The sequence below is a fragment of the Carex rostrata genome, chromosome 25 (assembly GCF_964058835.1).
Source record: "Carex rostrata chromosome 25, lpCarRost1.2, whole genome shotgun sequence".
Classification (NCBI taxonomy): domain Eukaryota; kingdom Viridiplantae; phylum Streptophyta; class Magnoliopsida; order Poales; family Cyperaceae; genus Carex; species Carex rostrata.
The window spans coordinates 2,326,030-2,448,869 of record NC_135942.1 but is presented as its reverse complement, the minus strand read 5'-3'; the positions used below and the strand labels follow the sequence as shown (position 1 = coordinate 2,448,869).

Sequence of the window (122,840 nt, the reverse complement as noted above, 5' to 3'; positions counted from 1 at the left end):
TGTTTATGTACTCATTCTTCTGTTTTAATCGTGTTGTGAGTATCAGTGTGGTAAAAACCGTTAGTTTAAGCCGATAAATCGGCTGATTAGTCATTGGCGGTGATCAAATTGTCATAGATTTTTTTGACTATTCAGCCGATTATTTGATTAATCGCTTAACGGTACTCTGTCAGCCCGACAATTGCCTACCATTACTTACAACACTAGTGAGTATTTTATACTTCTCAACTTCCAAAGTATCCAGCATGATTTTTAATTGTTGTTGTATAGGATTTTTTTGTATCACCCAACAAATTTAACAATATTTCTAAATAATTTTAAAAAATATTTATGAAATACATTTTTTTTCTTCATTTATTTATAAAATTAAATATATTATAGGATTAGCATAAAAAAAACAAACTTAAAAAAGAAAAGAAAAGCGTGGCATGTGTCTACATGGCCGTTATGCCTTGTAATTAACTCCATTTATAAAAAATGGAAAAATAGAATTGAAAATTATGTAATCCATCTGATTTAAATTTCAATTCTAAGTTGCTGAGAATTCTAAATAGTCGATTGCTGTCCTACTATATAGTAGATAATCAGATTTATCTATAATTTAAGTTTTCATGTTTTCAATATGATTAATTGATGAGAACTGTATTTAGATATTGGATTATAATTATAAAAATATCTTTAACGAGATAGCAGATCTAAAAAAACTAAATCCGCTTTAATCCAATATCAAATTCTAATACCCATTGTTCAATAAGATCAAAATTCAAATTCAAATTATAAAAAAGGAAGCAGCTAACAGTCTCCGATCCTCAGTCCCTCGAAAATTCCCGAACTTTTTATACTAATCTTATAAACAAGTTCATTAGATCCGATAATACTATGAAAACAATCATATAAACAAGTTCATTATAATGTGATGTATCAATTCCCGTGTGGTGAAGAAGTTCTCAGAAATCTATCTTCCATGCACGAAAGCTGTTGCATGAGATTAACTTCAGGATGAGATTGAGGACGCTGATGGGTCTGAAGTTAGAAGTACAGCTCGGAGTATCCGTCTTGGGGATCACAAATAAGGTATATGTTACAAAACTTTATTTTCTTTGAATTATAAGTTTTTCTTGTTAAAAGTTTACATATTTGAAAGTATAGAAGATGCCAACACATTAAAATACTCTCATTTTATAATACAAAATCTTCATATTATTTAAGTTCAAAACAAAAAAAAATAAAAAAATCATGAAAATGGAATTTTAAGGTATTTTAATATTTATTTTCTTAAATGTTTTTGTTTTGTTTTGTTCGCAGGAATAAGTGGAATTTTTTTTAGAAAAAAGAATCTCAAAATGAAATGTATAGTCCGGTTCATTTGGCTCGATTTATATGGTCTGTTGAACCGAACTAATAAATTTTAAATAATATAGTTCGATTTTTCAGCTTATTTTGTTGGGTTTAGTTGAAATTTTTGAACTTCGATTTTTTATCTAACAATCCTTTAGATGGTGATATCACTCATATACCCTATTACAACCTGTCTGAATCTTGGATTTCAGGAGTCCAGCAGCTGTTGCATGAGAAATCAACGGTCCGAATTAATTCTAGACAAATCAAACTCGATAAGTACGTTCGGATCCGATTTCGGATTTCGAAGCCCCTCTATAACTCCATTTGTATGCTCATGGTCTATAATTCTATATGTCCAAAATCCACTGACCCTACAATTTAATTTGCAAAATCATGCTTTTACAATTTTACTCCACGAGCATGCACCAGTTACCGATTTTTTAAAAAATACATAAAAAAATTATTTTATTAAAAATAACCAGTTTTCAACTGAAATTTAAAAAATTCCCCCGCAGAAAAAATCCGCGCTCCGGCATTTTTATTCCGACTCGCATAAAAAATCTGCACTCCGGCCTTTAAATTACAGATCCGCTGCACGGATCTTGAAGCAAATGCGTGGCCCCGAATTATTCTTTGGAAGTGCAGAAAATATCTGCGGCCCGAAAGAGAGAGGGGGCGGGGGTGGGTGCTGGTCTAGATGCTTCACGGAGAGAGAGAAGGAGGAAACGGCGAAAGAGGAGAGAAAAATGAGGGTTCTGTTCGGGACAGGGGTTCGGAATTAAAAGGTCGGGCCGCAGATATTTTCTGCGCTTCCAAAGAATAATTCAGGGCCGCGCATTTGCTTGAAGATCCGTGCAGCGGATCTGTAATTTAAAGGCCGAAGCGCAGATTTTTTATGCGGGTCGGAATAAAAATGTCGGAGCGCGGATTTTTTTCGCGGGGGTATTTTTAAAATTTCAGTTAAAAACTGGTTATTTTTAATAAAATAATTTTTTTTTTGGATATTTAAAAAAAAATCCGCACCGGTTACCACATATTTATCATCCACTTTTACCGCGTGACCATGCAGGTTAAAGAATAAGATGAAATAATTTAAAAGAAAATTAATTTGAATAACAATAAAAGTGAGAAATAATTTGGATAACAATAAAAATAATTTGGAAGGCTAGAATACCTTTAAAAATTAAGATTTTCTTATAGTTAGTTAGGCAAAAGCGCATTTTAACTAAAGATCGATTAAGTAAACAGGGATGGACATGTGATACCAAGTGTGTGTACTGTTCTCACATGGAAAGTGTGGATCATTTATTTGTGAATTGCAACTATGCAAGATCAATTTGGAATTGAATTGCTAAGTATAATAATTTTGTTTTTGTTTATAATATTATCGGTGCTCTGTGGGAAATGGACTACTGTATTCCTTTAAAGGGACCAGATATAATTGAAATTATTAGAGGATCAGTTTTATGGAATATATAGTTGGATAAGAATATGATTATCTTTAAAGAGGGTAAGTTACAGGATGTCCAAATATTGGGGGCAAAATTTTTAACTATTGCTAGAGTTTGCGCTTTAAATAAAATAAAAAATCTGACAGGTGCCTTGAATCTAATTCTACCTTGTGATTTGAAGGGCCTGAGCGGGTCTACAATGGTCATTTCCATGGGGGATACACAGGTTTCAACCCCTATGCTTGGAGTAGAGATCAATTTAAGTGATGAAGAAGGATCCTCAAATAGTACATGAGATAGTGGCAGCAACTTATCAATAGCAGTTACCTAATTTTCTAGGGTCTTTTATGCTAAAGTTCTATGTTGTGGTGTTATATACTTGTCTGTTAGGTTATATGGTTTATAATTGCTTTGATGAACTGTTTTGAGATTTCTTAGCTTGAAGAGTCTATTATGCATATGTTGGTCTATTGGTGATATGATGGCTTTTCAGGGGCTATTTTACTTATTTCAATAGGTATATGAGTGATATGTAGGTTGTAATAGGGTTCTATATGTTCTATTATTTTGACATACTTTGTTTGTTATTTTTGCTTATTAGTATGCTTGTATTGTACTTGGTACCACTGATACCAATGAACTTTGTAATGATTTATTGCAATGAAAATCGGTGACATAGCCCACTTCTTTTAAAAAAAAAAAAAATGAGAATATGAGATCTAGCCGCACAATGAGGGAATATGCGTTCCCTTTCTTTGATCTGTTTCTTTTTTTTTTCTTTTTTTGTAGAAATTTCATTTTTTTTTTCTTTTTTTCTTTATTATTTTCAAATATTTCTAACAATTTGAATTTTGTGCCTCTAAAAGAAGTAGAGAAATAATGCATTTTATTGAGTTGTTTATCACATTTTCTTCAATAAGAAGAACTGTTCAATTTAAAACATCATATTTCACAATTGTCTCTATTATACGTATTTCTTTTATTCCAAATCTTATTTTGTCAGAATATTTTTTTTGTTAGTATGAGTTTCTTGGTGGAAAGTATAAGTTGAGATGGTTGTAAATTTTATTTTTAGATACTTGAATTTTTGTTTCCTGTTTAAAATGAGCTTTTTTTTTCCTAGTTTGGCGAAAGAAGAAATAAATCAGAAACAGAAAAAATAAGCGCAAACGAAGCATTAACAGATTTTCAATGTTACCCAAATATATCATCTTTATTTTATCAATGTAATGTTTGATTTGCATACATGTGATGCTTTTTTGCTTAATTTCATTCTACTATTGCTATTTGCTAAGCTGAATGCCTGAATCTACTACTTGCACGCATGAGAAAGAAAATTAGATCATTGTTACAGGAGTAACAGGACTCTGTACAAAACTTGTAGCAAATTCTGTTGGCCCAATATATTATACCACAAATGACTCATTACACAGAAACATGCATAGTTAACATTACAGTAGAGAACTAAAACAATATCAGAAATTGTAGTGAAAGATTACCTCTGCTGTCTCTGCTCAACCATACAAATAACAGGAGCAATTCCATCTGAATATAAAAACCTCAGAAGAAAAAAATATTTACATTTAATTTTGGTTGGGGTGCGCCAGGCCCGTGCAATAGTGCAGCGCATGGGCGACGCGTAAGAGCCCCAGTAGCAAGCTACTGTGGTGGACCCTTCCCCACAAAAAATAAATTTAATATCGTTGTGAGCACATGGCTCACATATCAGATATTAAACTGATAAGAACAGATACTACACTTGATCTTAGCCAAAAGGCCGAGAAAGGTATGAGTTGAAACGAAGCCGGGCGTTCGCTTTAATAGGCGGTCTGATGAGGTTGTGTTGCTTACACTTCTATTGTGGGACTAATTTCGGCTATGGTGTTGCGTCTTTTCTAAGGGAACGAACCGGTTTAACAGCTAGTGATGGACCGGGTTAACCCTGAGCTAACGGACTGGGCCAAAAGATGGGCTTGATTTGAAACAATAATATAAAAGTTTCTGAAGTAGATTTTTCTCTACAGTTGTTTGTGATTTTTTTTTTCTTTTTAACATTTATTTAATCGCTTGTAGATGTGCATTTACCGAGCGACAAAAGAAAAACAAATGTAGCTGCGTATATGGACTCATGAGTATTTAGTTTGATCGATTCAAACTTTTACATTTTGTGCGTGGACATATTATTAGAAGAGCTTCTTGATTCGTAATTAATGGGTGAGATTCTTATTATTTCAGTGGAGGTACCTACCTAGATAGTGTGTACTCGTATGAGGAACACTCATGTAGTAAACAAACATGCTGATGGTGTATAAACAGTACTGGCGGAGCCACGCTATGTCAGGAGAAGACACTTGTTTATCCTGACTCCAAAAAAAAAAAAAAAAAAAAAAAAAAAAAATTTCAAAATATGCTCATGTTCTGCCCCGGATAATTTGGATATCCGCTCCGTTTGCGAATCAGAATCCGTATCCAAATTCGGTTACTGTTTCTTGTATTGAATTATTATTCGAATTCAAATCTGGAAATTATCCGGATAAACGATTGAATTATTATCTGAATTTGAATTCAGAAATTATCTGGATCATTGAATTCGGATTCAATCCGAATACGGAGCAGATTCGATTGGAGTTTACCGAATCTGTTTTCACCCCATGTAGAAAACAAACTAGAGTAGAACTAGGGTGTTCTTAAGTTCACTGAGCCCCTTGATGAACTCAAGTCTAAAACCCATCAAATCGGCTTCAAATGACGAATCCAAACCGTTGAAACCCGTCTACCTTACTAATGATGTGTCTACATGTGAATTTTTTAAATATTCGAATTAATTTAGTATAAAGTCAATTAGTCAAAATTAGAAGGTTAATAAATTAATTTTAATGCATTCATTTTTTGAACGTTTCTTGACCGCTTGACTTTATACACTAGTGGAGAACTTGGAATTAGTGTCGGACATTAGGCGACACTAATCGGGCTGATACTAATACTTTGTAAATAGCCGACACTAAAAGTAAGGCATTAGTGTCGGCTATTTATTAAAAAGCCGACACTAATACTTATTAGTGTCGGCCATTTAATAAATAGCCGACACTAATACTTATTAGTGTCGGCCATTTAATAAATAGCCGACACTAATACTTATTAGTGTCGGCTTTTTAATAAATAGCTGACACTAATGTTTTTTTTTTTTTTTAAAATAAATTTCAAAAATTCACTATAAATCATAGAAAATTCTAAAAATGAAAATTTTTGTTCTGGAATGCTCATATATTTTTGCTGAACTATATATAAAACAAAGATATCAAATAATTCATCATAATTTACAAATAACACTCACTAAATAAAATATCATCCAAATTGCTCATTTATTGTTATCATACAAACCCTAAAACAGAAAATACATAAAAGATACATAAAAGACCCTAAATAAAATATCATACAAACCCTAAAACAGAAAATACATGCATAAAAGATACATAAAAGACCCTAAAAACTCTAAAATTATAAAGACTATACCAAAAGTCCATGAAGGAAGACTCGGATCGCGAATCTGAGCCCGCAGAATGTCGAAACGAATCATAGATTGGTTTCTGATCCGGTTTTGGGCTGTGGAGTTCCTGTCAAAATTTCAGCCCGATCCGACGGACGGATCAAAAGTTACGCCCCTTTTCGTGAAGCATGCGCAGAAGAAGTGGCTGAGAAGATCAGATCGGAGAGAAGCGATTTTCGTGAAGCATGCGCAGAAGAAGCGGTTGAGAAGATCAGATCGGAGAGAAGCGTGAAGCGAAGTGAATGTTTAAACCCTAGGCGTGCGTTTGAAAGAGGTGCGCGGGACTTAAAATGAAATTTTTTTAGCTTTACTGTCGGCTGTTTATAAATAGGCGACACTAATAACTGAGAATTAGTGTCGGCTGTTTATAAAAAGGCGACACTAATACATTAGTGTCGGCTGTTTATAAATAGGCGACACTAATTGTTAAGTATTAGTGTCGGTTGTTTATAAATAGCCGACACTAATACATTAGTGTCGGCTATTTATAAACAACCGACACTAATTCTCAGTTATTAGTGTCGCCTACATCTAAATAGCCGACACTAATATTATTAGTGTCGGTTTTTTGTAAACGACCGATACTAAAGTATTAGTGTCGGTTTTTTAAGGCGACACTAATTGTATGTTCTCCACTAGTGATACTAAGTTAATTCAAATGTTTAAAATTTTCACATATAGACGCATCACTCGTAAGGTAGGCGGGTTTCAACAGTTCAGATTTGTCATTTAAAGTCGATTTGATGAGTTATATACTTGAGTTCACCAAAAGACTTGGTGAACTTAAGAACACCCTAGTTCTACTCAACAAACTATATATGAATATTAGAGGGTTCGTCATACTAACTATAATTTTAAGTACATCCGTAAACATTATTGTTTGTTATTAAACCATCTGTTTGTCAATTGTCATTAGAAAAATTAAGAAACAAGAAAAAGCATTGTCTTTGTTGTGAACTCGGAGCACAAAGGAATTACTCTCTTAATTAAAGATCAAAAGTACTAATGTTTTTTACATAATACGGGGCTATATATTTTGCAACAATTATTACAGTAGCCCCTTAGTGGTATAATTAATTAATTACTTATTTGTGCTTCTGAAATTGTAAACCAACATTTATCTTAGAGAAAAGGCATCATATAACAACAGGTAGCATTTGTTTTTCTTGGAGGCTCTTCACCGTCTCATACAGGCATGCTCTTACAGGCGTAAATTCAATTCCCATATCCTTCAGTCTCTGATTATTGAATCTAAAACCTTTGTTCCTTGGACTCTTCTCGTCCTTGCACCTGTGTTTACACATACACTTCATCAATAAAAGATTCATTGAACTGATAATTAACTTTATCAATAAGTTTAGTTAAAACTAGGTATCTCATTGTAATAGGGTACTCAGGAAACAGTTTGGCAAGCATTCCGCACAGCTCGCCTCTATGCAAGGTGCTCTCAGCACAAATTAATATACCTTCCATTAGCCTCAGGTGTCTCATAGACCTTCACATGTGCTTTTGCCACATCCATAACATGAACATATGCTTGTGAAGCATTCACAAATGTCTTAGCTGAGCCGGTTAGGTATTTCAATATGTGAATGGTGCTAGCATTCACGGTCGGTTGTAACAGCGGCCCGAGTACAAGCACCGGGTTTATAACCACTAGGTCTAGGCCCCTTTCTCTTGCTGCCTCCCAGGCACCTTGTTCAGCTACTGTCTTGCCATAACAATACCAATTCTGCATGGTTTAACTAACTTGTTAGAAAATATGCATATGGTTCCAATTATGTCAACATTAATTGTAGCATAGATTGTAGTTCCAGAGATCGAGAGTAAATAGGTTGAAACTTTGTTAATACGCACCTTTGTGTTCTTGCAGTATTCAAGGTCGCTCCAGCATGTCTCGTCAATTAGAGAACTGGGGTTGTAGCGAGGGTTCATGTAGACACAGCCTATAGAGGAGGTGAATACGACACGCTAGACCCCTACATCAGCCACCGCATTAATCACGTTTCTCATTCCCTTCACTGCCGGTTCAATCATTTGTTCCTGATTATTGTATTTTCTTACTTTTGTCAAAACAAATTGGAAGTTAATTATAGAAAGTTCTTAATTGGTTAAGCACATCTGCACATTTAAGGCCTACTAAATAATCTTCTTCTACTCAGATATATATTAGTACAAACAATGACAATTGTGTGTGCGTGTGTAGAAGAAGATTATTTAGTAGGCCTTAAATGTGCAGATGTGCTTAACCAATTAAGAACTTTCTAAAGATAAAACTTAAAATAACAGTTCTAAAGATATAGACTGAGGAAATAATATTCCTCCTAACAAGAAATGAGCCAAGTGCAATGGCAGAGATGGATTGGAACGTAAGACAGTAATTAATGGCTAAATAAATTATGTTGCTTTACGTACAGGATCATCGGTGACAGGTGAAGCAGTGTGGAACACTCCTTCGCACCCAGCAAATGCTGCTCTGAGACTTTCAGGGTCTAACAAATCTGCTCGCAAGAGCTCAAGCCGGTCTTTGGCTCCTTCGAGAATCCACAAGTGTGCATTCTTCAGATCATCTACGTTCACAAAAATTATCCTTATTTAGCAAAACTGTTATCTAATTTACACACAAAAGGTTTGTTATGCAAAATTAGAGCGAAGCTGCACCTGGATTACGCACGGTGCCTCGGACAGTGTAGTTTTTGTCGAGGAGGAGTTTTACAAGCCAAGATGCTATGAATCCACCAGCTCCAGTGACACACAGTGCGGCTGGTGATAACCTTTGTCTCACAAGGCATATCTTTCTTCTTCTTTCTTTCTTTTTTTTTTTTTTTTTTTTTTGAAACAAGGCTTATTAGCCCATTTTCATTGCTGAAAATTGTTAATTACAGACGCTAACAAGAACCTCTAAACACCTCGAAACAACTCCGATCTCTGAAACAAAACCAAAACGACATTTTTAACCGCAGTCTTCTATACTCCTCTCTATACCTAGATAAGAAACCCTAACAAAATCTTTTGAACGGGTACCAACAGTGTACCAGTTATTCTTATCTTATTACAAAAAACACACAAATCACTAAAGACTAAAAACCTGTACCCTCATGCTTCACAAGCCACCAATTGAGAAATTATGCTTCACTTTCTTCACCTATGGAACTCTTTTATGCTCCCTCTATTGTTTTACACAGACAAGCCTAGCACCCTCAGTCCACCCTTCCTCGGATGCAGACTACCTCCTCGAAGAGTTTTGTTCTGCACATCCCCGACAACCCCCTGGTTCACATCCAGCGTAGAAATTGTTTCTTCTAAATTTGCTACATGGTTCCTCAGATTCTTTTGTCTTATAGCTTCAATATCAGAAAACATTTGTTGCCTTATAGCTTCGATATCATAAATCATCTTCTCTGAGCACACTGGGTCTTTATCTTTGTTGATTGAACAGATAACAACACCAATCTCATCTTCACACCTCTTTTCTTCTCTAATCACACTTCTTTGTTGTAGTGCTTTAGAAACCTCAATTTCTGCTAATTTGGACTGACTGTTCTGAATTTGAGCATCGATACCTGCCATGGTTATCTCCATTTCAGATCGTTTCTTTTCCATCAACTCCATTTCGTGTTTGAGTTCTGCTAACTCCATCTCCATCCTCTTGATTGAAACCATGGGCCTTAACTCATACTCAGCGGGTAGGGATCGTTGGCTTGACTCCGAACCAGCATCAGGGGGCATGAGTGGTGAAGGATGAAGTGGAGAATCAGGCAAAGTATCAGGAGGAATTTCCGAGAGCAGTGGATCAGATTTGGAAAGTTCGAAAGAGGTGTTTGCACGACATTGAGAGGATCGGTGGCCATGGAAATTGCACATAAAGCACAGTGTCACGTTGCAACATTTCGCAGCAAAGTGACCCCGGTCACCGCAATTGAAACACAGAGGTTCAGATGGAGACGATGCTCTTTTGATTTCGGCAAGTTTTGTCTGAACGATCTCCGCATGACCAGGCCGTCCCGTGGCAGCGTGTGGTATGCAGTGATAGGGTTTGGTGGCATGCTAAAAGGTTAGAACCGTGGGCCTATGGGGCATCGCTATTGCTGACGACAAAGCTTGAGATAAGGGTTTGATAGATTCCTCTACTACAGCCCCTCTGTGGCCCTTGCACAACTCATGGATTGATGTCATTATTGTCGAGATTGCTTCACAGATGGCCCGTAAAGGTAATTCGAGGTCAGCGATCAGGTTGAATTGAGGAGCCGCCATCGTCCTCCTCAAACCCTAACTTCGTTTTCAATTTCGCGTATGTAAGCAAATTGGCGGTGGAGAGGACGGAACTGAGATCGGAATCGAGAGAGAGAGTTAGATCGTTGCCCGTATTCCTTCTTGATCTACACGAGAGATTTGGATTTTTTAGCAAATTTTTGAGATTTTTTTGTGGTTTTTCGAATTGGCCAGAATCGCCTCCCCAAATGCCTAGGGGCGCCTCTCTCAAAACACCATCTCACAAGGCATATCTTATATTTGTTACTTTTTGTGGAGAGGATTAGAATTAGAAAGAGAGCTAGAGAGAGAGGTAGCAAAGTTTGTTGTAGATGCCTGTAAATGAAAAGTTGCTTGAGACAAACAGTCATCTGTGCATGCCTATTTATAACCGCCAATTTGTTTTACCCTCTCCATTTGATTCTGAAAGTGGTTACCGTTGCATTTTGTAACTGGATAAGTACAACCTATTCAGAGTTTCAGACTCGACAAGGAGCAACCGCTTTTAGCTCATGTTGACAAGTTCTCAGTTTTAACATGCCAATGTCATTGAGTTATAGGCAACAATTCAACTAGGGTCTTAATTTCATCAAAAAAAAATTCAAGAGTTTAATTTCAAATCTATCAAATTAATTTCAAACATGGAATTTAATTTATTAAAACCAATTTACTTCACATGATACATTTACATATAAAACTTACAAATTTCAAAATGTAAGCGGTAAAAAAAAAAATCAAGTTTATTGAATGAGAGAGTTGAGTATCAAGCACCCAACATCCTTTAAAAAACCTTTATGATTAAAAAAAAATGATTTCCTCTATTCGATTTCGAACTCATGACCTCTCACATCAAAAAACATGTATATTTGTCACTAGACTAAAGGCTGGTTCTTTCACTAGTTAAGTTTAATGCATGCATTCATTTCTCATAATTTTTTTTACTACTTCACTTTATACAAATGCACCCTATCTTTCAAAAAAAATTTCTCCGTTTTCAAAGTCCGAATAGTCAATCCGAACCGTTAGTTGCGATCTATATATTAAGATGTGCTTGGAGACCAAATTTTATATTTTTTGGAATTTTTTTACTATTTATTAAGCCACTTTGAAAATCGCTGATTTTACATTTTCTGGACCATTGGATCAGCGATTTTCAAAGTGACTTAATAAATAGTAAAAAAATTTCAAAAAATGTAAAATTTGGTCTCCAAGCACATCTTAATATATAGATCGCATCTAACGGTTCGGATTGACTATTCGGACTTTGAAAACGGAAAAAAATAATAGGGTGCATTTGGGTGCACAAAAATTTGAGTGCATTTGAACCCTCCTCATTTTGTATAGTACATCGCGCGTGAAGTTTATTAAGTCACTCTATGAAGTTTATTAATAATTTATTATACTCATAAGTACTTAGTGAGCTTAAAAATAACCCTAATCTACTCCCAGCTAGGCAACACCAATTGACCTCGGCAAGAGCCATAAGAAAAAACAAATAAGGTACCAAAATAAGATTAGTTCTATGAGTATCTCTAGAGTATTTTTAAGCTTAATTTTAAAATTTATTAGATTGATTTAAACAATGAATTCAAACTGTTAGAACTAATCTATTTCAAAAACTATACATTTACATGTCAAGCTTATACATATTTAAATTAATTTAGTATAAAGTCAAACGACTATGTTATGCTAATACTCTACCGAAGACCCCGTACCAGTATCGGGTGCATATCAGATATGGATACACACCCGATACAGCTCTGATAGAGTATTAACAATACCCTTAACGAGTATACCCTACCCTACCCGCCCGTGCCCGCCGCCCGGGGTACCCGTGCCCGAGCCCGGGTATGGGTCGGGTACTCGGGTACGCGGGTAAGGGCAAAAACCGGACCGGACCCGGTTTTTTTTATCAATACCCGACCATACCTTACCCGACTATACCCATACTCGACTAAACCCGTACCCGACTACCCGAGTACCCGTACCCGTATACCCGACCACTGTTCATGCCATTTCAAAATTCAAAATTTGTATTTTTCCCCCCAAAAAAAAATCAGAAAAAAAACCAGAAAAAAAACAACAAAAAAACAAAAACAAAAAAAACCAGAAAAAAACAGCAAAAAAAAAAAAATACCCGTACCCGCCCTACCCGTCAAGGGTACACGGGTACGGGTATAGGACGGGTAGGGTATGGTTTTTCAAAAATATACCCGACCATACCCGTACCCGAATACCCTTGTACCCGTCCTACCCGTACGCGAGACGTACCCGTACCCGTCCCGGGTATACCCGGGGTACCCGTACCCGCCCGACCATTAATACCCTAAGCTCTGATACGTCTCTGATATGTCAGCTGGCGTATCCCTTCCCCTCCGATACAATATATGATACGGCTTATAAAGGCAGGATACGGCAGAGATACGGACGTTTTCAGATTTTTAGATTTTCACTTTTCTCCGTCTTGGACGCACAGCCAAAACAAAAATAAAAAAAACTCTACTCGGTCTCTCTCTCAGTGTGATACGACACTCTCCTTTGTTCGTCTCCGCTCGATGCTTCCCTCCATCGTATATCCTTCGCTTTGTCTCCTCTCTCGGGTAAGTTCTTTTCTTTCAATTGACTCTCTGGCTTTCCGCCGTATATCCTTCGCTGGTCTCTGTCGAGTGTCGAGTAAAGGACTGGCCAATCACAGTCCTCTGTTTGGTTCAATTTGACAAAATGTTGGTGTGGATTAGCTTAGATCATACATTTTTTTGGAAGATGAGAGAATGATACAAAATTGTTACTGGCTTGCTCCACTCAATTGTAAAAATTTATGATGTGGAATTCTGAATTGTGAACGTTGTTGATAGCATTAAACAACTATATCGGAAAAAAAAAAAGTGGCAAAAAATAGGTATATCCTCTGTTGTTTGATTAATATTTGAGAATTCAATTTCAGATTGAATTGTTTTTATAGTAAATCATGGATTGATGAAGCACAAAAATTCTGAGGTTTGACGGATTGAAATTGTTGTAATCTGATTGTATCATTGTAGTAAATTTAATTGACTGAACTTAAATTCAATTTGTTTACATTCTATGTAAAATAAAATTTATTCCCGTTGCATTCTATATCATGTATTTTATTTGGGAATTGTTTTGTTCATTGATCAAATTAATTTAATTACCGGTTCCTAAGATTTAATTGCTTTAGTCAAAATGGTTTGTATGATATGAAGTTGTTTTTATTTAGTTTGATGTTTTATCTAATAATTAGTATTGTATTTACCATTTATTAAATATTTTAGTTTATTGTTTTATCTTATTATTCTTTGTAATTGATTTGTATGTATTCTTTTCATTAAAATAGATAACATCATGCAGTGTACTTCGATGTCTTCAAATCCAGATAGTATAGGTAGTTCTGCCTCAATATCAGTTAATGATTCTATACCATTGTGGGAATATGTGGTGATGACAGAGGGGTCAGATTCTGGAGGTAATAAGGTGTTCATTTGCAATTTTTGCAAGGCATCGTTCAAGGGATCTACATGTTATTTGGTATTATAATGTTCACTATCAATTTTATGTTTGTCGTGCAATTGTTAAACTTAAATTAGTTTTTTAGATGAATTATAAATTTGGATGATGTGAATGTGTATATATACCATTGGCAAAATTATCATTTTTGTTTACTTGTAATACAAATGTTGAATTAATAATGTAATAAAAAATAAAAAAATATAAATAATAGCCGAATCATATCCTCTATTTTTTTTAAAATTGTCGTATCGCCGTACTTGTATTGTATTCGATACTATACCCGTACCCGTATCTATGCAACATAGTCAAGCGATAAAAAAATTGAAAAATAAACACATAAAATTTAACTTGTAAACCTTATTTATTTAATTTCTTTTGAGGATGCCTCCATTTTTTTGTGCCTCCATCATGCCTCTATTTTTTAAAACTTTAATAAATCAAAATTTGAAACTTAAAAGTCAAAATAAAACCGTTCGATATGATCTACATCATTCTATCTATGCACATGTAAAATATTACGGCATTTCAACTTTGTCTTGGTTGTCATCAAGAGATTGTAAAAAAATGTACTAATGTGGATAATTTCTAGACGTTAATTTTTCAACTTATTAAATCACATAAAAACAAAATCAAAATGTGATAATATTTTATGAGCATATAGAAAAAATAACATAGATCACATCTAACAGTTTTATTTTGATATTTATAATTTAAATTTTGAGTTATTGAAGTTTTTAGAAATTGAGGCATGATGGAGGCATTTGAACCCTCATTTCTTTTTGCTGCTTGAGTTACTGAATTAAATCAAAATTTTATAAATTTTACATGTAAACATATTACTCGTAAATAGATTGACTTAATAGTTTGAATTTGTCCTTTAAAGTTAATCCAAAATGTTTGAAGTTAAGAAAAATAGAAAGTCTAAAAGCACTCTAGTTCTACTCTTTTAGGTCATGTTTGGTTGTGGATTAAGGAGTGGATTAAACTCCTTACTCGACACTTCATCCACCAAATAAGGAGTAACATTGATGGAGTAAGTGGGAGTAAGATTTGAATTAATCCGGTTTAGCTTACTCCACCTAGAGAGGTGGTTTAGCTTACTCCACCAAATATGATTAACTTACTCCACCTTAACTTGGAGTAAGCAATTTACTCCGGATTAAAGTTACTCCACAACCAAACATGACCTTAAGGCTTAATCATTAATTGATAATGATTAGAACTTTCAAAGCAATAGTATAACTTATTAGTAATAATAAAAAAAGTTCATCTTATCAAGATATAAAAAAAAGGAAGCGTTTAATTGTCCACAGCTAGTTGTCCACAGAAAAACTGTCATTTAACTTGCATGAATATTGTAAAACTCTTCATTCATTCTGTATATTTACATAATATATCACATAAAATACGATCAACTAGCTGGTATTCAAAGTGGTCCCAAGATTGTTAGTAACAGTTTGCAACTTGCACAACATGACAAAAAAATGTACTTTCAGAGGGACCACTTGTTGTACTTATGGAAATTAATTGTTTCATGTTGAACTACATCCAAATCCATGTTCTCACTCCAGTCAAATTCTCTAATACCCACATCATCACTGATTGCCTCACTTTCTCGAAATAAGTTTTCACACAAACGATATAGATTCACCTCATTGAATGCACCACCATTATCTAGAATGCATAATTCCTCTCCAAAATCCTCATTTAAATCGATGTCCATCCTAATATTAAAAAAAATGCACAATATTGATAAGTTGAACATATAACATATCACTGATGCAAAGTATTCATAACTATTATACCTAATACATATGTACATATAGTCAAGTACTGAGAACAATATCTACAATTATTAATATCTCATATATATATATGTAGAAACAACATGAACAATAGATATCAAATTAGAAAAGTATTAATATATATAATACCAAAATGTGAATAACTAATATATATACAAGTATTAACTTCCATGATATGTAATATACACAATTATTAACTAGTATTTACAACTACTAAAACAAAATAATTTACAACAGAAACATATGAAAATATTACCTGGAAAAAAAATCACGAAATATTAATTTAATCTCTGACCTGCAGAACAAAGTGTTAACATGTCATGAGCGTAGTTTCCGCTTTTATATACCAACTGGTATAGTACCAAGAATTTATAATCCTTGGCTAGTTCTTATGGATACAAGTAAACTTATTGTTTGACTTGGGAGTCGGATATATACACTATATATGATCATATTTGATAGTGGATCAAAGTGGAGTGATGAATATACCTATTATATATTTTTATGAGAATGGTGATAAGAGATACTAGTATAGTGGAGAATGTACAATTAGTGTCGCTTTAAAAAGCCGACACTAATACTTTAGTATCGGTCGTTTACAAAAAGCCAACACTAATAATATTAGTGTCGGTTGTTTATAAATAGCCGACACTAATAGTTAAGTATTAGTGTCAGTTGTTTATAAATAGGCGACACTAATGTATTAGTGTCGGTTGTTTATAAATAGGCGACACTAATAGTTAAGTATTAGTGTCGGTTGTTTATAAATAGGCGATACTAATGTATTAGTGTCGGTTATTTATAAATAGCCGACACTAAAGCTGAAAAAATTTCATTTTAAGTCTCGCGCACCTCTTTCACAACACATGCCTAGGGTTTAAAACACAGCCTCCTTTCTCCCTCCGCACATCTCTCCCGCTCGGAAAAACCTAGCTGCCCCTCTCTCTTGAGCGTTCACTTCACTTCACGCTTCTCTCCGATCTGATCTTCTCAAACCTAGCCGCTTCTTCTAGGCGAATACTAGAAGATGACGCTGTTTCATTTCGTCAAATGTGCTCTCTCGCTACACCACCTCTCTCTCGCGACAATGCCTTTTCTTGCATAATCCATCTATAAGAGTGTTAAAGGTCACAACATCAGGTTCATACCCTTTACACATCATGTCATGTAAAAAATCCACTGTCAATTTCACCATTCTTGTATAATCGATCTATAAGAATGTTATAGGTTACGACATCAGGCTGATGCCCTTTAGAAATCATGTCATGTAGATAATCCATTGCCTTCTCAATTTCAACTTTCTTGCACGGCCCATTTATAAGAATAACGATAAATGAGCAATTTGGATAATATTTTATTTAGTGAGTGTTATTTGTAAATTATGATGAATTATTTGATATTTTTTTGTTTTATATATAGTTCAGCAAAAATATATGAGAATCTCAGAACAAAAATTTTCATTTTTGAAATTTTCTATGATTTATAGTGAATTTAAAAAAAAAAAATTAAAAAAAAAAAGCATTAATGTAGACTATTTATTAAAAAGCCGACACTAATAAGTATTAGTGTCGGCTATTTAATAAATAGCCGACACTAATACTTATTAGTGTCGGCTATTTACGAAGTATTAGTATCAGTCCGATTAGTGTCGCCTAATGTCCGACACTAATACCCATAAATAGCCGACACTAATTCCAAGTTCTCCACGAGTACTCTTATTAATTTCTACACTTTATTCCTTAACATAGAGAATTGTACAAAAAAAAAACGAAATTGTAGACTGTACATACCCAAAAAAAATGAAGTTCCATCTTGAATAAAATAAAAATTGTTTGCTAAATATTTCAAACGATGTTTAAATAAATTCCTCTTATTATTTATATTATGGAGAAGATGCCAATCTGAACAATTACAACATTGCTCCAATAACAAAAAATAAATAAAAATAAAACAAAGAATCACATATATATTAAACATCAAAACAACAAATATTTGGGTTTCACATAGTGCACCATAGCTAGAAAGAGCGATGCATACTCATCAAAAAGATCACTGCCATCTAAGAATGGGCTAACTTTAAAGCGCAGCCTGGAAGTTTACTTTAGCGTCATACTTAGTGTTGGCCTTCCAGTCAGCTGGAATAGCATCGTTTGCCACTATGGATTTCCCAGAAAGGGTTGTAATCTTAACGGAGATGGGTCCCTTAATAGGGTGGGCAGAATCGAGTCTCCAGATTTTACCCCACGACTGCTTCAATGGGGTCCATGTAGAAGAACCCGCTTCCTTGATTTCGAGGTTAGAGAGATCGCCTTCACCATTTTGGTATTCGGTCAACAAAGCAAGGTAGTTTGGGTTTGAGCCTTGCTCAACGTGGAAGTTAATGTTACGGCCCTTGTAGTCACAAGGAACCCTACATTTAAATCAAAATCATGTTATGTATAATTAATTAAACAATGTACACTTTGATAATGGATTTTTGTAAGGATTGACTATCAGGAAAAGTTAATCTATTGTCAGCATCATTGTAATTTTATGGAACGATCGATTCAGCTATACAAAGTCAACTGGAAGCTGTAAAATCACATCTGATAGATAAAAATGAATAGGGCTTACCTCTTAAACAGAACAGCGAGTTTCCCAGCCTTGTGAAGATCGAGTTCTTTACCAGGCAGAGCCAGTGAGCCAAATGCAATGCCGGACATGTCGAAGTGATATGTTGCATCAGCACAGCCACCATACAAACATTCATCAGTGATTGTAATGAGTTTTGGTTGGCCAGAGCAAAGTGGATGGCTAGTGCATTTCATCTGAAACGTTCAAAGATATCATTAATTTTATCGGTTGGAGTTTTGAAACGGTAAATAAAAGTTTCATGCATCATTGTCATACAAAAAAATCATAATGTCATTTACATACGGAAAATATGATGCTAGTGAGGTACATGCATGTATATAAACATTGGATATTGTGGTGATTTCTTTTAAAATTCTTAAAATATGGTATCTTTAAATATCATTTCCCCTTCTTTAGATGGGATCAATAGAATTACAAAACATATTTATAAACACTATGGTACAATTTTATTCCAAATTCTCCAAAGAGTTCAACTAACCAAGTAGCAAGAACCGCAACCCTTGCCTTCTTTCCATAGGGCTTTGCTGCCGCATGAAGTCAAGGAATTGAAAGGGGGAAGGTTTATATTCTTGAACCCGCATTTACCACCTGCATGTGTATGATAGAATAATGAACGACCACTTAAATCATTTTGCAAATTTATCAGAGATTACTTTATGAATTACGTCTTACCCCTTGGAATGTCAAATATATTATTCACAATAAATTACTTTTTTATCATATACTGGCACCACAACAAGTTTTTTCTTTTAGTTGGTTGTTTAAATTAATGAAGAGTGCGCGCAAATGAATATTGTAGGGTTGTAGATATGTATTTAGTTCTTACGTATGTTTGGACCTTTGTATTCTTAAACCTTAATTCTGATACTGATAATTTGAATTAATAGATTATTAAAAAAGTACATCCTTTGTTTTTATATTGTGTGTGAAAACAAAAGGGAAGCATTTTGTTACCATTGTCAGGAGGCCCAGAAGCAGTGGGGGACCCATAAAATGTGGAACTCCCAGAAAGCCATCCATCGGTGGAATTGGCAGCAGCCGTAGGAGCAGCGCCCTTAGCAACACAAACACCCAAAAGGGAGGCAATGACAATAAGAGTAATGGAAAAAGTGGAAGTCATTATATTCAATCAATCAAACAAGAAGAAAAAGTGGCAAATGAAAGAAAGATGATTTTGCTTGCAACAATGCGGATGTTATTTATAGGCCAACTGTTCTCTTCAACTATGCGTGTGTTATTTTATCTGATTGGGTGTCATAAGAAAGCTTTTAGATGCCAGTGAGTTGGCTATAATATTTACCATTGGTTTTGGCCAAAACTCTATATAAGATTTGCTTAATTTAGCGAAACAACTTATTCTTTAACTAATTATGTAAAGGTTATTCATGCTAGCAGCTTTTTTTTTTCTTTTTTTTTTTGAGAAAATTAAGGGTTATGCCATCATTTGATTATATTCATATTTACAGTTGTCAAGAAAGCTGTACTTATAGCCTCACGTGTTCTTATTGTCTATATACTGCTAGACGGGAAATTCCATATTTATGTTGTTAATGCATTGCTAGTTATAGTTGCAAAGTGGGCATGCATGGCGATACTTCAATATGAGAATCAAGGTTTTTTGCAATCAGAGACCTACCAGTTAATCTATTGAACACAATCACTTCCTACACTCGATCGAGGATTTGTACAATCGATCATTTAATCTATTCATGAACTGTGGATTTTGTTGCCATTGTGGTTAGGAGAAGGTTGTAGCTAAGTAGGAAAGGTGTTGTTTGACCCAATTTTCGTACTTATATTAGTGTGCAATTAAAAGTTAAATCTGTGTGATAATATTTTAGTTCTTAATTATCTTATTATTGCTATATTGAAGAATCAAATCCTGAATGTATCTAGAACCTCCCACTAACCATTATTTGTTGAGAGTAAACACTTTTATAATATACCCCTAAGAAATGTGAACTACACAAATTAATTTGGGCTTAAGGTACATAGAACCGTGAAGAAGGCTTATATGTTTATCTAAGACGGCCTTTAAGGAATCAAAACACCTCTTTTATTTGAAAAGATCGTAATTCTATTTGGAAATCTTGAGAATGGTATAAAGAATTGTTTAGAAGTTGTTCTCATTGCGTGGTCTAAAAAAATGGTTGTTCTCATTGCGTGGTATTAAAAATGTTTAGGAGTTGTTCTCATTGCGTGGTCTAGAAAAATGGTTGATATATAGTCTTAAATCTTTTACAATGAACCCTAAAAAGAAAAAAAAAACCTTTGGCTGATGTTTTCCAATCCAATATTATACTCAATGAGGTCTGGCACACCAACAAATTTATTTTTGACAAAAAGATGGGAGTCAAGCCCCAATTAATTTTCATTCATAATTATTGTAATTTCAGTATGATCATACATGGTAGTGATAAGATGAGATTCACTCATAATGTTTTGAACACTAAAAAAAAATGATGTGTGCAACTGCACGGAAAATAGTTATCTCAGACGAATGTGCATGCTCTTAATTAGCATTCACTTTCTTACTTTCGACGGGAGTTATTATTATTCACATGAACTCGTGAAGTCTTCGGGATTAGTTTTAGTCCTTGGAATTGATTTTAGCATGGTTTAAGATAATTTGTTTGAATTCCCAAGGTTTATCACCATCGACTGGAATATCCACGCTGTTTTGAAATTTTTTGAGAAAAAATGTGAGTCGAGCCAACATTTGATTTCATTAATAATGATATAGTTACAAGAGTTTTGTAACCGGTATGAAGAAAATGAAAAATGCTCAAACAATTGAACATGGAAAAAAGAAATACCAGTAAAGTAGAGAGAAAAAAATTATGAAACTAATTGGCGTGAAAAATAAAAACTTATGTAATTTATTTTGGCTATATGTCTCCAGCACGGTTGTGCTCTTCCTTTCTTCTGTCAGTTTACCAGTATCAAAATATTTATCCAATGCCTACTGCTTCACGCTCTGATCCTGTACAAGAATCGGTACCAGTATCGGTACCAGGATCGGTACCTGTACCAGTAGGTGCAGCTTCTGCCTCTCCATTTACCAGGCGTCCATTCTGGTACCTGCCAGTAAAAGCACATCTACAAGCGATTAAATGTTAAAAGAAAAAAATTCACAAACAGATGTAGAGAAATTCTACTTCAGAAATTTCTATATTACTTGTTTCAAATCAAGCCCATTTTTGGGCCCAGTCCGTTAGCTCAGGGTTAACCCAGTCCATCACTAGCTGTTAAACCGGTTCGTTCCCTTAGAAAAGATGCAACACCATAGCGCAAAATTAGTCCCACAATAGAAGTGTAAGCCACACAACCTCATCAGACCGCCTATTAAAGCGAGCGCCCGGCATCATTTCAACTCGTACCTTTCTCGGCCTTTTGGCTAAGATCAAGTGTAGTATCTGTTCTTATCAGTTTAATATCTGATATGTGGTCCATGTGCTCACAACGATATTAAATTTATTTTTTGTGGGGAAGGGCCCACCACAGTAGCTTGCTACTGGGGCTCTTACGCGTCGCCCATGCGCTGCACTATTGCACGGGCCTGGCGTACCCCAACCAAAATTAAATGTAAAATTTTTTTCTTCTGAGAGGTTTATATTCAGATAATCAGATGGAATTGCTCCTGTTATTTGTACGGTTGAGCAGAGACAGCAGAGGTAATCTTTTACTACAATTTCTGATATTGTTTTAGGTCTCTATTGTAATGTTAACTATGCATGTTTCTGTGTAATGAGTCATTTGTGGTATAATATAATGGGTCAACAGAATTTGCTACAAGTTTTGTACAGAGTCCTGTAAACAATGATCTAATTTTCTTTCTCATGCGTGCTAGTAGATTCAGGCATCACATGTATGCAAATCAAACATTACATTGATAAAATAAAGATGATATATTTGGGTAACATTGAAAATCTGTTAATGCTTCGTTTGCGCTTATTTTTTCAGTTTCTGATTTATTTCTTCTTTCGCCAAACTAGGAAAAAAAAGCTCATTTTAAACAGGAAACAAAAATTCAAGTATCTAAAAATAAAATTTACAACCATCTCAACTTATACTTTCCACCAAGAAATTCATACTAACAAAAAAAATATTCTGACAAAATAATATTTGGAATAAAAGAAATATGTATAATAAAGACAATTGTCAAATATGATGTTTTAAATTGAACAGTTCTTCTTATTGAAGAAAATGCGATAAACAACTCAATAAAATACATTATTTCTCTACTTCTTTTACAGGCACAAAATTCAAATAGATAGAAATATTTGAAAATGATAAAGAAAAAAGAAAAAAAATGGAATTTCTCCAAAAAAGAAAAGAAAAAAGAAATAGAGAAAAGAAAGGGAACGCATCTTCCCTCCTTGTGCGGCTAGATCTCTTATTTAATTTGCTTTTCTTTTCGATATTATTTTCTGTTTTTCGGTTTTCTTTTCTCTCTTTACATAATGAATTTGAGAGAGAGACGTGATTTTTATAAATGGAGTTAATTACAAGGCATAACGGCCATGTAGACACATGCCACGCTTTTTTTTGTTTTTAAGTTTGCATTTTTTATGCTAATCCTATAATATATTTAATTTTATAAATAAATGAAGAAAAAAAATGTATTTCATAAATATTTTTTAAAATTATTCAGAAATATTGTTAAATTTGTTGGGTGATACAAAAAAAATCCTATACAGCAACAATTAAAAATCATGCTGGAAACTTTGGAAGTTGAGAAGTATAAAATACTCACTAGTGTTGTAAGCAATGGTAGGCGGTTGTCGGACAGATAGAGTACCGTTAAGCGATTAATTGAATAATTGGCTGAATAGTCAAAAAAATCCATGTCGATTTGGTCACGCCAATGACTAATCAGCCGATTAATCGACTTAAACGAACGGTTTTTACCACACTACATACTCACAACACGATTAAAACAGAAGAATGAGTTCATAAACACAACAGTGAAGATTTAAGCACCATGTCTTATGGAGCTGAAATTTTTATTTATACCATCTTAAAAAAAATCAAATAATTATGATTTTGAGAAATTTAATTTGTAATACGGCAAATTGGGTGACGGTTTGAAATTGCGGACACTTTTTTTTTCAACACTGCAATTTTGACTACCGGCTAAAATTGAATGAAATATAGATCCTTTATGCTGTTAAAAAAAGTTGGCGTGCTAAAGACGTTATTTTTTTTGGCCCGCTACATAAAAGTTGTACACATTAAAAGCTAAAGATCAGCGTTACGTGATATGTTATTTTCGATTGCAAAGAAACTAGTTACTTTGTTGCGGCTCCGCCGCAATTACTTTTTTGGTTTTTGTTTTGATGTTAATTCGTCGGTGTTATAGATATCTTCCCATACTTTTGTATCTGAGGTGCTTCACTTAATTTCCTTTGTAGTCGGTGTTGTAGAATCTTTTCCATTCATTTGTTATACATGGAGAAGTCCATAGACCGGTTGTCCCTCAACTTCATGTAATTTTAGGATATTGTTGGATATTTCAACAAAAGTCAGTATATAACATTCTAAACATTGGGTTATGCAATTAGAAGTTGATTTTTACAGTCTCAAGATTGTAAAGTTAAATGTATTGTAAACAAATCTAGACTCTACAATGAATTAATACATTTATACGAAAGAATATATATATTTTTTTTTTTTGCAATAAACATATTTCAAACAAAACCAAATATATCTACTGTAGCGTAAAGCTGACCCGGGAACTCAGTAAGATTCCGGCTCTCAATGTTTCATGAGATATATTTCTATACTCTAGAAGTAAAGCAATGATTAAATTTCTAATCCAAAAGTTCATCCTATAAATTTCATGAGATATATTCGAATGTTTCAGGTGAAATGTACCAGCCATCCTCTATGCTCTGGACAAACAAAATTGATTACCATCACCGACGAGTGCTTGTACGGTGGCTGTGCTGATGCAACTTATCACTTTGACATGGCCGGCATTGCATTCGGTTCTTTAGCTTTGCCTCGTAAAGAACTTGCTCTTCACTCAGCTGGAAAACTTGCTGTTCAGTTTAAAAGGTGAGCAAATTTCAATTCAAACTTTTAACCTTTCGTTTTAGACTTGGTCAGAAGGGTCATTTGATCAAAGTTTGATTGAAATATTAACTATTGTTTAGTTAACTAGATACGATATGAATTTGGTCTTATATATAGGGTTCCTTGTGACTACAAAGGCCGTAATGTTGCATTCCACATCGAGAAAGGATCCAACCCGATGTACTTGGCTTTCTTAATCGAGTACCAAAATGGCGACGGCGACCTCTCTAATGTTGAATTGAAGGAAGGGTCTTCTACGGCATGGACCCCGGTGAAGCAATCATGGGGTAAAATTTGGAGACTCGACTCTTCCCACCCTCTGCAAGGACCCTTTTCGATCCGCCTAACCACCCTTTCTGGTAAAACTTTGGTGGTGAATAACGCTATCCCGGCTGTATGGCAACCCAATACCCTGTATGAATCTAATGTGAATTTTGGAATCTGAGTAAAAAAGTATATACTTCTCTTCGGGAGAGAGTAGCTGGACTATTTAAGAGGGTGATATCTTAATGTATCTTTATGCTATATATCTATATAGCATGTCTATGTATTTCTACTTGCCTTGTATGATGTGAAACCCGAATATTTGACATGGGTTTTTTTCCAATGATGAGTTCCTTTATATATATCTATTTGCCTTCTATATATATATGTACGTACTTTAAATTTTTAGATTCCTCAAATCTTAACTTACTCATCTATAAAATTTCCATTGTTATGAAATAAAATACAAAAACGAATGATAGAAACTGGTGACACAATGGGCCTCTTGAATGTTAAATGAAGTTTCAAGAATACTCCCCCTCTTGTAATGTTAAACTAATAGTATAGATATATTGGACAATGGGCCCCGGAGGCCCATTTACAGCCCAGTTCTGAGCTGACAAAAACAAGTTATTTGAGCATTTACATTGATAATTTCATTTTAATTTTAATTTTTAGGTAGTAATTTTATGTGTAATTTAAAGATGTATGCTCTTAGGTCACACAGGGTAATATTTTGGATAGATGTCACGTCGCTCCATCCAGAGCTTTTAAGTTAATATATCCTTCACTTAAATAAAAACAAAAGAGCGTTTCTAAATATCTATCTTAAAAGGTTTTTAAAAACTATATTCGAAATTCTACAGACATAGTTTTTTACGATGTTATTATATAAGAGACATTTGGATGATGTTTTAAATAAAGAAGAGATAGAAACGTTTACTGTTCCTCTGTATCTAAAATGTTAATTTACCTAAAATATCGCAGTATTCTATATACATAAAGGAAGCCGGTTTTTTTATCCATAGCATTTAAAAGATATAAATTTTAATTTATGGTATCAAATAAACAAAATCTCCAAATATCTCTAAAGCAAACATTACTTGGGAAAATTAAAATAACTTGGTGAATACTATCAATGATACCATTTTTACCTCAGTACAAAAAAAAAAAAAAAAAACTGTTTTTGACAGCAAAGAATTCGGGGCTAAATAGCAGTCTAAAATTTTAGGTTCATCGATCTTGGAATCTGAAAGCAAATAACCTTAATTGGTTCTTGTCATCTTGAACGTTGCCAAATGAATTAATATAGGAAGTTTTAAAGTTACAATCCACTAAATAATTATATTAGTTGCATTGTACTTGAAGTTAATTAATGCAATATATTATTAAATTCGCATAGAGAATCCGAGGAGATTATACTAGTTGCATTTTACTTGAAGTAAATTCAATGTATTACCAAATTCACATATGGAATATGAGGAGATTATATTAGTTGCATTGTACTTAATGCATTTTGCTTAGGGAAGACTAAATGTTACATTTTGCTTATATAAGCATTGCAGAAATTTGTGATATTGTGTAACATTCTCTTGTACTTTTATAGTTTTATGCTTCTGAAATCTCACTAATTTTTTTTGTTTTGGAGTCATGGATTCTTTCAGCATAGTGGCAGCTACAGGAGTCTACCACTTCAAAATCAACCGCTCAGAAACTAAAGACATGGACATTGGTGAGAAAATTACCTCCCCAAATTTCCGAGTGGGTCAACATGATTGGGCTATTGCTTGCTACCCTCAAGGCAATAAGAAGGATAATAGCGAATATGTGTCTGTTTTTCTACGCCTGCGAAGAAAATTTGTCGATGTTAGAGCAACATTTGAATTTGCTATATTGGACAAGGATGGAAATGTTTCGCCAACCACTTTGGGAGAGGCATCGCACACATATACATCACATAAAGAATCCTGGGGTTTTCCTCGCTTTTTGAAAAGGATCAAATTGGAGGAAACATACATCAAAGATTGTATTTTTGTAATCTGTGTTAAAGTTACTATAAAAGATGAATCGTGTACAGGAGCAAGTTGGAATGCTCATTCCATGTGCTTTCGGCATGAACGCATTCAAAAGTTTCGAGAGGAAACTAAAGGGACTGATGTCACTTTTGATGTCAATGGTAAGAATTTCGTTGCGCATAGACTAATCCTGGCAGCTCATTCACCAGTATTTGAAGCAGCATTCTTTGGTTCGATGGCAGAATCTAATATGGACTGCAATATAATGATAACTGAGATTATGCCTTCGGTTTTCAAGGCAATGCTTGATTTTATGTACAATGGTGTGTTATCCGTTAACGAGAAACTAGTTGACTGTGAAGAGCCAATGTCGTCTACTGTCTTCCTTCAACATTTGTTCGCGGCAGCAGACCGTTATGCGGTGGAGAATCTAAAAGCTACATGCAAGTATGAATTAGTTCAGTGTATCTCTTTGGACACTGTTCTTTCTATCCTACAATTAGCTGAAAATCACAACTGTAGTGACCTCAAGAAAAAATGTCTCGAGTTCATTGTTCATAAAGATAATTTTGTTTCATTAGCGTTATCTGAGAGATTTATTAATCTGATGCAAAATTATCCCTCTCTCTTGGCTGAGCTTAAAGACTTGGCAGAAAATGAGATTTAGTATAAATTTTAAATTAGGGGAAGAAATATATTTGAAGGGTTTTATTATGAAATATTGATGTCAGATAATGATCATAAATATACATATGTAAGAGATTTTATCATCTTAATTTTTTTTATCGTTTTCATTGATTCCTTCCTTCTTGATGAATGCTTGTAGTTTTGTTAAATTGGCAACTATGGTTTAATTGATTAATTAGTCAGTTGTTACTGTAACGAGTTTTCTTGTGCCTTTTTTTGGAAAAGAATTTTGTAGTTCATCGGGAACAAAAATAAATAGTCATTCAAAGAACATGAAATTATTAATGCACTTTGAAACTAGATCATTTGGAAAAATAAATGATGCATCAGATCACAATTGTGTTGAATACCACATCTTTATAACGAAAGTTACCAAATCTAATAAAGATTCATCCAAAATTGAAATTACCAAACGCAGTTTAAAATCTAATAAAATTCAATTCACAATTGTGTTGAATTCCACTCAATTCATCTATTCTGGTCCAGTCGAACAGGCCCAAATGTGACTCCAAAAGCATGAGAAGAACACATCAAGGTATGTACTTGTAACAATAATTGTTCATGAGCACGACTCCTGTTTCTTACTCAAAAAAAACAATAATTGTTCATGTCTTTCTGTTTAATAAAACAATAAATGACTCAAAATGTAAAATGCTTGAAATCTAACTAGTTTTCAGATTAAGGAAATATAAAGTAATCAGCATTCTTGAGGACCAATCCTTGTTCCTACATGCTATTAGAAATTTGAGATTTTTGCTACCCTATTTCTTCTCTGAGTCCAACTGAAGTCATGGTCCCTTTAATTTAAAGTCGGTACCAGTACCAGTGTATTATGAGCTCTGGTACACCCTTTTATAAATTCCAGGGGTCCATTTCTAAGATGTTGGAAATTTAAAGGCATGTTATGTAAAGATTTTAATGAATGGTAAACTGCCCTTGTCAGAAGGGCTTAAATGCCAAAAAAAAATTTGAACTGTTAGAGGCTCGGCTGGGCTCTTATAAAATTTGGAGAATTTAAAGAATTTTAAACGGGCCCATGGTTTATTGACCTCAAAGACTTGGGTGATTATAACAATGGGGAAGTGTTATATATGTTCGGACTTTAAATTTTTGATTCCTCAAATCGTAACTTACTTTTCTATAAAGTTCCCATTGTTATGAAATAAAATAGAAAAAAGAATGATAGCAACTCATGACACTAACAATTTCCAACCCGAGTTACTAGAGTCTAGAGTACTCCCCTCCTGTAATGTTAAACGAATAGAATAGATCTACTGGACAATTGAAGCCTGGGAGGCCCATTTACAGCCCAATTCTGAGCTAACTAAAAAAAATATATATATTAGAACATTTACATTTGGTAATTTTAGTTTAATTTTAAAATTTTCTAACGTAGTGGGAGAACTTATGTGGGATCTTTCAGTGAGAAAGAGAATATAGGAATTAAACTAAAATAGCTGTCAAACATGCATGATTTAAATTTAATGCGCAATGTTGTGAGATTTTTTAATTACAGAATTGTGTTGGAAATTTTTCCAATAAAATTGTTCCTTTTGCACTTAAACATCTCTTCTATTCCAAATGATTGAATAAATAATTTCATATGTGGGGTTTCAGAATTGAAATAAATCCTTTTCGACGAGTAAAATATATCAAATCATCTATTTAATTACCTTATTTTTCTGGCGAACACATTTGAAACAGTGCTAAAAAGAAACTCAAATTTGTAAGCATTGTTATTTTCTATTCTATCTTGACGAACAGATGTGGCTTTTTGTCAATTTATATCCCTAAACAATAGAAAAGGTAAAATTATCCGGAGTTCATAATTCGTAATTGGAACAATTTTTGTCTTATCTATCAAAAACTTCTAAATATCTAATTCCCCAATCAAAACTTGAAAATTGCATATTTCCTCACTAAAAAACAAATAACTTGTTTTCATTTTTCTTTTCTTTAATCTAATTTTAAACTTTTATTTGATTAATTAAAATAACTCAAGTTTTAAAGATTAATATTTAAAAGTTTTATTTAATTTCAAATTTTTAAATAAATAATCCTTTTTTTTCATCAATACAAATTCAATAGCTAAACTTACACATTAGCATTTAACATTTGATCGATTAGAATACAAAAGAATATTGATTGTAGTTGGACAATTAAAATGTGTTCCCTTGAAGAGAATGATAAATTAGTAATTTTATCTTAAAGAAAGAAAAATAAGTTCAAATAAAAGTTTAAAATTAGATTAAGTGAAAATGAGAAAGATTATGTTTTTAGTGGGTAAATAAGTATTTTTTTTTATAGTTTCAATGGAGAAATTGGATATGTAGAAGTTTTTAATGGGTACAACAATTACTCTAATTAAAACGAGAAATGAGAAATTTAAATGTTTTGATAGAAAAATAGACAACTTAGAATATTTTAATGGATATACTAATAATTCTCTGGCATGTTCAACAAGCACGAGAGGATTAAATTTTAATCCATACTAAGGAGCTCGTATTCAATAGAACAAATTAAGAAAAGAAGCTCATTTAAGATGATAAAAAAAAAAGTCTTAAAGAGATTTAATCCAAGAAAATTGTGCCTTAAGAATTCAGATAAGAGAGATTTAAAATTAAGAATTCAAAAAATGAGTCCTAGCTAGATATTGTTCGGATATATTAAACATCTAAAAAGTCTAAAAGAGACGTAAGAAGTTCTTAAAAAATAATTGCCGAACAGAAACTAGAGAGTTAGAACAGTTTTATTACGGTTTTTGGACCGAAGTGCAAAATTAATCGAAACCTAGTTATTTATTTTGTAGGTCCCCTGACAGTTTTAATTACTTTATAGGCTAAATCTAGGCTAACGAAAATTGGTTCTTTAAATGACTCATAGACTCGTTTGTCAAATTCTCGATCTTTGAAAAGAGTTTGGAAGTGTGCCATCTAGGGGCAAAAATGCATGGTATGGATAATATCTGATTCGTATTTGATATGTATTTGAAAACTTAGATGTAGATGTATGATATCCGAATATCCATCGTACGATCGATACTGATATAGTTTTACGTTACATTTATCTGTATCTGAATAGTAGATATATACCATATATTTTAAAAAAATATTCATGTACCCCAAGCCATTATACCCCATTTAGTCCCCAAACTAGTTCAACTGAAATTTTTCTAATATTGGATAACAAATAACTGCCAATAATTTTCAGTTTTGATTGCTGAATAACGATTTAACTAGTTTTCTATTATAGTTAAAAGTATCAAAAGTGTCGGCTGTAAAAAATTAAAAAAAAAATTAACTTATATTTGAGATATAATGTTTCAAGAGTGAGTCTATGGTACTATGCATATTACGATTTGGCACCGTGCTACGGCTCTATATTCGAGTTTTCAAATCCTAACGGTCAATCCGAACCGTTCATCTTGTTCTCCATATTAATATGTGTTTGGAGACCAAATTTTACATTTTTTGAAATTTTTTTACTATTTTTTTAAATTTATTGAAAATCACTGTTTTTGGATGGTCCAGAATTTTCAGATCAAGTGATTTTCTAAATATCTAAAAAAATAGTAAAAAAATTTTAAAAAATGTAAAATTTGGTCTCCAAACACATATTAATATGGAGAACAAGATGAACAATTCGGATCGACCGTTAGGACTTGAAAACTCGAATATAGAGCCGTAGCACGGTGCCAAATCGTAATATGCATAGTACCATAGACTCACTCATGTTTCAATGTAGTAGATTAAATAGTAGAAATCATAGATTTAAATGCTTGAGAATTAAAAGTGTTGATGGGCTTTACTTTAAAAAAAACGACGACTTAAAAATAACTCAAAAGTATTTCTTCATATATCTCATTTAAAAGAAAAAAAAATTGAGTATAAAACGTTCATATTTTTAGATTTGCAAAATTCATCACAAACCGTTGAAAAAATGAACGAGAATGATCAGAGAAAAATAAAAATAAGAGTTGGTGAAAGTAATCTTCCTTTTTGGCTTGAAAACAAAAGTAGTTGGGAGTTAAAAATTATTCAGATTTAGAATTGTGAATGCTTATAAACATAACTTCTTGAATATGAACATTGAAAATGAAAATTAGACATTAAGTACTTTGGGGACTCGTTGCGAGATTTTATTTGGATACAATTATCAGGCTTCTATATTTTAATATATTATAAAAATTTATGTTATTCGCCGTTATAATTATATAAATATTATGAACTTTAATATTTTTTATATTATTTTAATAAATATCCAATTTGATTCGGATTTGTATCCATATCTGTCTAATATCCACTCCGTATCTGTATCCAAAAAATAAAACATCAATATAAATATGATTTTACCACTATCCGCTCTGTTTTCACTCCTAGTGCCATCTCATTTCATCTTCAAAACAAGCTTCAAAAAAAGAAAAAAAAAGAAAAAAAGTAGTTCCGGACTCCTTCGTAGGGTAAAATCTTCATATGAAAATTATCATTTACTTCTTGTTTTAGCAACAAATTAAAGTTCGAAGTTTTTTTTTTAAAAGTTGGAGTTCGAGCATTCATTTCGGGATAAAAATCCGTACATAGCCATCTAATTATTATTTTTAAAATAAAGATAGAAAACAAATTCTATATATTTAAATGTTCATAAAGACCTTTAATCCGAATTTTAAACATATTATCACTCATATAGAATATATCTTCTTTAACCTCTAAACAAAAGATTGGTTCTCAAATTATCTCAAATTAACAAGAAAAGTTTAGCACTACTTGCATTACAGAGCTTTCATAAAAAAAAAAAAATTATTATTTTTTAATTGACATACTTATAAATAACTACTAAAAGGTTTAGAAAATCAGTTTTTCTTAAATATTTACATTTTTTTTAAGGTTAGCGGTGAAATATCGCCAACATTTGTATTAATAATAAAAAGTTATTTACATAGACTTAGCAAGCCTTTCATTACAGCAATTATAGTAATTAACTCGCGAATATTGACTCCAACAAATTAGTGAAAATACAATAAAGCCCCCCATGGCCCTCCCTACAACCTCTTGTGCATCTAGCACGAACACAACCAAAAGTAAATATCAAGTGATATCATTAATCAAGATATGCACTGGTTTTCTCTTATTGAAGAAGAATCTTCTGTTCATCTTCCGCAAAGTTGCTTTTTTTTCGGATAAGTTGGGTTGTGCCAAATCCCAATTATCGGTAAAATTACCGTCTTCATGATATGGAATGTTGTAATGTACAAATAAATAGTCTTTGCCAGAATCTTATTATATATGTACAGGATCATATGATGTGATCTCTTGTCTCTGTTACTGTCGAGGCGCATAACTGAAAGCCCTCTTGGACAGTGCATCCCTGAATCAGTAGAACTTCCTGTAGAATCTTATTGTCCCAGATCTAATTTAAATATATACAGTTAGAAATTTTGACCTCATTTTTATTTTTAAAAAAAAGTATTATGAAAGTGCAAAATGATTCTTATAAAATAAGTAAATTGCATTCACAGGTTTATGGTACTCCCCTGGTCCCAAGTGTCGTTTGTTTTGTTTTGTTTTGTTCTTTTAGCCGTGACACTAACACAACAAAGACAAAGATCACAGTTCATGGAATGTACAGTAATATAGGACCCAAGGTGTCACATGCATATTCCTTCTCTCACTAGATTCTTCCAACTACCTCATTTCTAACTACTGTCAGATCTGAAAGACTACACAGATAGACACATAGAAAGGGCCGCAAACAATCTGGAGAACCTTTTGGCACCCGTGCTGGTAAGTTGTCTTTTTCTAACCAGTAACCACCATAAATGAAATAATTTGGGTAGTTATTGTGGAGGGTTCATTATTATAATTATCATAAATGTCCGTAAGAATACGCCAATGTGTGTGTATATATATAATTAATATAATCAGAAGTTATGATATTCATCTTTAATTCTACTGAGCACTGATCATCAATTAGAATTCAGAAGCAATCAGTTGGATAAAAAGATACCAATCGTTTAGACTTATCTTATCTTATCTTATTTCATTTTCTTTTATTTTTCTTTTTACTTTTTCTTATTTTAATTTTTTATGCTCAACTGTTTGAGCAATTTTCTGTATTTCAATTTTAAATAAGTGCATGTCCTTATTTTTTTTCTCAAAAAGTAAGCAAACTCAAAAGTCTAAAGATGCATGCTGCATGCACTATAGAAAAAGTAGAGACAGCATAAGCAAACATAAGAAAAAAAAATCTAAATATGCTGTTTGGACCTTGGTACATACCAAGTCTCCACTCAAACTGATATCAATTTTTCATGCATGACAGATCAATACAACTGTTTGTTTATAATAACATAATAGTGGAGGGGAGAGCATTATGTATTCTTGCCTCCGCTTCTTACCACTATATCTTATACTTTATAATTGGCCAAATAAAACCTAATTAATACAACACTGATGAACTAATTAAGGTGACATAATTCATGCCCTCCAATATATAATCCTTCCATTAATAGGTGCAATCTCATAATTCGGGGCTAAATTGGACAGCCGATTCATAGGCGGTATTCGGTACGTAATCCGCCGGTATTACATTTTCTGCCACTAGGGTTTTGCCGGAGGTCAATGTCGTAATTCTGACGGAAAACGGGCCTTGCAATGGGTGGTCAGAGTCAAGCCGCCAGATGGCGCCCCAAGATTGGCGTAGTGGGGTCCAGGTGGCGCCGGGTGTACTTTCAAGGACCTCGACTAGTGAGAGATCACCATCACCGTTTGTGTACTCGACGAGAATAGCGAGATACATCGGGTTCGAGCCTTCCTCCACATGGAAGGCGACATTCCTTCCCTGGTAATTGCATGGGACCCTAAAAGATAGAAATCACAATAGCTAATTTTAATAAATAAAAAATGTAGAATTAATACTAATTATTAGTTGAAGGGACCTCTTTAGCATTTTCAAATAAATTACACTTTTGTTGCACCTAGGTTTAAGCAAAGAATAAGTAATACATTATACATCTTTTATGATAATATATGTTGCATATCTTATTTTTGTGCTAAGAAGGGAAGAGGAAGAAAAGAACAACAAAGAATTGTAGCAAGGAATACTTTGTACCAGCATCTAATCAATGGTTATACTATTCACACTACTGTTATGCAAAATTGACCCTAAAAGGTTAAAATAATCAACTAACCTAGCAAAGAGAACCACCATTCTACCGGCATGACGAAGATAATCTTCTTGGCCGGGAATAGCCATGGACCCGAAAGTGATACCACTCATGTCGAAATGGTGTTCTGCATCTGAGCAGATGCCGTACAAGCACTCATCTGCGACTACAATATTCGAGGGTTCGCCGGAGCATGCTGGGTGGCCAGTGCATTTCACCTAAATTAATTGATAAAGAAATACGGTATTTAAGCTTAATATTGTTAAAATTAATTAATTTTTTTAAGTTGGTTTATATAGTTGTGCAAAATAGATTTTATGGAGGACTAGTGTGAAAATACTATGAATGTGGTATAGCCGTATAGGAGTATAGCATGATAATAGGAAAATTATCTAATTTACAAGCAGAGACCATAAATCGCATCTTTACAACACAGGTCACTAAGCATCAAACGCCAAAGGAGGAAAAAAATATTAATTAAACCATTTCCATTTTTAAGTGGGTATACCTTATTTAGTTGGTTTTTAATTAAAAAGGCTACCTGGGTGTAGAAGAGTGAGTGTGTAAAAAGAGCTTAAGGGGTGTGTAAATACTTTTCTTATCTTAATGTATTGTCATCAGGCTTCTTGCCATCTGACCTTCAAAAAAAAAATTAAAAAGGCTACCTGGTAGCAAGAACCGCATCCCTTGCCTCCTTTAAAGATTGCAGCGTTGCCACATGAAATTAGGCCATTGAAAGGAGGGAGGTTCACATTTTTGAACCCACAACCGCCACCTACATTTTAACAACATAATTAAAGATAAAAAAATGGTGATGATGAAAATAATAATGTTAGTTGTAGCAATTTACATTGAAAAGGAAATGAAAAGTTGTCAATCAATAATTATATATGTACTGTGTAAATATATTGACAGAGCAGTTTGATTTCACGCAATGCATGATCAATCGAGACAAAATGAAGAAGTATATGATTGACGTGTTGCGTGAAGCAAAATCAGCTCTGTCAACATCATTACAATACATACTCCATTTAATTTTAATTACAAGGAAAAAACAGAGAAGCTATATATATAAGCCTTCCAAATATATAACAGTGCATGTAACAGTAAATAAAAATATTGAGAAATGTGTAAAGCATTTGTACCATTGTCATCAGGACCGGCACCGGTGGGAGCTCCGTACCAAGTTGCGCTTCCGGATATCCATGTCAAACCATCATTATAATCTGATGAAGAGTAGTTCAATTTTTTGTGTTTGAATGCAATGCATGGATTTAGTATCACTAGTGAGATCAAAGCAAGAGTAGCAAAAGAAGAAGAGATTGAAAGAGCCATTGGAGGCAATTTAGTCATTTAGAGAGAGGTTATAGATAGAGCTGTATTATGTGAAGAGGTGGCCTGTGAATTGTACTTGTTTGGCATATGCAAGGGGCTATTTATAGACATGACAATTTTCATGTATGACCTTGTGTTCTCTGATTTATACACATTTACCAGGCAAAATAATACATCTTTATTAATTGTACATGAGTTGTGTATATTTTGTCATGCGTTATTAATTTCTTTTTTAGGCACACATAATATAAAGAAAAATCAAGATATTTCATTTAATAATCAATCAAGAGTAGAGAAGAACCTTATTCTACTTGAAAGGATCTATATATATTTTCAAAAATAAAGTATATATATTTTGATGTGCCTAACACATTTTACTAACTTTGATCCATGTAAAAAATAATTAGCTTGTCATAGAAGGGAATTACGTACATTTGCTCTCTCATTTCGTAGATGAAAAATAAGTTCCATATATAAATAAATAAGAACAACAGCTGGTTATATCAATATTATTATAAACAAATAAATTAGAACTGGTCAGCTAAAGACTTGAAGCACCTTTCTGGAAAAAGAATATATTTGTTTGAAAGCAATCCAATATATTTATTGGGAGAAGAAGGAAAACAATATATATATATATTTGCACTAGCTTGATCAATAACACTATTTTACACTTATCATTTACTAACCCAATAGTACTATATTCTTATACACTATTTCTTACATTATCCAAATATATCCTTTAATTAGCAGTTAATTAAGCAGTTAATAGCAATTTGTTATTGATGTACTAAGAATTGTAATTTATTCTTTCCATCCATTTCAAATGAGTAATTAATATTATTGGAAATAATAGCATGTAGTCTTTAATTTCTAGAGATTTACTAATAATTAACTAATTAAACTTGGGATCACATTACCAGCAGCTAGCTGGATTTCATGCACATCTGAAATTAAAGTCTTTCCAAATGACATGTAAATATGCATGGTGAATTAATTTAGAGGACCCCTATCCTCCAATTCATATCCTCTGAACTAACTCAAAATTTGAGTTTAAATCCGGACCGTTGGATTAAAATCAGCACAAATATTGAAGGGGCGGTCCGATCTAAACTCAACCAACCCCCCCCCCCCCCCCCCCCCTGCGCACGGATCCGTATCTCCTCAGATACGTAAGTGTAAAATTAGAAAAGAACAATCTGAATTTAATCCTAGCTAGATCAAAAAAAAAAAAAAAAATAGTGCCTATTATAAATATAAGAAGTTTGTTTTGAGGTTCATATCAAAATTAAATAACAGTATGAATTTTTTAATTGTGCCCTCCAGTAACATGAGAGGATATCTAATTGTACCCTCAAGTAACATGAGAGGATACTGATTCCCCGCACACCCCAATGGAGCTAGCTACTTCAAAGAAAACACCAATTCAAATATATTAAGAGATTTGTGATTTGTACTATTGTTCTAGGTCTATTTATGTATTGATTTTTTTCAGGTGGGGACAATAAATCTACAAAGGGAGGATACAAGAATTAGTAGAAAAGGACGTACAAACTAGAAAGAGGTCTGGGAAAAAGATAATAAGAACAAAAGGAAATTACAATTTCATCATCTGTTACGCATGAATCGTACAATTTTTTTTTAAAAAAGAGACTAGCCCATTTCATCGCTGAAACATAAAAATTACATAGTCAAGTTATACACCGACAGTACAGTACTAAGCGCAAAAGATAACAGCATAGCCACATAGGCAACCAGGCAACAGAACAATCAAATATAAGAACTGGTTAATGTTCAAAAGTAAGCTAAACATGCTATAACTAAGTGGAAAGTATCATCTGCGGAGTTTTTCCGTGCGGAGCTGTGGAGCTTTTAATTTGATTCGTTCGTTTCGAATCGGACGGACCAGATCAGATCTTGCCCGAATTTTAAAAAAACTCAAAATTTGGTGAACCCTTAGTCCAGTCCGTCCGATCCGAAACAAACGGACCAGATTAAAAGCTCCGCACAGCTCCTCACGGAAAAACTCCGCAGAGGATAGCGTTCCATAACTAAGCCAGTCAGTAGAGGGCTGAGGGTTAAAATAGGAACAAAATGGTTTGGGTATTCCTTCTTCATGCATCATCCCCAGTGGTGACTCGAGAATGAATCCTACAATTTAATCCGATGATTATATTTTTTTTTTCTGAGTAAATAATTTTTTCATATATGGAAAATCGGTCCAATAAATTGCAGTCAGTTATTCTTACATTTTAATCCACTAGCGTGATTGGTATCCAATAAGTAATCCAAAACATTAGCAAATTTCATAAAGAAGTAATATATTTATTTTTAGGATATATCCAGAAAATGTCACGAGCTACAGTAAACAGTGTGTCCCATTAGTCCATGACCAATATCAGAGAAATATTAAACCAAATAAATATTTGATAAGTTAACTGTATACTTGTATGGTTGTGTTCTTTGTACGCATGTGATATGATTTCATTTTTAGACCATGAACCCCCTTTTCATTGTGGGGCCCACAATCACATGCTATGAAAACCTTTCCGAGCAGAAGCAATGCTGCAAATTGCAATGGCATGAATAGGTTGCTTTTTAGTGCTATCAGACTCACTTGTGAATTGTGAAGCACTAGTAGATGTGGTTAAAATAGAATCTTGACCAAAATCAGGCGGATAATATTTGATATATGAAAACAGGGTATATATTTGAATCATTCTATACTTCTATTATGTACTTGCCATGAGTGATGCAATTGTACTTGCTGCATGTACAAGATTATTATTATTAGAATATCTACACAAGTAAAATTAACAAAAAATTAAAAGCAATTGTGAAGCACTAAATAAAAATTAAGTTAATTTTAATTTAAATACTTTTACACTTGTGCAATTAACTTTTATTCATTTTTAGCAGTCACATCGGCAATTATTATTATCGAAGAGAAAACGACGAGAACAAGACCCAATAAAACTAATTAGAAAGCGATTTATTTAAATGAAATATTTTTAAATAAAAATATTAAGTAGGAATCTTTAAAAAGAAATTTCATACAGATGCTATTCATGTGGGTGTGTTTGGATGTGTCAAGAATAGATGCTATTTTAGAATAGTGGCTATTCGAAATAGCAATGTGCATCCAAACAATATTTTTGTTATTCAGAACAGTTAGAATAGCTGCAATTCTCTATTTCTTGTAAATGTTGAAATAGCTACTATTCGAAAATATGAAGAAAGAGGAAAAAATGATTATTTCTCGGGTTTTTGTTAACACAATCCCGAAATAACAAAATTGTCACTACTTTATGTTATCTCCACGTTATGACAATTTGTTTAAGACCCCACTTGCCTATATTTCCTCTTAATTAGCACCTTGTTAATACTACTATTTATCGCTTACAGTTATCCACTATTCCAAATGTACAATTCAAATAACATTTTTATTAATCCGAATAGCACCATTTTCACATTAATCTAAAAATCACTATTTTTTCTCTATTCTTATTTACTATTCTCAAATTTCGCTATTTTAGCTATTCTAGCCAGTGTTGTAAAATAAGGTTATATGCGGCCGCATATGCGTATAATGTCCCGAACCGCATAGAAAATCAATATGCGGTTTAATATATATGCACGTTCTAACCCGCATATTATCCGCATATAACCCGCATAATAGGCTGTGACATTTAGGTTTGTATTATGTTGTGAGTTGTAACATTTATGGTTGTATTATACTTTGCAATTTGTGTTTGTATTATGTTGTTTGTATTCCTCATAAATTCTTATTCCTGTTTGTATTACTATGTATTCCAAATATATATGAATTCCTATTTTAAAATCCGCATATATAAATCTATATAGAAATCCGCATATGCGGCCGCATACCTTATATGCGATATGCGGTGGCCTTCTGCATACCGCATAGAAATCGCATTTTACAACACTGATTTTAGCTCTCATCCAAACATACCCTGTACTATTCAGGTGATTAAATAGGATTTCTCAATTTTTTTTTTTTATTTTGGAATTCAAATCAATGAAGTATGAAGAGCACATGTGCAACCTATATAGTGTATTAATTTACAAGTACGAAATGTTAATTGTCATGTCTTTCTAAAATTTCTTTATTAGCGGATAATATGCTCCTGGTGTAATTAAGCGCGGTTCACACGAATTCCAAGAAAGCAATTCCCGTTGATTTAGCCACTGATGGTGGTTAATTCATTAGCCGTTGAAACCGTTAAAAAGGGAGAAAAGGTGCATTTAAACGGAGACAAATTGTACCTTAATTGATGGCAAAATTTGTGCTTTTTAAACCAGGACTTGATCTCTTTAGGTTTTCTCCATCCAATTTCTCCCCAAAATATGGAAGCTACTATATAGGATAAGTTTTTGAAAAATAATTGGAGGATCAAATGTCAACTTTGGAGTTGTTTGGAAAATAACTAGCCATGTGAGATATCGTTTTCTAAATTCTACACATTGTCCCCTCTTTTTCAGCTAGAATAGCATTTGAGATCATTAAATGGTCTAGAAAAATTAGTTACATAACTGCCGATTTTTTTATTTATATCAAAAAATAAAATAAAATTTAAAAAAATAACCAAATGTCAGCTGTATTTTCAAAACTACTCAAACCAGAAAAAAAAATTCCGATTTTAGCATCAATTACCAGAAAAAAAAAATTCCAGTATCCAATTCCGGAAAAAAAAATTCCGGAAATGGAATTTCCCCTTTTTTTTTAAACTCATTTACATATATACATATACATATATTATAAAAAAAAACGACGTTTATAAACAAAATACCGATCGTTGTATGTCTACCATTGAACGAAAACTTAAACTGAATTTTTGAGACACTAAATTTTTTCGGTAATTGGTGTTGAGACCGGAAATTTTTTGCCAGTTTGGGTACTTTTGAAATTCCAGCCCATGTTTGCTTTATTTTTATTTATTTTTGATATAAATAAAAAATTTATATGTATAATATATGTATATGTATATCAAATTTGACCTCTACTGGTAAATCAGCAAGTCTAGACTTATACAGAGATCAAACTACAAAAGTGATTTTACCAGCATGTAAAGCATTAAAAAATACACATAATTGATACAAATTTCAATTTATTTGAATTTTTTTACAGTTAGTTATGAATTTTCAAAGTTTAGCTTTCGAAAAAAATTTAAACAACCATAATTTCGGAAAGGGGAGGACTAGACGGATCCGAATATCGTCCCGAGAGAAACCCATGGACATCCGAAGCATCTGAATTTCAAAAAAATATCGTTTAGTGCCTCAAAAATTCAATTTAAGTTTTTATTCAACGGTAGGCATACAACGATCGGTATTTTGTTTATAAACGTCGTTTGGTTTTTTTTTATAAACTCATTTTTTTATAATATATATATATATATATATATATATATAATGAGGAGGGATCCAACCTTTTTTGGTGATACTGAATTACACTCTCTGTTTTCAAAGTTTTCAAATTCCAAATAGTCAATCCAAACCGTTCAACATAATGGATATGTTAAAATGTGCTTGCAGATCAAATTATATATTTTTTGGAAAAAATTTACAATTTATTAAGTATTTAACAAAATCGCTATATTCAGACCGTTGAATTTTTGTACCCATCTTAATAAATAGTAAAAAAATTCAGAAAAATGTAAAATTTGATCTGCAAGCACATTTTAACATATCCATCAAGTTGAATGGTTTGGATCGACTGTTTGGACTTTGTAAACATAAGGTGTAATCCGCTGTCACCAAAAAATTATATAATTGGATCCCTCCTCATAATATAATACATGTATGTATAGAGGATGACTTGGGTGAGCCATGGCTCACCAAGCGTTTGTACTCTACACCGTATTTTCATTTTGAAAGTCCAAACAACCGATCCAAACCGTTCATCTTGTTCTCCATATTGAAATGTGCTTGGAGACCAAATTTTACATTTTTTGGATTTTTTTTTTTTACTATTTATTAAGCAATTTTGAAAATTATTGTTTTGCTGTGAACAGTAAAAACAGTAAAATTTTCTGGACCATCGGATCAGCGATTTTCAAAATTGCTTAATAAATAGTAAAAAAATTTCAAAAAATGTAAAGTTGAACTTCCAAAAAATTGTTTGGTGAGCTTCAAAATCTATTAGATTAGCTTTAAATAATAAATTTCAACCATTGAAACTAATTTACTTTATGAGTGATGAATTTATATGTAAAGTTTTTAGAATTTTGAATTAATTTTGTATAAAGTCAAGTGGTCAAAAAATGTTCAAAAAACGAATGCACTAAATTAATTTATAAACTTTCTAATTTTGACCGCTTGACTTTATCCTAAAATAATTCGAATACTTGAAATCTTTACATGTAAATTTATCACTTGTGAAGTAGATAAATTTCAACGGCTTAATTTTTTTTTTGAATCCGATATAATATATTTTGGAGTTAAGCTCACCAAATACCTTGGTGAGCTTAAGAACACCCTAGTTTTACTCATAGGGATCGAGTTTGATTCGATATTCAATCTAAATTGTTTATTTAATGTTGAGATTAACACAGATATTTAATATTAACATAATGATTTAAATCTATTCGTATGAATTTTAATACGAAATTGACTGTTTAGACCATACATCAAACTGAATTTGATACGATCAGGGGCGAACCTAGAATATTGAGATGAGGGGGACTAAAAAATAAATGGTAGTGTAATTTTATGTTATAGAGGGAGCTAAAAGTATTAATACATATAAAAATTATAAAATTTAATGGACAAAATTATAAATTTTCAATGCATAGGGTAGCTTTGCCTCTTTTTAAGTCCATTACCTTCCGCCCCTGAATACGATACCCATAAAAAACTTTGCTTTCCAGAATAATATGATTGTTCATCGAACAACAAACATACTAATTTTGAAAACCGATCAACCCACATCAAATGCATTGTGAGGTGTCTTTTCGTTGCAAATTATATAGTTTCTTGTCAAGAGATGAACATAATTATTTCAGTTGTATATATATATTGCATTCTACTCGATATTGAATGTATTCGGCATATATATTCTGATAATATTCTGATAAAAATGTAACTATATCTTAATTGTTTTTATTATTTTATAATACAAATCACATAATATTCAACTAGGTCCGGGAGATTGTTCCTCTGACATTTTGATTTTTCATTAGTGGATGTATTAATCTATAATAATGAAAATTAGCTCCATATATTGTGCCTCATCTCATGTATTCTTGGACAATTTGAAAGTTGCAAATTTTTGGAACTGCATTAAAAAAAAAATACAGAAGCCTATCTTTGAACCGTAGCCGAATATTTATCGCATATAATCAAAATTACAGTTTCTATTTAACTTTACATTTGAGAATCTTCGTGTTCATTGTCATTCTTTTTTTTTTGTGTAAGATTGATCTTTGTTTTCTCTAAAGAAACTTAGGAAAGATGGATTAAAAAAAAAAGGAAGAAACCATTTAGTAAAATATGTTCTAACTAATGACATTAGTTGAACAATGGCAAAAAAATTAATTATGCATATTAATATAATATTAATTTTGTAGATTACATATTTTGTTGTCTTTTTATTGTACTAAGCCCATTCCAAAAAAGTACAAAGAAGAATTGGCTAAAATTATATAAAATTCATGTTACCTTTTTTTAATTTTTACTAAAACACATGTTATAATTCCCACCTTTAAAAATGCAGCCACATGCCCACAGCACATTTTCCATTTTTTTTTTTTTATGAAGCATTAGTTGATGGTTTTCTCCCTTTTTTCTTAAGTGTCTCCAAATTCAGTTTTAGATTTTATAGCCACAATTTTTTTTAACTCATTCTAACTTTCTAACAACAAAAAATACTCTTAAAAATTTAATTAAATAAACGGACTGAAGCAAGTTAATATCTAGTAACACACCAAACAAAGTGCTTATTATAGTGATATGAAACATATATATCTGAAAACTAATTATACTTGATGAAATTTTTTGTTTTTGCAGTTCATTGTTCATGTCTAGTAGGTCCTAATTAAGTAACTGTTATATATTTTTCAAGGGATTTTTTTTTCTTTTATCATACTTAGTTGTAAAGCATGATAAATCTAAAGTTATACATTTTATGAGTGGCTTAGCCATTTTATGATTTAAAAATTTATACTCTTATCCTTTATATTTTATCAACTTTTTAAGTACTTGTACTTTTAATTTTTATAAAATAACTCGGCGTCTCCAATTTTATTTTATTTTTAATTTCGCATGTGGTGTAAGAGTGACATAGACAGTGACATTACCTTGTAATAAATATAAGTAGGAAAAAGTAGCTAATATAATAATTTATCCAAAAAGAAAAAGAAGTGTGTATCAAGTATCAACGGCCAAAAAACGGTGCTTATACCCTTTTTGCGGCCAAAGAAAAATTCTCTTTATTAAAGTTTGGTTAAAGAAAAGGAGGTCTCATGTCTAGCGGACTAGCTAGGGACGCCGAATAATTTAACAGGAAACAACATTCAAATTTATTATATATCAACGCTACTGAGAGAGAGATGAAGATTATTATTATTATTATTTAATTAACACATTTCTTTCTGAGTAACTACTTTTCTGTTGATAGTTCGGTGCATTGTGCCCGCGTGCAAAGGTTGGATGGCGTGCCAACTGCCAAGTGGCAAGTATCAACCAACTAAATTACAAAATTTGCATGCACACCCTTACAAATTTCGAAATTGTTAACAATATGTTTTAGTTATAATCTTAGGGTATGTTTGGATTGGAAATGTGTTGGCGAAAATTCGAGAGAGAAGTATTTTTTTTTCTTTCTTCACACTTTCAAATAGTAGTTATTTCAATATTTATAAGAAATAGAAAATAATAGTTTTTTTAGCTATTTCAAATAGCAAAAATGTTATTTGGATACACATTGCTATTTCGAATAACATTTATTCTTTACACATCCAAACATACTCTTATATAAGAAGTGAAAATAGGTAGTTGCATAAGTTATCATACCCTGCATAGCAGTTCGAACAATTACGTGCATGCTTTTAGAATTACATCAAGATTCATATGGAAATATCCATTAATTATTAGGTCATCTTGAATAGTATGCTTAGAAGTTAGAAGAGATGAAAATATACGGGCGCCTCGGTTGTCATCTGCGAAGCAGCTAATTTAAAAATAAGAAAAATCATGGGTTTCACGGGATACCAACTTTTAACAGTTTTAATAATTAAAAAATATTCACATTCATCCTGAAAGAACCTAAAATATTCAAAACTAGGTAATCGGAATATTATACATCAGAGGAGACAAAACTTTTGCCTAAATACCCTACAGAAATCAAGAAAATTTATTCCATACAATTTAAACCTCTACATAAATAAGAAAAGAGCAAATTTTGCAGATCTAGTAAATAAAAGGAATTACACTGGACCTCCCTCAATTCGCAAGTGATTTTTATTTTCTCGAGGTCTCACAATTACAGAGTGCAAGAGAAAATTATGCATTGAAAATATTTCTGCAACGCCTATTCAACTTTTTGTGTCAAAATTTGTGCATCCTCTTCTCAATAAGAACAAGATAGCATTCCTTGCTACTTTATTTGTGTAGCATTCATTGTACATAAGCTGAATTGGCAGGTAGAATGTTTGTTTACATGCGCGCTCATACTGCATTGGATGTTGATACCCATATGCATTAGAAAAGGAGTGGCACGTCATTCGGTGCCACAATCAGAGGCGGATCTAGGCTAATGTCACGGATGATTAAGTCATCTCTATAATTTGAAAGTATTTACATAGTTTGACTCTCTCATAAAATATTATATGTGTAGCTATAACTTAGTGGTTCAAATTCAGTCCCACAGTCTATATTTTCCAAAGATTTAAATAGCATCTATCGCATCATAGTGGAATGGCTAAAAAAACAGTGCTATATATATAGCATCAACATAGCGCAGAATAGCGCGCTATAGATTTTATAATCTGAAAATAATATAACGGCACTATAGCGTGCTATTTAGAACATTGATATTTTTTATATTTAATAAGAACTCAAGTGTCAACGACAAATATCATTTTGAAAAGAGAGAAAATGAAACGAAAAGAAGAAAAAGCTTACAACATGAGTTTCTAGAGCTGCTACACAGGCTTTTATCAACCGAAAGAAGAAGAAAAACAAGAACAATTGAGGCATGCCGTTTAAGGCAACCATTGATCTAACAATACTGGCACTGACTCTATCAGCTAAAGCACCTTTTTCTGATATTATATGTATGATTATTCTTTCGCGTAGCACAACATTTCTGATCTAAACAAGTTGCAAAATATAAGCAACATATTAGCAGTGATATTTATTTCTGGTTGCCATCTGCAGCAGAAGGGAATCGTTTCGATGTATGACCCAGTATTTGTCATTTTTTCAATGAAAAAGAAAGCAATATATATTTTCAATTAGCATCCTAAATTTCTCAGTAAATCTGAAAAATACCAAACTTTTTATTATTGTAATAGTAAATACATATCTTAAAAATTGACAAACAAATTCTAAAAAATATAAAATTTAATTTGCAAGTACATTTTCATATGATATTTAAACTTTGAAAACAGAGATATTGATCTATAATATAGACCAATTCACATTATACATAGTATCATGGTCTCACTCTTTTTTAAATTTCACCTTTGTTCATTTTTAAAATTAAGAACCGCAGGTATAGTATAATGGCATGAGTCCTCGTCTCTCTTCAAAGAGACGCAAGTTCAATTTTTAAAAATAACATCTAAAAAATATTGAGGTGTGTCGGATTCTTTAATAAATAAAAACAAAAAAATCAAGTATGGCATATATATCCTACGCTTACCATAAAAGAAAGAAAAATGACCTACAGAGAGCAGACCAATACATTTCATCGGTTGTACCTAGTGCGGTTGTTGCTTATACCAGAATTCTTCCACCACTTCACATATCTCACGGGCATTGAAAAAGTTATCAAATCGATTAATTAACAATCAAGTTCATTATGTAGATAATTTTCTAACCATGAATGAGAAGAAATTCATAATCTCAAATGCACAATTGGACCATCTGTTTTAGACGCTATTCATCATAAAATGCCTCAAATGACACTTAATTTCAACGAGATAAATGACTGAAATGTGAAGGCATGTAAGGTGTCTCAAATTAACTATAATTTTCGATTAAATAACCCCATTTTTTAAGGGATCCTTCTAATTATATAAGCCATTTTAACTTTCAATGGTTTCCTCATTCTGGTGGAAGAGAATATAGGCTTTTTAGTTGAAGTTTGACTCATACTTGTCCCTCTGAAGTAACCAAGGTTGGTTTTGTGAGAAACTTTGCTTTACATTCTTTTTTTCTTTCTTTTTAGTTTTTCACATAATATAAAACTTGTATCTCCAATGCAAACAAACATTTATTACAGAACTGAGAAATTAGTCTTCCAGATTTAAGTTGTTCAATGGGCATGAATGTTAAGATACAACGCTTTGAATAACATGCACCACACAAAAAATCATCAATAACTAGTAAGCTATATCTAATATAACCATAATAACAAAATAACCAAGAAATTTTCTGACTGATGCTTTCAAAAGCAAGTATAGATCTACCTATATTGACTTGCTATGAACAAAAATGAAAAGAAGGGTCATTGAGAAGGTTCACTTTAAACCTGATAGCTGCTAGAAATCTTTCATAGTAAACCAAAATGTTTGATATCCATGGTGTTGCAAGGAGCTTTTATTTACAAAAGTCTAACCACTTTCTCCTGCCTTACTGACGGGTTGATCCTGCTTAGATGTCAACATTTGAACGAAAAAATGTCAGAACACAAAAAAGTTCCGGAGCAAATATCATTAAAACATTTATTAAGAATCATAATTTAAGCTTGCCGATTACAATAGGCCATTTTTTTTATTTTTCAAGAGATATGCAACTCAAAATTTAATAAAAAAAATATTTAGTAAAGAATGACTTCAATAGAATATAATACCAAGGTACCTTTTAAAGAAACCGAACCCTTTATAGAACCCACACCAGGGATCTTGGACATTAAACCGTCAGTTGCTAATCCCTCCAGAAGCTAGTCATATCATAGGAAAGGTCAAAAACATGAAATCGACAAGAAATTCTGCCAAGATGAAGGATGCAATAGAGTATTTCTCAAAAAGTAAAAAGTTTTCTCGGATGAAGTATCGAATTGGCAAAAAAAAAAAAGCGGTTAAAGTGTTAATTACGTCCACAAATTGTAACACCAGGTTCTTCACAAACAAGACAACATTTCTATGTTTAATTTAAGGGAATAAGGGATTTATTGTCAAGCATGCAAATACCAGTAACAGTGAAAAAAAACAATGAAATAAAGTAAAGATACTTTATAAATGGCATACCCTTGAGGTAGGCTTGACCTTACGACAAGATCTCCTCGGCTCAGTGGGTGCCGCATCAGCCGCAATAGTTTTTCCAGCCCTATCTGAGGTTCCAGTGCCAACATTCAGAACCCCTTTCCTGTGAGAAGTACCAGTTTGACCTCCAAGCATAGTAGAAGAGAATACCCTTTTCCGGGTCACAGGCTCAGTCATAGGCTTCTTCCCTCTCACCTTAGTCAAGTTACCATCTGGGCCTTTGCTGGGCTCAGATATCTTGGTCAGAGGCTTCTGCCATTTCTCTCTTCCATTTGAATTTGGCACCAGAGTAGAATTATTTGCCAATCTGGGTCTACTGACTTGAGTTACCTCCAAAAATTTTGTCTTTTTGTTAGGGCGAGGGACCCCAAAACAGACCCTGGGGCCCGTTCGTTTTGGCTCAGAAACACTCTCTTCTCTCTTTCGGTTGGTTTCACTGCTTGAAGATGCACTTTCTCTACGATACTGGTGAAGGGGCTTCGGGATTTTGGTACTTGTGGAGGGATTAGGTCTTGGCATCACGATCTCCGCATCATGAGGGGTTGAGCACACTCTCTGCCGCTTCTTCAATGGAGAATCACCCTGACAGTTACAGAAATATTGGCATTAAAATAAATGATCCTTTGCCCTTTTTTAATACTATAACTACTAGTAATTTTATATTTAAATTATGAATCGGTACCTTACTGAACTCAGAACTTTCCTTCACCCGGACCCACTCCACCCAGCTTCCGTTCTTCCAGACAAGAGAAGGTCTGAGATCCCATTCTCCAACAACCAATGACTTGCCTTGGATTTTAACATATGATCAGAAGAATGCTTATTAGGCGTGGAATTTTATATAACAGGAAATGAATAATTTGTAAAAAGTTACCAGGTAAATGAACAGTATATTTGGCTTCATCATCGTGCTTTTTAGCAATTATGCATTCCCACCACCTGAGGGTATATCACAAAGACAAAAACAACAATATGCATTATTTATTATAGAAAATGATATAAATAAGCCTCACCTGGAGGCATTAGATTGATAAAGTACAAATTGAAGCACTGCTTGTTTGGTTATTTCATTTTTAAAACAAACAAATCATGCAAAGACAAGATGCATTAACAAAATGTAAATGAAATTGTAACAATAGTCATAACTTGATATTTCCTATGCAAGTTTGATTATAGAAAGTAGCACTACAGTACATGCACCTACCCATCTCTCATCCAAGCATCAACATGATCTCCAATAGACCAAGAATAGCTGCTTTCATCTTCTCTTCTTCTCTTCCTATTACCATCACGTTGCAGTGCAGTGACAGAATGAGCCAACCGTACCATAGGTGCTGCACCACTCTCCATTTTGACCGGGACCCACTCTTCTATAGTCCGAAGCATAGCATAATAAACAAAGTAAAATCAATAAACTAGTGGAAAAGGATGAAGCATGCTAGTGATGCCATTAAAGTAAAACATACAACAAGTTCTAAAACTATACCCAACAATAGAAAGTATACTCCATCAGAAAAAAGTATTTAACATTATATAAATAGCAAGACTAGCAAAAAGGTATATTAAGTACAAAAAAAAAAAAAAAAACTAGTTGTGGGTCTAGATTTTGTCATGAAATATTTGACCTAAAACAATAAATGAAAAGCAACCAAAAATATGCTATGTTAACAAAAGATTATAGTACTTGTCGCAAGGCCCACCTTTACATGAAGGAAGATCAGTGTAGCGTATATGGGCCATCCCATCTTTCAAATCAAGAACAATAGCCGCAAACCATACCCCAATAAGGCCCTCTTTTTCTCCTGTCACCTGATATTTAGAGGGGAGGGGAAAAATACAGGCCAATAAAAGCTAGAAAGAGAAGGCTGGAAGTAAACAGAAACTGGAACCAGGTCAGACCAGCAATTTCAATTGTTATATTTCAGATGTAAATTTTATCAGTTAGTACTCATTACCAAGTATGGTACATGACTGGCTCAGGTAGAAACAACAGTAGGAAAATGACACAAAAATTTCTATTTTAACTTACCTCAACATAAGAACCTTTCTTGATGACATTTCCCCCAATTTCAACTGATATATCCTCTCCAGGTCCTATTAATAAGATCCATCAATAAAACATTCTAGATGACCTAAAAATGTGAAATTAGTAGGATAAGTAATGATAATTCCTCTTATCTCGACTCACCAGTAAGATCTCTTTGACCAAAGGAAAGAGGTACTGGATCCCTCATCAAGGCCTCACCTGCTTGGGCCACCATGGTTCTGTCATGAGTTGCAAGACCCGTATCAACCACCTTCTCTCTTCTTGACACATCAGCTTCTCCACTCTGTACCGCCCTCAAATGATCACGACCAATTGTATCAACCATATCAGCTATAGAGAAAGGCAAAGGGTCTCCCATCATCAGAACTTGCCCCACTTGTGACACGGCCTCGGCAGCCATCTCTGCGGCTCTCAGTATAGTATCCACATTCTCAGCCCTTCTACTTGCTGCACTAGTCAGCTTCACCCGCCTTCTAGAAGCTTCTCTCATGGCAGAAACAATTGCGTGGGACCCATTCACCTTATCCTTGGATTGCAAGACCTTGGCCGGTGTAACCATCTCGAATTCTATACCTGGATTTGGATCTATCAAGCTCATGGCCTCATCGGCTAGTAACTGTGCTTGTAAAGCAGCTTCCGAAGCCAATCTCGCAGCCTCAGAGGCCAACCTGGCTGCAGCAGCAGCTTTCGTAACAGACTCAGCTGCTGCAACTGCAGTTGCAACTTCATCTTTTGGATCAGTACTAGAACTCTTGTCAGTAGTTACTGTTTCCTGCAACCCTGGGCTATGGTGAAGTGTCTCAGAGGGCCTGGCACTCAACTCCTTGGCTTGTTGGCTTGCCTCATCAACAAAAACACAACTTGGTGCTGGAGGGGCAATTTGGTAATATCCTAATGTTGATTGTAGCTGAAACACAGGCAATGCAGCACACAAAAAGGCAGATCTGTTAATAAGGTCTTCAGAAGTAGGTCTCGATTGATCAATGGAACCATGAGTAGAACTGACCGCTTGCACCAGTCCTGCTTTCCCTTTCATAGAATGAGTAGCATATATCGGTACAGGGCTTACAGGTACAGGAAAAGTCTGAACATTGAAATCCGGTGTAACATTATTTGTTGCGGGAGCAATAAGATTTGCATTTCTCCCTACATAGTTCTGACCAGGATAACACACCTCATCTTTAGATGATCTCTTTCTTCTTCTACTTGGCTTTTCTGACTCAACTCCGACCCTGGTGGGTTGAAGTGGTTCTTGTCCTGCTTGGCTTTGTGGAGAGAAATGCCAAGAAAAGGGTTGAAAATTTGAAGGAGCAGGAGACCAATTGAAATAAGGAGAATTGAAGCTTGTATCATTTTGTATGGTCCTTCTTGAAGTTTTTTTCAGTCGAGAACCTGCAAAATTCTAAAGTAATAGTAAAAAAACTCCAAAAAAGTATAAAATTTTGTCTCCAATCACATTTTAATATAGATATCATGTTGAGTGGTTCGGGATTGGCTGTTTGGACCTTGACAACAACACAGAAGGGCATAAAGCACCTTAGCCCATCCCTTTACTTTTCTTATTATTTTTAGACTCGAAGATGGGTTTGGTCAGAAAATAAATCTACTTGGAAATTATACACAAACTTGAGGACTTATTAGCTTAACTCACTTCAATCTTTATTCCTATCACATATCAGACTAATATTATAGGTCTTCTTATGAGTTACACGGACTGCCATAATTGCAATGATGCAACTAACTATGGCACGCAATCTCAGCCATCAGATTGGGAACAGGCTCAGATCCTCAGAATCGCTCTAAAAAGCCACAGAGAATCTGTTGCTCTATTGCGTTTGATCTGAATCTGACAGATCAGATCGTGTACCATAGTTATAGTGCCATCACAACTATGACAGCTAATTCAGACTTGCCTTTCTACTTCTAGTTTCTAATAGGAAGCATCATGTTTTTTAGTCCAAGTTATAAGACATTTCTTTCACAAATCAGTGTACAAATTAAGACAAAAAGGACCTGAAAGAGTAGGTGTCTTGCCAGAACCGAGAGGACTTCGGTTTTTAAGCATCTCTGAATATGCATGCCAAAGTGGCTCCCATATGCATCTCTCTGTTCACAACATCAAATCTTAACAAGACTTTTCAAAAGAACAATCTCGAAGAAAGCAGTGTGACAAAAAATCCTTTATGTGCGTAAAAGGCAGCTAGCAAGTTTGGTAATGACAGATATTTTGATTGCCGTCACCCCCTAGAATTTGGCTTACCATATCCTACCCATTACACGTGAAGATTATTGATGATAGATAAATTTAAGTAATATGGGTAATTAAATTAATGGGTAATTCTAATAAATTTGAATTATTTAAAGTCAAGTTTGACTAGCAGTTTTCAAATGTACAAATGAAAGAACTAAGTTTATTATGATAGTATTATTACATTATTAAAAGAACATTAAACCCAACACAGTTTCATATGTATCATTCATTATGTAGCCTGCTTGGTGTCAACAACTACAAATTGCCTAGAAATAAATAATGTACTGAGAGTCGGCTCAAGATCTTTTATGTTCCTATATTCTATCAGTTAGGAAAATCTTGAACCACCTTATCAGGTCTGGTTCAGGTAAGTAGTTGGGTGATTGGGTGCACACTGATACATCTCTAGGAAATTTTGTAAACTAAAATATGTCTCTGCTATGGTTAACATTCTTAACAGATAAAGAAGAAAACAAAAAAGGGATCCAAATATTACATGAGACAACCAAACAGGGTTTCTGGATTAAACAGTAACAGTGAAACTAACCAGATTCTTCAAAGGATCTCGCCATGTTTTCCTCTTTTGGAAGGGATCCATCCCTGAAAGAAAGTTTAAAAAAGGAAAAAGAAATAGACAGTGCCACATGAATGTCTTCGAATTTCAAATTAGTTAAGTTAATATGAGCTTAATCTCACCAAGAGCATTTGTGAGCTTAACCTTGAAAATATTCAGAAAGCTTCATAACAAGAAGTGGAACTATAGATTATCTACTGGCATTCCAACTTCTTAATTTTTCAAGTGTGTTCAGCATAAGATCAAGAAGTTGAAAATGAATTATTTTGGTGCATTCATTTTCAGTTTTTTCGACAATTTTCAATATCTTGATCGCATATGAAATGAACTCCGTTATGTGGAACGTGAATGCTGGACTAAAAAGGTAGATCAAGATCAACAGTTCTTATTTGTCATTTATAACCAATCCAGCAGTATTGAGGTTAAGCTCACGAAATGCCTGTGAGTTCCTTTTCATAATAACTTTTGATCTTTTCAATTTACAACTTTTTTTTTATTTAGTTCTCAACCTTTCAGCTAATCCTGCAATTAACTGCATTTAATTTTCATAGTAAGGTTCTTAAATTAAGTTCTGGCAAATGGGGATGTCAATAAATCAGGTCGAGTTCCAAAGTCAGGTTGACAAGATTAGCCGGCAGGTTATAATATCCTGACCCAAAAAATGACCTGTTAACCTCTTGGACCAACTGACCACAACATGTTTGCTTGGGTTCAACAATTCTCAATCCTAACGACAAAAGGAGACGATTGGTACAGGCACTGATGCAGTAATCATTAGAGAAGCCAATTAGCAGAGAAGGATAAGCTTACACAAGACAGCCATAAACAAAAATTTGAGCCCGCAACTGCATTTTCTGAGCCTCTGTCATTGATTCCTGAGATGGTGCAGTTGCTGACTGTGGCATATTCAGATCTGGCAGTTTAACATTTTTCTCCGCACAAGTTGTGTTATTAAGAGCTTCATTCGACTGCATGATACAATTATTCAAAAGATTATTCTCTACATATATTCTCTACATACATAGATACATACATGCATGCATGCATGCAATGACACAATAACCTTTGAAAAAATGATACAACACATGCACATATTTATAGAGAAAGTTGAAAATAGACCGAGAGAGAGAGAATGTACCATGACAGCTTTAGAAGTGCTAGGAGAATGAATATTTGAGCCACTGACACCAGATCTCTTCTTCAAATCTTCAGTTTTCTCAACCTACATTTCATGATGGAGAATATGTAAGAGCAAGAGAAAGGAAAAGGAGATTCTCAAGCCAGAATATTGTACTAAAGTGCTACTAAATCATATGAGGATATGAAGTATAAAATTTGCAACAGTAATAGTGAGATTGTTCAGAAATGCTAGAGGGAGATGAGAGAGAGTACTACAACAGTCCCAGAAGCACAAGCAGAAGGGGATTCAAAGCTATTCTTATCTTCTCTTGTCAATTTTTCTGAAACGATAAATTTGACTTGAGGCTCTTTCATAGTGTCAAATTTTACAATTGGAAACAAATCACCCAGAGAAACTCCAGTAACATTTTCCTCTGGCAAACTGCACTTTGATGAAGAGCAAGTCTTTTCCCCATTTTCAAATTCCAGCAAACTTGGTTTGAGATCTTTGCTCTCAGTCAAAGTACACTGCAGTACATCATCCAATTGCGGAGCTGATACATCATCACCTGAAAAGAAACAGAGCAAATCATCATCTAAACATGACCTGTCAAGATTTGAAATTAACAAATAAATATAATGCCAAACAAATCTGAGTCAAGGGTGTACTTCATTTTTTTTTTATTATATCATATTCCGAAGCGTGTTAGGAAGACACATACCAGACTACCAGTTGTCTCCCGGCTTGAAGACTATATTTTATTCTTATGTTTAACTTGCTTTTGGGGGTTTGCTTGTCTTGATGGATGAATTTGGGTACTTGGGTACTAGTACCCAACAGCCTGGGAGCTTTCCTTGTGTCCCCACCCCCCCTCCCCCACAAAAAAAGAAGAAAAAAAAGTCACAGGCTGAAAAGTGAAAAACCTCACTACATAAAAAGAGAAAATCAGGTGGAATTAGCTTTTACCAAAAGTTTGTGATAATTTATCAGCCGAAGAAGCCTCAGCAATCACTAACAGGGCACCAACCACTTCCGCTGTTTTGTTTTCAGCCACAACCAAATCAGACATTTCCTGACTAATCGATTTGCTTTGGGTCTCCATCTCGTCTCCAAAAGAAATGACCGTAGTAACACTTCGATTTGCAGCTTCTAAATCCTCTACTTCAATATGTGACAGAGAAACAGCTATATCAGACTCAATAGGTGTACAGTCAGTCAAAATGGCCCCTACATGGTCCCCCCCTTGTTTATCAACAGGAGTTGATTCACACTCAGGCCTCATCCCTTCTGCTAGCTCAGCCATGTCCTGACTTGTCAATTCGCTTCGGGTCTCCATCTCTTTTCCAAAAGAAATAACCATAGTATCAGTTCGATTATTACCTTCTAAATCCTCTCCTTCAATATGTGACAGAGAAACAGCTATATCAGATTGAATCGGAGCACAGTCAGGTGAAACAGCCCCTACATGGGCTCCACCTTGTTTATCAATAGAAGTTGATTCCCAGTCAGGCGTCATCCCTTCTACCAGCTCAGCCATTTCCTGATTAGTCGATTTGCTTCGGGTCTCCATCTCTTCTCCAAAAGAAACGACTGTAGTAACAGTTTGATTTGCAGCTTCTAAATCCTCTACTTTAATATGTGACAGAGAAACAGTTATATCAGACTGATCTGGTGCACAGTCAATCGAAATGGCCCCTACATGGAACCCACCTTGTTTATCAACAGGAGTTGATTCACAATCAAGCCTCATCCCGTCTGCTAGCTCAGCCATGTCCTGACTTGTCAATTCGCTTCGGGTCCCCATATCTTCTCCAAAAGAAATAACCGTCGTATCAGTTTGATTATTACCTTCTAAATCCTCTCCTTCAATATGTGACAGAGAAACAGCTATACCAGATTGAATCGGTGCACAGTCGGGCAAAATGGCCCCTACAAGGGCTCCACCTTGTTTATCAACAGGAATTGATTCACACCCAGGCCTCATCCCTTCTACCAGCTCAGCCATTTCCTGACTAGTCAATTTATTTCGGGTCTCCATTTCTTCTCCAAAAGAAATGGCTGTAGTATCAGTTTGATTTGTAACTTCTAAATCCTCACCTTCGATGTGAGATGGAGAAACAGCTATATCAGATTGAATTAGTGCACAGTCAGTCGAAATGGCCCCTACATAAGCTTCACCTTGTTTATCAACAGGAGTTGATTCACAATCAGGCTTCATTCCTTCTACCAGCTCAGCCATTTCCTGACTAGTTGATTTTCTTCGGATCTCCATCTCTTTGCCAAAAGAAATGACCATATTATCAGTTTGATTTGTAGCTTCTAAATCCTCTACTTCAATATGTGACAGAGAAACGGCCATATCAGATTTAATTGGTACGCAATCAGTCAAAATGGCCTCTACACGGGCTTCACCTTTTTTATCAACAGGAGTTGATTCACATTCAGGCCTCATCCCTTCTACTGGGTCAGCCATTTCCTGACTAGTCGATTTGCTTTGGGTCTCCATCTCTTCTGACAGGGAAACAGCTATATCAGATTGAATTGGTGCGCAGTCAGTCAAAATGGCCCCTACATGGACTCCACCTTGTTTATCAACAGGAGTTGATTCACACTCGGACCTCGTCCCTTCTACCAAAGAACCAATTGTAGTTTCAGATCTTTGATTTATGGCTCCCAAATATTCTCTTTCTAAACCACTTGACTGAACAACATCTAGGTCACCACTTCCATTTCCGTCATCTATCACGTCGTCAGATTGAATGGGTACAAAATCAACTGGAGTGCTCTCATAATTGGTTTTAGAGCTAATTTTAACTGAGTCTTCAATTCTAGTATATTTTTTTATTTCAGATACTTCTGAGGACTTATCTTCACTTCTATTTTCATCCAAACAACCATCTGTTTTAAAAGAATATATGTTTATATGAGAATATGCAAGAAATATTAACAAATAAAAAAAATATGAGACTACCCATTGTAATCCAAAGAGAAAGGCATATCCCAGAAATACCCCTCTAAAACATAATTCAAATGGCCATATATCACCTCTAGTGGATATGTCTCGTCATTCTCATGAATACATGATACATTTCTCTCATGCATGAGCATCTTTATAATTTGGAAATTTGAATTTCAAATTGAGCTTACCAGAAACTTTGACATTCTTAAACTCATCCTCAGGAGTTACTAGCACATGATCAATTAGACTGGCATCCATGTCAGATCTGGGGGTTATTTTCACTGGGGAAAAGCTGAGCTCCATATTCTCCATTGTAGGGGTATTTTTGTAATTATCTTCTGTGCTCTTCTCGCTCAAAATATTGCCTTTATAACAAAACAGAAAGGTTGTCCATGGTTAAGTAGATGCCTACAATGTAGTGTTTACATATATGATAACTGTTGTCTTTGACAATGTAGTGCAATTTGTTACCGGAGAATTCACCATCCTCCATCTTCTTCTCCAGTTGAATTGGTGCACCGTCAATTGAACTAATGTCCCTATTAAACTCAAAGCTGGTTTTCACTGAAGAGAGCCTGGGCCCCACATCATCTATTGTAGCACTTAGTTCCAACTTGGTGCAGTCATTGACAGCACTGTTTTCTTCAGTGATCTTTTCCATTAAAGGGTTTACTGCCAAAAGGAACTCATCAGCATACAAGGTATACCGAGCATTAATAAGTATTATTTTTAAGTACAACAATCACCAATTTGTCCTTGGTAAGCAAAGAATCATCCAATTTGGTCCTAGAAAATCAATACCATCCCATATTGTAGGTATTAATAGGGCCTAACTGATAATTTACGAATTTGAAGACTCTTACCAGAAAGGACACAATCATCCGCATCTTGTTCTACAGCATCAGACTGAACCAGTGTAGAATTAATAGTGCCAGCATCAGCATGATGCTCCGAGCTGATCTTCACTGGGGAGAGAGTGAGGCCCGCATTTTTGACAATGGCATTTAACATTTTTGCTATTCCATAAACAACATTGTCATGTGTTTCTTCATCATCCTTCTTTTGCATACAGCCAACTGCTTGGGATTACATGCAGTTAAAGAAAATTCACTTTAGTAGAGTATCTTAGAAATAAAATAGGAACATGAATGAGGCATTACACATGCATTAGCAACAGTGAAAATATATCCCAAAAGTCCTCCGAAGTCCATCTGGTATAGTAAATTTGGATTTTGTTGGATTTCCCACAATATTATGGGACTATTCTCGCTTTCAAATACATACTTATTTTTACAAATAATATTTGTATAGTTGTCATGTAGGGTTCTGTATGGTTCTTACGAGAAATTCTGTCATTATCTATCTCTTGTGTGCAGTCATCAGAACTAGCGTCCCCATGAGGCTCAGATAGCAGTTTAACTGGAGAGGACTCCCGCACAATATCTACCATTGTGACATCATTCATGACTGAATTCTCAGAGACATCACTGACATTTACTTCCTCATCAATTGTTCTATCCAAAGGGTCAACAGCTTACACAGCGAAAATTAACAGAGCATCAGAAACAATATCAAACATAGAGATGTGAATTAAAGTTTCAACTTCTTACACAGTTTTTTTGGTCCCACAAAATGTCACAAACTCACTTTATATTTTTATTACCAAATCTGAAATCCAAATGTCGAATCCAGGCCATTGATCTTGTTCGTTTTCATCAAAGATGTGTGCACATAATTTTTTTTATAATTTTCAAGTTTGTTTTATATTCAATCAAGTGGTCACAAAATGAATGTATTAAAATTCGTAACTAGATTCGTTCATTTGTTGTCCACTTGATCTAGTATAAAATAAGCTTGCAAATTCATAAAATTTAACACACACGTATCTTTCATGAAAACAAACAAGATCAACAGTTTGGATTCAACGTTTGGATTTCACATTTTTGAAAGATAAATTAAAAAAAGTGAGTTTGTGGTATTTTGTGGCACCAAAAGCTTGTGGCACTGGAACCCTCCTCGTTCTCCTAATAAGCTTCATTATTAGGGAAGTACCTGCTTTAACCTCAACTGATTGAATAACAGGTAAGATTTCCATAGTTTCTCTCATGCAATCTCTTGGGCCGTGCAATTCTGTATCAGGTATAGTTTCTGTCGCTGTTCAAAACACTATTAGTACTCAGAAAAACGTTCTCACAACAGTGCTGCGGCACCTTTTTCTTTTACCAGAATGATAGGTAGTTCATACCAGTAATCTCCTTGATCACTTCACTCAGTGAGTTTGACTGGCACACAAGCTCGGTTACTGGAGAAGGCATCTCACGCACAGAAATGCTATTTTCAAAGGTCACTAGAATTTCTTCTGTAGTCTGCTTCACAGAATCAGACTTGGCTGTTTCAAAGGAAATCAGAATTATGCAAGGACCAACTATAGCACTGTAGCATCAAACAAAATAAAGAAAAAAATTGAGAAAATATATGTTTACAGCAATTGGCTTGTATTGGTTGAATTGTTTGCAATCCACCATTTGTCATTGCATCAGCACTCGGATCATGCAATCCTTCAGTATTGCCTATACCAGCTGGAGATTCAGGTACAGCTTCAACCACTGATAAAAACTGTCCACTGTTAGAATACCATTCTTATGACGAAAATGAGTTCTTGGCTTTTACTCAAGCAGATTGTATAAAGTATTACCAGCAGGGTGTATCCTTTCATCCAAATTTGATTCCAGGTTCTTGTACGAGGCTGTATTCTCTACCTTGCAATTCCTATGAATTAACACACTTTCATTCAATGCTTCTTTATTCTCATCATGCTTCTCTACTGAGGCAGCGTCAACTGTTAAGCAATACAAAGTAGGCCACATCATACTTCTAAACCGTCAAAGTTCAAAAGAACTTTAGCATTTGGATGGGGCCAACAGTTTAAGGAAATAATATGCACGCAAAGATTTATAGTACTCTGATTTTTTTCTTGAAAAAAGAATGTACGTCAGCTTAAAAGACTAATGAAGCAAAATGAAGGTCAAATTTGGTGTATCCAAAGCACTTCTATTCAAAACAATGTTGTTTTAAGGATTTATTAGAAAAAATGGGGGTCAATTGACCCTCATTTAGCAAATGTAGATCCGTCCCTGGGTCAAATCGTACTAATAAACCTTCAAAGTTCCAAAGAACTTTAATGGTGTTTGGACGAATCTTAGTGCTGAAGGCTAAGCTAAGCCCAAACAAGCCTCAAATATTTTCACTGACAAGCTGTGAAAAGAAAATGCAACAAAAAAGTAGTAATTATGTGCCAAAACCAATACAGGTTTAATAATTAACAATACAGTACAGGACTCGAGTAATAAGGTATGCAGCATGTTAAAATCTTCTTTAACGAAACACTACTAAAGAAAAACAAGCAAAAGGATAAATTCATACAAGTAGGCTCCTCTGTCAGTTCAATTGGAGAAGAACAGCCACCTGTAGTCAATTCCACAGGAGTATGGGCCCCGCAATCAGCAGAGCAGTATTCTTCGGTAGTTATTTTCTCTGCTTCTTTAATTTTGGTGATGTTTTCCATCTGATGAACACCTATTGTTTCGGACAAACTTTTTTATAAGTCTTGCTAAAGCATTCAAAAACTCATGCTGTAAAAGGGAAGAACTAAGCAACATAGAACCACGAAAGTTGACATAGGGGAATTTAATTAAGATCTCTTGGAGAGGTCTGTCTATGGTAATTCCTATAAAAAACAGCTATGTAATAAAAGGAATCCGGGGAGTTCCAATTTGCTCGGTCAGCTTTGAGATTTGTGCGGATCAAGTGTGCACCAACCTTGATGCAGATCGAATTCGGTCCGATGCCTATCGAACCCCCCCCCCCCCCCACTTCGTTAGAAAAAAATTCATTGCCTGATCAAAGGTCTGATAAAATTCCAACTTGTAAAATACTATTTTCAAGAAACTTAAAAAAATCTTCGGGATAATTAAGAAATCTACCAATAAAAAAATTGTTCCATATAAAACTGATAAACTCAGCTTGGTTATAGGTAAACAAGGAAAAAAGAAAGATCTAAACCAAAAGGAATTTAAGTGTCGAAAGAACTTTGAAATAGGACAAGAAAATTTCAAATAGTATTTCTATAAATCTCTGCACTAGATTACCCTTCATGAATTACTTCTTCAATAACCTATAGAATTAGAAAAATCGTAAATTTATTCCAAAACCGGCCACGATCCAGAAGAGCATACTGATAGAAACAAAGATAAAAAATATCTTACCTGTATTGGCTGCAATAGAAGAAGAATCCAAAAATGGGGCAGTCGCAACACAAAGAGGGGCGTTGTTATCGAGGCTGCTGTTCGAAATTGTAGGAGCGCACACTGCTCGGGAAAGGAATGGTGTATTTAGCCTCTTATTCCAACTATTAAATGTGTAGAGGAGTAAAAAAGGAAATGAAGCAAGGGAAACGTATAGTGTGAATTGGTGCGTGAACATTTATTCTCCACTACCAGGATCTTTTGCAGCAATGATTGTGCTTCCCCAACCTCTCTCTAGCAAGCCGTACACACACATCAAGCGTAACAAAAAGAAAAGGCAAACATAATAACCTACTGCACTGTGTCAGGTGTCATATGAAACTGCAGATTTTGAAATACAATTCGGAGCCATTTAAATCAGTTTTGAAACTCAGAGAGAGAAAATGTGGAGTTACAAAATAAAATTAATATAACAGTCATCTTCAGCAGTACCCACACACACTCACAAAGATTAATTACGCACACAGTTCATTTGTTACAATTATTAAAAGGCATGTTTACGGATTAGACTTGACCCACAGTCCAATGTAAAGCCCAAAATTGAAGATCAAGTACTCAGCAAAGAATGAAACATTTAGTACCTTGCTTATCATTCGTCAAACAGGTTGCAGGTAAACCGCTGCTTAACAGGCCCGCATCGATCAATGCACATTTAGAATCCACTTTGACAACAGAGGTCTCAGGTAGAGAAAACCCAGGAGAAATTGACAAAACTCTCCCACACAATTCAGACTCAGTTTCCTTAAAAGGAAATTTCAACCGGGACCTGGTACAATTTTTCTCATCCACTGACCTGTAGAGCTCACTGGGACCTATTTGTTCAAAACACTCTTCGGACTGAGAAACAGGGGTTGTCATCTCCTCCTCTTGGGTGTTTCTCTCACCTTGTGGGACCTTGTGTGCATCATAGGCACTCTCTTGGATGAGATGGCTACTTTTGGAAGTACCAATGCACTCTTTAAGTTCAATTGCCGGCCCCACTTGACAGTTTCCCTCATTCCATTTGTTATTTATGTCCCCTCTGGTCACCACTTCAGCATCTCCAAATAAATTCTCACATGATGGTGAGTCAGGTCCCACCTGTCGATCTACCAACCTTGACTGGTCATCTGTACCTCTTATTACTAATTTCTCATCCAACAAATTTTCAGAAACATCTACTATGGCACCCGCATGACTTTCTCTTTCATTTGACTGGCCATTTCTCCCTCCTTTGGTGACTATCTGACTTTTCAAAGTTTTCCCTGTGCGGCCCACATAATATTCTCCCTCACTCAATTCATTGTTTCTCCCTCCTTTGATTACCATCTCACCCCCTAAATTTACAGAGTTCAGTCCAGTAGGACCCACATGGAATTTTCTCTCATCCAATGTATTGTTGCTGCATCCTATTATCACCTCACACCTTACATTTTTAGAATTACACTCTGTCGGCTTTTCTTCTATAATACTTTTCTCTACTTCTTCAGTTTCATTACTTGTTTTCATTGAACCGGAGCTCACTGTTCAAAAGGAAATAGTAAAGTTATGTATAAGCTTCCATAATTTTTGAAATTCAAGAATATGTACATTGAAAGAAATCATGAAGTTGTTATGATAACTGTCGTAGAAATGAAACACCTTGAATTTATTCTTTATTCAGTTCTAACAAAATTAACTAGTGTCCTTTTCCTGAACTTGACATGATTGACAAAACGAATTTACTACAATCATATGACACTGATCTGATCTTGCTACCATGAGCAGATTAAAGTTACGTTTAAGGAATAAAGAAGGAAAAAAGGGCCTGGAAATAAATATATACATACTATTTCATCCCTAACTTTCCCCAAAGAAGATGATAAAAAGTAAAAATATCTACAAACATATAAAAAACAAATTACTAGCTAGCAAAAATATAGAATATAACATGAAAGCGAGAAATACCTATCTTATCTACTACTGATTCGGTTTCAGGTGAAGAGTTACCTAATGGACCTGGGTCATGCAATGTGCATCCAGAATCTGCTTCAACATCAGATGTTTCTATTACAAACGCCTCTTTACTTGCCATGTCACCCCCTAAGTTTTCAGAATTAAATTCCATGGGGCCCATTTCCCTTTCAACTTCATGTGTTTGGGCATTGCTCTCTCCTCCAATCGCCGTGTCAAATCTAGGATTTTCTGAGTTACACATTATAATTTCTGCCTGGCTTTCTCCCTTACTCAATATACTACGGTTGTCTCCTTCAATCAACATTACACTCTTTAAACTTCCAGAATTATCCTCACTGGGGCCCATTTGTGCTTCTCTCTCATCCAATTGGTTAGTTATATCGCTTCCCAAGACCATTTCAGCACCAACTATAGAATTTAATAGTTCCTCGGACCAGATACTTGCATCATTAGTTGTGGAAGTGTGAGTGCCACTGCCTGAGGCACTAAAGGGATCCCAATCTCCATCCCGAGTTGAGAAACAACAACCTGGATCTGCGTCCAACTCACCAAATTTGAATGCATCTTGCATCAAATTATCATCTCCGATGAGATCAAAGTTGTCATAAGAATCCATCAAGCGCTGCACATAATAATTAATATTTGTTTTGTGTTTAATTGGTAATGACAAGATAACAACAATAAAGGTACAGGGTACCAAATATATAAAAAATGGTGCCTGTGCGTACCAAATAGCACATGCATGAGATTAGAACCCTACTAGATATGCTGCTATGGTTACCAGTATAATGCAAGTACGGTTCTGCATGCATTACCAAAGATAACTAACTACTCTGCATGTACTTGTAGAATTTGGAAATACAAGCATGTATGAACTAAAATACCCTTAGCTTTCAGTGCACAGTTTATTTGAAACCCTGTAGCAAATTTGTTTCTGGGTTTTCTTTGTCAGGGGCATTTTAACAACCATCTTGTGACATTTCACAAAAATTACTGGGGAAAAAGGTTACTTCTAACAGTTTGTGCTGTTTTTACTAAAAAAACACAGGACACGAGAAAATGCATAAATTTTCCTTTTAGGGAAGAAAGATAAGTGCACACAAATCCAGGAATAACTTCAAAATAAGATAAAAATCCATATAAAAGATACAGTGTTCTTGTACTATCCAATTTAGTACAAGAGGAATTTTACAATTTTACAATTTGATATGTCATTTCCACATATTTCGACAGGCTCAACTCTCACTGTACTGGTGGAGGTATCATCGACCTCCACTTTAAAAGATTAAATTCACAAACACCTGCCATTTTTCAACAAAACACCGGGAAATTCCCAGTGTTGCGTCGTACATTGTGCAAATATCATAAGAATATACGAACTCAAAAGGCGCTTTTCTTACGACGAATTAAAGCAAGAAAAAACACTGGTTCCAAGTAAGAAATAAGTTAAATAATGAAGAAAATGTCAAGCAACGGGGGATTTTTCTGTGCGCGTACCAGTAGAACGGAGTGAGTTAGTTCATTAAAACCCTAATTTTTTACTTTCTGCTTCGCTATGTTCTCTTTTTTGTTTCCTTGGTACAGCTTTCTAAGCAAAAGAATATGAAGGAGCGGGAGCGAGAAGTGGGAAAAAGAGGAAGCGTCTGCTCAAGTTCTCTCCATTCGGTAAAGAATGGAGATATCCGCTGAAGTCACTTTTCTACTGCTGTGTTACACAAAGGAAGAGCGGAAACAAAGAGAGGAATTCGCATCCTTTGAGATATCTCATATTTTGCGTGACTTTTTGGAAAATCTCAACCGTTACAATACGTTCTGCGCGAATCTCAAAGCTCAAATAATACTGGCCCCCTGCGTCACCATAGGCACCGGATACGTCGGTCACGAAAAATATGAGATATCTCAGAAAATACGCACTCGAAAGAGAAAGCAAACTGTCAACCGAAATTTTTATTAATAGAAAATATATTAAATAAATATTGAGATTAGATAACGTTTTTGTGTTTTATCGAGATATAGGGAAACCGTTATGGTTTATTACGGTCTCTGCCCGTTATGGCTTATTACGACCAGAGTTAGCACTTAATTAACAAGATTAACCATTCTAACTGAACCATAAAAACACATGAAAAAAACCCGGTCTGCAATAGATTGGAACGACCAGGCACGAAAATAAATAATTTTTTTTGTCACCTCTGGCCGTGATGGACTATCACGACCAGCCCTTTTTTTTTTCTTTCTTTCTGCCTCTGGCCGTGATAGATAGTAATAGCCAGGGTTTTTTTTTCAGTTTTTTTCTTGCACGGTTCAGTTAGAATGGATGATGATTAATTAAGTGTTAATACTGACCGTGATAAACTATAACGGTTTCCATATATCTCGATAAAACGCAAAAACGTTCTCTAATCTCGATATTTATTTAATATATTTCCTATTAATAAAAATTTCGGAACTGTCAACCTCCCAGTACCACGGATCCTTATCCTCCCAAGTACGGGAGAGGGGGGTGTCCGATGGGCATCGGACCAAATACAGTTCGATGGGGGGTTTAAACCGTCAGATCTGCTTTAGGATTCGTGTGTACGGATTTTAAAGCAGACGCGAAATTGCGGGTGCGAATCCTAAAGCAGATCTGACGGTTTAAACCCCCCATCGAACTGTATTTGGTCCGATGCCCATCGGACACCCCCCTCTCCCCCCAAGTACCTGACTCAAGCAAATTGAAACTGACGGGTCAGATTAATCCCAACCGGATCAGATTCAATCAGGTACCTGTGGAGACTGTAGGAGTCCATTTTGAAATTCGTGCCAATCTAAAAGAACCGTTTGATTGTAATTATCCTCAGTTAGGTAACCTGAGGGGATGTGAATTCCTGTACCACGACGAAGAGATTACAAAATTTAAATATTTTTAAGAGCATTTACGTTTTAATAATTCAAATAAGTTTTTTAAATAATTGTTAACTACATTTTAAATAGTTGGAGAAAAGGTTGGACTCCCGTGGTTTTTTACTAATTTGTCTCTCAAATAAAATAATTTCATCCTTTTTTTTGTCTTATTGATCTCGTCTATTTTTCAACCATTTATGAAAAATTTGCGAATCTAAAACTATAAACGTCTTCTACTCAATTTTTCTTTTCAGATGAGATCTGTAATAAAGTTATTTTGAGTTGTATTTGTATCATTGCTTTTCTTAACTTTCTTCTTCTTGATATACTACGTATAAAAAAATTGACGTTAGGTTTAAAGACTTCATATGCTATGTTTAAATGCTTCATTTGTTGGATAAAGATTAAAAAAAGAAAAAGAAAAAGCAAAAGCCCATTTTCCATCATGAGGAAAACATAATTACAAAAGGTTAACTACCAGTATACTAGCCAATAGCAATGTTCAATCACCTCGTGATGGAGGGTATAAAGATTTGATATGCTGTGTATAAAAACTTGCACCCACTCTTCTTCTTTCCTCCAATCAATCTCATTCATATTTATAATGATCTGTGAAGAATTTTGCTAATTTAAAACTACAAATATCCTCTAATTGATTTTCTCTTTAAATGAGATGTTTTTTGTTTCTTGATGTTGCATATAAAAACTTGATATTGGATTTAATGGCTTTATATGTTAGGTTAGAAAACCTGCAGTGTAGATTTAAAGACTTGTACGTGTCAATTAGAGTTCAATTAGCTTCAGCTAAAAATACAATAACATTTTTTTAAAAGACAGTCATATATAGTTAAAAGTAATTAGAGTTAGAAGATTTGATCAAAAATTAAATCTGAAAGCAGTTATCAGGTTCCTAATTTTTACAACACCAAATTATTACTTATTATATATGTTGGCTCGTTTCTTTAAATGCGAAGTGAATAATTAAAAAAAAATACTTAATCAAGTAATAATTTGGGTGCAACCAAGTGTTATTTTTTTGCACGCGAACTAGTTATTTTGAGATTTTAGAAGGGTATATCTGAAATTCTGTCTAAATCTGATGACAATAATTGCATAACAAAAAAAAAAAAGTTAAGATAATAAATTAATAATTGTTACAGAGGATCTGGACTAAATAACTCTTAAACGGTTCATATTTTTAATTTATATACGACGTTTCCCAACAAAAATCAACACGTTTTACCAAACTTAACCCAAAATAATAGAAATAAAAAAACGATATGCGGAAATTTTTACATATATTACCTTTTTTTATAAAATACTGAGCATCTCCATTTTTTTTCATTAACTAGAAAATCATCTTGTCAGGAAACATTTTAATGATTTTTTTCTTCAAAAATAACAGGAACCGAGCTATAATTTGATTTAAGTATGAGGTGAACAAATTAATGGTTCGGTCCATCCTTTATCACACCTGTACACAATTGATCGAAAAATTCAAAAAAGGCGGACAACTAAATCATTATTTTAGTACTATGTTACCCGATATTCCGATATTGGCTCCGTGCCCGTATCCGATACGTATTGGATACACCAGCTATCGTATCGGCTTACGTGGCGTATCCTTAATCTCAGTTTCAAAATCAATAACCACTCCAATAGAGCATCGTATGTGATAGAATCAAGTAACTTTGTTATTTACCTTATACTTGAAGTAAGCCTCTAATTTTCTTTTCAAATTTGATTTAAGTTATAAGTATTTAAATACAATATATATAAAATAATAAAAATATAATAGACGTATCATATCCTAGATTTTTAAAAATTGACGTATTGCCGTATCTGTATTGTATCCAATACGATACTCATACCCGTATCCATCCAACATAGTTTTAATCATCTCACTTTCAAAATTCAGGTCCTTCTCTCTTCTCTCATCCAAAAATTTATATTCGGCCATAATGAGATTTTCTGATTATTTTTTCTTCCCAAAAGCTCGTTCATTTTGAAATCTTTTTGCACAATCTTTAATAGTTCTTGGTGAAGAGTTAAAAGAAGCTCAGATCTATAAATTTGACAAAGTTGTTGTTTTTTTGGGAGGGGATGATGGACCGAATCAATAGTTTGGTTTACCATGGAGGCAAAATACGTGTTGTTGGCTGTGTAGAGTGCAAACAAGAGTGGATGACGATCACCTCTAATGTGGACCGAATTAATAGTTCAGTCCTTATTGTTTTTGAAAAAAAAATAGATAATCAGTATGCTTTCTAACAAATCGGTTTTTTTATTTTTTTTATTTTTTTAGAAATAATGTTCTCCGTGTAAGAAGTTAGAGATTTCAAATTCACATAAAAATCCATCCATGTAGATAAAAAAGCTGGATGATTTAAACTTCGAGTCTTCGACTTTGCTAAAACAAAAAATTGGTTTTTAGATTTCTAAATATAAAATAATTGGAGATTTGGAGTATCTCATATTCTCATCCACAAAGTTCTACAATACTGCACACGTTATTCCGATTGCATGTGGCCACAGCTATATATGACTTAATGCAGTCATTTCCTTTTGATCTCTACGGCCAGATAAACTAGGCACTAGCCATCCAGATTCCAGAGTCACAAAATTTGGGGGCGGTATGCGATCGGAGATCAAACTTAATTTCTATAATTTGGATTCCTGAACTGAACCCCTTTCATCCGATCTTTTTATTAATAGAAAAGGCAAAAAGAAAATAAAAAAAATATCAATTTATAGGAATGACGGATTTCCGTCCGTGGAACAGAATAGACATCTCCATCTACATATTAACTTAATCCAAATCATAATCTGATCACTGGAAGGAAAAATGGTGGCCGGAAATCTTTGTCACGGTTGAAAAAAAAATTCGGATTGATGGACATTCCGTCAAAGTTTTTAGTAAAACTTCGGAAATTGACTGGAAATCTTTATTGAACATTTCAAAGTTCTTAGTAAAACTTCGAAATCTGATTATTATTCTTAAATCACATAATTCGTTAATTCTGATTCTTTTCTTTAATCACCAAAAATAAATATAGCAGGAAGGTAAATTAACTTTATCTCACTCAAGATCTAATAAGAGCCGGTCCTGAAGATTTTGAGGTCCGGGGCGGGACAAAATTTTGGAACTTTTATGTACATTTTTTTTATCAGAAAAATATATAGAGAACCCCTATTGTATTTATTTTTAGAAAAAAATAATATTAGAATCTCTAATAGGACCATTGTCAACAAGCAAATCTCTAATCGGCTGAATTGGATCGAAAACTCAGATTTTATTGGCAGAAACTTGTTTTTCAGTAAAATATTATAAAAATTAGGTAAATTTTTTTTTTAATTATGTTATGCCAAATAAATAATTAACATGAGACATTATTGCTGAAATTATTTTTTTCTCTTGGTGTTCAATAAGTTAAAATTAATTTCAAACCAATTTTAATAAAAATGACAAACTTGACAGCATGGATTGTCTCCATTTTTTTAATAAAAATGAACGAGACAATAAGCTTGTCTCCATCTCGTCTAAGTTGGCTAGCGACCTCTTCAAATATAACGTGGATTGTCTCCATTTCTTATGTATTGATGATTTCTCTAGTACTGCGATGTAGGTCGCATATAATTTGGGTCCACCTACAACGTCGTTCTTTTAATGTTTTTCTGCCCCGCACTTGATCGAACAACCCGAGAACCCTTCTTCTCCAATCAGCATTTTAACCCAGTCAAAATTGCAAATTTGTCCCCCAAATCGGACGTGGGTGGTAAGTCATAACACTTCGCTTCTCCTCAAGAATTGCTTCAAATCGTGAGAATCATCTCGAAACTGGCTCCAAATGTCAAGAATCAGTGAAGAATCGCTTGATTAAGCCAATTTGAACCGGTTTTTTCTTCTATGGTTTTGAACATGTACAATTTTTTTTTAGGCCCCGTTGGATTTTGGGGCCCGGGGCCGTCGCCTTGGCTGCCCTGGGTCAGGGCCAGGCTTGGATCTAATTAAGTATAAGATTCAATTATTTGAAAATTAAAATACATAAATAAGATGAAATTGAAATACTCCTCTAGACGGGATAGATATTTCCGTCCAAGCTTTTTTTCTTGTTTTTTTCGGGACAGGTTAAAGATTCCCGTTCTCTTTTTTCCGTCCATTTTCATTGCTGATTATAGTTTATTTGATCATTTAATTAGTGTAATAAGTGAGCGGAGATATCTATCCCGTCATTCCTACGAAACAAAATTTTATAACATTTTATAGAAATGTACCCTTTTTAGATATTTCTTTCTTTTTTCTATTAAAAAACAAATCAGCCCTTTCGTGCGCAGTGCCCGGACATCATTTTTTCATTCGAAAATAAAATCGAAAAGATCATGTATGAGTCTATGACCATTGGCCGACCCAAATAGGTTTAGGGAAGACACTTTCTTATCTGGATTCGATTTTTTTTTTAAAATCCAATAGTATTTTATAGTTGTGTCTAATTCTGAATAAATATAATGTCTATATTTGGATTTAATTTACGTTATAGTAGAAGAAAATTGCGTGGAAAAGAAAGTCAGTTCAAATTAATTTGCGTAAAAGAAAGAAAGAAAATAAAAAAATATAGTCTGATTCACAACTCCACTCAGAAGAATCATTAATTCGTCAGGAGAAAAAAGATGTAGGATATAAATATGTACCGTGAGTTGGGTCACGTGTTGTGCCATATTGTGATCAAATTTGGAAGGATGATCATGGCACGTGAATGGTAAGAATATATTAATCACGTCGTAACCACACGTGACGTGTCCAAACGTTACCGGTCATGTTTGGTCACGTTTAACTATTTTTTTCATAATTTAGGTTAGTTTATTTAGGATCCATCATTTGATCAAGACCTAACGGTTCTAATTACACGTGACCGCATGTGTCATGCCGTGACCGAGTGATGTACTTTGTCGTACCAAATTTTTGAAAGATAGTCATGACACATGACATGTGAATCACAGCACGTAATCGTTACATATGCAGTGACGAAACCGTATTGTGCCATGACGTATCTGGCCGTGCTGCGATTTTTTTTTTATCCTTATCTATTGCTCCGCTCTCATTCGTCAAGAAAAAAAATGTACTCTTATTAATATTCTGTGCCACTCCCTGATTAAAATTCTGGATCTGCGTCAATGTACAGGACGATACCATTATCTTGTCATAGGTTTGGGATTGCCCTGAAATGCTACGAAGAGCATCCCACCAATTTAAACAAAAAAAATTCTCGTAATAACATATTTTGGAATGGGCTTAGAGGCACGAATCTTAAAATATATCTTGATGGATTTTAATGCAAATAAAACCGTTCTAATCGGACATCAAATAAAATTTGATCCGATACTAATCGTACCTCTTCGGATTCCTTTTGAAATTGGCCTCAACTTATTTTTCAGTTTCTGATATGCCAGTAGCCTTTTGCTTAGTTGCTTATTATTTCTGATGGTGATTCATTATGTTTATTTATTTTTAACTAATCAAGGTAATTTAAAATGACCCGTTTTCTTCTGTTATAACGTACTTACGGTTATTGTACATTATTGTGATTTTTTTATATTTTGTTTCAGATTCAACTTACCATATATTTGTGTATTTGTACGACTTACCTATTTTGAGCTACTTGCGCATTCAAATATATTTCTAATCATATTCATTTTTCTTTCCAACAGTAACAAGATTCTACCACATCAAGAGAAGAAACACTTTTCTCGATTTTAGAATTTTTGATATCAAACACCTTGGGAAGAAACTAAATTTACTAGATAGTTTGATGTCGAAAAACCGATTCTTGATTTTCCAGGAAATTTAATTTTTCCCATAAATCAAACGGCCCCTATATTGCTTGGTAGCATTTCATGCTCCTGCACAGCAGCACAGGTCCAACAATGTCATAGTGAACCCAATGAGTGAGGCTACAGTACTCTGCATAGCACAGATGGGTCTGTACTATGGCTTTATACCTTCGTTTTCAAAGTTCAAATGGTCAATCAGAACTGTTCAACATGATTTTATGTGAAAATGAACTGGTGACAAGATTTTACATTTTTTAGATTTTTTTTTAGATAAGCAGAGAATCATTCATTTCAAATGGTCCAGAATCTTTAGATCAAGTGATTTTCTACTTATCTAAAGAAATTCTGAAAAATATAAAGCTTGTTCTCCAAGTACATTTTCATATAGATATCACGTTGAGTGGTTCGCATCGACTGTTTTGACTTTAAAAAACAGGAGATATGGAGCCATAGCACGGACCGGTATGCGCTATGCAGAGTATCATCGCCTCACTCGAACTCAGTACTTGTTAACACACTTCTGCATAGCTCCGCATTTATTTATAAAAACGACGCCGAACAAGAGAGAGTTCATTTTTTTCAATTTCAAATCATCTGAAGAAGTCATTGACAATCTACCAACCTAAAACAAACTAAACCTTCGGTTCAGTAAGGCTAGGGTGTTCCATGTAAAGTTGCACCTTTAGTGGGTTGCTATCCATGGATTTTATAGGTGTTATATTGCGAGGTTGCATCCATTGCTTCGTATCAGTAGGGACCCACAATTTAGCCTCCTCGCCATCATTTTCTCGTGACGGGAGTTCCCGAAAGTAGGCGGTTATCTCCCAATTGGCACCTATACAACCACAAATAGCTGTCATAGATAAAGTGTCCATAATTAAAATTCTTGAAGAGCTCACTTTGTTTGGTTTTAGATCTAAATTGGAGGTAAGGTAGCAAAGGGATTCAAAACATTGAAATCTGTTGCATCCCAAATTGGAATATTACAAAGGAAAGAAAGGAATTTGATGATCAAGAAAGAATGGGTTGAAAAAAAAATCATAAATTCCATTTACAACCTTAGCCCTCTTTAACCTCCAGTCCTATTCACCTCATAACAATGAAAATTAGTATTGTTACCTGATGGAAGGGGTTTAGCAATAGGCTCTGCAGCGTTAAGCTTGACCAAGAAAGCTCTAAGAGCAAATTCTAGTTCAGTCTCACTAACACTTGATTGGTATGACTGATCAATGGTTAATTTAAAAACAAATTTCTCCATAGGTACATGGTCTTGGTCATAGAATATCACCACCACTCTCTCCGCTAATCCCTGAAACAGAAGTTAGACAAATAGTCACACAATGCCATTTTATCCTTGAATTGAAGTGAGCAAAATCACAAAAATTGAAAGAAAAAAAATGGAACAGAATGGAAAGACCTTTTCAATATAAGGAAGAAGGGCAAAAAGGGAAGAATGGATGTAATTAGCCAATTGGGGATGGCGTGCCTTGTTTACGACCACATTCATGTATCTTCTCCTCTCAAATGCCCCTTTTTATCCAAATTCAAATAAATAGAAAGATAACAAAGATAAAGGCATAATGAGACCAAAGGAATAACATTAGAATTACTAGTAGGATAGAGGCCTTTGAGAAAGACAATGCAATTGATCGCCACCTCTAAAAAGTCTACCACGACCTGAGCGGTTTGTCCTAATGTCACAAAAAATAAAAATTAATAAAAAAATAAAATAACAGATTGATGAAGTATTTTAAGGTTGAAGAAGTAATTTCGCAGGTCTGTATGAAAATATTTTAAGGTTCTGCCGAGACACGCATAAAAGTTCCTCCAAAAAATAAGAAAAAATGCAGATTTTATCATATCAAAAGAAGTAAAATACATAAACAACTTATAAGTTATATAACCACACCAAAACAAATGAACAGTGGAGTTACCTTGAGGTGATTGGTTCTTTCGATCCATGAGACCTGCTATTTCACAGCCTCACACCTAACATTAAGCAAGAATAAATAAGTGTAAGAAGGTATGATTAGAAACAATAAAAACCAAAAGCAATATAAATCACAATTTGCTATGACAAAGCAATTCTGGGAGGAGTAAGGCTTCTGGAATTTAGGTTACCTAAGAAGCGCATAACTTGAGAATCACATGGTCGCATAACCAACTGAACAGTTAAACTAACTTTAGTCTGGCTTAACTATGCAAAAGCATCCTTCATATAGCAACAATTAACCAAATCCCTAAGAGCTTGGTAAATACTCTCCGTCTCACCATGCGACACATCTCCCGCAACAAATTCATGCACAACCCCATCAATTTCAATAAACGAACAACCAGGCACTTTATTCTCATTTTGGTTTATCATAAACCCTCTAATTGTTCTCACATCACTCCACATAGAACTAGCAGCGTACACATTAGACAACATCACATGGACCCCACAGTTATTATTGCTATCCAGCTCTGTAATCTTATCAGCTGCATATTTGGCCATTTTAACTTCCCTGCTTGATCTACATGCAAAAAGTAGGGAACGCCAAATAACTGTATCAGGTAATATCGGCATGTTCTCTATAAATTCATACGCCTCTTGTATAAGCTTTGCCCGACCTAACAAATCAACCATGCACCCAAAGTGTGCGATCTTTGGTCTAAGGTTGTATACTTTACACATACGATCGAAATAAAAGTATCCTCTTTGAAGAAAACCAGCATGACTACAAGCTGATAACACACCCAAAAGGGTAACCTCATTTGGCATCACTTCACCTTCCCTCTCCATTTGTTCAAACAAATGGAGAGCTTCTGCACAATATCCATTCATGGCCATACCAGATATCATACTAGTCCAAGAGAAAACATCACGTATAGTTAACTCTAAGAAGACTTGGTATCCTTCTTTGGTATCACCGCACTTTGAGTACATATCAATTAATGCATTTTGCACAGTGAGCACCTTGTCTAGTCCATGAATATTGCAATATGCATGAATGTGCCTTCCTTGATTAAGTGCGCCCATTTGTGCACACGAAGAAATAACTGAGGCCATAGTGGCATCATCTGGTGTAACCCTAGCCACTTGCATCTGCCTGAATAACTCCATGGCTTTCCTATGTTTGCCAAATTGCACATATCCTGAAATCAGTGCACCCCAACAAACCACATTTCTGTTGGGAATTCCATCAAACACCACATGTGCATCTTTTGTAAAGCCACATTGTGCATACATACTAACCAAGGCTGAGCCCAGATAATTATTCAAATCAAACCCATTAACAACAATTAAAGAATGGATTTGTTTACCGGCTTTCCCTAACCTTAGTTTTGCACATGCAATTATGGCATTTATTGGCGACACCTCATCAATTCGTGCCAACCCATTGACCATTTTGGTAAATACCAACAATGCTTCCTCAAACAGTTTATTATCCAAATAACCCGAAACCATACTATTCCAAGAAACTATGTCACGGGTCCCGTCTGGGGCAGTATCAAAAACCCGTTCCGACAGACCCGTCAAGCCGCATGAAAAATACATGCCAATTAGGGAGTTAAGAACAAAGGTATTGGATTCAAAACCTAATTTGAGATTCAATGAATGGACCTGCTCGCCTTGTTTGAGGAAAGGGTAGCCGGAGATGGACTTGAGAATTGTGCTGATGGTGTAGGCATCAGGCATGATGTTATGCTTATGGATCAGAGAGAAGAGAAAGAGAGAGAGTGAAGGGCATGGGCCTCTAGACAGAGAATTAAGAAGAGAGTTGAATAGGTACAGATTTGATGGTTGTAAGAGGTGGGAAGTAATGGAGAAAGAGAAGAACTGCAAGAGGTGTTTACGGGTAAAATTGGAGTTTGACAAGAAAAATTGAAGGTAAGGTTTAGTATTAAGCTTTGAGGTAGAGTATAGCATTCCACAGAGAAGGTGATATGGTGGGAAAATTTTAGATCCCATAGGAATGATACAATTTAGATACATTTAGTATTCAAGCAATAATTCCACCAGAGGAAAACAGAATAACACAAAATATCAGCTCAGATTTGATTATCACTAGCTTAAATTTCGTTAGCCATACTAATCAGAGCAGGATTGAGTATATATTTTGGATTGTGCAAGAAAACCCACCAGACCGAATTGCTGATGTCAGCACTGAAAAAGATCAGCGGAGTAATCGAGGCGAGGAACAACTGAAAGAGTAGATGCTGTCTCCGAGAAGGCCTTGATTTTAAAGCGGGGAAAACTGAAAGAGTTTTGAAAAGGGAAGTTGAGAGCGATCAAAACCCTAGGTTTTCATGCTCCTGCATGCTGCTGTTCAGCCTCCCGCGCGGAATAAGAAAGGCATTTGAGAGAAGAGACGAGTTTGGATGCGGACCGGCTGATCGAAATCCGCACGAATATTAAAGAGATCCGTAAGTTCTTATCTCGCTAGATTCTGATTGAATGGTCCAGATTCAAATTCAATGTTTACCTTAGAGGATCTAGACTCATAAATCATAATCCAATGCGTTGAAAAAGAATCCCCGTTTGTGTTGGAAATAAATCTGCTGCGATCCAAAGGAATTGCAGGGTCTTGTTATTTCAAATCAAACCTTTCATTTTTTTAATGCACGAATCTTAATAGAAGTTGTTTCATACACGAATCTCAAAACAAATAAAAGGTTGGATTTGGAATAACAGGGTCCTGCAATTCCTATGAATCACAGCAGATTTATTTCCTGTTTGTGTTATATTCATTTTCTACTTATAAAAAAACAATAAATTTAAAAAATATAAATTTTGATCTCTAAATATATTTTTATGATTTCTAGATCCGCCAAGTTCATGATAAAATTTACTTTCTAAAAAACAGTTTTTGTCCGTCCTTGCCAGAATTTTTTGTTTCTATTCCACATCTTCACTAAAAATAATGTTCAATTTTAAAAATTGGACAACACTGTATCAATATTTGTGACGGAATGCATGCATTTTAATTCCGATTAAATGCACAAGCTCAATTTGACATAAAGAAATTCAAAATACGGAGATGAAGTAATCGAACGCAACGCATATGTGTTCACCCTAAGGGCCTGTTCGTTTGTCACGGGATTACACGGGATGAGATTTGACGGGGATGGGAATCCACTTTTGAAAATGTGGGAACCCATGCACATGATTGATTATAGGAATGTGGTAAAATGAGTGTTCGGTTGTACCGTGGGATTATTTGTGGGAATTCTATTTTTCTTTCTAAAATCCTTGATATATATTATACAATTATACTTATTATTAATAATAATATTATAACTAAATAAAGTATATTAAATAACAACATAATGACATTTATTAGTAATTATATCATAAAAAATAAGTATTTACGTTTATAATTAAATAAATTGTATTTAATGAGAGGGATATAATCTGTGTATTTATAAACTGGATTTTTAATTGTTAAATTTATTAATGAGTTGGATGAAATTGTTAAAAAATCTTGTATCGTATCTGATGCTTAAACCATATCTCAAATAATTGTTTCTGTCACAATTACTTTGGTCTGAAATAGAACCGAACAAACATTATTTTAAATGAAAAAAAATCACATTTTTCTTTTTAAAATGTTTAATATTATATAATTATTTTAATTAATAAAATTATTACATATACTTAATTAAATAAATTGAATCATAACATACCAATAATTATTATTTTATAAAATACAAATATTTTTTATAATTAAATAAGGTGTATTTAATGAGTATAATACTTTTCTTCTTATTACTTAGTTTACCATTATCATGATTCAATTTTTAGTATCTGTATTATATAATAAATAAAGTACATATAAAGAGAGCGCCAACAGAAATATTTCATGATGTCTGAGTGCATGTGTCCGAATCAGTTTTGGTCTTTAGTCCCACCATTAAAATTATAGAGAACAGAGAGTGCTTATATAATACCTCTTATTAAGCAGATACAAAGCACTAGAGGAAAAAGACAAAAAAGTTTAGTTTTAATTGAGCTGAAGAAGAGAGGAGAGAGAAGATGGGAAAAAATAAATTCAGTCAGAGCTCCGTTTTTAATTCCTACCAACTTGTATTGATATAGGAACTGTGATGGGAACAAATATAGGAATAATTGAAAAAAATTTGTCTGTCCGAACGGGTTTGTGAACTTAAGTGGGAATCAGTCTCAAATTCCATCAATTTTCTGTGGGAACGGAGCTGCCGAACAGGGCCTAAATGTGTGTGTTCAAACTTATTCTCTCATCAAATACTTGAAAAATAAATCTGTCAATGTTCTGAACGCAAAAGTGCAGTCAGACTAATGAGGCAGCTGTCTTTTTCTTCTTTGAATTAGTTTCAGCCCTTTTCAGAACTGTACCAGTTATATCTTTATGTTAGCAAAAGCAGTATAAACATACAGAGGTAAAACCTAAAAAAAAAAAAAAATTAAAGCATAAAATGCATAATATGTGACAGTAAAATTTGAAATAAAATCTTCACAATCACAAAGATAGAATTCTAACTGCTAAACTACAAAAGCACATTTAACACTTTATGAGGAGATAAATCATATAAAGACTTAAAAAATTATATTAAATTTTAATATACATGATTAAAAATTTAAAATCATAAGAACAGCTATGCAAAGTCTGTACATCACAAAAGTGAGGTTTTGGAATAAAAATAATTATTATTGAGAAAAGAACTTTCCTATCGGCTAGTAAACAATAACTGTCCTGTCAGCAATTTTTCCACCTGATTGCAAAAAATTGGTTTTCATTACAGCAAATGATTATCAGCACGCTCTCAAATGGTACAATGGTAGAGATCTTCAGCCTCTCCCACAAAACTCTCCTCTCCAGTCCGATAATATACAAATTATCTTAAAAATACTAACCTCACAAATTTTAGATTTATATATATAATTTGTATTTATTTTATCTATTGCGTACTAAAATGATATGTTAATATTGACCAGCAAGCCGAGAGAATTCTCTCTGACAAGCCAGTTAGTTTCCATCAGAAAATAGTCCAAAACTCAGTATTCCTGACATGCCTACAACTATACACTTTGCCTACCCCCAAAGAAAAAAGAAATAACTAATGGATTGTGCACATCATCTAATAGTTGCGGTTTTGCTTTAACAGTTATCACTACCTTCTCTTTTGCTCTTTTGATGTGTGACAATATGATCTACTATACCAATTTCAAATTGTGAAAAACTGTGTTTCTCATGAACTAAACCCAACACCGTTCCCCAATGTTGTTTGGTATGCCAGTGACAAAACCTAGATTTACGGCAAATTAATCTATAGCATAGAGCGTAAACATGCACATTAGTAAAAGAGAATTTGTAGGGAACATTTACTACAATTATTTCATGTCACAGCCTAACCTACATGAATGGATACGATAAATATATATCAACCAGCCCCTAGTGCACACATTTGCTACACAACTGGCACATTATCACAAAGGCTGCATCTCCAAATCTACGTGTTCATTGTTGTGGGCCCTGCTGTCAGAGGAAGATTCAGTGTTCATCTGGTTTGCATTCATTTCTTGAACTGGAGGAGGGTTCACTACAGTCATAGGACTGGCCGAGTTGTCAGATAGACGGTTCTTCATTTCTCGATGCTCCTGGCATATGGCGCACCAATGCATGCAACAGTGCACGGCACATGGATCACATGGGGAATTCTGACAAAAAATGTTAACACAGTTACAAGTAGGTTCATAAATGACATCCTCACCCCCCCACACCCCCTCAGCCTCCCCGCAATAAAAAAAAATATGTGTTTCATTACAAGGGGTTAGGTTATAAAGACACAAAACTTCTTTGACAACTTTTGCAATACTTATCAAAATTAGAAATTAAAAACAATAGATATGTTCTTTGTAATTTAGACATGCCGCAAATCAAATTTGGTGAAATTTAAGACCAATCAGTCGTACATCAAGCAAATTTAAAAAATTAATTGCTCACTTTTATTGACGTTTGATCAGTAACCAGAGGATTTTAAAATTATCTGAATTTGATACATGACTTACCTAAATGATTAAGAACACAACCATAAATTTTTAGTTTTGTGTGACAATTTTGACATCATTGTCATGATTGTCATATATACCTTCACTTCATTTACAGACTTCCAAATCTTTATTCTTGCTTTTTTTTTTCTTTTTCTTTTTGGCTTTTCCTGTACCTTTCAATTTTTCAAAGCAGATCCTGGATTTTGTTAAGCTGGCATTTCATGAAAAAGTTGTGCGCTTTATTCCATAATAGACAAAGTTCACTACTACCTACTTTCCAGCATCAATTACTAATAAGGAATCCATGCCTTTTTCTTCATAAACAACTGATATAGATACGAGTATAATAGTTATTGGAACAGGTAAGTTATAAAAATTGTCTTACCTTAAGATGGTATTTCTTCTGGAGAGATTGTCGGAATAAGCCAGTATAAATACCGCACATCCACCAACTAAAAACTAGACCTTCTCCTATGAGAAAAGAAGTTCTTGGATCTATTCCATGGAATACTGCAGTTGCTATTGCAAGAGCTATTCCACCTTCTACACAAAAGGCATGGCATAAGCAAGGCTTCGTCCATGGTATATCCTCTCTCATTCTCTCCACATTTCGACCAAATAGCACACATGGGCAGAAGAGTCCAGTCCAGCCTAGAGGGGGTTGGGGGTTTAAGGGAATGTTAAGGGTATAATCAATAATCATATGAATTTGTGCTTGTAATCTGCTAATCTAAACAGGTACTTAACCTGACTGGTACACAGTGACTTGCAAACACTTCTAGAGATACAATTGAGCTCTATTCAGCTTAAAAATATATGCCCATTTACAAACTAACAGAAAATAGGTATGTATATCGAGGTTCAATTTTACTATGCTGTGATTTCACTGTACTAGGTTGCCTTGGAACCCTCCAACTTGATCAGGAGACTAAAGTTGGGCCAGGTCAGCTCCTATGTCAGACCTGGTCAAGCAGGAGTTGGGCCACAAAGGATAATTTATTTATTCTTACAAGAATTTAAGAAAATTATGGATTTTTACCAATTTCAACAAAGCAAAAGATAAAGCATCTATAAATTTTGTTAGATTTGTACTTGTATAGATTTTTCATCTAAATTGATAAAAGCGAAACACATCTGTGGAAATATGTTCATTTCAAACAAAAATATATCCTGATAATGCTACCATCTCAACTATCGAGAACTAGTCATGCAATAGCTGCAATTGCATGAACAGCCAGCATAGCATAATTTGAAAAGACATTACATGGAGAAATTAAGAAAAAATGTACTTACAACTGTCAGTGTCGTGCATACAGTCAAAGATACTGCTAGTCCAGGGCTCATCAGATGGTGGGGAATAGCTCTCTGGTAGCGTCTGCCCACATTCACTGCAACGCCTCCCGTCCAACTATTTTTTTACATTAAAAAAGAGCCAATGAAAAAGAAACACAGTTAAGAGAAGCATATTGTGGGAAAATTAAAAATGGGGATGTTTCACGCATACCATTGGAAAAAACCAATATAGTGAATATACTTTGTGATATCAGAGTATATAAATATTTTAGAAGCAGCAGAAATATCATGCATAACTGTAAGAAACATGAGAAATATCATTTTTACCAGGGGCCCGGAAGTAAGCACTGGGGAAAGGGCTAAGCATCCCCCCCCCACCTCAATGAACTGAAAGTTTTCCATTTTATCCTTTTATATTTTTTACAAAAAATCTTACCATTAGGCCCCTCATATAATGAAGTTACATGAACCCCCAAAAATCTCAATTTTCTAATTCCACCCCGGAATTCTTTACCCTCTCTTCCCATGAAGGAGGCTATGAAGTTAGGGGCTTCATATTTTCTATTCTCACTGGATGTATAAGATATTTTCCATTTTGTGCAGCTACGTGGAAATTTTGCATTTTCATAAATTTAAAATTTATATAATTCTGGGAAAAAGTAATTCTCTGAGGGTATAACTGTAAGAATATAGTGTGCATATCCAAATTTTGAAAATAATGTCTTTGTACTGAAGTCTTGTCTTTTTATTTGTTAATAAAATTTTACTGCTCATCGAAAATAAAAACAGCTATTAAATGATTTGGTAGTAGTCACATAACAGAAGTCACACGCTGCAACTCACTGGAAAAAAGTTGAAAATTGGAACTCACTTTTAGTTAGTACATCTAATTGGAATCCTGGCTGTCCATGGTATTAGAAAAGGGTACATAAGGAAAGACTTACAATTACAGGTTTTCATTTTTCATAACAAAATAACCAGTCTTCCAATTGCTAAATTGAGGCTCAAATCTGAGTAATGAATGTAAACGGTTCACCCACAAATCACAAGCGATAGTAGATAAAAATATATGGGCAAAAAAACAAAAATAACTACAATTGAGTATTAGACAATTAACGCGAAAACAATGAAAATATGTTGAACCTGAGGGACATGAACGGGGAGGTTGAGCTCTCCTGGTCTGATGTCCTCTAATGGCGCCTCCGCCTGATCTTTTGTTAGCTTTACATACCTCTCCGGCATCTCTGAGTCCCTCTCTCCCTCCTCGCGTCGGTTACAATGACCTCCTAGTAGAAAGTAACTGTAGTTGCAAATCAGGAGATCTGAAGCAAAGTGCTCTTCTCTTTCTATCTCTAGAAGTTAATATCCTCTCCATTTGAGTCAAGTAGAACGGTGTCAGGGACAGAGTCGGTCGAGTCCGGACTCCGGATGCTTGAGGTAACTCAAAGTTTGAGTTTGGATCTGGACCGTCCGATCAGAAGGATCTGGACCAATCCTGTTTAAAGCAGTGTTGCAAAAAATTACCATTTAGACCAATTAATTGACTGATTAGTTATTGGCGGCGACTAAATTGTTATGAATTTTTTCAATTAATTGTTCAATTATTTTCAATTATAATCAATTATTCTCGATTAATTATTTGGTAATATTATGTCCGTTCGGCGAGTGCATACCGTTATTTCAAAGTAGAAAGCACGGGCCTTTAATATTCGTGAGTTCGGATCTAAATTCAAAATTTGAGTTACCTTAGTTGATAAGTTGATATTGAATTGAGGTCGGTCAGGAACTCAGGATAAAAAAAATAGCATTTATTTTATTTTATGCCGCGCACAAATTGTAAAATCAAATAACGCCACATGTATTTTATTCGTTACATGAAATAAAAAATTCTATGTTAAAATCCATACCCGACAGAAAGAAAATCTCGTTTTAGACGAAATTGGATGCATGTCATTCAAAATTTTGAAATTATATTAATTTTTTTCATTATATTTCGAACTCATCAGATATAATCTTCTAAATTTATTATATTTTCTATACAAATTATATTTATAGAAAATTATCTTTTTATCGTTATACTTAACAAAAACGTACTGATTTTCACTGTAGCATTTAAAATAAAAATAAAACTTGACCGTTGTTTTTTTTTTTTGGAAATTCGATTCACTAATATTTCAAACGCATCACACATAATCTTCTAAATCTATTATATTTTCTATAAAAATTTATGTTTATAAACAAATTTTATTAATAAAAGTTGGAGACTTAGATATCAAACCACCCAACTATTTAATATCCACAAATGATTAATACATTTTCGGTTTCGGACACACGACCTCCCGCACATAGAGCCCCGTCTTTGTCACTTGACTAGTGACTAGTTCTCATATCTTTTTATTGTTATGATAAGCAAAAAAAAGTGTCGATTTTTTTCACTTGAGCATTTTAAAAATTTAATTTAAACCTATACCACACTATTTTGAAAAAATGGATTCGCTAATATTTCAAAAAAATAATTTAAAACTATACCTCTATTACGTTTTCTATAAAATTTTACATTTATAAAGAAAATATTTTGTTGTTGTGCTAAACAAGAAAAAAAAACGTGTCGATTTTTTTACCATAGCATTTAAAAAAAAAAAACCTATTCAGGTTGAAAGAAGGTTATTCATAAAGGAGCAGGTTAATAATTTCATATCTAAATAATATTAAAGTTCTTTAGCATAAACTAAATAATGAAGAAGACAAACAAAAAAATTATTTATATTTCGGGAGAAATAAGGAATTTTAAAGTTTTGGATAAATTCAAATTTTAAAATTAAAATAAAAACACTCCTCAAGAAATGATTGCTTAAAGATTACACTGCATCTTTGTGGGTGGAATAGAAAATGGCAGTGTGTATATTGAAATTGAAAAAATAATATCGATGCAGATGTTCTTAATGGAGATGTTCAGATTAATGGTAATATATAGCTCCCCTCTTTTTTCCATTTCCTTTCCTTTATGCCCATTTTCCAGGCATGATGCATATCAGCAGAGACTTTCTGTTCAGAATACCCTTTTTAGGCAAAATCACTCATCTTTTGTTTGATCTGGCATGCATCAGGTATTCAGGTCATGGATCACATATTTTATCTCACCGATGTGCATATTTTTGGAAAATAGCATCGCCTTACAAGGTCAAGAAAGTAACCTTTCGACGGAGCTCTCATTTGTTGGATGTTATCTTAAGATTTGATTATATCTTACATGATCTAAAACTTTGCTAATTGGTAAAAGTTGGTTAGAGCTGATAGAACTGAGTTTAAATATTTCAAAGGAACAAGCATGTTGAATTCTGTTTTTATGAAAATAAGCTCTACCGATTGCTTCATCGCATATAAAATAGGTATGATAAACTGTTTTTCTATTTGTGGATCGGTTAAGCTGTTTTTCATAAAAAAAACAAGTCAAGCTTGCTTGTTTCGTTAAAATAATTAAGTTCAGTTCTATTTTTTTTTGTAAAAAATCGAGCTGAAAACATGATCCTTTTAATTTTTTTTATTGATATTAATTGTTATTTTAAAGTGATTAAAGTAAGAATTGTAATATTAATAAAATGAGTGAGTTTAGACCGAAATTTTTAAAATTACCATTTTTCCATAATTATTAAACTAAAACACCATTTTCGCCTGGATCTTCGAAATTTCGCATGGCCGCTTCCGTCAGAAGTGGGCACCTGGAGCTGGGCCGCTTCGGAGGGAAGCGGGCACATTTGTGGGCCGCATTTCAGGGAAGCGGGCTGGGCCGCTGTTCGCTTCTCAGAGTGTGCTTACAAAGTTCCAAATACAACTAATTGTACTTGTTTTAAACCTTGAATCCACTCACGTCTAGGATTGCAAGTGTACAATCCTATCCGTGTAGTAAAATAAGGTATCGATCCTCAGGGACGGTTAAACTCAATTCTAGACTTTCACAAATCCAAGTTAGGTACTAGAAGTTTGAAGAATTGGGTTTGATTTGTTTCAATTTCTAAATTTCAAAAGACAATTCAATTAAAGGTAAATGAAAGTGATTAAAAGGTTTGGTTTTGAATCAATTATAAAAGGTGTTCTTAGGGTTTCAGACTTCATCTCCAAACTTTTCCTTCTCTGGACCTATCATACAACTCGCATCATCTCTGATGCGACCTGTGTGATGCGACTCGCATCATCTCTGATGCGGGTCGCATGGCCCTCGAGCAGAGCTGACATGAGTTCGTATCTAAATTGATTTCTTGTGCGAGGCTTCGACCTGTGGCTCTCGCCTACTGGTATCTAACCTAGATTGATTGTCTGGTTAACTAGAAGTATCTATAACCTCTCGATAATAGAAATTTCACCTCTCGGTTACTATTGATCTTAGATCTACTTCAAGTGCTCAATTACAATTACAAGATACATCAAGGCCTAATTACTAGAAGAGATGCTATAGACATCTAACAGTAGACAATCAAGAATCAATCAAGAAATCACAATCAAGCAAACAATGAATACTCAAACAACAATCACACAAGTTCAACATTAGATCAAAACATCATTCAACTCAAAGAAAAGGTTTGGAGATTACATCTTAACCCTAAGAAACAGGGATCTACTCAAGCATAACAAAAGTAAACATGAAAGAGAGAGAGAATAAGCAAATCATGATGGAGCTCGAAGATCCAAATTAGATTGGAGAGGATCTTGAAATCTTCCCTTCTCTTCTTCTTCAATCAAGCTCCAACCTCCTTCTTCTCTCTTGATCTTCGCTCTTTTTGTGTTCTGGAATGTAGAGGGGGAAAAAGCTCCTCGAATTCTGGCATAGGACCTCCTTATATAGGCAACAGAGTTGACTTTGGGCTTGTCAGATTTAATTTGAACTGGGCGGCAACAGTTGATGCGACTCGCATCATGTGGATGCGACTCGCATCAGATGGTCTTCAAGAGAGAGCAGTGAGGGTCGCATCGCAGGTCGCTTTGGGCTTGGATGCGACTCGCATCATATGAATGCGACTCGCATCAGAGCTTCCTGAAGTCTGCCAATTGCCTGATTTTGCCCAATTTCGCCTGATTCCTGCAAAGTAAGAACCAAAACTTAGCAGTACCACATTCTATGGATGTTCAATGTAAAAGGCACCCTTTGTTGGTTCAAAACATAGATTTTTGTATGGAAACAAGTCGAAATGATAGGTCTAATAATGTGATAACAGCCGCATTTCAGGGAAGCGGGCTGGCCGCTTTGGGGGGTAGCGGCCACGCCTCAACGCGCCACAGCGGCCATGGTACGGTATAAATCCCCCACAACCTCGTTTTTTTTATATCATTCCTCATTCTGATCCATCCCTTCAAATCAGGTAATTTTCTTCTTCTTTCTAAATTTAAATTTTAGTTTAAAGTAGGAGTAGGAGTAGTAGTAAGGTAAATATTTAGAGTTTAGGATCAGATAATTATGAAATTATACCAAAATAATTATGAAATGGTAGGAAAATTGATTATTGATCAAAATAATTGTAAAATTGTACCAAAATTGATTATTTGACCAAAATAATTATCGTATTGTACCAAAATTATGAAAATTAGTTATTGACCAAAATAATTAATACCCAAACTATAATTATTTTTTGAAATTTAATTTGAAATCATAATAAGACCAAAATAAATACAGCATGGCATCTATGGGATCTGGACCGTCTTCTAGTAGGGATGTACCTTCTTCCAGTAGAGGTGCACCAGTACCCACTCCATATGAGATGTCACAGTATGTCGACGCGGCATTGACATCTGTGGTCCCCGGTATCCGGCACCGCACTGATCGGGTATCAGACTTTCTCTGGTACCCGAATGCGGAGCACCGTATCTTGGAGGCTGCCACTGGAGTAAGTTTTATATTATTAATAAAATTATAATTTTATTTCAAATTTTATTTTCAAATTTTATTTCAAATTTTATTAATAATTTTTTTTTTAATTTAGGGACTAGATACAGTTACAGTACGCCACAACAAAATGTGGCTTAAGTACCAAAAGGCATATGCAGGGACGTTGCGTGCCATGGGATTGTACCAGCTATCCCAGATGGCCGAGGAGATTGCCGATCCGGGATTGTGCTCTGGGCTCATTGAGCGATGGCGTCCCGAGACCCACTCATTTCATCTCCCCCACGCTGAGATGACAGTCACCCTACAGGATGTCAGTTGTCTATGGGGCATGACCATTGTCGGGGAGCCTGTGACGGGCGTCGAGTATGGAGATTTCAGATCCTTGTGCGAGGACCTGCTGGGGATACCGCACGTTGCTTTGCAGAAAGAGAAGAAGAGAGGCTCCAAGACACAGATCTCTCCAGGTATCATCAGCTTGGCAAAGCTGAGAACCGCCTTCAAGGAGTTTCCAGCTGCTAGTAGTCGTCCCCCTCGGGTATGTAAATTTTATCTTATTTACTTATACAAAATTTCAGTTTTCTTCTAAATAATATTTTAATTAAAATAAATAACAGGCCACCATTGATCAGCACTTGCGTGCATACATTTTGGAGATGATCACAGTCAAATTGTTCCCTGATTCACACGGAGATCAGGTACGGCTGTGCTATCTCCCATTGCTGGCTGATTTGCCCAATGCGAGCAAGTACAATTGGGGGGCTGCGACTCTCGCATGCTTGTATAGGTGTGTGACTTGAAATTATTGTTTACAAATTTCAATATGAAAAATATCATCACTACACCGGTTGTTGACACTAACATTGTACAGGGGTCTTAATCAAGCATGTCTGAAGAAGAACAAGACATTTATTGGACCATGCATGTTGTTGCAGCATTGGTCCTAGGCGCATCTGATTGTTGGCCGTCCGACAATCACTTGCAAGACAGATGTGCCAGATTGGGGCAGACCCGAGCCAGACACATGCCCTGCATATGCGCATATGTGGAGCTATCCGAAGACCTATATCGGGGCAAGTCATGGCGGGACTCTCGGCATCAATCACTGGAGACAGGAGATCGAGCATCTCAAGGATGATCCAGAGTATGTTACGTGGCAGCCCTACAGAGAATATGTAAGTTTTTATTTGATTTAAAATTTGATCTAAATAAATTTGTAAATCTTGGCACATCTGATTGATGTAAGTGTTAAAATCTATGAATTCAGCTCGAGGTAAACGGGGTACATCAGACCTATCTTGAGATACTACCCGAGAGATGTCGGCAGCAGGAGCGTTACTGGCGTGCAGAGGTGCCCCTCATATGTTTTCAGGTACCGTATTTGAATTTATTTTACAAATTTTAGCTATGACAACATTTATTAAAAAACCTACTAAATTCAGATTATCGAGCATCATTACCCCGGTCGGGTCATGAGACAGTTTGGATTGAGGCAGACAGCTCCTCCCCCAGAGCCGATCAGTGAGGATGTTTGGTGACAGCTTCATTTGGCCAGAGACATCTCTCCGGGCAGAGACTGGGCGCACTGGTACATATCATACGTACAGCTGGCATCCGCTATCGACCCACCTATAGCTGATGAGCACCGTCACATGGATGTACCGCCAGTGTAAGAATCTCTCTTTTTAATCTCTCTGGTTAATGGATGATACGTCGCATTGATGAATTTTTTTCAAAAAAATACAGGCCTTATAGAGATTGGTATCAGGAGTGTGGCGCGTACACGGTGTACTTAGAGGGGTGTATCACCGACAACCCTCACGAGCGTGCACCGAGGTCGAGGGATCGGCGAGGACGAGTTCATGGTATCATTCCAGCCGGCGCACCGTTTGCATCTACGATATGTTTACTTTTAAAAACTTGTAATATTTACATCTGTACAACATTTCTACGTTGTACTTACTTATAATTTTGCAGGCTTTATATCTGGTGAAGAGCTGTGTCATAGCGGCGACAATGGCCACAGTGCGAGGCTGGAAGAGACTCGGAAAAGCTATTCTAAAGCACAATGTACCTACCGTCTGCCAATGTGGGTACAAGATGCGCCTAGACTCTCTCCTGAGATGTGCAGGATTGCCTGGATGTGATCAGATTGATGACATATCGAATGAGCCTAATATATACGTCCGATACGGTGGTGACGAGGCATTGTGGGCTTCAGTCCAGGATGCTCAGACTGTCGGTCAGGCGTTCGATAGAGGACAAGAGACGCTTAGGAGGCGCTTTGCAGAGCAGGCTGTCCCTACTCAGGAGCAGGCCATCCCTACTCAGGAGCAGATCCCTACTCAGTTTTTCTCTACGCAGGTAAGTTATTTTTTTAATATATACAACTCGTGCATTTTTTTTTTTAAAAATGATGCATAACTTGTTTGTAAATTTGTAGGAGGAGGGACTCGGCTTCAATATCGACCCAAACCCTGATGGTTTGTATTCTCCGGGTTATGATCCGACCCAGTCGATTCCTCCTGCATATCTACCAGGGTTCACTATGCCGCACCCCTTTCCACACTTTCCTGGCAGCTCACAGCCTACGCAGTATCCTCCCATTCCGGACTTTGCTGGCACCTCCACACAGTATCATCCCGGTACGTACTTTCCAGGCATCTCCATGGATGATCCTATCGTGAGAGCTACCTACGGTATGGTACCGACTCAGGAGTCTGGACACACAGTTGCATTTGGTCCTGCAGTCCAGCAGTCAGCTGAGATTGAGGAGGTCGAGGCCGTTGAGTCAGATGATTCTCTCGACCACACGCCACTCGCAGTGCGGATTAAGGGTTTGAGGACTAGGAGGCCGAGGCACCCATTCAGTCCTTCTGACTTTTAGGTTGTTGTTTGTTTTTGTACTTTTTTTTTACTCTAGTGTTGTCATATACTGTGATTTGTTATATCAGGGTGCTTATCTTTCTTTCATGTTGTTATTTATTGTACTATTTTGCTTTTATCTTTCATTATTTTTCGTCACAGTAAATCTGAACGTAACGATTTTGTAAAACAAACAATAAAACAACAAATAAATCACAAATAAATCAAAACAAACAATAATAGTGCGCCTAAATAGGTGTCTGCATGTTAATACAATAAACGAGTAAACAAACAATAAATCACAAATCTAAACTTGACCGTCGGATAAAAATACATTGCTTGCCTCTTTCTCAACCTGAAAATTTAATAACAAAAATTTAATATTTCAGGGTGCCCTCTGCCCCAGGAAGCGGCCCTGGCCGCTGGCCCCCAAAGCGGCCCATAAAAGGTGCCCGCTTCCCTGCGAAGCGGCCCAGATCTAAGTGCCCGCTGGCCCTGGAAGCGGCCATGCGAGATCTGATAAATCCAAACAAAATTGGTGTTTTAGTTTAATATTTATTATAAAATGGTATTTTTAAAAATATCGGGAGTTTAGATGAAGAAACAACTAATTTTAAATTTTGATGGAAAAATATCTAAACAATGAAGTTATGATGGGTGTATATCTAAATTCTATATTTCACTGCATAATTTTAGTAGAAATGAGAGATGAACCTGAATTTTTTTATCAATAGGGAAAAAAATTGAAAAATCGAAATAAGGATAGGATTTCGTGAAATTTTATAATATAGAAAAACCGTTATGGTTTATCACGTCCAGGGAATGTTATGGTTCATACAGTTTGGCTAATTTAAACAATAATTTGAAATTGCTCTGCTACTAAAAAAAAGGAAAAAAAATCTGAACGTTATGGTGTATAACGTCTAATACCGTAGCAACCTTTTATTTTATCTTAATGACTTGTCAATGGTATTGGAATTTCATTTGGCAAGACCCATCTCATATTACTGAAATCAAATAATTACATCAGTTCTTTAGAGCTAAAGCTCTATCCATCGCCTAATCAAAAACAAGTTATCAGAAATAATGTGCAATTAATGATTACAAGCTCATTAATAGAAATAAATCAAATAATAAAGGCTTTTCAAACGCGAACGGGAAATGAAACACAATAATAAAACGCGCTCGCCCTGCGTTAGACGATTTTCTTTGGGCTTCTCTGGAGCCCAGAATACCGGAATCCGGACCCAGCGGCCCAAACAATGCGACACGAAGTTCCCAAACGCGAGAAGCACAGAAATCAGAGTGATTCGATTCTCTCTTTGCACAGCAGGGGCGGCACGATGAATTTTGTCCGATGTCCGGTCATATCCGTTCGATTTTCTTTAAGATTCGTGTGAACAACTCAAGATTGCTGAGAATTGAGGTTGCACGAGTCTTGATGTTTATTGGACGGATTCAACCTGTTATTGTACATAATTTAGTCCTATGACCATCGGACTGATCCCATTACTACTCTTTGCACTGGCGGGAACCGTACCGTCAGACTTGGCCAGTAGTAGTACAACACCCACAAGGCCCCAATCACCCTCGTTCCTCCGTCTCTCTCTCTCTCTTTCACTGATAAGCCTAACCTAGTCGATCGGACATGGAAGAAGGGGATGCGGGTGGTGGAGGCGATCGATCCAGCTTTGTAATTGGTTTAATTGAGAATAGAGCAAAAGAAGTATATTTTCCCTTTCTACCTGTGACATCTCTCCTTCACTTATTTGATTGTTTAGATAATGCGTTCAGGCCTCTAGAAGTAAAAATAAAATAAAAAATTCTCTTAAAAAAACTTATACTGACAGTAGATGAAAAAAAGAGAGTCCATGAGTCAGCCTCAGCTACGCCCATACTAATTTTGCACTTCTTTTTCTTTTTTTGGTGATAAGCTTTCCTTTTTGTATTGCTGAGATTCAACTGTTCATTACTTTAACAAATTGTGCATGTTTTTTTACTTCTGTACTTTAAGGTTGGTGTGGCAGCTTTGGATCTAAGATCAGCCTCTCTTCACCTCTCTCAATACATTGAAACAAGCCGTTCTTATCAGAATACAAAGACTTTATTACATTTCTATGACCCGATGGTCATAATTGTTGCACCAGTTAAAATGGCACCAGATGGCATGTCAGGAGTCTCTGAACTAGTCGATAAGTATTTTCCTTCAAACAGAAAGGTTTTATATTGTTTTCTTTGAAATTATAGGAAATTATAGATTTTTTTACTTTTTTCATATTTTTTTAACATTTTTGTGGTTAATGATTTTTCTTAGGTTACAATGGCAAGAGGTTGTTTTGATGATACCAAGGTATATTTTCTGAAAGATCTTACTAGCTTATACCAGATAGGTACTGTACTTTAGTGCAGAAAATCAGGCCATGAATATAAAACAAGAGGAAATCAATTAAAGAAGCTCAACAATGAAAAACCGTGTCATTGTTGGTACAGTAGTTTTGCAATATATCATGAGACTTGTATGCTACCACCACATGGTAGCAAACAATTCTCCAATTGTTGCTACATTGTCTATTTAATTGGCTTAATCATAATATTAATTCTGTGAAGGGTGCCACATTGGTTAAGAATTTATCAGCCAAAGAGCCATCAGTACTTGGATTGGATGCATACCATAAGCAATACTATCTCTGCCTAGCTTCGGCTGCCGCTACTGTAAAATGGTAAAGTTAAAAAGTAGATACATATTTTGCTTAGATAGCAACCACCGTCTTATTTTGATTTGCATGTCAACTGAGCCATTTTTTAACAAGCTTTTGTTTTGTGATAGGACTGAGGCAGAGAAAGGCATAGTAGTCATGAACAACTCTCTAACGGTATTGTTTTGCATATAACTCCCTGCATATCAATTTGGGCACTCAATTTCTCAGGCTATACTAATTTATTTTCAGGTAACATTCAATGGCTCATTCGACCATATGAACATTGATGCTACAAGGTACTTGTTATTTTGATGCACCCATGAAACATCTGTACCTAATTTAAGATCATGGTAAGAACTTATTGGCTTTGTTTTACCAGTGTTAAAATTCTGGAATTAATTGAACCATTACACACTGAACTTTGGGGCACTAGCAACAAAAAGAAGAGCGTCTTTCAAATGCTAAAGACTACTAGGACTACTGGAGGGTACTTTCACTTTCTACCATTTTTCTGTCTTTATTATAATTTGGAATTGTTTCTAGATTTATATATATTAGTATTTTCAGGACACGATTACTTAGAGCCAACCTACTTCAACCACTAAAAGATTTAGAGACAATACATGCTCGCCTTGATTGCTTAGTATGCGTTACTTCTTCTTGTATTATATGATTTGACAAATTTTATATATATATTATTGGTTGATTGTACCATTTTTTTCCCTTTAATAAAAGATATTTAATTTTAGGACGAGCTTATGAGCAATGAAGAACTTTTCTTTGGGTTGACACAAGGTCTTCGCAAATTTCCAAAAGAGACAGGTAGGATGCAGTCGTACCAAATAACATGTAAAATGAAGTTGGTAAATAATAATTTCTTCAGGACTCTGTTGGCAGATAAGGTGCTGTGTCATTTCTGCTTCAAGCCAAAGAAGGTAACAGATGAAGTGCTGAAGTCTCCAAATGGAAGAAAGAGCCAAATGCTTATCTCTGACATAATTGTTTTAAAGACTGCTTTGGATGCCTTGCCATTTCTATCTATGGTAAATGCGAGCACACAAATTTCTCTCAAACTACTTTTAAGTGCCTTTTCTTATCATGTAGTTATATAGTTACTGCATACACTACTGTTATTCTTGCTTTCTGTGTATTGCCAAATTTTACTATTACTGGTACTGCTGCTGAGTCCCAACCTCTACATGACCTGATAATAATATTGAATTAATGTCAGGTTTTAAAGGATGCAAAGAGCTCCCTTCTCTCCAACATTTTTAGGACCATCTGTGAAAACCCTAAATACTCTGAGATGAGAAACAGGTTCTTTTTTTTTCAGTCACTTTTCGCTCTTAACCCTGTCAATTGTTATGTTAGCTTAATTCACTCTTTATTATTTTCAAACCCTAGAATTGGTGAGTCAATAGATGAAGACGCTGTGCATTCAAGGGCTACTTTTGTTGCATGGACCCAACAATGTTTTGCAATTAAAGCTGGCATAGATGGCCTTCTAGATGTGGCAAGGCGTTCATTTTGTGACACTAGCGAAGGTACTTATTGATTTTTATTTTTGTCTGTACTTTACATATGCTGACGAAATTCCCTTAAAATTCTATGTATATATGCTATTAATCTTCAACCTTGTTAAAAATCTAACTTGCCTGAAAAAACCGTTGCTAAGTGCAGCTATACATGATCTAGCTACCAAGTACAGAGAAGAATTTAACATGCCAAATCTGAAAATACCATATAACAATCGGCAAGGGTTCTACTTCAGCATTCCTCAGAAGGAGATAAGTGGGAGGCTGCCAGATAAATTCATCCAGGTCTTGAGCTCTCTTCCTAATGAACTCTATAGTTTAATAAAAAGAGATATATCTTTACTGTCTGTGCCAGTTGTGTAAAATATGTCACTAAATGCATTTGTAGGTTGTGAAACATGGAAAGAATGTACACTGTTCAAGCTTTGAACTCGCATCGGTAATTTTATGTGGAAGCTAGTTATGAAATATAATAATGTTGTTCATTATGTATCACTTGTGTGATTGGTGTTCAGTTATTATGTTTCAGCTGAATGCAAGGAACAAATCTGCTGCGGCTGAATGTTTCATGCGAAGTGAACTCTGTTTGGAAGGTTACAACTGTTTCTCTGAGAAAAGCTTTTTGTGAATCCAAAAGAACCCTAAAATGTCATGGATATTTTCCAAAAAAATGAGAAATTGTATGTCCCAAAAACAGTATCGAGCCAGAAAATATTTTAGAGTGGGGCAACACGTGCTCATATTTTTTTTAGTGGGATATAATATCTGTTTACTTTGGATTATAAACATAATTTTCTATCATTTTCAAAAACATCATAGAGAAAACAAAGTTAAATATTTTTCCCTCTAGCCCCATCTTGCCCACACCTACCTCAGCCCCTGCACGATAAAGCACAAGAAACATGATGTTTGCCCTCTACCAGTAAATTGCAAATCCCTTGCTACAGCCCTTGTAGAGAAGAACAGTGATTGACAGAGGTAGTTTGGGCACCTTTTGAAAATATGACGCACTAGGACATTGAGGATCTTCTTATTTTGAAGGGGCGCAGCTCATATTTCCTCTATTTTCTATGGGTGCACTGGTTATTGCTCCATTTGCTGAGGCATGAATAATACAGCCTATTATGAACTTTGGTTGGGCTACAAATGGAAAAGACCTTTATTTCATGTCATGATGTGATTTTGTGGAGTCATGTCGCAGCCTTTAATCCCTAACATAGTCCTTTGGTTATTCATTTGAGTAACACTCACCATAATAATTAAATTTATAAAGGACTAATGGATGCAATAAGAGAGGATATTGCCATTTTGACCCTGCTAGCAGAGGTGCTGTGCTTCCTTGACATGATGGTTAATTCTTTTGCACATACTGTTTCCACTAAGTTAGTTGGCCGATATACCCGGCCTGAGTTTACAGGTAAGGTTTTTATGTCTAATTTTTTGTTGGAAATAATATTCTTCTGTTTTTCCCATAATGAGAAAATATCACTTATGTGAATACTGCCCTACTAGCATTATGACCAATGCCCTACTCTGTTCATCCTGTTTCTTTCTAAAAAGAAATGAGATACCCCTCCTTCGTCATTAACCATTGGCGGTTGTGGGCGAGGTGAATTCTGGATTCATTCTCAGCTTTTATTTGTGTTCTCTTATCATGTTGGATAAGTTTTCCTATTTTTTTAATTTTGTTTTATCAGAAAGTGGTCCTTTGGCAATAGATGCTGGGAGACACCCAATTCTTGAAAGCCTGCATTTGGATTATATTGTATGTTTTTCTTTCCCATTTCTGTTAGATTTGCAACTGCTATGATTTGACTCAATCAAGACACTAGTTATTTTAACCTTGGTAATGCTTAAAAAAGTAGCATTTGTTGTCATGCAGCCTAATAACATATTCCTTTCTGAAGCATCCAACATGGCAATTGTCACTGGTCCAAATATGTAAGATCCATTTTGCACACTCTGGCAACATATAATGACATCCTTTTTGCAAAATGTTGTGTTGCAGTGGCTTTTATGTAATTAGTTTTTTAACTTTATGAGGTAGGAGTGGGAAAAGCACGTATCTTATGCAAATATGTCTAATAGTAATCCTAGCTCAGATTGGCTGTTATGTACCAGCCCGTTTCGCATCTCTAAGAGTAACTGATCGAATTTTCACACGAATTGGTATGGAGGACAGCATAGAAAGCAATTCTAGCACGGTACTGTAATTTCCTTGAATTTTCTTTGGTCTTATTCTTAGTTTATAACTGAAGAACTTAAAATTTTGCATAGTTTTGCAAACCTCCTTTATTTGCATAAACATTTTGCAGAAATGTCCTTGAGAAACTTTTCATGGTTTGCAAAATGTCCTTGTCTCATGTTATCCTCTTATATGGCCAGATGCAAACACGAAAGTAAAAGACTAATAGGATATCTTGGCATATGGACTAAAGCGTCCTCTTCTTGCTTGAGTTTAGCTATTTATTGAGCCAACACATTTTCTTAACATAAATACTAGAAGTTTGTAAACCTCTCGTGCCAAATTAACAACTCTGTATGCAATTTTGAGATCTTGCTTTCATAACCACACTAATAGGTATTCAATTTTGAGCAGTTTATGACGGAAATGAAAGAGATGGCATTCATTCTTCAGAATTTATCTCCAAAGTATATCTCCATACACGTCTTGAATGTTTTCTTGCATTTGCATCCTTGCAAAATGAATTGAGGAATGTTTCCTCATCAAGTGTCATTTACATGAATGCCCCTTTGTTATTCAATAATTTGCATTCTTTTCCAGGCTGGTGCAACAAAGAGCATTGCTGATAACAGCATTTTTCTAACATTTTACATGGTTTGCATGCAAAAAAAATTATCCCCCCCCCCATTATTTTGGTCTGAGGGGAACAATTGGTTATAATTCTGCAGAAGTTTAATAGTAATAGATGAATTAGGAAGGGCTACTTCTTCAACTGATGGATTTGCAATTGCATGGAGTTGTTGTGAGCATCTCTTGTCTACTAATGCGTAAGTTGCAAAGCTCTTTTCCAGTGGTGCACTTGTACGTGCATTTGGCACAAACACCTTTTGGGTTGAAGTTTTGATTTGTCTAGAAAGTGAAATACATGGAGGATACTTACCTTATATACATTTAATTAGGTATACCATTTTTGCAACACACATGGAGGGACTATCAGAACTAGCTAGCTTATATCCCAATGTGAAGATTCTCCATTTTGAGGTTGATCTGAGAAACAATCGCTTAGATTTCAAGGTACATTTCTGACAAGTATCATTTACTATTAAATTTTCATAACATCAGTTCATTATGCTAGATTTGACTTCACATATGTTTGTGTCAGTTCAATCTGAAGGACGGACCCAGGGGGGTCCCACACTATGGCCTCCTACTGGCTGGAGTTGCTGGATTACCAAGCACTGTTATTGAAACTGCAACGCAAATTACTTCCAGGATCACTGAAGAGGTAGATTCCAAACCCTAATATTTTGAGTGAGGCTATGGTACTATGCATAGCAGATTGGTCTGTACTATGGTTCAATATCTCCATTTTCGAAGTCTAAATAATCGATTGGAACCGTTCAACACGATCTCTGTATAAAAGTGTACTTGTAGATTAATTTTTACTTTTTTTAGATTTTTTTTGGATAGCTAGAAAATCACTTGATCTAAAAATTCCAGACCATTCAAAAGTAGTGATCTTCTTTGTTTCTGAAAAAGTAGGTTATTTTTTTTTTATATGTAAAATTTAGTCTGCAAGTGCATTTTCATATGGAGATCACAGATTGACTATTTGGATTTCGGAAAGGAAAATATTGATATGTAGTACATACCAATCTGTGCTATGAATAGTACCATAGCCTCACTCACATTTTTCTCTCTTTATTGATAAGTTGCTTGGCTTGGTGAAATCCAACTGTTCTTCATACGGAATTCTACCTTTAAATTTTTGTGTTTGACTGTAGGAGGTGAAAAGGATTGATACCAACTGTGAAGAGCACGAATCAATGCAAATGGCATACCGGATAGCACAAAGATTAATATGCTTGAAATATACAAACCAAAGTGAAGCGAATATCAGACAAGCACTTAAAGATCTCAAAGAGTGTTATCTCGAGGGCCGGTTACCATCTTAAAATTTTATCTTTAAGTTTACATTATTAAGCACTTGAAAAATAGAAGAGAAAAGTCTAGACTCCTGAATCAATGAGAAATTTATTGAGCCTGTGGAATATAGATCTGATGATATTAATCGTTGACTCCTGTGACGATTAAAAATCTATACACGTGCTATCCAGTAGTTGTGTATCCCCCGTGTTACAAGATGCAATTCCGTGTGAAGACAATGTATCTTTTATCCTCTATAAAATAAAGAATAGTAATTCTAGTATACATCCTATCTTTAAAATCAATGGATGAATATCTAAAAACAATTTTTTTGATGGGGTATAGTTGTCTTTATTTTTTAAAATCGAATAATATTTTTCAAATATATGTATCATAGAAATTGAGTGTGTTAAAATTATCCTTTCATTAATCAATTTATTTGTATATATATGAAACGATTCATTAGCTCTTGATACACAAAATCAACTGGAAAATTAAAACACATTTAAATAATTGTCCGCATGGACTTTTGGGACAACATTTTAAATATGTATGTCATTTGCGATGAACAAATCAAAATGTTTAGTTACTCCTAATATTACAACAGCAATATCAAAACCGAAAAACCGGACTATGTAAGGTTGTACAGCAGATCCAGATTGCCGCAGAGGCTGCCACATTGGAATTCGCATCCTCTGAGTAGGGCTGTCAAAAAAGGTCGTGGCTTGCTTCTAGCTCGCTCGATAGTGGACCGAGTTGTTAACGATCCAGCTCGGCTCAGATTCGGGTCAAAATAAACAACCTGAGCTAGAGGCCAGCTTAGACCAAGCCAGCTTAGCCCATTAGCTGATTTTTGTGTTGATTTATATGTTGTATGAATTGGTTTGGTTGTTGCATGAATTTATAATATTTAGTGGATTGTTGCATGTATTTATAATATTTAATGGGCTTGGTTGTTTCATGTATGAATGAGCTTTCTTATTTTATATTTTTTAATTTCTATAACATCAGCCCAATAAAGTTCAGTGAGATAGCTCGGGTTAGCTTGTCACAAGCTGAGCCAAGGCTTTTAACTCAGGAGACTTAGGTCCAGCTCGCTCGGTTCAGGCTAGGGCTACAATTAACAAGCTGAGCCTTGGCTCAGCTCGGCCCAAGCCAGCTCGTTTACAGCCCTACCTCTAAGATATATCATATTTTGCGTGACTTTTTGGAAAATCTCAACCGTTGCAATAAGTTCTACGCGAATCTCGAAGCTCAAATAATACTGGCCCCCCTATGTCACCCCCAAATAGGCACCGGACACGTCGGTCACGCAAAATATGAGATATCTCAGAGATACGCACTCTCCCCCATTGGAAAAAAAATAAATAAATAACAAGTGTACAACGTATGGCAAAAAAAAAAAAAACATAATCATCCATTGGGATTATAAGTGCCGCATAGCTAATTCAAGTTAAGAGCAGCGGCGGAGCCACATGAATTCAGAGATATTGTCTACTCGTCCAAAAAGTTCCTAAAGAATATTTTTCTTGACACGAGTTTTTTCGTAAAAAATACAAAAATATATTTATGTTTTAAATAATTATAATGTTCTACCCAGTGTTTTAAAATGCGGCCGCATGGGCCGCATATGCGTATGCGGTCGGTAGCTGTGCTCAGAATGTCCATGCGGCCGCATATGCGGTCCGAATATGTGGCCATGCGGACTGAAATATGCGGCTATGCAGTCTTCCTATGCAGTTTTGATAATTTGATTGTATTTTAATTAAAATTTATATTAAAAAACTCAAAAAATTATTATTGGTTATGTTATTATGTGAAAATAAATTCAAATATATGAATATGAATATATATATATACGTGAATTTTTATTTTAAAATCCGCATGAAAATCCACATATGCGGTATGCAGTGGCCTTCCGCATGCATGAACAAAACCGCATTTTAAAACACTGGTTCTACCAATGAGAGTAACTCTGTAAGTTAGCCTTTTCCTTCTCATTTCTCAAATGCACTTTCCATTTCGTAATTTAGTGTATCACGAGAGCGCTCAGCAGACGGCATAATTCAACACAATATTCTCTCCAAAATTCTTTCAGTGAAGTTAAACCTTCGGATATTTTTTTTTTAAGATTTTTTTAAGCCAGTTAAGTTTAATCTTCTTCCAGATTGTCAATCACCTATGTACAATTATGCTAGATCATTAATTTGCTTTGGCTAAAATACCGCTAATATATTTCAGATATCTTGCAGACCTGCAGTACATTGTAGTTGTAGCTTAACTAGTTTTATAATCCATACAATTTTCAAGGAAATAGTCTTATGGACTAATTAATAAAACAGCAAATAAGGCCAACTACATCTAAAAAATTATTAAAGAATAAAGATTCATCAAACAACGATATATGAATAGAACAATGTTAAAAGTGTTTATCCCGTTCCCCCACTTACTATCAGAAAGGCATTTTTAATACAAACAAAAACCCTGAACAAAATTGATAAGTGTAACAAAAGAAATGCTTGGCTCCTATCCATTACATGATTAAAGTAACATGTTCAACAAGCAAGTTGCCACTTGAAAAAAATATACAACAACATACATTCTTAAGTCTTTTGCTAAGGTGAGCTTAAAATATTGGTGAAGTTTGGCATGCCAGGACAACATTTACCAATTTTCTTTAACCAATGGAAGCTGCATAATTCAGTAAGATTTTATCAGGGTCATATATAAGGCTCCCAATATTTAGTGCATTATATTCTAAATGGATTAGGAAAGCATCCAAACTTGTTTAAAAATCGAATACTAAGCCCGGCAAAAGAATATAAAAAAAGTGAAGACCTAACATGGTTGAAGTCACTGTCAGTAGAAAACCAGAATGCAGCAGCAAGTCAAATTTGGACAAAACCTTGATTGAACCACATGCTTTGCGGTCAGCTCATTGACCAAAAATGAGCAAAATCACAAAATAAGAACACACAATACTTGAGAACCAAATTGAGCCTGTAACTTACACAAAGGGAGGTTGCATTGGAGTCTTTCAGTCAGCATGCTTGCGTGTGCGTATAATCCTATTGATGAATTGCTTTTCATGACTATATCTATTATATTCAAACAAAAAGAAAATAATCTTATTAAAGAGACCTTGAGAAGCGCATTAAGAACGTATACACATAAAAAGTTTATTGAGATAAGCAAGCTAAAATATAGTATTGCCAAAATAGTTGCCAGCTACATCAATGCTTTTTGTATAGAATTTTAAGTTTGGATGGCAAAGATCTAAAGGTGCTCACATAGCAGCGCATGAAACAGAGAAGCAAACAACACCAATTGACAAGTGGATAGGGAATGTGTCCCAAAACTTTTCCCTTTTTAGAAATACTCTCTCTGAAATGACAGTTGTCAGACTAGAGAGAAACAGAAACAACCACCCACGCGGCATGCATTCCCGAAATGAAAATGAAGAGGAGTTCTGCACAATAAAATATAATATTGAAATTCAGAAATAAATCATTGCAAATTCCCTCAAATTTCTTAAGCTTTTTTTAATCCTTCTGTTGCAAAATCATAGGAAGTATAGTCACGAGGTAATGTGCTAGAATGTAGAGTTAAAATACAACATCCTTTTTTATATTATAACAGAAGTGCAGAAATACTACTCCCATTTGAAAAGGATATTTTCCAAATGTAAAAAGATAGCGAGAACAAACCTTTTCAAAAAAAAAAAAATAGTGAGAACAAACCTTGAAATATTGCTTTATGAATACTGCAGAATAGACTATCCGTAACAACATATCTGCAACATGGTCAAGGAACAAAAACTGCCAGCATACTAAAAATTGAACTAACAATCAAAGGGAAGTAATTAAGTGAGAAGTTTAAAAAAAAGGATACTGATTGAATTTGCAGTGATCAATCCAACAGCCCCAGCAGATCTAATAAGAAGCACGTTTAATACAATATAAATAGCAGAAAATATTAGCAACCAGTTGTTTGACTTCTTTAGCTGAGTTTCATTTGCCACAGCATGTAGAAATGCCTCCGTGGTTCCTATAAATACAAATTTGTGAAAGGAGTCACCTTCTGATAAAGTATATGCAAAAAAAGAAAGAAAAATATGTTTAGATACTTTGTGTGTGTGTGTGTGTGGGGGGGGGGGGGGGGGGGGGGGGCGCAAATAAAACTCGATATTAGTGATAATAAATACTACGACGGTTGAAATGGAATAAAACAAACCATTCATAGCTAAGCTAATGACATAAAAGCAATAGTAACGAAGTGCAAGAGGGGCTTCTCCATCACTCCATTTCTGACCATAGAGAATCCTTATTAATGCATATGAATAGCTAGGCCCAAATGCGAGCACCACAAGCCCTATAAATGTTACCAAAAAATGGGAGTCAGACCAGTTTTTTTGTTGTTGTTATAATTGGGCCTTCAAATAGGATGGTAAATGAACTAGAAAAAAACAAACCTATCATTAAAATAAGCTTGAGAGCACCATTTAAGGAGCTCTTTAACTGAGAAACAGCTTCTTGCGATTTGTCTGACATAAACAAATAACAACATTATATTAGTTGGCTTGATATTTTATATGTAGCGCCTTAAGTTTTTCGAAATACATTTTTTTAATGATTATTAGAAACAAACCAGAAGACAGTTTAGCAAAAGTAGCATAAGAGCTTTCTTCAAACGGAAGAAACACCATTCTAACAACTAGACTTCCTGAAAAAAGTTAACCGAAAAGATATTAAGAAACATCATACATGAATTATTGAAACAGAACATAAATTTGAATGATTCAAATGTAAAGGAACAATAAAAAGCAGTGCTTACATGCCTAATTTGTCGACAAGTCCATAAACAGCTTGATTGTAAGGTGTGTCTAGAGACACAAGCACGAGCTTTTCACCCTCTTGTAATATTAGCTTTCTAAAGGATTGACCCGTAAATATCTTGCACATGTGCCACAACTGCTTATCATATTCCACTAAAGTATTTAACCTGAAACTAAATTTACCAGGAAATTTAATCCCTTGCTAAGGGTAAAAATAGCAAAGTGTGTTTTGTTAACTGGCCTTCAAGGTTTCAAAGGTAATGGAAGTAAATCAAATTTAATGGTATATGTACAAAAAGAAGGTCTTGGTGGGGTCCATTGCAGAAACTAAAACAAACTAGGAGCTTACCTAAAAGGCAAAAGGTGTCCAGGCTTGAGAATCTTAAATATCAAGAAATAAGCCCAATATCCAATAAATAAGGAAGCACCATATGCCACTTGTGACAGACCAAATACAATTACCTTCTCCTGAAAATGGGGAAAAAAAGAGAGAGAGCATGATATCCAGAAGGACAGAATCAACTAACACAGGAGCTTTCAGTTTCAGCAAATAAGTCTTTGGTAACAATAAGTCTTTGAATAAAAGTAAACAAACTCTTTTGTAAGTTTAAAAATGTTACCATATCATGTTTCCCAGCAATAAAGAAGTAAGTCGTCATGCAGCGCAACAAAGTAGCCACAGATTCAGTTACCAACCGTAACCTTAACAGAAGCAAATTCTGAGAAAGTATGTATAAGGGCTCTGCCAATAGTTCTAATATACACGCAAATCCTGACAATTGAAAATTGTATAATATAATAATTTCATGAACTGCATACGGTATTTTTTCTGCCCATAAAAAACTTATATTATCCCATTTCAACCTTGCTCGAGTAGAAATAACCCATATACTACCAACAATAGTATGAAGTAGCTGATATAAGCATATAATAAATTAAAAATATCTCCTACACTCCTTACATCTCCATTCAATAAAAACCTGTAACACCAATCAACTGCCAACTTAAACAAAACAAAGAAGTTGAAGCAGTATAGTGGATATTTTGATTGTTTGCATAGAAACTTTTGATACTGGAAAGTACAGAAATTTATAAGAAAAAGAAAGCAGTACCATTTATTAGTATAGCTTGTGCATATGGGTCAGAAAAGCTCAGGTCTTTTAACCAGAAAACAAGCCCGCATCCGGTAAAAGTGAAAAATATGCCAATTGGGAATACCATCCAAGCCACCTTTAATAAACGTGTAGCATATTCCTCAATTGATCCATTATTACTGCAATTTTTGCCAACCAGTTAAGAAAAAGTACTTGAAAACTAGATACTACAATTATAACTAAAGGGAGACCAGTACTGGTTTGATCATGAAAGTTACCAGCGCAATACTGGTACCTACAGAAATTAAATTACCCATTTACGGTTGGTTTGATCATGAAAGTTACCAGCGCAATACTGGTACCTACAGAAATTAAATTACCCATTTACGGTTGGTTTGATCATGAAAGTTACCAGCGCAATACTGGTACCTACAGAAATTAAATTACCCATTTACGGATTTGATAATGAAAGGTAACAGAGAAATACTGGCATTCAGAAGTTAATTTACTGATTACGAATTCAATCATGGAAGTTACCGGAACAATCATGTTATCTACAGAAATGAAATTACTTGTTACAAGTCAAATTGATCAGATTCCAACCAATTGGTAGTTATCTATAGGAAATACATAGTTCCAGTGTTAACAAATCTCAATCAGAGACACACTAGTAAAAGGAGTACCTTGGAACTTCAGTACGCATGCATGCTCGCCTAAAACCTTCCCGGCTAAGAAATAACACACATGTAACAAATAATTGGAATTGCACTGCATATAGCTGAAAAGGGTAGGTAAAAGAGACACATCAGCAAAACATATAGTAAATTTCAGAATTAAATTTAGGCAATGTAAATTTGAAAATCAAAAGGGTCAAACTTGGAGACTTAACCGCATAGTCAGCTTCAGTGAGGTGCCTAACAATCCATGAATTGAACACAAAAGGGATTCCTCTGGACAGAAATTGCGTCGCTGAAATATAACAGTCAACCAAAATGTACAATCAGATGTGAACGAGCGTAAATAGAAAGAGAGCCAGAGAGAGAGAGAGAGAGAGAGAGACCCATGAGGTACTTGAAGGTATGAGCCATGTTATCATGGGCGCCTGAGCTGGTGCTCGCCATTGATCAGAGGAATAACTACCAGAAAGCAACAATATCACCAAGCTGAGAAAGAGAAATCGCCACAAGCAAAATAAAACACAGACAAATTCTCCAATTGATCAAGGCGGGAAGATGGGGTTCCTAGGAGAGTCCGAGAGAGCCCGGAGAGAGAAGAGGTGGGGTCAACTTCGAAGTCAGATCCATTGCAATACCTGATCGTAAGAATGAGATCTGAGTCGTTCGTTTCAATCTGGCACGATCTCAAAACAGACCCCTGATTTTGGGCCCTGACAACGAACCGAGCCGGCCCGAGCCAACCTTTGGGTTCGATCTGAAAACAGCGACTCTCGACCGGCTAGTAGCTCGCCTCGTGGTAGCTCGGTGAGACGCACCGTGAGAGAAAAGGGGAGGTAGGGTGGACCGGTGGAGGCCTGGAGGGGAAGAGACAGAGGAGCGGAACTGTCCGATTGATATTTGACGGATGATATTCATTTCCAGTGATGAAAGCGAGGAATGGGGAACCCGTATTCTCCCAGATTAGGCAAGCAATTAAGTGATTAATTATAATTTAGAGAATATTAAATATAATTAATTTTAGTTATTGATTAACAGCGTAAATTTGTGAATTTTTGAAATTTAGAAGAATTAATATGATATTATGAATTTTAGAGGGGAAATTAAGTCAATAGAGCCAGACCCAGACGGCCAGACCTACGGGCTTTTAAAAAAAAAAAAAAAGTTAATAGACCCAGGCCCGATTAAAAAAAATATATATTTAATTTGGGCTATACGGGATGCATTCATAACCGCAGAGGCTAAAATGATAGGAACTTGATAAAAGATAATTTATAGTAAAATTTACTAATCGGGATAAAAATAAAAAGAAATTGAGTTCACTGATTCACTCACAACATTCTTAATTGAATATTGCGTACCTTGTGACTTGTGAGATAACGAACTTCAAAAATAAATGATATTTACAGTGATTAAGCAAAAAATCAAGGAGTTGTTCATTTTCTCTTAATTTGTTGTATTCTTTAATTGAAGCTATATTTTTTGTTTTCTGTTTGTAAATCTTTACGAGAGACTAAATTTCTCTATAATAACCTGATATTGGAAAATATAATAATGTATTTATTTTTTACTTTAATTCCTGTGATATTGATTTATTTTTAGCATGCTTTCGTGATTTTTTTTGTAAATGTTGTCTTCGGTAGTCGGATGATTGACTCAAAGTCGAAATCCACACTAAAACAAACTTTAGTATTTGAATCACAAAAGTAGTTCATAATCCTTGAAAAATCACAGATTATAATAAAACCAAATGGATTTACATTTATGAGGTTTTTAATCAATATTTAACCCCTCGCCTCATGTTATAAAGGTTTGTAATTTTGAGCGAAAAATACCACTGGATCGATTTACAGCATGGTACGTGCTGCATATGTTCATGATTTTCATTAAATTATGAAACCACAAAAATTGACAAATATTAACTAATATTTATGGTAAATTTATTTAAGAAAAAATGAAAATATGAAAAGGTTCAACTTTAAGGGTGTGCTCCAGAACCTATCGCGCAGAGGAAGGGGACAGGAGACGAAGGGAGGGTAACACGGCTCGTGTTACTCCGTCTACACTCCGAATCGGGGGGTACGAATTTCGGAAGCTTTCAACGTAGAGTTAATCCTGCAACAGTAGCGTTTCCCCTTCCTCTCCTCTCTGATTTCTTCGTTATGGAGCAAGTAACCGTGGCGGGCAGCTCCGGTCTGCCTTCGTCTCCCCTTCCTTTCCTTTAATGAGGGGTTTACTCTCCGTTGTGGAGCACGCCCTAAATAGAGAAATAAAACTAAAGTTTTCACAGAAAAATTAGGAAGGAGTAATTTGAAGTCCGGGTCCTCTGAAGTAATATACTGTTTAATTTTCAATTCGGACCGTCTGATCAGAATCTGAATCAATCCATCCAATTATACATGTAATGGACGGCCCCTTTAAAATTCAGGTCAGTAACTTAGTCTTAGCGGTCCCGTTCGGCAACACATGGTGGATTAAATAATAATCCGTGCTAAGGAGGGGTTGTTCGGTAAGCTAAAGGAAGGGGCGAAGGATTAAGATGGCTAAAGGAAGCTAAAGGAAGGGGGGAAGGTGCCTTAAGAAACGGGCAGGGGATTAAGATCCGGGCAAAAGGAGGCTAAATGAGGTTGTCTTAATCCGCGCTAAGGAATCGGTATTCGGCAAGATTAAGTGGCTAAGAAAACTAAAGGAGGCTCCTTTAATTTTAATGAGGCTTAAGGAGGCCCTAGCCGAACGGGGCCAGCGTAACGAAGCGACAGGATATAAACTCAACTTAATTTGAGCCTTTGAGGTACCTATGAATATAGCAATTCGACCTTCTTCTTTCTTCCGAGTTGCGACTGTCCTGATTCCATTCAAAAATCGAAACCCTCTCTTTCTCTCTCGCACTCTGATGTCATCGCCATGGGCTTGCGCTAGGTGCACATATCTCAACTCCCCTTCCTCAAATCCCACCTCTTGCAAAGTTTGCCTTTCCCCTTTCTCCTCTTCGCCTTCTGTTTCATCGTCTATCGCCACTACTAATTGGTCGTGCCATGCGTGCACCTTCTCTAACAAACCCTCTTCTCTCTCTTGCGAGATTTGTGAAGCCAGAAAAGAACCCAAACCAATGAACCCACATTCTTCATTTTCTGATTTTGGGCTCGACCAAGATGAACTCGCTGACCCATCGATTGGTAAAGTGTTTTTGCCACTTCAGCGGTGCACCGGTCGCAAGCGTCAGGCCCCATCGCCATCGCCATCGCCAGAGAAACTCAAGCACTCTGTCTCAGGTTATCTTTGAATTTATTTATTTTCAAGTAACTTTTCAAGAAATATCTTTTTTTTTTTTTTTCCAAAATAAAATCCTTTCTTTTTTCTTATTGTTGTTTGTAGGAGAAAAGAAGGATTTCTCTCTTAGGCCATGTGGCAGCAGCAGCAAGCGAATTGAATTGGGTTCAGGTCTAATTAATTTTTAATTTTTTCATGGCAATTTGTGGCTGTCTAACCCAGGCATGGGATTGTTAGATAGTTTATGGGGATATTTGAAACTTCAAGAATCTGTACTGTAGTAACTATTACTATCTCGGTATTATCTGCTTTTTACTATAATTATTCCTTTTTCTCTTTTGTTCAGATGAAAACACTGATGATCCTTCAAATAAAAACAAAATCATTGTCTTAAGCTATAATGTTTGGTTTCGTGAAGATTTGGAGTTAACAGAGAGAATGGAAGCGCTTGGTGAACTGATTCAGCTATATAAACCAGATCTTGTGTGCTTCCAGGCAAGAATTGCTGATATAATTCTCAACCTTCTCTCATGATATACCTGTATTATTCAAATATTAACTGTTACGGGTCCTTTTATTGTTGTTTTCTATATTTCTCTCTTGTGATACATTTGATGTATGTAATATAGGAGGTCACCACAGAAATATATAGGCTTTTTGAGAACTCCCTATGGTGGAAGGAATACAAATGCTCAGTGCCACGTCAGCTCGCTGAAGATAGGCCTTATTTCTGCATGCTGGTATTATTATATTATTGTCCCTTTGTTTCTCTTTACATTTTTACATCGTATCACATAACCTTATTAATTTGGGTACTTGAGGGGTTTTATTGAATTGCATAGAATGGAACCCAGGAATTGAGAGAAAGGAAATGTTTAGAAGCAAGTTGCTCATCTTGTATGTTTGAACGCTTAGTTTTCTTAATTAAATTAATATGTGCTGTCTACAATAATTAACCTCATAATACTAACAGCATTTCATTGCATTTGTCATTACTCATTACTTACTGAGGAGTAGCAATTTTTACAATTAACATTCATTGCAGATGAGCAAGCTGCCGGTAAAATTATTTTCATGCACCCCGTTCTTCAATTCCATAATGGGCAGAGAACTTTGCAAGGCAGAAATCACCCTTCCGGATGGCAAAACCTTAGTTCTAGCCACGACTCATCTCGAAAGCCCATGCCCGGCCCCACCAACATGGAACCAAATGTTCTCGAAAGAACGTGTGGCTCAAGCTCAACAATCCATCAACCTTTTAGAAGCTTCCCCAAATATCATTTTTGCAGGAGATATGAATTGGGATGATAAAAATGACGGCCCCTTCCCGCTGACTACAAGCTGGACTGACGCGTGGACGCAGCTCAGGCCTGACGAAGAGGGCTACACATATGACACCAAACTGAATCCGATGCTAACTGGTAATAGAAGCTTGAGGAAGCGGTTGGATCGGGTTTTGGTTAAATTTACGGATTTTGAGGCTACTCAGATTGAGATGATAGGGAGGGATGCAATACCAGGAGTGAAGTATTTCAAGGACAAGAAGGTAAAACAGCAGGTGAAGAAGTTGGAGTTGCCAGTTTTGCCTAGTGACCATTTTGGTCTGTTATTGACAATTTGTAGAAAGTAGGGGTATATCAGTAAATGTGCTTGACACTAGCCTTATGGAGATTAATCCGAATGCTGTAGCTGTCTCAATTTTGCTGTCACATTTTGTAGAACTGATATGCAAGAGATGGCATTCAGCATCCTTTTGTTAGCTGCTTTTATGGGCTAATAACTACTACTTATTTTGTTCCTTTATTAAGAATTCCAATCATTTCTTGTTCTTTGAGGTTAAGCGGAGATTGATACTAGAGGAGAGTTCAAATGTCTCCATGTTTTTGTGCCTCCATCATGCCTCCATTTCTCTCCATCATTTTCAAAGTTCAAACAGTCGATCCGAACCGCTCAACCTAACCTCCATACTAAAATATGTTTAGAGACCAAATTTTATATTTTTAGGAATTTTTTTACTATTTTTTTAGATAGGTAAAAAAAATATTGTTTTTAGATGGTTCAGATTTACTGATTTTGTACCTATCTAAGAAAATAGTAAAAAAATTCCTAAAAATATAAAATTTGGTCTCCAAACATATTTTAGTATGGAGGTTAGGTTCAGCGGTTCGGATCGACTGTTTGAACTTTGAAAATGATGGAGAGAAATGGAGGCACAAAACCATGGAGGCATTTGAACCCTCCTCTTGATACTAACCTTCTAAAACTAAAAATTTAATAGTTACCCTTACAAATGTGAAAATATTATATTTACCAAAGTTCCAAATCTCGTTAGTTATTCCATTAAGACTGACGTTTCAGGTGCATTGAATACAATATACAACCTTGTGGGGTAAATTATTAAAATTTGAAGTTAAGACTAAACAAAAATTTATACAGGTTTCCAAGTTAGGTAGTTTGGTCAAATAGGTTATATTAAATGTATAGGCAGAGTATATTGTAAATTCCATAAATTATTGTTTCATTTACCAATTTGACAATGGACAAAAAAAAATTGAAATTTAATTTAATAGTTCAAAATAGAAATATCTGTTTAAAAAAGTTTGGAAGAATTTGGATAAATGTGAGAGCTAGTATAATATTTTTTTTAGATTTAGAAGGATGTATAAAATTGTAAAGTTTTAAAATGATATAAATTAAATTTCGTCTAGCTTGCCAAGGAATTACACCAAATAATAATAGGGAATGAAGCCGTTTAGTAGAAGTAATCCCACTAAAGTATTTGTTGCTTTTGGTTAAGTATAATCTCTCCTCGGTGCATAATTTTCTACATTCAAAATTCAATGATAGTACAATTTAGAATAAATATTTTTACAGAGCATTTTTGACTTCATAATGCACACGGACTATCCAAACAAAACTGTGCTACATATAGTTTGTGCGCTGTATGAAGTGAAATTTGATCTCTTAAATTCAATACCCACAATTTGCGTCTCTGTTTGTAGGAAGCTCTGGTTGAAAGTTACTTGTCTTAGCTGTTTCCTGAATTATATTGCTACAAGTCTACAAACGAATTTTTTTTTCTCTGCGAAATGCCAAGGAAAATCACTTGCATCAGCATTGCCTATTTTATTTAATATAAAATTTCAAGAGAGATGCGGATCAGATCTTGTGATTATTTATTGAAAGCGAGGGGTCAATTACTATCATGATGATTCCCGACTAATAAAATTCCAAATTTGTCCTGACAAATATAAAAATTATTGGTACTATTTTTCTTCTCAAATTGGCCATTTTTTTAGTTACCACCTTAATGTTTTAAAATTATGATATTGCCATCGATATCTGAAAAAAAAAAAAAAAATTTCATTCTTTAAATAGAATTGGAGGTCAAGTCATCCAACTGTTTCTAATATTTATAAAGGATTTTTCATCCGGATTTTGAATATGCGGCCTCCCATACAGAGAGTATTACCTTAGTCACTAGATCAATTACACTTTTATAAAAAAAATTAAAACTTAGCATATTCTTACCGTGTTTCTGTGCATGAGTTTTTCTCTATTTTAGTTCAATATGAATAAATTTGAACTGGAAACTCGTGCGCAGATTCCAGGAGGGGGAACTTTTTTATTTTGCATAAAAATGTAAAATCTAAGTTTCAAGCACTAAAAAATTATTGGTCAAATTCATAAGCTAGATTGCTGAAATTTTTATTCATAGGAAATACAAAAAAAATTTGAAAATGAGAAATGTCAGGGTGTAATTTTAACAATAGAAAGACAAGATCATGGTTTAGAATCCCAGAGACGCCAAATCATATGACAACCTCTGTTAAAAAAGCAGATATATATATATATATATATATATATATATATATATATATATATATGTGGGGACTCTGAATGAGAACAAAAATCCGAATTTTTTTCTTAAATGTGGGACGTCAAATTAGATACAAAAGTTTCTGAATGAGGAAGAAGCGATAAGGCATAAAAAAAAGCAGGGGATTGCTCTTCTGGAGATAGCAAGTTAGCAACGATAGTAAAAAAAAATTACATGAGTGGGATGGAGATTTGGCGTCCCACTTAATATATTTTTTTTATTTTTTGTCTAATTTGACATCTCACTTTTAGATTTTTTTTTTCAATAGCTACGGTATAATTTGACATCCCGCGGAAACGCCAAACCATGATCTCTCCTTTCTATTTTTTAAATTCTACCGTATCATTTCCTATTTTTTATTTTTTATTTTTGGTATTTTCTATCAATAAAAATTTCGGGCAAGATTGATCCCACCTCCCATCCTCTACTGCTCGGCAGGTTCCAGCAGAACATCCAAACCATCCGATCGTTTTACATTTGTGCAGCTCCAAACTCAAGCGTGGCTTGCGGTACAATTTTTTTTAAGAGTACACCTGTGACCTGTACACGTGATACGGAGCTTCCACTTTATAATATTATGATATGGAAAAGCATATTAGTATATCCATCCTTCTTAATTACATACAGATACAGTCATACACATTTCACATTTCGTGTGCGGCTTTGCAAAATTTCGAAGACTTTGTTAATCTGAATCCTATTTAATGAGTCAACAACAGAACAACTATTTAATTCATTCCATCACCTTCCACATTTAAACAAATAATTGGACAAAGAGAAGGGGAGAGACTAGAGAGAGAAGAGAAGAGATGCAAACAGAAGGGGGAGAAGAGAGAGTTCAACATGTGGTGGTGATGCGCCATGGTGACCGGATCGACCATTTCGACCCGAACTGGGTTTCACAAGCCGCACGGCCATGGGACCCAGTTCTGACAGACGGCGGCAAGGCCCGGGCTCGGGCCACTGGGCCCCGTCTGTCAGGCCTCGATTTCCCAATCCACCGTGTCCTTGTCTCTCCATTTGTCCGTTGCCGTGAGACAGCTGCAGAGGTTGTTACCTCTCTCTGCTCTGTTGGTGAAATCAACGGTCAAGATTCCCCCATCGATCCATCATCGGTAAAGGTACTAGTACAAGAATTTTGATGAAAAATTGAAAACAAAAAATATCACTACACTTTCAATAGCTTACGAATTTTAAAATATTGATAAATGCAGGTGTCGATTGAGTACGGTTTATGTGAGATGCTGAATAATCAAGTTATAGAGCCATCTGTTATTCCACAAGATGGAAATTGGTTTCCTGATACATCACAACTGGAGGCTATATTCCCAGAAGAGACTAGAGACCATTCTGTGACTCCCATTTACCAACAGGTGTGTATTTTGTATTTATGTTAATTTATTTTATTTCATCTATTTCAGTTTATTGCTCTTGATTCCTAATAGAATTGTGAACTGCTAATTTGAGATGATGCCTCTATTAGATTTTAATCTTTTTTTTCTAACTTTTTTTAGTAATGTTAGAAAATAAGTAAATAACCAAGAATACTAATAATAAAGGAAAGAGACATATTAAAATGAAAACAATGTAGATATGTTTTCTAAAGTTTAGATTGGCCGTGTATCGAATTTGATGCAATTTAGAAATTGATTGGACATCAATTAAGTGTTGGTAAATCTCAACCATAAAATTTTCAAATCACGATAGACTACCCATTTGTGTTCAAATTGCACAAATTTAATTACACAATCTATCGAAATTATAAAAAGATATATAATTTTTTACTTTTTTATTTCGATATACATTTGATCAGCTATTGTCATTGTCAAATAAATTTGTTGTCACTGTGATCTCTCATAATCTCTCAGACTCTCATGATGGAAAGTTTGAAAAAACTAAAATCTTATTCAGCATTCTATGCACTAACTTCAAGCTTATTTGCGATTGCAGTCATTAATTGATCATTTATTCATTTTGCTGTCAAAATCTATATATTGTAGATGTCTATATGCGTTTTTGGTCCGGAACTTGTGTTACATCATTTGAAAGCAAATATTTATTTTCTGCAATTTCATCGAAAATTTCTTTATTTTCATTTTCTAGTAAGAAACAATTTCAGCTTTTAGTTTCATACATTTTTAAACTTGTGCAGATACCAACATATGGAGAGTCAGTTGTTAATGCAAGAAGAAGATTTGCTGGCGTGATTCGATCTCTGGCAGATAAATATCCTCATGAGAACTTACTCCTAATCACCCATGGTAAAAGAGTTCATCCATATATAATTTTTCCTTTTTGCAAGAGATAATTTAAGATTTTCTTTTATCAAAGTTCATCTCTAGCAGACTGGCTGAAATTTAGATCTTTGCTGGTTCATGCCAGTAATTGAAAGTACAAAACAAACACTGGCCAAAGGATACTATTATACTCTGATTGAGCCTTAATTCATTTGTGCATGTATGGAACAATTCAGGGGTCAAATCCTCAAAAGAGTAATTGAAATTAATCATGTTAGTTAAGCAAACCATGTGAATAACTTGTCACATATTTTTGTAAGTATAGGGAAATATTAGTAGCAAATGAAAATTTAAGGATCAATTTGAATATTTTTGGAATATTTTATCTAAGGAGTAGGGACCGATATTTTTGTTTTTTCTTAAAATGTGAAATTGTGCGAATGATTTAGGGCCTAATTATTATGTCACCATCAACTTGTGAACTTAAAAGGTTGAAAATTAAATAATATTATCTGTTCCGTTATTTTTATAAGATCCATATATGGTTTTGCTAATTTGGACTCGTCAACCATCAAATGGAATATATTTATGATTTATGCTAACAACTTGCACAGCAAAAATATTTCAAAATTTTCAAAGAAATTGATGTGTCACCCACTAAGTCATAAATATTAATTGACAAATATTAATCCGGATCCGTATTTGAATTTTCGTGGATTTGGATATTTATATTTAATTGAAAAATAATTTGTTGAATAATATGTTAATTTTGTTACAATATTTAAATTAGAGATTCCAATTATATCTGTATTCGTATCCGTTTAATATCTGACTTATAAATATATGTTCAATATCTGATCCATGTCCATATTCATTTAATCTGATCCGTAATCGTATTTGAAAAATAAAAAAAAAAATATGAATATGATTTTACCACTATCCAATCCGTATTCAGATATGCTAAATTTACATGTCATTCAATACAACTTCTTTAACTTTTTTTTCGAATACAAATATGCTGCGATCCCAATGAGTCTACAGTAACCCTAAAATCCCTGCTATTCTAAATCCAGTCGTTAAAATGTTTTGAGATGCCTGCACAGAAAAGTTATTGAAAAGAGTTGCTTCGAGATTCGTTCTCAAAAAAAATTCGACGGCTGTATTTGAAAAAGCAGGGATTTTAGGAAACACTGTTCATGCACGGAGGATTGTAGTGTAGAGATTTCGGGTAGGTTATAGTGTAACAATTTGAATCAGTTCAAGATTTGTTCACTACTCGAAAACTATAATCCATGCATAAAATTAATTCCAGGATAAATATAGAGTTTACCATTAGACGCGCAGTGGAAACTTCAAATCTAGTCTAGCAGTAGCCTTCGTCTCCTTTCCTTCTTGTGTCAGATTCACGCAACAGCCCAGCAGTTACATTTCTATCAGCATCCACACGAACAGGTTGACAAACTACTATAATTCGGTATGCTAGTATTGAATTGACAGCGCCCTCTTTCTCTCTGTCTCTCTTTCTGTTTTCTGAAATGTATTGAATAGAATGGCTGGGGCCCAAAAATAAACTGCTGTTACATATTTATAACAGAATGCACCAGTTCATTTGAGCCTATTCAATGCACCATTTCGCTGAGCCTCTTTAGAAGAGTTATCCTGATTTGATCAGATCAGATCAAAATATTAGATAATGATAGAAATTCGGGTCCAGCCCAATAAAGAGTTGATCCAATATTAACTATTAATATGACCCATAATATTCTGGCCTATAATATATTTCTAACATATTGCAGATTTGTTTCCCTTTTTTTCTCCCTCTAAATTACAATATATATATATTTTTTATTTCAGGTGAGGCAGTGTGGGTGTCTGTGCAATATTTCTATAGGCATGTGGAGATGAATGTAGACTATTGTGGATTCTCTCATTTGGAAAGGAAGGTGTCCTTCCACTCACCAGAAGCATTCACTTCTGAGAACTTCAATCTTCTCACCAAAAATAATGACACCGGCTTGGTATACCGTAATCTACCATTGCCATGATAATTGTTCTATTTAGCCCTTTTATTTCGCAATAAAAGCCTTTAACTTTGTGGTTTTTTTATTAGTTATTTTTCTTTATTTATGGTTTCATTTTTGCAACTTTGTGTAAATAAGCAGTTCAAGTTCTGGTTCGTCGTAGCAATAATGATGTATACCTGACTAGAAAAATAAGTCAAGAATTTGTCGTTATGTTTTTAAAATATGTTCTAGAAGAAAAAGGTACCAGTTTTATTCTTCTTTCTTCTCATTAATTTATTGTAATCATCATCAAATCAATTATCGTAATGAAAAAGGTGAAGATTACGGCTCAAATTGCAGAATTATATGATTTTTTTTGGAGTGAGTCTATGGTATTATGCATATCACGGGTTGTTACTGTGCTACGGTTTTATATTCGAGTTTTCAAATCCTAACGGTCGATCCGAACCGTTCATTTTGTTCTCCATATTAATATGTGTTTGGAGACCAAATTTTATATTTTTTGAAAATTGTTTACTATTTTTTTAGATATTTAGAAAATCACTTGATCTGAAAATTCTGGACCATCCAAAAACAGTGATTTTCAATAAATCTAAAAAAATAGTAAAAAAATTTCAAAAAATGTAAAATTTGGTCTCCAAACACATATTAATATGAAGAACAAGATGAACGGTTCGGATCGACCGTTAGAATTTGAAAACTCAAATATAGAGTCGTAGCACAGTAACAAATCGTAATATGCATAGTACCATAGACTCACTCTTTTTTTTGTCTTCTGTTTACTTGTAACTGCACAGACAGCTAAATCATCGTGTACTTTTAATAAACTTTTTCAAGTATCATATAATATATATTCTTATTTTGCAAAAAGTATGTTTTACTATAACATAATGCACTCTCGTTTTATTGATATTTTAAATTTTGGCACGCGCTGTCAAAATCACTCTAAAGTACATATTTAATTGTTACATAATCTATATTTGAATATTATATATTGCATGCTAGTCTATTACATAACACATACTTGATTATTATTATTTTTTTTTTGTCGAGAAATTTACCCCAAAGAGTTAGAGGTATTTTGGGGTATTTAAGATTGCAAGAAGAACACTAATATGTATAATGTTCTCTTTCTCTATTACATTTTTGGGTATTTCAACATAAATAAATAGAAATCGTAGCAATAAAAAATATGACCAAAGTTATACCAGTTCTAAAGTCAAAATTATCTATAAATGAAGGAAAACATGAACGACCAGTTGTTATTCATTGGTGTCTTCTGTACCGTAGTTGGAGCCCATTATCTTACCAGTTACTATGTTGACCGCTGTGAATTCGTATCCTCTGCATTAACTCCAAAGAGAATCTTTTGAGTTAATGAATATTGATCATTCAATCTGTTTTAAGATTCGTACAAATTAAATCTGTACTAATATTAAAAGACCTCCTATATCATAAGTAGAGATCGAATTGGCTCTGTTTCATTAACTCAAAAGATTCTTTTTTGAGTTAATGCAGAGGACATGCATTCGACCGCTGTTGGATAAATCTCAGCTGTTTATTGTATCAATAAATACACAGAGGCAGGTTCTTAACGGTGACAAATGACCGATATTCGTCTACTTGAGCGGAAATAAATAATCGCGATAATTTTGGAGTGAGTCTATGGTACTATGCATATTACGATTTGGCACCGTGTTACGGCTCTATATTCGAGTTTTCAAATCCTAACGGTCGATCTGAACCGTTCATCTTTTTTCTCCATAATAATATGTGTTTGGAGACCAAATTTTACATTTTTAAAAAAAAATTTAGTATTTTTTTAAATATTTAGAAAATCACTTGATCTGAAAATTCTGGACCATCCAAAAACAGTGATTTTCAATGAATTTAAAAAAACAGTAAAAAAATTTCAAAAAATGTAAAATTTGGTCCCCAAACACATATTAATATGGAGAACAAGATGAACGGTTCGGATTGACTATTAGGATTTGAAAACTCGAATATAGAGCCGTAGCACGGTGCCAAATCGTAATATGCATATTACCATAGACTCACTCATAATTTTGTTATAACTGCATTTTGTCGTTTACTCGTTTGTAACAGACAGTTAGTTAATTAATTATTTGTAAGCTGTATTGTTCTTATATATTCTACGAATCAGCCTAGCAATTTGACAATAAAAAAAAATTACGTATCTACCCTGAGAAAGAGTCAAGATAAAAAATCTCGCCAATACCGCGCCCATTGTTTAATTCGGAACCTAGAATAACGCAAATTTTGAGTTTGTATCTGGACCTTCCGATCTTCTCTGGCGATAACATTAGAGGGGCCTGTGCATTTCACCTAGGACCGGATTGACTAGGATTCTGATCGGACGGTCAGAATATAAACTCAAAACTTGTGTTACTTTACGGATCCGGATCACCCATTGTTAGTGTGGCGCTGAACCGCTGGCCATTGGTCAAATGAATTAGTAGAAAGTAGTAGAATTTGGCGCTAGACTGCTAGAGGCAGTCATGACTTTTCAAATCCCATCCCCTCTCTCTGTCTACTAGTTGAATCGTCAACAGGAGAAAATCAAATCCGTGCTCTCTCAAAAGTGAAAAAAGGGAAATAAGCACGAGAGAAGGTGGAATTCATTAAATACAGGTATTATTTATCTAAGGCTATTGATATTTGGTTCTCATTCTTATTCTCACTCGGAGGTTTAAGGCTTCAATTTATATTTCTTTTGAATAATCGAAACGCTCTTATTTGTTGATAAGCATCCGTTTTCTGAAACAGGAATTTTGGATATCCTGAATAGGAGCTGATTAAACAAATTTTAGTTACAAGCGGTAGTAAGCTGGAGCTTGATTAGACTCTGATGAGAAGTTCTGGTTGAAAACCAATGGATAAAAACGAGTTAGGTTTAACTTAATTTCCAGAAAAATTTATGCTTAATACTTCAACTAATATGGATTTTTTTTCTTATATTTTATAGCATGGCTTTGGATGCATCACCAGCCTGGCGTCAGAAGGCCACAGATTTCTTCTCATCTTCTGGTAAATCAATTTTTAAGTTCTGAATTCTAAGCATTAAAATGGAAGCAGGAATGTTCAATTGTAATTGTTAGCAAATCTGTTTAATACAGGTGTCAAGATAAAGCAAGCTGGTCAATCAGCTGGAGGTAATGTCGCTGACGTGGCAGGGAAGGTGAATTCAATGGTGAAGAACAGGTGGGCTCTCTTTCAAGAAAAAAGGCAAAGTAAACAGGAGTGGACCCCACCTAAAGAGACTGTGCAAGAACGCCTCATATCAGCAGCTGCCTCGACGACCGTGCTTCTCAGAAAGGGTTTGAACGAGACGAAAGAGAAGGTTGTTGTTGGAAAAGTAAAAGTTGAAGAGGTAATAATGGATTGTATTAAGGATTATCATTGTTTACAACAACACAAACATGATTACATCTTTTCTTTTCTTTTTGTTTTCAGGCAGCAAAAAAAACCCTAAATAACATAGAAAGATGGCAAAAGGTTTGCATTTTGACATTTTTGTAACTCTGTGAAAATTAGAAGCAGTTATTATTCTCTTTCAGACTTTTAACTAATATTGAACTTTTACAGGGTGTGGCAAGCAATGATGGTGAGTTTGTGTTGATTCTTTATCTGATTTAGGATTTAGTTTTAATATTGGTATCAATTTTATTGAAGTTTTACTGCTGATTAAAATACTCATTCTTTTACTATAAAAATTACAGTGTTTGGTGTGCCAATTGAAGTAGTCGTCCAAAGAGAGCAGTCTAATACAGCTGTTCCGCAAGTTCTGATTACATGCGTGGATTACTTAATTGTGTCAGGTAAAATTGCAGACATATTTTTTAACCTTTAGTTTTAAATGTTATTTGGGATGGATTTTTTGTTATAACTTAAATCTTATGTTATGTACTTTTTAAGGACTGAGTTCTGAGTACTTGTTCAAATCTGAAGAGGACAAAAAATCCGTCAAGCAATTAATTTCCCTTTTCAATGAAGGTGATTTGCTGTTCCTCTTATGATACTTTTGCTCTTGAAATTAATGTTCTTTTGCCTTTTTTTCTTAAAGCACCTCCATTTTTCTTTTATCACATTATGAAAATGGTGAGAATTAAGTTAAAATTATTATTTCTTTGCTTAAACTCATGTACTTTTGGTAAATATATTCTTGACAGACTGGAAGGCTACCATACCTGATGGTACCAACCCAATAGATGTGGCTTCGCTTATCAAATGTTACCTTGCAAGCTTACCTGAGCCACTAATTACATTTGTATTATTTAATGAAATAAGAGAGGCAAGGTCTCGCATACGTGAATTGAGAAATATTTTGAAAAAACTTCCAAGTGTTAATTACATGACACTTGAGTTTGTTACTGCCTTCTTGCTTCGGGTCAGCCAGAAATCTTCTTTGAATAAGGTACACATTTGGTACATGCTGGTATTGGTCATGTGGTCCATAGTTCCCCTTCATTTCTTATATGTTTGTTTTCAATTACTGGTAAAAAACTGTTGAAAAGTCCATTCTCTGTAAAAGCTCTTGTTTCTACTAGCTTTTAGAATGCCATCTAAAAATTGTTGTTGGCAAAAGTTACGCATAAGCCCCTTCTTTTTAACCAAATTCATAATTGTGCATTGTATGTCTGTGTGATAAATGCAGATGGATTCCCGTAGTCTAGCAATAGAAATGGGACCTTTGATAATGTGGCAAAAGGGAGATTCTGGTGAAGAATTGCGCCTTTATTTCAGATATGGCCTAAAAGGTCCCAGTAGGTCTGCTGAGGTGGCCTCAGAAGCTAATGGTTTTGATTACCTGGGTATGTATATAATCCTTTCCCCTCTTAACATGCATAATTTAATTGTTGTTTTCTTGTTTATATGGGTTTAATGCTGAATTTCCTTAGTTGGTATTAATTACTAAAATTATTTGAAAAGGTTGGCTCGTGTGGACCCCTGAAAAAATTACAAATTGTCATGTGAACTCCAGAAAAAAAGAGAGATTTCTTGGATATGCCGACAAAACGTGCATGTCACATATGTGCCTACAAAGTAATAAAATATAACGTACTCGCGTTCACTCTTTTGCGTTTTACGGTTCATCCAAATGAGGCACAAGTGACAAGACCTGTCTGTCATTAACTCTTTCTAACATAAATAGAGTAGGATTGCTTGGGTAATGGGTGCCTCTGAACAGTATTAGCAGAGGGCATAGTGCATTTTGCACCAATTTAGAGGTTATGGGTGAAAATTTCTTGGTTGAAAAACCTGTGAATGTGATGGTTTTATTTTCTATATTCTACAACCACAGACTTATATTTGACAAATCTCTCTCTCTCTCTCTCCACTCACCCTTCCCCCTCTATAGAAGAAGAGGATGTACAGATCCCATTAGATGATGCAGCCCCACCAGATTATGGTGTGATAGAGGTAATACAGTGTTTAATTGAGCACCACAATGCTGTTTTCACTGATGCAAATGAGACCATCTGGAGATAAATAGTATCTGTTTTTAGTGTATACTCTGGCCTTGTGTTGTGGGTGTGTCTCTGCATGGCAATTTTGAATTTTTTTTTTCTTTTCTGGTTAAATGCTCATAGGCTAACTTTGTCTGCTCTATGCATGAATATATTGTAATTGAAGAGTGGTACAGTGGATGATTGCTTGGTGAAATTGCATAGACATTTTTCTTGCAAACTTTAGCATAATTCTGAGAACCTTTTGTCTCGCTACCATTTGCCATTGAAATACTATTTTCTTGGTTTTTCTTTCTATTTTGAGAGTAGAAGTCATTCAAACTTTGAAAACTAGAAGTCCTCTTAAATCTACAATATGCTGCAAAGTCAAAATAAATTCGAGTATAGTTTCCATAAATTGCATATGTAATAAAACCTAAATTTAGAAGTTTCTGAATGTCAACGCCGACAAAATTTCCAATTTGAGTATTCTGAAATTCGAAATAATATATAAGAGC

At 34.7% G+C, this 122,840-nt stretch overlaps 12 protein-coding genes and 2 non-coding genes across 41 annotated transcripts; 7 read left to right on the top strand and 7 right to left on the bottom strand.

The window, feature by feature from the left end:
- Nucleotides 1-4,385: 4,385 nt before the first annotated feature.
- Nucleotides 4,386-4,582, bottom strand: LOC144543984 (U2 spliceosomal RNA). Its single transcript, XR_013508118.1, has one exon. It is a non-coding gene; the product is annotated as a U2 spliceosomal RNA (small nuclear RNA).
- A 13,183-nt stretch (nt 4,583-17,765) lies between these two features.
- Nucleotides 17,766-19,801, bottom strand: LOC144543698 (expansin-B7-like). Its single transcript, XM_078292059.1, has 4 exons — nt 19,512-19,801; nt 19,036-19,145; nt 18,537-18,730; nt 17,766-18,333 (listed from the first exon to the last, which is right to left on the bottom strand). The coding sequence occupies exons 1-4, from the start codon at nt 19,675-19,677 to the stop codon at nt 18,000-18,002; spliced, it is 804 nt and encodes a 267-aa protein (XP_078148185.1). The 5' UTR covers nt 19,678-19,801; the 3' UTR covers nt 17,766-17,999.
- A 2,132-nt stretch (nt 19,802-21,933) lies between these two features.
- On the top strand, nt 21,934-22,130 carry LOC144543992 (U2 spliceosomal RNA). The gene has a single exon (XR_013508126.1). It is a non-coding gene; the product is annotated as a U2 spliceosomal RNA (small nuclear RNA).
- A 2,262-nt stretch (nt 22,131-24,392) lies between these two features.
- LOC144543778 (expansin-B7-like) lies at nt 24,393-25,278 on the top strand. Its single transcript, XM_078292171.1, has 2 exons — nt 24,393-24,617; nt 24,753-25,278. Exons 1-2 carry the CDS (start codon nt 24,400-24,402, stop codon nt 25,078-25,080), a joined length of 546 nt encoding a protein of 181 aa, XP_078148297.1. The 5' UTR covers nt 24,393-24,399; the 3' UTR covers nt 25,081-25,278.
- A 1,271-nt stretch (nt 25,279-26,549) lies between these two features.
- On the top strand, nt 26,550-27,581 carry LOC144543916 (BTB/POZ and MATH domain-containing protein 2-like). Its single transcript, XM_078292368.1, has one exon. It carries the CDS (start codon nt 26,550-26,552, stop codon nt 27,579-27,581), a length of 1,032 nt encoding a protein of 343 aa, XP_078148494.1.
- A 6,244-nt stretch (nt 27,582-33,825) lies between these two features.
- Nucleotides 33,826-36,174, bottom strand: LOC144543625 (expansin-B3-like). Its single transcript, XM_078291957.1, has 4 exons — nt 35,909-36,174; nt 35,429-35,538; nt 34,788-34,981; nt 33,826-34,457 (listed from the first exon to the last, which is right to left on the bottom strand). The coding sequence occupies exons 1-4, from the start codon at nt 36,114-36,116 to the stop codon at nt 34,118-34,120; spliced, it is 852 nt and encodes a 283-aa protein (XP_078148083.1). The 5' UTR covers nt 36,117-36,174; the 3' UTR covers nt 33,826-34,117.
- An 11,361-nt stretch (nt 36,175-47,535) lies between these two features.
- On the bottom strand, nt 47,536-65,369 carry LOC144576342 (uncharacterized). 8 transcript variants are annotated; one of them, XM_078326694.1, is made up of 28 exons: nt 65,235-65,369; nt 63,729-64,359; nt 62,384-63,304; nt 61,764-61,865; nt 60,922-61,074; nt 60,194-60,337; nt 59,982-60,104; nt 59,744-59,887; nt 59,552-59,652; nt 58,840-59,029; nt 58,362-58,577; nt 57,970-58,170; nt 57,687-57,863; nt 55,506-56,870; nt 54,812-55,107; nt 54,558-54,641; nt 54,230-54,387; nt 53,393-53,445; nt 52,608-52,700; nt 50,736-51,986; nt 50,577-50,641; nt 50,248-50,356; nt 49,752-49,917; nt 49,422-49,486; nt 49,230-49,336; nt 48,533-49,129; nt 48,144-48,225; nt 47,536-47,935 (listed from the first exon to the last, which is right to left on the bottom strand). In XM_078326694.1, the coding sequence occupies exons 2-28, from the start codon at nt 64,351-64,353 to the stop codon at nt 47,916-47,918; spliced, it is 7,608 nt and encodes a 2,535-aa protein (XP_078182820.1). In that variant the 5' UTR covers nt 64,354-64,359; nt 65,235-65,369; the 3' UTR covers nt 47,536-47,915. The 8 variants fall into 8 exon arrangements, with proteins under 8 accessions (XP_078182820.1, XP_078182824.1, XP_078182828.1 ...); XM_078326698.1 differs by having other exon boundaries at nt 50,793-51,986; XM_078326702.1 differs by having other exon boundaries at nt 55,506-56,168.
- A 7,082-nt stretch (nt 65,370-72,451) lies between these two features.
- REV7 (DNA-binding HORMA family protein) lies at nt 72,452-76,797 on the bottom strand. 8 transcript variants are annotated; one of them, XM_078292062.1, is made up of 6 exons: nt 74,574-76,771; nt 74,387-74,441; nt 74,063-74,143; nt 73,870-73,982; nt 73,572-73,761; nt 72,452-73,287 (listed from the first exon to the last, which is right to left on the bottom strand). In XM_078292062.1, exons 2-6 carry the CDS (start codon nt 74,412-74,414, stop codon nt 73,085-73,087), a joined length of 615 nt encoding a protein of 204 aa, XP_078148188.1. In that variant the 5' UTR covers nt 74,415-74,441; nt 74,574-76,771; the 3' UTR covers nt 72,452-73,084. The 8 variants fall into 8 exon arrangements, 4 of the variants coding, with proteins under 4 accessions (XP_078148188.1, XP_078148187.1, XP_078148190.1 ...); XM_078292061.1 differs by having other exon boundaries at nt 74,387-74,419; nt 74,574-74,601; XM_078292064.1 differs by lacking the exon at nt 74,063-74,143 and having other exon boundaries at nt 74,574-74,700.
- Nucleotides 76,798-79,723: 2,926 nt separating this feature from the next.
- Nucleotides 79,724-83,099, bottom strand: LOC144543614 (cell number regulator 6-like). Its single transcript, XM_078291939.1, has 5 exons — nt 82,900-83,099; nt 81,757-81,871; nt 80,849-81,114; nt 79,887-80,130; nt 79,724-79,825 (listed from the first exon to the last, which is right to left on the bottom strand). The coding sequence occupies exons 1-4, from the start codon at nt 82,996-82,998 to the stop codon at nt 79,900-79,902; spliced, it is 711 nt and encodes a 236-aa protein (XP_078148065.1). The 5' UTR covers nt 82,999-83,099; the 3' UTR covers nt 79,724-79,825; nt 79,887-79,899.
- An 8,957-nt stretch (nt 83,100-92,056) lies between these two features.
- MSH4 (MUTS-like protein 4) lies at nt 92,057-99,124 on the top strand. 4 transcript variants are annotated; one of them, XM_078291951.1, is made up of 24 exons: nt 92,057-92,222; nt 92,511-92,714; nt 92,811-92,846; nt 93,104-93,216; nt 93,324-93,369; nt 93,445-93,491; nt 93,575-93,682; nt 93,763-93,838; nt 93,945-94,017; nt 94,093-94,238; nt 94,427-94,512; nt 94,600-94,739; nt 94,876-95,015; nt 95,119-95,169; nt 95,260-95,323; nt 96,004-96,147; nt 96,428-96,495; nt 96,613-96,671; nt 96,778-96,934; nt 97,330-97,382; nt 97,644-97,742; nt 97,875-97,989; nt 98,078-98,200; nt 98,700-99,124. In XM_078291951.1, the coding sequence occupies exons 1-24, from the start codon at nt 92,145-92,147 to the stop codon at nt 98,868-98,870; spliced, it is 2,397 nt and encodes a 798-aa protein (XP_078148077.1). In that variant the 5' UTR covers nt 92,057-92,144; the 3' UTR covers nt 98,871-99,124. The 4 variants fall into 4 exon arrangements, 2 of the variants coding, with proteins under 2 accessions (XP_078148077.1, XP_078148079.1); XR_013508022.1 differs by lacking the exons at nt 98,078-98,200; nt 98,700-99,124 and adding an exon at nt 97,516-97,569 and having other exon boundaries at nt 97,670-97,742; nt 97,875-97,895; XM_078291953.1 differs by lacking the exons at nt 92,057-92,222; nt 93,104-93,216 and having other exon boundaries at nt 92,601-92,714.
- Nucleotides 99,125-101,182: 2,058 nt separating this feature from the next.
- On the bottom strand, nt 101,183-106,257 carry LOC144543749 (lipid transporter). Of its 8 annotated transcripts, XR_013508057.1 has the most exons (16): nt 105,830-106,254; nt 105,659-105,738; nt 105,453-105,547; nt 104,788-104,948; nt 104,296-104,447; nt 104,025-104,143; nt 103,675-103,848; nt 103,489-103,559; nt 103,313-103,384; nt 103,075-103,212; nt 102,733-102,888; nt 102,582-102,634; nt 102,132-102,310; nt 101,824-101,939; nt 101,680-101,746; nt 101,183-101,532 (listed from the first exon to the last, which is right to left on the bottom strand). XR_013508057.1 is itself a non-coding variant. In XM_078292139.1 (15 exons), the coding sequence occupies exons 1-14, from the start codon at nt 105,888-105,890 to the stop codon at nt 101,879-101,881; spliced, it is 1,572 nt and encodes a 523-aa protein (XP_078148265.1). In that variant the 5' UTR covers nt 105,891-106,256; the 3' UTR covers nt 101,183-101,532; nt 101,849-101,878. The 8 variants fall into 8 exon arrangements, 5 of the variants coding, with proteins under 5 accessions (XP_078148265.1, XP_078148264.1, XP_078148267.1 ...); XR_013508056.1 differs by having other exon boundaries at nt 101,680-101,939; XR_013508055.1 differs by having other exon boundaries at nt 101,183-101,746.
- Nucleotides 106,258-108,226: 1,969 nt separating this feature from the next.
- Nucleotides 108,227-110,532, top strand: LOC144543748 (endonuclease/exonuclease/phosphatase family protein). The gene is made up of 5 exons (XM_078292136.1): nt 108,227-108,715; nt 108,819-108,884; nt 109,060-109,208; nt 109,343-109,453; nt 109,759-110,532. The coding sequence occupies exons 1-5, from the start codon at nt 108,241-108,243 to the stop codon at nt 110,341-110,343; spliced, it is 1,386 nt and encodes a 461-aa protein (XP_078148262.1). The 5' UTR covers nt 108,227-108,240; the 3' UTR covers nt 110,344-110,532.
- A 2,809-nt stretch (nt 110,533-113,341) lies between these two features.
- On the top strand, nt 113,342-117,075 carry LOC144543763 (uncharacterized). Its single transcript, XM_078292158.1, has 4 exons — nt 113,342-113,714; nt 113,808-113,966; nt 114,746-114,854; nt 116,685-117,075. The coding sequence occupies exons 1-4, from the start codon at nt 113,403-113,405 to the stop codon at nt 116,873-116,875; spliced, it is 771 nt and encodes a 256-aa protein (XP_078148284.1). The 5' UTR covers nt 113,342-113,402; the 3' UTR covers nt 116,876-117,075.
- Nucleotides 117,076-119,371: 2,296 nt separating this feature from the next.
- On the top strand, nt 119,372-122,601 carry LOC144543746 (small G protein family protein / RhoGAP family protein). Of its 4 annotated transcripts, none has more exons than XM_078292134.1 (10): nt 119,372-119,506; nt 119,841-119,902; nt 119,992-120,245; nt 120,329-120,370; nt 120,461-120,479; nt 120,595-120,693; nt 120,791-120,868; nt 121,045-121,289; nt 121,530-121,686; nt 122,235-122,601. In XM_078292134.1, the coding sequence occupies exons 2-10, from the start codon at nt 119,842-119,844 to the stop codon at nt 122,363-122,365; spliced, it is 1,086 nt and encodes a 361-aa protein (XP_078148260.1). In that variant the 5' UTR covers nt 119,372-119,506; nt 119,841; the 3' UTR covers nt 122,366-122,601. The 4 variants fall into 4 exon arrangements, with proteins under 4 accessions (XP_078148260.1, XP_078148259.1, XP_078148261.1 ...); XM_078292133.1 differs by lacking the exon at nt 119,372-119,506 and adding an exon at nt 119,636-119,761 and having other exon boundaries at nt 122,238-122,601; XM_078292132.1 differs by lacking the exon at nt 119,372-119,506 and adding an exon at nt 119,645-119,761.
- The last annotated feature ends 239 nt before the right edge of the window (nt 122,602-122,840 follow it).

Excerpts from the sequence above, each read along its gene's own strand:
- LOC144543698 (XM_078292059.1), bottom strand. The coding sequence starts at position 19,677 with ATGACTTCCACTTTTTCCATTACTCTTATTGTCATTGCCTCCCTTTTG. Across the intron at positions 18,731-19,035 it reads GTTGCGGTTCTTGCTACTTG|ATGAAATGCACTAGCCATCC; the intron begins GTTAGTTGAACT and ends TGAACGTTTCAG. Across the intron at positions 18,334-18,536 it reads CTCGCTGTTCTGTTTAAGAG|GGTTCCTTGTGACTACAAGG; the intron begins GTAAGCCCTATT and ends ATTTAAATGTAG.
- LOC144543778 (XM_078292171.1), top strand. The coding sequence starts at position 24,400 with ATGAGATATATTCGAATGTTTCAGGTGAAATGTACCAGCCATCCTCTA. Across the intron at positions 24,618-24,752 it reads CTTGCTGTTCAGTTTAAAAG|GGTTCCTTGTGACTACAAAG; the intron begins GTGAGCAAATTT and ends TCTTATATATAG.
- LOC144543916 (XM_078292368.1), top strand. The coding sequence starts at position 26,550 with ATGGATTCTTTCAGCATAGTGGCAGCTACAGGAGTCTACCACTTCAAA.
- LOC144543625 (XM_078291957.1), bottom strand. The coding sequence starts at position 36,116 with ATGACTAAATTGCCTCCAATGGCTCTTTCAATCTCTTCTTCTTTTGCT. Across the intron at positions 35,539-35,908 it reads TGCCGGTCCTGATGACAATG|GTGGCGGTTGTGGGTTCAAA; the intron begins GTACAAATGCTT and ends GTTAAAATGTAG. Across the intron at positions 34,982-35,428 it reads GATGCGGTTCTTGCTACCAG|GTGAAATGCACTGGCCACCC; the intron begins GTAGCCTTTTTA and ends CAATTAATTTAG.
- LOC144576342 (XM_078326694.1), bottom strand. The coding sequence starts at position 64,353 with ATGGATTCTTATGACAACTTTGATCTCATCGGAGATGATAATTTGATG. Across the intron at positions 58,578-58,839 it reads AGATAATGACAGAATTTCTC|CAGTTGGCTGTATGCAAAAG; the intron begins GTAAGAACCATA and ends TGTAATCCCAAG. Across the intron at positions 56,871-57,686 it reads TAAGAATGTCAAAGTTTCTG|TAGAGGATTTAGAAGCTACA; the intron begins GTAAGCTCAATT and ends CACATATTGAAG.
- REV7 (XM_078292061.1), bottom strand. Across the intron at positions 74,144-74,386 it reads AAAGAACCAATCACCTCAAG|GACAAACCGCTCAGGTCGTG; the intron begins GTAACTCCACTG and ends TTGTGACATTAG. Across the intron at positions 73,983-74,062 it reads CAAAGGCCTCTATCCTACTA|GGGCATTTGAGAGGAGAAGA; the intron begins GTAATTCTAATG and ends TTGGATAAAAAG.
- LOC144543614 (XM_078291939.1), bottom strand. The coding sequence starts at position 82,998 with ATGCCGGAGAGGTATGTAAAGCTAACAAAAGATCAGGCGGAGGCGCCA. Across the intron at positions 81,872-82,899 it reads TCCCCGTTCATGTCCCTCAG|TTGGACGGGAGGCGTTGCAG; the intron begins GTTCAACATATT and ends GTAAAAAAATAG. Across the intron at positions 81,115-81,756 it reads TATGCACGACACTGACAGTT|GCTGGACTGGACTCTTCTGC; the intron begins GTAAGTACATTT and ends AACCCCCTCTAG.
- MSH4 (XM_078291951.1), top strand. The coding sequence starts at position 92,145 with ATGGAAGAAGGGGATGCGGGTGGTGGAGGCGATCGATCCAGCTTTGTA. Across the intron at positions 95,016-95,118 it reads TGCCAGATAAATTCATCCAG|GTTGTGAAACATGGAAAGAA; the intron begins GTCTTGAGCTCT and ends ATGCATTTGTAG. Across the intron at positions 97,990-98,077 it reads ACAATCGCTTAGATTTCAAG|TTCAATCTGAAGGACGGACC; the intron begins GTACATTTCTGA and ends TGTTTGTGTCAG.
- LOC144543749 (XM_078292139.1), bottom strand. The coding sequence starts at position 105,890 with ATGGCGAGCACCAGCTCAGGCGCCCATGATAACATGGCTCATACCTTC. Across the intron at positions 104,949-105,452 it reads ATGCGTACTGAAGTTCCAAG|TAATAATGGATCAATTGAGG; the intron begins GTACTCCTTTTA and ends CAAAAATTGCAG. Across the intron at positions 103,849-104,024 it reads GGACACCTTTTGCCTTTTAG|TTTCAGGTTAAATACTTTAG; the intron begins GTAAGCTCCTAG and ends TGGTAAATTTAG.
- LOC144543748 (XM_078292136.1), top strand. The coding sequence starts at position 108,241 with ATGAATATAGCAATTCGACCTTCTTCTTTCTTCCGAGTTGCGACTGTC. Across the intron at positions 108,885-109,059 it reads GCGAATTGAATTGGGTTCAG|ATGAAAACACTGATGATCCT; the intron begins GTCTAATTAATT and ends TCTTTTGTTCAG. Across the intron at positions 109,454-109,758 it reads GGCCTTATTTCTGCATGCTG|ATGAGCAAGCTGCCGGTAAA; the intron begins GTATTATTATAT and ends CATTCATTGCAG.
- LOC144543763 (XM_078292158.1), top strand. The coding sequence starts at position 113,403 with ATGCAAACAGAAGGGGGAGAAGAGAGAGTTCAACATGTGGTGGTGATG. Across the intron at positions 113,967-114,745 it reads TGACTCCCATTTACCAACAG|ATACCAACATATGGAGAGTC; the intron begins GTGTGTATTTTG and ends AAACTTGTGCAG. Across the intron at positions 114,855-116,684 it reads CTTACTCCTAATCACCCATG|GTGAGGCAGTGTGGGTGTCT; the intron begins GTAAAAGAGTTC and ends TTTTTATTTCAG.
- LOC144543746 (XM_078292132.1), top strand. Across the intron at positions 119,903-119,991 it reads AGATTTCTTCTCATCTTCTG|GTGTCAAGATAAAGCAAGCT; the intron begins GTAAATCAATTT and ends TGTTTAATACAG. Across the intron at positions 120,694-120,790 it reads GGATTACTTAATTGTGTCAG|GACTGAGTTCTGAGTACTTG; the intron begins GTAAAATTGCAG and ends GTACTTTTTAAG.